The following is a 143,431-nucleotide window of genomic DNA, read 5'->3' on the forward strand; positions in this document are numbered from 1 at the left end:
CATTGCACTTTTTTGTGATATATATCGTTATCGGGATGTGAGATTTTGGTCATATCGCGCAGCCCTATTACACTCCATGAAATGCAGACAGCTGATGAAAATGAAAGTGCTGTCTGACTACAAGACACACTGATGAGCACAAAGTGTCACCGAAGCAGAATCGTAAGAATCGGAGGATGAAGCAGATTATTACTCCTGCAGGGATTCAGTTTTCCATCTTAAAGGTTTTATATCCATAACACACATTTGCCCAAGAGCATGAGTGAACATTCTCCAGCAGTTTCTTTAACTTTGAGCTAATTGATAAAATATTTTCAGCTTTTTTCAATTTTATGTTTGTGTTTATAAAATATGTTTGTGCATTAGATAATCATTGTATTATTAATGAAATGTGCAAGATCGAAACACTCTGCATACCATATCAGAGGTGGATACTTGCCAGCTTTAACGCTTCTGCAGGCTTGTCAATGCAGAAATTTCTAACACTGCAGTTTGTTGGTCCCCAGATGACCTCCAGCACAACGCGTCGATGGAACAAGGACGTAGACCGCTCGCTGTACGGCTCACGTGAATATGCCTCCAAGAACCCCGCCCTGAGTCCCATCACCGAGAGGCTGTCCTTCATCAGTCAGTCTCCAACAGCACAGGAGACTCCTTCAATCAGCTGTAAGGGTAAAAAAAAGGAAAAGAAAGTTGCCAGTGTGTGATTTAACCTGTGGTTGGAGACGGTATCAATGTCTGGATGTCAAACTTTATTTTAGTTCCTAAAAAATGAGAACCTTTGGATTCAGGGGAAACCAGTGGAAACATTTTTTTCCTGAGATTTTTCTTTTGTCCTCATTTTTCTTCACAGCTCCAGATCAGGAAACCCAGCTGAATCCTGAGGTAACTAATGAAACTCAAGTGATACACGACCTCGCTGTGACAAATGCCTCAGAAACCACTGTAGAAGTTTCTGTCACATCGCCCAGCTTGAGTGAAAAAAGTGCCGGGCAGGACAGCAGGCTGTTGGGGGTGAGGGTCAGAGGAAGACGACTGAAGAAAAGGAAGGTCAGTGTCGCTGACAGTGACCTGACCAGAGGAGAGACAGAGCAGCAGCTCTATGAAGAGCAAACCACTACAAGCCTTGAGCTATCAACAAGAACCCCTTCTGTACATGAAGAGAGACAAGAAGACACTGTTGAACTTTGTGCCCAGACCTCTGCAGATACACCCTGCACAGAGTCAGAATATCCCGTGAGTGCACATGTACCTACTTTAGACTGCCTGAACAGCACAGAGCCAGCACACGGGAAAGCCAAGCATGGCAGGAGGAGCTCTGTAAGCAGCTCAGTGACAGCGGAGCAGGAGAACTATGTAAAGAAGCACCAAACCAGCTGTGAAGAGGAGGAGGAAAGACAGGGAGACCGAGCAGCAAGCTCACAGGAAAACATCCAGTCAAGCTCTGATAGCCAGGAAGAGGGGGAAACGGCTCATGTGGACCTTGCTCCCTGGCAAGCTGACTTTAATTTTGAGGATGTGTTTAAACCAGTTTGCACTAGAGGGCAGCGCTCAGTGCGGCGCAGCCTGAGAAACCAGAGCAACGCTGAGAACAGCAGCAGTGCAGGACTCACCTGGCTGCCTCGTACCTCTCCCGAGTCCAGCAAAGAGACCCGCAGGAGGACCCGGGGCCGTCGGCTCAGTGCTGCTCTGCCCAGCCAACCGTCACTCCCTGAGGAGGCAGGAGATGCCTCCTGAGATCATTTACCTAACTTAATGAACTGAGATTACACTTAGCTAAAACATTGATTTTTTTTTTTTTCTTTTGTTTCTTTCTCTGTGAATTATTAGAGATGACCAGCAATTTGTGAGTGGTTTCCCTCCAGTAACTAAGCTAGTCAATATGCTGAGAGCTCAATCATCTCTGCTGACCACCTAATCAATATCGTGGCACTCGGCTGGTAATCACAGTGCATCTTCAGTCTGCCTCTACAAAGTCACTGGATCAGGAAATGAAGTCAATATCTGCTCCTGAGGCTGGACGAAGATGGCTGTGTCGCATTCACCAAATGTGTCAGCCAAAGGCAGGCGGGCTTTACACAGAGAACTTAAATGAATGTGCTCAAGTAATTCTGCTTAATTGTGATTGGTGGTTGTTGTTGTTGTTGTGGTGGTTGTTGATGCTTGTAAGGTACAGTTTGAACCTTACAAGCATCTGCTTCTAACTAAATATATTGCCTCCATGTAAAGATGGCACATTAGAACAAACTGTGTTCATTTAAAAGGATGCTTTAGATTCATTTAGAGCAAATTAATCCAGATAATAAAGCAGCCGCTTGTCTCCACAAACGTGACGTTCCAGCTGTGTGTGGTCACTCGAGTTCAAGTGCAGCAGCTTTCCCTTTAGCATAAACCGTCCTGTTCTGTATTTTAAACATGGCCAAATGCCTGAAAGTAAATTGACCTCTAACCTCCACCCAAGTTCCAGCGGTTATTGATTTTTAAAATCTGTTGCTCAGTACCGGCTCCATCCATCTGTCACAGAGGGCAGTAACAAATTGAGTTTCAGATTCAGTTCACATAGGAAAATTGGCTCGCAGAATGATGCATGACTGTAATCTATCCATCACTGAGTAATTGACTGCCTCCTTTTACATCAAGTCAGTCACTTGGCTGAAGGACGACAGAGGTTTTTGGCCCCACTAGTGATCTGCCAAGGCCTTTTTCTGCTCTCTATTCCCACCGGAAGACAGATGGACAAAATCATAAACCCACTAATGTGATGTTGTGTGGCTGCAGTGGGGCCACACTGCCATCTGGTGGCACTCTTGCAGAATTGCTGCTTATTGATGTGCCGCTCCTGGGAGGGTGCGTCAGGAAATGATGCTACTGTCAAGAGTGGGAATAATATAAATGTGTGGAAGTTCAACTTTATGGATGGCTGCTACTGCTTGGAGAGAGAAAAAACACACAGACTAGGCTCGTGTGTGTGTGTGCGTTTTTCTGCTCGACTGTGACACTGTGTGTTTGTCTGCTCTTGTCTCTTTTAAAACTTGTATCATCTTTGTAAATGTGCAGTTTATAGAGTTGAAGCCAAACTGCTGCACCTCTATAATATGAGTGGGTGTTGGGTGTGTTGTCTGTGAGAGAGAGCGCGGGAGAGTGTGTGTACGTGAAGGGTGTGAAGCCCCTGTCCCTGGCAGACGGGCATACTGAAGGCGGCTTAACACAAGAACAATGGGGTCCTTTGACCAAAACGACACCCCCAAGACATGTGGCCTCCTGTCACCGTGGCAACCCCCCATGGGACAGAGCAGGATGACAGCTGGAGAGGAGGACTTACAAAAATGGAGTCCATTTCTTTCCACTGAAGCTCTCCCGGCTCTATATCTTTTCCCCTCTTCCCCCGGGCCTCCTCTACACTTTGGCCCTGGTCAATGCAGGATACATCTCATTTTACAGCTCTGTGTGATTGACCTTACAGGCTTCACTTGCCACCTACAAATCCTCCAGAGGGAAAAATAAATAAATTAAGAATCAGCGCCAACAATAAATCAGCTCTTTATTGGCTCTCATTACTGTCCGTAATAAGAGCGCATTGAGCGTCGCAGACAAATACGCGGCTGAGCCACAAGATTTCACACTCGCTCTGCTCTTGATTTTACGCCTCATTTTAAAACGGATGATCACTTTCTGTACGAGCACAAAGAGACATAATCAGTTATTTGTACTTCCAGATTTAGAGACCTTGGTCTTTCAATTAGTTAATTAGTAACTGAATGGTATTAAGTTGTCCCGCTGCCTGTGGCCTTTCTGCGCTCTGTGCTGCGAGCCTTCTATTATTGATGTTCAGAGGCACGATCTGTAAGCCATACACAGCTCTCCTATGGAGCTGAAGACAGCAGGAGGAGGGCGACAAAACAAAAGGCAGGACAACAGCAAGAGACCCTCGAGCTACTCTGTTTGGTTTGCTGTCCCAGTGTGTCTGCATGCTGCGACTGGCTCAAACCTGTTTAAGAAAGCTGCCTCTACACACAGACGAGAGGGCGTAGTATAAATTCTTCATGCCTAATCTAGGAATCCAATACTGGGAACATACTAGGACATCGTAATCGGTCATTTAGTGCTGCTACTTTAAAGCAGCCTTGGATTAAAGTTGGGCTCAGAAATTTTAACAGTGGAGCTTTCAATTTAATTTCCCTTTTAGTCTTAAGACTAGGGTTAATCCATGTGTGGGAAAGTGTCTGCACAATTACAGCTGTGACTAACAATTGGGTAATCTGTCTCATCCCCCCCAAAAGTGTCCATAATCATAAAGAGAGCGTTTACTTTTTTCATAATTCCTGTTTCCATAATGGTTGATCCAACGTTATGGACAGCTATTTTTAATGCAAATATACGTTTGTAGTGTTCATATTTACAGAAAGCAGGGAAAGAAACATTAAAACTATTTTTCCATTAAGATGCCAAATGCATTTCTTTATTTTCATTCCTGAACAGAAACATTAGTTGTTGAATGTTATGCTTGATTCATTTCTGACTTCTAAGAGAAGTCCATAGTGTTTTTTTTCTGGTATAAAAAATGTGATTTAAGTCATTTTTAGTTTTAATGTTTTTGACAGATTTCTCAAATAGTTTTGTTTTCTTGTTTTTATGACAAGTGGTCTAATAAATCAGTTAAGCACATATATACACATGCATATAGTGCTTTTCTACTCTAATCTGGTTAGAAACACAGCTAAGCTGCAAGAGTTGCTAATCCTTAATCTTTCTCAAATTGGAGAAGCTCGCAACTTCCTGCAGTCTACTCTGGCTGCCCAGCCAAGCTGGCCACAGCCTCGGGCAGAGAGGTAACCAATGCGTAATAGCCAATATAAATGGGGTGCAGGTGTGCATTTTAGTACCGGTTAAGTTAATTAAAAAGAATCTTTGCACATGTGAATGCTTGGGGAAAAAAAACGCTCAAATCTACAAACAACATCAGCAATGTTATTTGTGTCGTTCTAACTGTTTGTAGTCGAGTCTGATGTCTTTATTTTCTTCCAGAAGCCTGCTGTGTGTTAGGGGTGTGATGGGGAATACCCAATTAGACAGCAAACGTGGGTGCCCGTGTCATTGTTTCCAAACGTGTTTCTATTCATTCACACTAAAATGCAGTAAATTCTCCTGTAGTGCTTCTCACACACTGGAGTTGTCTGGATGTTAGGCATGAATGTAGGAAAGATCTGAGTTCTAAAAGAAATATGCACGGCCCTGTGGAGGTCTTTCACATAGATGAGAGACGGGGAGAGCACCCCAGCAGTCAGGTCACTGACATGTATGACAGCCCACTAAGTTTGTCTAAAGGCACCTGAACAACTCGGACCATGAGAAAGCTCTATTGGAACAGATGTGAGTGGTAATGCACGTGTAAGCAAAGCTGTGTAACTAGTTAAAGATTCAAAACTACACGCAATGAAACGGCGAGCAAGGGAAGAGTACCAAAGCAGCATTAGAGAGGTTGCCGTTGTGCCAGGAGAAATTAAAGGAGAGGAAGTAAACGATGCGTCCAGCATTATGTGTGTTGACGAAACAGAGCTCTGCCGTCGCATACCTGCGCAAATCCTGACTGTGTCTGAACTCGATTTATTCTCGAGTGCTACAAACGAGAAAAACCCCGGGTGTTCAGATGAAGAACAGAGGCGCTCACTCGAATGTTCTTTAAAAAAAATCTAACAGGCTCCATTTGATTGATGTTTGATGATCTTTGTGTTGTAATCAGAAAGATTTCATCATCTTGTAGGGAAGATGATTAAATTCATTTTTCACCTCAAAATTCTACACACAATACCTCATGATGACAAGGTGAAAAGTTCTTGTAAGTTTATTAAACAAAACTACAATATTTCCATTGATCATCTATCAGATGCTTCTGCTACTTAAGTGAAGTCCACCTGTGGTAAATTCAGTTGACTGGATGTGAGCCCAATAAGCACACAACTGTCTACATAAGGGCCCATCGTTAACGGTGCATGTCAGAGCACAAACCAAGCTGTGCAGTCCAAGGAACTGTCTGTAGACCTATGAGACAGGATTGTATCAAGGCACGGATTTGAGGAAGGGTACAGGAAAAGTTTATGCATAATTGAGGGTCCCAGTGAGCACAGTGGTCTCCATCATCTGCAAATAGAAGAGGTTTGAAGCCACCAGGACTCTTCTTAAAGTCTCTAGACTCTTCTGAGCTAACGGGGTAGAGTGGGCTTAATCGAGATGCTTGGCCTGAATGCCAAGCGTCGGATCTGCGGGAAACGAGGCATCGCTCATCTCCTGGCCTGCTACAATGAAGCATGGTGGGATGCAGGGACTGAGAGACTAGTCAGGGTCAAGGGAAAGATGAATGCAGCAGAGACATCCTTAATGATAACCTGCCCTAGAGCACTATGGACCCCTGACTTGAACAGGAACCTGAACATCTCTGGAAAGTTCCATGGGTTCCACAACTCACGACAACACTTACATCATTAGTTCTTTCTCTTTTTTTTTATACTGTAGTTATGTTTGAAGTGTTTTTAGGTAAGGAAAATTATACCTAATAAATTAAATTATACCTTAAATTATAAAATGTTATAAAGCACTATCCAAAGACATGTGTTTAGCAGACTGTGTTTTTCAACAGGTGTTTTGAAATATAATCATTTAAAAAACAGGAAAACAGTTTTCCAGGGAGAATTTCACACATGCTGTAACACACAGTGGCAGACGCTTGGAAACCTTAAAATAACTAGTGTACAAATTGCCTGCTCAGGTGTGTTACTCCTTAACAGAGCACATTCAAGACCATTTCTTTTTTTGTTTGTTTTTTTGGCTTGCTAACATCCACACTCACACTTTGGCGACCCAGATCAAGATCTGCTGTGGCTGGCTCCTCTGTGAGAAATGGGCATGGCTGACACATGTCAGCCGTGATAAATGAGCAGGTGTTTAGGTCAGTGTTAAGTAAATGGAGTCATTATTGATGACCTCAGAGCCCCCCTGTGTGTTGCCAGTATCAGTGATGACTTCCAGGCGCCACGCTGCAGTACAAGGGGACACTGTGTTGTGATTCTGGGGGTCAGGTGAGGACTCGCTGCCTCGGGGAACACACTGCACTGTCTACCACAGTAGCCTGGACCGATGACCTCAAAGAAGGAAGCTCACCAGAACTGGAGCACTCGGGCGGCCTCTGTGCAGACTGTTTGTGACTTGAACCTGCGATGGTTGTCTCAAAACTTACTTTCTTCTTCTGTTGTCCCGTGGGAGCGGGCAACTGGGTTTGTGTCACCACTCAGTGGAGCTCCAGTGCCACTGTCATAGTGTTACATGAAGTGCATGAAACACATACATGGTATTATCAGCAGGCAGCTGCCCTCAAAGAGACAATCTGGAGATGACTGTATGTCAATAAAACCCAATTTTCATCACCTTACTCAACTTCAAACCCATTAAAAATCTATTAACTATGGTTAAAATCCAGGTCTGTGCAGGAAACCAACCTTTTTTAAGTCAGTAAATATGTATAATGTACAATCATTCCACCCTGGAAAAAGACAAGTTCAGAGAAATCATTTTAAAAAATGACCATGAAACTTAAGCCCATGATGAGTGGATGGACAATTTTGACCACAACTGTATATCAGCACCTTCTATGCTGCCAAATAGCAACAACCATAACCGTCCTTTTTTGAGTCGTGATAAAGGCTTTTTCATGTTTTCATGGATTATTTTTAGTGGGTTGCTGGTGCTGCAGCAATCCACATTCACTTCCATCTTGACCAATAACCGCACATATCTACACTGAAGTAGAAGCTTAAAAAAAGATGCACAAAATGACGTTGTAGGAGGTTTGGTCCCTAGTTCCTGCAGTCAAGGCAAGGCAAGGCAAGGCAAGTTTATTTGTATAGCACAATTCAACAACAAGGTGATTCAAAGTGCTTTACAGAGACATTAGAAACAAGAACAAATAAAAACCATGATTTACAATTGAATAAAACAAGCAAATAAACTAACTAACTAATTAACAAACAAACAAACAACAGTATATAAAATCAAAACAGATAAAATCAGAACAGTAGATAAAATCAGTAGTTAAATGTAAGTTTTGAAATTTAAGCTTAAAGTGTGGATTTGGTGCTTTATTCAAATGCAGCTGAGAACAGGTGAGTCTTCAACCTGGATTTAAATAAACTGAGTGTTTCAGCTGATCTGAGGCTTTCTGGGAGTTTGTTCCAGATATAAGGAGCATAAAAGCTGAATGCAGCTTCTCCGTGTCTGGTTCTGACTCTGGGAACTGATAAAAGACCGGATCCAGATGACCTGAGGGATCTGGATGGTTCATACTGGGTCAGGAGGTCATTGATGTATGTGAAGACGCACAGAAATACAATGTTTTCCTTCAAAAGTTACAAGAAGTTCCATATCCACTAATTAGCACGGACACTTTCATTTAGTGATGCCACATGATGAAAAAGTAGTGACATTAAAAAAATGTTTGATTAATTCTAAGCTGTCCAACCCAAATTTCATGGCCATCTATCCTCAAGTTATTGAAATATTCCACTGTCAGCACAAGTTGAAACATGAGAGGATCGAAGGCAGTCTAATTTGCAATAAATTGTAATAAGACTAAATTAAAAGAAATGTGACAGTGGATTGACTGGTCCAGACTAATAAGATTTAATCGTTGTCATCAACAGGGCCTTGATGCTAGCATAACAGTATCATAGACTCCATGTAGCCATCATGACATAAGCCACTGCTATGAAAAGTCCCATTGTGATGTTTCAGTATTTGCCGATGCAATCATGGACTAAATGTTGGGTCTAGCTACTTACCATTCACACCAATATGCTTCTATGCAATCTGACTTCTTTTTTCTTTTTTTTAAATCAGACGAGTCGCCCCCTGCTGGCCATCAATAAGAATATACACTGGAAGAGTCCAGTTTTGCAGTCTGCGTGCAACAATCTATAACGAAGCCAAGAACCTTCGAACTCCGAAAAGCCACTTGAAACGCATCCCACATTAAGTATCCCGAAAACCTGTTCAACACGAGTTTGCACGCTGCTCTGTCGCTGCCGATACTGCGGGCAGGAAACGTGCATGTGGAAAACCTGGATGGATGAGACACGATATTATCATCACTCTCCACTGCTGTCTCTCTCCATATGAAAAACACAGCAAGCCCTCTGTCACTGTCACCTGCGTGAGATACCGCCATCCAGAAGGACTCAGAGTATTTATCAGCTCCGGCACGATGAGTGTAAGCACGCCACGTTATTATACGTCTCTCAGGATAATCTGTGACTTTCATTTACATCGATATGATTACATAACACGCTCCATCTGTTGCTTGTTGCTAGCACAGGGGGGAGACAAACATGCATAGCTTTACACAGAGAGGAATCTAATTATTCAATTAGGGACTGTATTGAATGACTAACTGATTCACTGCAGTTTACATAATGACAACACAGATCACTACTGCCTCTGTAATGCAATTTAGTACTACTGTGAAGGGCTCATCATTCATGGGAATGTAGTCTTCTTCTTCTTCTTTTTTTTCCTGGCTTCCATTACCGTGCAGTAATCTGAGAGTGGCAATATATACTGCATTGATTAAATCAAGAAATCACACATCGTTAGCGTTCACTCGCCCATTAACCAACGTATGCCTTTTGACATAAATCTCAGCCCTGGCTCTTAATGAAATTGATTGAAAAGGCTCTTCATGTTCCGGTGTGAGAAAAAGCTTGTTGTGCAAGTAAACGATCAAAAAAGAAGGAAAAAGTGGGGGCGGCGTGGAGGTGGGGGGGAAGTAGACAAAGCCTGCTGAGCTCCTGAGGTTAGGACCCCCCCACCCACCAGGCCCACAGGAATGCATGTGCGTGTGAGAGTCCTGGAGGCTGTATTGTTGTCTGTGGTGCATCTTGCTCTGCAAACACTGTGGCTCCGACTTGGGAAGGAGCCTATAATGTGGGAGGTCTGGATACCAAACGGCCAAACATGGCATCATGTGATATCATTTCTTTTTGTTGTGTGCAAGCGGAGAAACCCTCTGTGGTGCAGTTATTTAGTTACAAATGAACTTCTCTCCTAGGAAGAAATGGCTTTGATGCTGTCATAAAAACCTCTCGAACAAACAGACACTAAGGCTGGACCGGCGCTATCACCCGTCTTTTAATTATCTTTGTTCCGATCTTCACCGTTTCCACTTTTATTGCCTTTTGATTGCATTTACACAGATTTCTATTTGCTTTGCTGTCGAGACCTGTGTGCCGTGTTGGGGTTTTTCTGTTTGCCAAAGTCTGAGAATTAGGCTGCCGTACTGCCATCCAGAGCATTAGGGTATAATAAAGCAACACAATGGCTCATGTTACCAGAGATGTAATCAGGATGGAAAATAAAAACTTTTTTTAAAAAAAAACAATAACACTGGGGTTGAATAGAAGTCAAAAAATACAAAATGGAATAAGCTTGAAAACCCTGAAATGGAAAATGAGCAAAGCCATTTAAAAGAGAAGTTTTGACACTTGCAGAAATATTGTTATGTTTCCAAAACATTACATTTATCTCATGTGTTCAGGATGAAGCCGCAGCATGTCGTAGATGGTTACATGCTTAAATATTTCCAGGATTCTCAGAGGCTTTCTTTTACTTTTAGATTCTGTTTTGTTTTTGCAAAAGCAACACATAGTCTTTTAAATAGTGAGCTGTTTTTTGATTGGTTAAGGCACTGGTAGCTGTTTGCCTCTGTTTTCAGTCAGCATCATATAAACGACACACACATCAGTGTTCCCAAGTGAACAGTGTGTTTCCCGAAATGTTGAAATGGCCCATTAACAAACCAGAGTCTTTAGGCCTAGATGATCTCCGATAATAAGTAAGTCTGCTCTTAGTCCATTTATTTTTATTTTTCAAAAGCTGTATGTAAAAGATGGACAGGGCTTTGGGGTCTAAGTGTTTTAAACTGCAGTCTTACTAATGGCCAGCAGGGAGGGTGACTCCTCTTGTTGCAAAAGCAGTCAGAATGTACTGTACATGCAATAAACACTTGAGTTGAACTGTTGGTCTCAGTTGCTTGGTTTCAGGTCTTACTATTAAGCTGTGGTTATTTTGGTATCTGCAATCCCAACTTGGAATAAAACGAACATTAAAGGTTTGCCATTCTTGTGGCCGGGCTCCTTGTTGATTGAAAAGTTGCTCCTGCGTGAGATGTGTTGGTGGTCTGTCACAGCAAACCATACATTCATCTTTTATATACAGTCTATGCTTCTGTTGTTGACCCTGGTTCTACTTCAACCCACGCACATTTTTAGCCTGCATAAGATGCTTTCCAGCATACAAGACCAAACACAAACAATCCTGCCGTTATAACTTTATCTGATATATTTGCTAGATGACAGAAAAAGGAATTTCACGTAACAGCCTCTCGAGATTTATCTACAATATTTAAATAGACTTCCTTTTTGCATTTGGAATATCCTGCAAAGCAATTTTTAGCACATAAAAAAAGTTTATCTTGTCTTCTGATGAACCACAAACTAACCCAGACTACATTTTTATTCCACTGAGTGTGAGATATTTGAAAGTTTGACTCTGTTTTTGAGACTGTGCTGGTTTTAATAATCACATTTTGTCACTTGCTTGTCAGTTGTCTCGCTTGAGATTCTTTATGACACACCTTGATGAAGTCAGCACTGTCTCCCCTGTCTGAAAAACAGCTTCAAGAAAAGTTTTGACTTTGGCTTTTGACTCCTGCCTCTAAAAGTAAGAAACTGCTACCGTGACTGGATCCTCCTCTGCTCTATTTAACAGTGGTAAAGTGAGAGCTATTTGTGCATGTTAATGGCCTTGTCAGAAGCCCGTTCCTCACATCTACATGCACTTAAAACGACAGTTAACCACAGCAGAACAATTGATTTCTCAAACAGCGTAGTCCTCTACATTTTCCTCCCTGTCTCTCTGCTGCGTATGTCTGACATACAAGTGTACTTTTCGGCACTCTCGGGCACTTCTGAGTTTGAGTGAAGGAGATGGGGTTTGTGGGAGATTTCAGACAGCAAGAGTTGGAGTTAGGGGAGTTGGGGGGTGGGTGTCTGGCTTAACTTTGAGCTCAGCGCTCACAAGCTGTACTTCACCTTCCAGCTGCTCTCCGAGCCTTTGGATTCAAGGGAGAAAGCAGGGGAAAAGGGGGAGGGCGGGAGGAAAGAGGAGGGGTTTTGGGCTGGGTGGCGATGTTGGTGGGGGTTAGTTGGACGGGTGGGGGCACGCTCTTGGGCGTACAGGCCCTGGAAATTTCCGTTGTATGTTTCACTTCTTTTCAGGATGGGAGGGGTTTGGAATTAGACTTTGGGTGGGGGGGGGGGGGGGGGGTGAAATGGTTGCATTGGGGTCTGGGGACTTGGCAACCAGCCAGCCACAGCAGGAAGCTTTTGCTAGTTTCACACAGACAAAAAAAAAAAAAGTGGTCCTGGACACTGGCCGGCTATCTGAGCACAGCGCTCCAGTCATCACCCGAAAAACAGGAACTCATAAATGCAGCCTGCTCGGATGGTGGCACAGGCTGACTGCTGTTTAACGCCACAATCCACATTCAAATTTCTTATTATATACAGTAAAAGGCACGAGCACAGGGACGAGAGAAGAGTGAGCAACTAACTCAAGCCATCGTTTGATAATGTCCAGGTTTGTTGGGTTCATTCATTTGCCTTAAACACACCTGACTTTTCCATGACTTTTAAATACTTACACATCAAGAGGCCTTGATTAGTTGGAAAAAATGTAATTCAAGCTGGACTCGATATGTAAACATCCTTATTTACCCAAACTAAACAGGCTTTTAATCAGAGAAACTATTTTAATTGGATTTCTCCATAATGGTTCTGACATGTAACTGCAAGAGTATTTCAAATAAAGAAAAAGAAATACTCACAGGCTGCGTGGACGACACACAGTTCAAAATCTGATAACAAAAACAGCAGCAGCAATAAAACAAGCGCTGTAGCTGTACCACGAGTTTTTTTTCATAACCACGGGGATGCCGTCGGTTTATTTGGCTTGGCAAATGTCCAGCTTTTAAACCAGAGGCAGGAAGAAGTGAAGCAGAGCAAAGAGCCAGCAGGCCCGACAGCAGGCATTCAGAGCAGAAGGTGCTGCTGTGCATCAGGTGGAGGAGATGTGCACGTTTCTGTGTGTGTGTGTGTGTGTGTGTATGTGTGTGAGAGAGAGAGAGGACAGGGAAGGGGAGGGTTGCAGGGGGCAGGTGGACACTGGTTCGGCTTGCTGGGGGCTCAGGCCTCGCTAGCAGGTGGATGCTCGGAGAATAGAATTTTTTTTAAGGGAGGGATTAGGGGGATGAAAGGAAGCTAAGGATTACTGGCCTCCTTTTCTGCACCAAAGATGGAAAACGAGCCAAGGGTGTCATACTACAACATCCATTTGCTGGTCGGAGCAAAAGCTGCTACACAGTGCCAAATGTCCACTATAGAAATGACGGTTGCTGCATCCACAAACACCAGATAAAACTGCACAATACATGAATAGATAACCACGATCATGAAATGCTGCTTTTATGGGGTTTGTGTGAAAAACCCTTTCTAGATGGGAAGCAGTGATTTTGTCCCAGACAATCCCAGATGCTCACTTGTGGAAGTTGTTGGCTCCTAGATTAAATGGGAGATGTTACGTTCTATATTTTTATCTCTTTGCATGATCTGCAGTTTAAAATATTCCTCATTCCAGCTTTCTTCTGAATGGCTACTCTTTGTGAACAAGCGATAGGATGTAGAGGCTTCTGTGATCACGGAGAACGTGACCATATAAGGACATCCACGCTTATCAACGTCACAAAGATTTAAGAGTAGAAAAAAACGTCTGAATTCTGAGCTTTTGGCACACAGTACGGTGGCCGTGAGAGGTCAAACGTACTCCAATTTAAAAAAAAAACACCAGCAAAAAAATAAATGCTATGCTAAATGCTAGATAAAAAGCACACAAAACACAACAGATGTTGAATAAAACAAAACAGAAAGAGGAGGAAAAGACATCAGCAAGCACGAGAGCAGAAGTGATGAGCTAACAGTGAACAGCTAATAGCAGTTAGCAACACGTTAATAAAGTGTCTGCAGTATTACGTGAAATGTGTATTTTAAAAAGAATATTTACTTGCATCTTTTTCTCCCTCACAACACTAAAGAATCCTCAGCTGATTTTAAGCGCGTCTCGATGCAATTTTTTACATGTTTTGGTTTTAGGTCACTTCATCAGCTGTTCCGTCACCTTAATAGAATAGAATAGAATAGAATTCAACTTTATTGTCATTGCACATGCACAGGTACAGGGCAACGAAATGCAGTTTGCATCCATCCAGAAGTGCTTTAGTGATATAGATATATTACAATATATATTAGCAATAGTATAGATATGTAAGTATATTACAGAAATGGGTCTATTATGGTATGTTATAATGTACACGGTATGAAGTATGTTGTGAATGTTCTTTAACTATAAGTATGTACAGGCTGTAGTGAGTACAAGCTATGTACAGGCTATGAGCAGGATATAAATATGAAAAACTATACAGAATATGAAATAAATAACTTTACAGGAATCTGAGATATACAGTTATACAGAAATGGGAACTATGCAAGTTGTAAACAGTTGTAGGATTAAAAATTAATGAATGTACAGAATGATTATTTACACAGAGCTATACAGTAGTGCAGTTAAGATAAGTGAGGGTGTAGATAGTTTCTACAGAGGCTATATAAAGTGCTAGTGGTTGTGAGTGGTGGTTCAGTCCATGTTATTATTGTGTGTTTGAGGGTACAGTTGTCCATTGTGGGTGTGTGTATGTTCAGTCCATGTGTTAACGTGGGTCAGATGTCAGGAGGCAGAGTTCAGGAGTCTGACAGCTGTGGGGAAGAAGCTGTTCCGGTACCTGGTGGTCTTAGTCCGGAGGCTCCTGTAGCGCCTCCCAGAGGGCAGGAGGGTGAAGAGTCCATGTGATGGGTGACTGGGGTCTTTGATGATCTTCCCAGCCCTTTTCAGACACCGCTTCCTGTAGATGTAGGTGTAGGTGCTCCCTTCCTTCCCTCCCCATCTCCAGCTGCCTCCCTCTTCCCGCTCCACCACAACCACCCACACATGCAGGACCTTGGAGTAGGGGTATGTCACCAGGGTGCAGAGGAGGCCACCCCCCCCCCCCCCCCCCCCCCCCGTCCCCTTCTGGCTGCCTCGGCCTCAATTTTATCCCACAACTTAGACATTCACATTACTCACACTCTCATTACACATACATATAGGATCTTGGGGGTGGGCACGATACACGGAATCCAAAGTACCATCAGGGTGTACACCCCACCCCTGGCGTCGTTGCCCACCTCTCAATGTTAAATACACGTAGACATTGAGGGCTAGCAGGAGGGACCATGCGCTTACCTGCTGCTCTCTGGCAGGTAGCTCCATGCCCTCCTGGGTTTTAAATGCACCTTAGAACACACATGCATCAACACTACAATGAGCGGGTGGAGGGAGGTTTGGAGTCTTCTCTCACCCCCGTTCTCTGCGACCTGCTGGAGCGGGGGGGCTAGGAGGAGGAGTTGGCCGTCCGACTGCGGTCTGGAGTGTGGGGCCTCCCTGCTGCTGCGGAGTCGGGGCAGTCTGCCTCCCCCCACCGCAGGGAAAAGGGTAACACCACCTGGGTCTGGGTGCAGTTTCCCCCTCCAGGGGCAAGGGTACCTAGACCCGGTTTGTAGAGTACGCTTGGGGAGTGTGATCGTGTGTACAGCGTCTCTTTATGTCTGTCTCCACGTTGGTTGAGTGTGGAGTAAGTGCATATGAGAGCATGGGGGGGGGGGGAATGGATGTTTGTGTCTGTGTGTGCCTGTATGTCTGTGTCTATATGTCAGGTTGGGTGTCAGGCGCCACCTCTCTGGGGACACCTCAGGCCCTCCAAGGTTTGGAGGCCTATCTCCCCCTACCACCACTTCCCTGCCAGTGGCGGACTCCCTCAGACATCGGTGCGTTGGTGGTTCTTTGTGTCCGGGGATGGGCGTCCAGGTACACACCGGCTCACTCCTTGGCGGCCGCTTATCGGGGCCTGGAGCCTGGGGCTCGCTCGGGCCACTTCGGAGGTGGGGTGCCCCCGGCCTCTCGGCCTGGGGCTCGGTCACTCAGGCACGGCTGGCTGCCGGCGGAGCTCACGGGCGCGTCACTGCAACTCCCCCTGGCTTCTGCTCCGCGGCTGCTGAGTGAGCCCTCATCTGGGACTCTCCTCAGCTCTTTCTGGGACAGTGGCGCGGCTGCCCCTCTGTTGGTCTTCCTTGGTCTCTTGTGTTCTGGGGGCCTCTGGATGTCTGGAGTTTTGATCTCCTCCATACCTGCTTCATGCCCTGGAGGACGGGGCTGTGGCCCCCCCACACCCTCTAGCAGATCATTACATGAAGGAACCTTTTTAAAAAAACAAAAACAAGCGCGTCCATGCTCACAGGTGTACACATGGGTGATCACACCCACAAACTACACCCTTTTTGGCTCCTACCTCAAAGCACACTGTGTTCTGTTGATCTTATGTGCTGCACAATAATGTTTAATATTTAGTATTTACTGTCATATTCCCATATATCATTGTGATGTTGTTTATTCTATTACTCTTGTTCTCTTCTGCTTGTTTTCTTTTTTCTTTCTCAGCAGGTGATCCAGGTGATCGATATATGCATTTTTTTTCTTTTTTTTTTTCTGCTCATTCTGTTGGTTTTTGTCTTTTGCCCTTCTCCCCCGTCCCTCTTCTCAGCTGTTTTTCTTTCCCTCTTTCTTTCTCCCCTTCTTTCCCCCAGTCAAGTCTGTCCCGTATTCAGTAAGTGAAAATAAAATGAACAATAAAGGTGAATCAAATGGACCATTACGGCAAGGCTGGGATGGTCAGTTTGGTAAAGTAAATCCGTTGGGCATCTTTCTTTGCCTTTAGACAACAATTCTGATGGCAAAAGAGCCAAACGGGACAGGCAAAAAAAATAAATAAAGGTGTAGGTGCTCCGGCGATGCGCTGGGCAGTTTTCACGACCCTCTGCAACGCCTTCCGGTCCGAGGCAGAGCAGTTCCTGTACCAGACTGTTATACAGTTGGTCAGGATGCTCTCGATGGTGCAACGATAGAAGTTCACCAGGATGTCTGAGGACAGGTGGTTCTTCCTCAGAGTCCACAAGAAGAATAGGCGCTGGTGAGCCTTCTTGACCAGCTTGGAGCAGTTGGTCGTCCAGGTGAGATCCTCGGAGATGTGGACTCCCAGGAACTTGAAGCTGCTCACACGCTCCACAGCCGTCCCCTTAATGTGGATGGGTGGATGTGGGTCAGCATTCCTCCTGTAGTCCACGATGAGCTCCTTGGTCTTCTCGGTGTTAAGCAGCAGGTTGTTTCTGTCACACCACTCAGCCAGATGATCCACCTTAATGTCTCCCCAAAAACATTTCTGCTCTGTCTCTATGTCTCTTGAGTTTTTTTTCTCCTACTTAAGTTGTGTTTTATTGTTTCTATTTCTTTTTTCTTTTTTTTATTCAGCTTCCGTACTGTTTTGTGTGCTTTTGCAGCATTTTTCAGTTTTTGCTGGAGTTTTCTGAAGTTGCCGTGCATTCGAGCTCTCGGGGCCACCATCAACCTAATTCAATTTTGTTTATATAGCACCGAATCACAACAACAGTTGCCTCAAGGCGCTTTATATTGTCAGGTAAAGACCTTACAATAATACACTGTAGGCATAATAGGTCCACTTTAAACACTGCGTTTAATTAATTATCTAAGTCAATTTGCAATAATTTTCTGCCCTACTTCTTGTCTGTTAGCTGGTCAATCCACTACTAATCTAATAAAGATGAGTATATGCCAACAAAAATGTGTGTAAATACAGTTTTAGATCCTTTAAATATCCCGTCTCGCACTCCTCCACTTCCCCCAGATGACAGTTATAAAATAGGTAAAACTTCAGCTCAGTTTATGTAACTGAATCAATTATGATCTTACCAAAATTACAATAGGGTGGCTCCCTACTCCTCCACTCCGTGCCCCACCCTGATTAGTTTTCTCCTGTTGCTGTGTGTTGGTGAACATGGCCTCTGCTGTGGATCATGGTACACAACATTATTTATTCATGGCTGGGAACGATAGATGCAGTGCAGGCTCCTCCTGAGTATTGTCCATCTGTTAGCTGGCCTACTGTACACAGTAATATAATGTGAGTCCTCAGGAGGCACGTGCTAATAGCAGCTCATGTGTTAACGCATCACACTATTTATCTTTGCAATAACACTACTGTTAATTACAATTAGTTGGTGATTTATTTGTCCCTGAAGGAGTGCGGGGAAAACAGCCAGTAAAATGTGACCTTACTGGGTTTTATTTGATCACCGCTGCACTGCTGGGGGTTCGCTCTCTCGCAGGACACCTCTAACATGGGAAAACATCAGGTCTAATTGCTCCCCTATAAGACACTGTCTCTGAGGACTGCTGTACACATCATTTTACACAAAGCTGCAGATAATTTAATTTCCACCCAGGGAGCTCTCGGCATTAGACTGCTGCCAGATTTCAAACACAAGTAACCTCCCGTGTCATGATGGTTGTGAAATTGAAGCAGCAAAAATCCGATTTCATCTACTGACTGATTTTCTTATGAATAAGGAAAGGGTTCTGCTTAGATTGTTCAAACTTCCCCGTGGCGCATTTAGAAATTATTATTACATGATTAGTAGTCTCTCTCTCCTGTCATTTTCTGCAACATACTATAAGTTTAAACACCCATGACTCGCACACATTCGCTTTAAAATTAAGCACAGTGTGGATTCGAGCACACAGAGAGCGATACCTTTAGACAAAGTTGCTTCCACCTGTCACCAGATGCCATAGTTGATGTGACTCTGAGAGCTGCACAAGCCCTGCTTTGGCCAAACGTGGATATAAAATAAAGGTGTTAGACTCGGTGTGTCATTTAATCAAACGTAACAAAGTGGGATGGCCGCAGAGACTTTACATTAACCGCTTCCTTTGCTGGAGAGATAATTCTGTGTTTCACAGTCTGATGAGCGATGCATCACTAAGACTACACTGCACAGGCAGATAATAACATGCTTTATCATGTACTGTAATACTCCAGATAGCTCCACACGGCAACATCTGATCACCTCTGGGGGGAGAAAAAAAATCTGGCTCAATTTCCATCTTCAGTTTAAAACACACACGGCTTCCACAATAGACTGCAATGTGGAGGAGTGTCTCACTTTGATCTTTAAATACCCTCTAACGTTAAGACACGCTCATTGGCTTTGATTTTTTTTTTTTTTTTTTACAACTGCCAGGCAAAATACAGACGCTCCCTTGAATCTCCTCCTGTGTAGCTGTAGTACAGCAGAGAATGCGTGAACACCTATCCTCTTTTTATTTTTTTCCCTCCTCCAACACAACCACCACCATCTGTCCCTTTCTTCCATTTCATGTGCTCAAGCAATATCCACACCCCTCTCATAGCAACAGCACGCCGCCGCCGCCCCCGCGCCTTGCAGTGAATTTTTCTTTTTTTCTTTTTGCTCCGTCCCCTGGATCTTCGCCTCGCACCATGCAGACGGTCCCTGGGCCCTGCCTGACTGTTCAGTCTTCCCCCCTCCCCCACCAGCCGTGCTCCTGTTTCACTCAAAGATGGCGTCGGCTCTAGAGCCCCTGGTCTCTGGCTGCATTTTTTGGGCTTGTTGTTGTCTTCGTTTCGCACGGTTTTGGCACCTTCTCCTCGGCGGCTCGATACCAAATTCCGGTGAGTAGCAGCGGAAGCCGGATGGGAGGATACGAGATTTTCTCCGCGGTCCGCTTTGCCCGAGCTTCCCTCCGAAACCAGAACCGGACCATCTCTGGCTTTCTGGGGAACCGCGAGAGGTAGAAGGGGAGAGGGGTACGGAGGGGATGGTGATCGCGGATGTGGGTGGGGGGTATAGAGGGGAGGGAGGGGGGCGAACAGAGGCCTAGCTTTACTCCGTTTTAGCGGCCTTGTCTTCACGGCACCGCAGGCTGTAGCGTTACGTGGGAGGGCGGTTAGCGGAGGGAGGAAGTCAGCGAGGTGCGGACCACTGGTAGGGATGCGTCTACGCGGGCAGAGCCTGCTCGCCCATGCCGAAGATTGAGAGCTAGGCCGCGGAACCAGCACTGCTGCAGAACCACCCGCTAAGACCATCTTAAATATTGCACTTGCCCGCTAGCCGAGATGGCCGTCTGCAAGTTGCATTGTGCCTCATACAAGGCCGCGATCTCACGTTAGTATCTGAGTGACATTCATGGGGAGAATATTCGCAGTGTTTGCTGTGGTGTGATGCTTTGTATTGTCAGAAATCCCAGGTCCATGCGGAAATGTTTGGTTTTTCTCTCGCTCTTCTGTGGTGGAGCGCTGGCTACCCCCCCAGTTTCACGCTGTTTACGTTTCAGGTTAGCGAGTAACATTAGTAACAGAGATCGTAACGCTAGCTTGTTGGCTAGCTTCTCACGTTAGCTTGCTACACAACAGCAGTAAGCGGGAAGGCTTGTTGTCAGATACTTTGCAGCCTGACATAATATGTGAGTAAACAGAACGACAGGAAACGGTTTGGCCATGCGACTGTTAATCTGGCTTTGATTATTAGCTAGCCTCGCGGCTAATGTTTGCTAACAGCTTTGACTGTAACATGTTTACGTTAGCAACCCAGCTAGCCAAGCTGTCAACTCTGTAGTGCACTTTTGAGGATGGGGTTGTTTACAATGTTTGTAACACACAGTTTTTAAACAGTTGCGTGAGGTATGAGTACGGTTCTTAATGTTTTTTCATTTTTAGAAGTTCTGGTCTTGTCACTGGCTGTGCGTTTCTTAGTGATAGTTGTTTAGTGGTACAATCGCATGGTGGTTTATTTAAAAACAGAAATCTGGGAAGTTGGCTAGGGATAATAAATATTATTACTTTTTCCCCCTTTTTTTTTACCAATTTCGTGTCTAGTATACGGAGTAATATAGTGATTCAAAAGGAAGGTATGGCTTTGTTTATATGAATGCCACCAGATGATGTGCCTGGGTTGTTTTGAAAAGATGAACCTTCTTGTTCTCTAAAATTGTAAAATTAGGTGCCCCATCTTTGCAGCCATGTGCTATAACCTCTTTCTTTGTGTCTGTTTTTTTTATTTTTCCCCCTCCTACAGTTTTCATCAGCTACTGAAGTGCAATAGGCATGAAGGTGATCGGTCCTGGCTGCTCCCTGTGGTGAGATATCTGTTCCGTCCCAGAGCTGAGAAGCTCAGACTGCTGGAAGAGAAAAAGGGAGCAAATGAGAACAAGCGAAAATAAGGAGATGTGGATGGAGAGGAAAACTCACAATCTTCTGGAGTGATATAATTATCAGAAACCTTTGTGCAATTGTCCTCGCGTTTATCACTGAAACACAATTTTCATGTCCCCGAGAGTCTGAGCAGAGGAGACTGCTGTTATTGGCAGTCCTTGTTTTTGTTTTTTCTTTTTTTTTTTCCGGGGGCCGTCTAAACAGGAAACGCCTACATTTTGTGAAAAGCCAAACCAAAATCTGCCCTGCCCAACCTTGGGTACTGTGGGAGTATAAGTTGGTAATAGATCTGAAGCTTCTTCTGCTCCCCCTGCCTCTTGCCAGGGATCTTCACCTGGCTGGAAGTGGGTGGTGGGTGGACCAGATTTTCACCAGGTGCAGGGTTGGCTCAGTTGGGTTGTGCTATGATCAGCTGCTCCTTTTCGTGCTGCTTATACTCAGCTTCTGAGGGACTCTCTGTGCGACCCCAGGACAAGGGATAGTAAGCTGGTAGAGGGCAAAAGGGAGGAGGAGGCGGCGGCGCTACGGCGCAAGCCAAGTGTTTACTTGGCTTACAGTCTCTACTTTTTTGTGTGTGTGGTCCTCGCGGTAAGGCCCCAGTGCTGCTGCACCCACCCAGACAGCAGCCATGGTGAAACTGGCAAACCCATTGTACACCCAATGGATTCTAGAGGCCATCAAGAAGGTAAAGAAGCAGAAGCAGCGACCATCAGAGGAGCGCATTTGCAATGCGGTCTCTATGTCCCATGGCCTGGACCGCAAAACAGTTCTGGAGCAGTTAGAGCTTAGTGTCAAGGATGGTACCATACTCAAGGTTACCAACAAAGGTCTCAACTCCTACAAGGACCCAGATAACCCTGGGCGCTTGGCCCTGCCCAAGCCCAAAGGTGTTGGCAGCTCCAGTGGCAGCGGAGGCGGCAGCTCCGGTGGAGGAGGTGGAGGAGCAGGTGGTGGCAGCAGCAGTGGAGGGAGCAGCTCTCACTCGCATTCGGGGAAGAAACCGGGTCTCGACTGGAACAAATTAATTAAGCGGGCACTGGAGGGGCTCCACGAGCCGGGTGGCTCCACCTTAAAGAACATCGAACGCTTCCTCAAGTGTCAGGCTGATGTGGCGGCGTACCTGTCGGGTAGCGGCTCCATGGGCCCGGGCCTCTTCCACCAGCAGCTGAGGGTAGCCCTCAAGAGAGCCGTGGCCCACGGGCGCGTGGCCAAACAGGGTCCACTGTTCCAGCTCCTCAGCCGTAGCAGCAACCAGGATGATGGGACTGGCACGGTGTCTCTGGAATCGCTGCCCCCGGTCCGGTTGCTGCCACACGAGAAAGACAAGGTAAAGTCTCTGCACACATGTAAAACCGCATGCATGCATTCTCAGACATGGACATACAAAATAAAATACACTTAAAGTAAAAATACAGCCACGTTTATTATGCTTTGTATGTCTGCGTTGGTTTGTCACATGGATTTGTTGCGCAGTGTTTGGATGATTTCGATTTTTTTTGTTATATGGCCTGTAAATGAGTGTCAATGATTACAGACCTGTTTGAGATCAAGATAGAACTGATCTCTAGTGAAAAAGTGATTGTGAAGCGCTGTTGCCTGTTGGCATCTGAAGGTCCTGATTAAAATCGCAGATATGCTTAAGACCGTATTTGAGATTGTTGTGGGAAGAAATCTAAAAGTCTGATGTGTTTATCAGTGAACTTTTTGGACCAACAGAGGGCAAGTGAGCATGATTTGTGAAAGTGAAAGCAACACATTCTTGTTGCTGATCTTTTACCTAAGACTCTGGTGCTGCATTTTCCCTGCTGCTCCAAATTTGTCATCCCCTGCAACCCTGTACTTTGCGACAGAGTAGTAAGCTTTCACTTTGTGTCACTTTTTAAGTTTTCAAATGGCATCTAAAGGAGTGGCTTAATGTTATAGTATCAGAGTTATTTGAAAAGTATCAGAGTGGCAGTGCAACAGGTTTGAGAGCAAGCACGATCCAACGTTCTGCCTCAAACTGAAGTATGACTTTGTGTTATCATCAGAGGAGAAAAAGAATAGATGCATCTTAGAAAGCTGGAGCAAGTCAGCTAGTCTGCCAGAGTGATGCTAGGTGAGTGGCTGGTGGGCTAGCAACACAGGATGAGAAGTTAAGGGGGAGTCACATGGCATCCAGCCTCCTGCAGGGACTGTGGACCAGCTGTGGGGCTGTTGCCTGTCAGGTGCTGTCGGGAGATGGGACAAAGAAAGAAAGGAAGCAAGGCAAGGGAAGGAACATAGACAAGTGAGAGAATAAGAGAGCAGGAGAGAGGTGGTCTGTAGCGTTGCCAGACGGAGAGGCTTGGATGACGCAAACTTTCAGGCTCCTGTAACCAGAAAGGGAGAGACGTAGCGGGAGGAGAAACTGAGGGAGACAGAATGAGTTGGAGAGAGGGCGAGGGAGAGGCAGACATGCAGGCGACAGAGGAGAGAGGGAACACACCCACTTTTGTAACCTGATCAGGGAGAGCAGCCGGCTGCTAACCTCTAGTTCTAAGGGCCAGAGATTTGTACACATACACACAGACTTGAACCCATTCTATTGCATGTTAAGACAAAAAAAAAGCAAGCAGACTGAGAGTGATGCCATCCTGGAAAAGAAACCACTCCCAGCAGGATGGAAAGGGTTCATCACAGGATGGAGGCGATCACTCAGATCAACTTTGGTTTGAATTGCAGTGACACGTCCTTCCAAATAAACCAAAACAATATCCGAAAGTCACCCTCCATGGCATAACGGGACTCACTGTAGGGGTCAGGCATTCAGGTTTTTCTTTTAACTCGACAGCCATCAGATTTGGAGAAGACTAGACTGATCATAAGCACTGTTTTGGCTGTCTTCTGGCTTTGTCTGGCCTCTGTGTGTACATGTCTGCAGCCACAGGGGCTCCTGCTTAAGGATGCCCATAGTCGTGCATGTGCACACACACAGAATAGGATTAGCCTAGAGAGCTGGCTGCAATCACATGGGCTCTGCCTAACACAGTGACCTGCTTGGCTGCAGATGATCCACCTCTTAAGACAAACAGAAATCAACCACCTCCTCTCTGACTCAGTGAGTGATCAGCCTGCTTTGCTGCCTCAGAGGCAAAATACAAACAGAATAAAGCATGCCTCAGTTTGAATGCATTGGTTTTTGCTTTCTTACCGTATGATCTGCCATGGTTCTTTTATTAGATTTGTTAGTTCACAGTAAATATTGGCAGAAGAGTCAATTGTAACACAAATGATTTCACTGAAAATGCCACCCTGTTGCATCAGTGAAATTTCATAATCAGCCTAAGAATATGAATTCAGTGGGCATGGATAGGGAGATTACTGCAGTTTCTTTTTGAAGCTTTGAGCTAAATGGTGCATGGAGAAGCTGCGGCAGCAGTGAGGAAATTGACATTTGTGTCTGGTAGTCACACAATATTCTGTTTTTCCTTTTTTGCCTGTTTTTTTTTTCCCCCCTCCCTCTTCTCAGCGCTTCTTCTTGTGCTGTGCCTTGATGAATCTCTCCAGGAGAAGGAACCACTCTGCCGCTCAATCATGTGTGTTTTGTGCGCCCCACGTTGCCGTGTTCTTGATGTATTTGTTAGTTTGTGTCTGTGTGAGTGGCACATGCGTCAAAGAGATAAAACTGTGCGCACGGAAGACCGAGAGACGGCGATGGTGCACGATCGCTCTGCTCCACTCGCTACTTTTCTACCCGCGCATCATTGCCATATTGCCCCGCATCATTGCTAACAGTTATGATTTCCCAAGGAAAGGAGGAGGGAGAGTGTGAGTAAAGGCAGCGGAGGGGGGAGGAAAATCAAAACAAATGGCTAAGCACTAGCATTGACCCCATTTGCAGGGAGATTTGTGTACTTAACTCGCTGATGTTTGCATCGGGGTGCTCCATTCAAACGGATCCCAGACCCTATTTCTGTCTCTCTGTCTCCCCCCTCTCTCACCCTAATAGGGTGCCATTGCCAGGTCATGCAGGGGGAGGTAAATGGGGGAGAAAAGTCAACCAGGGGTCATGGATATATAGATGGCAAACCTCATTGCCTCCCTGAGCACCCGTTAGCAGTATGAGGCTATGGCCATTAGGTGGGATGGGCTTGATGCTGGGCCTTTGTGTGTGTGTGTGTGTGTGTGTGTGTATGTATATATATATGTGTGTGTGTGTGTGTGTATATATATATATATATATATATATATATATATAATCTCTATATCTGTGTGGGTATACTTGTGTGTGTCAGTGTGTGATGTTCTTCCAGTTATAATAGGAAAGAGCAATCTTCTTGCCCTGCATTTGCCCTCCGCTCAACAGCTGGAGCGGGGTTAACCAGAGTTCTCAATGTCGTCGTGCAGTGTCACGGCGAGGACGTGTGAAAAAAGCGACTTGTGAACAGCAACACAGTTGCAGAGCTATGTTTTTACACTTGTACCCCTTATTGCAGTGATTTCCCTCCAAAATGTCCCACTGACCTTTAACAGATTTGGCTGATGTTAGCGTCAAGCAAGTGAACTGTTTTGCATGGTCCAATATACTCCTAACGTTGGGCACTGCATGTTATTATTAAAGATGCCCTAATGTGTCGCTATCAGCTGATATTTTACTGATAACAAATTAGCAAATAAAATGACATTTATGTATCATTGTCACTGCGCAGCACCAGCAATACATAAATATATACATAGGCATCAGCTATGAACCACATGGATATTTAAACAATAATATTGGCCCAGAACCTTAAAATTGGTGCACAGTTTCATAAAACTTGCCTGATATGGTTAACCTTCACATGCTTCGTTGTGCTGCTTCATGTCTTGCTGTTACAGGAGAGAACTTTTGTGCTTTTTCCCTGGATGCATGGAAGCATTTTCCAGAGTTAGCGCTGCACCACAAAAATGCTGGGAAAATGACTAAGTTGGGTGCAATGAAGTGGTTTCCACCCCAAACCCCCAGTCTGGTGTTAGCTCGTCTTGAATTACAGATTTTTGACTGATCCAAAAAAAAATTTCAACAAGTGAAATAATTTGCCCCGCTTTCCCTTTGACAAGCACCAATTGTTTCCATTTTGACAGAAACCCGGCCTCGGCTGACCCCCCCATTAGTGTCCAAAGTTTTAAAAAAAAGAAAAAAAAAGTCTCATTCTGTACAGCTTTAAGCTCACGCTTCGCTGTAACCACAAGCACAATTCTTGTTTGACACTTGGTGGTACCCGCCAGCAGAGAGATGGGAAAACTGTTTTTAGCGTTCACTTATTTAAAGGGCCACTTTACTCAAAACACAATGGAGGCTCTTGATGGATTGAAAATTAATTGCACGCTATTTTGGTAATGGGATAATATGAGGATTTGCTGCTCTTCTCTGTTCTATTTATTGTGTTTTGTCAAATTAAAGCAGCCACCGGAGGATAACTGGTTGGTATTTGACACCATTTTCTACTTATTTGGTTCAAACAATTAATTAGTTAATTGGGGGAAAATGAGCCAGCATTGACTATGATCAGTTACAGCCCTAAAGCACAACACTACACTGTCTTGGTTTGGCAACAGTTCCTAACTAATATGGCTTGGGTGGACTTGAACCCGGGACACTGAAGTAAGGACTCTAGCCTTTGGGTCATGGGTCACCTGCTCAAGCAGCTGAGCTATAGTGGTATACAGAGCTAGGGCTGTTCGATATAACGATATATATCGGATGACGATATAAAAACGTCTATCGTTTCATTTCACGCTGTCGTTTGTTTCGTGGTGTCGCAAAATAAACTGTTTACGGCAATATTTTTTTTCATCGTTTTGATGGTCACTGTAGTGGCTATATTAATTTCTTAAAGTTCTCTCTTTCTCTTATATTTTATATAACCACACTACAGACAGACAAGCGCCTGTTTTTATGCATTGTCGTTAGCAACAATGACGGTAACACCATCAAGTGTCCGCTTGTTTATGTTGCACATAAACCTTTCACAATAAAGCTCAGGATCCTGTTGAGACTTTTCAAAATAAACTGAATCACGTGAAAGAGCAGATTATTTACAGATGAGAAGTCAAAAAGAGCCGCCAGGTGCTAAAAAATAAACCTTATACTCAAGCGTTAGAACAGGCTTTTCCCCGCAGCACGCCGTGTAATAAATACTCACAAAGAAAACGGCGGCCTTTACAACTTATGTCTAAAAATGTATAGTTTCATGCATCGGTTAAAACACTCGACTCCAGCTACATGACGCGCAGCCGGAAACACTTCCCGCAAGTCGAGCTGCCTGAGATTCACAGAATTTACAGAAAATGTTATATTTTTGTGATTTATATCGTTATCGGACGATAGAATTCTTATATCAGGATATGAGATTTTGGTCATATCACACAGCCCTATACAGAGGTAACAAAAGTTGTTTTCCTATGTGGTTTCATGCTATAGCCTTCCCTGAAGCACACAGACTGTACATGCTTGAACTTTTGCACGTTTGAAATAAGCGTGCATATGGGGCGCAGCTGCATTGATCCATCCCAAAGACACGTCAGATGATGGCTACCTCTGTCAGTGTGAATTGGAATTGTCACTTAGTGTAACCGTGTCATGCAGAGACATGAGCTTTCCCTTCTCTGCTCTCTGTTTTACCTGTCTGTAGACGTAGAGTGGAGTGGCAAGTGGTGAAGATGAGTTTACTCAAACTGACACCTTGTTGTATTATTGTATGTCCTGTAAGAGCTTGACTAAGATGGACAGATATTTAAATGTCTGAAAGTCATGCTAAAATATCTGAATCTGGCTGGTCATTATGTTGAAATTTAGTTTTCATTTTTCAAGTTTTGATCACTTGCAGTTGGTGTTCATACACCTAAAATGTTTTTAGCAGTGTTCAGCTTTGGCACCAGCCAGGTTTCACTTGCCGTCTTGCAGTGAGACTCTGCGAGCCACATATTAACTGCTACGAACAGATGCAACTGGCCAAGAGTCTATAGAAGCTACATTAGCAGTAGTGGCAGTGCCCAAAGGGGAGCAGTAACCTCGAGCTCACCAGTGAGTGATGTGAATGGCATTTGGCACGGGAACCTTAGCTGTGTGAGGCCTCGCGTACGGCTAACCTCACCATCCCCACAAATGGAGCCAATGTGTTGAGCAGCTGTGGAAGTGACGGCTGGAGCACGGCCAGTCCCGCTTCGTTTGATGCCGTGATTTAGCTCCGTGCACCCTGGCTAACCTCGATGATTTTTTTTCTTCCTTTTTTAAATGGAGGGCGATGGCTCGGCTGAAGGGAGGGGACGCACTGCACATCGCAGGGTCTTCCGCAAGCTGTCGCTGGATAACGCAGCCCGGTTATTTTCACGTCACTACCCGGCCAATGGAGCTACAGGGATTTGAGATTTCAGATGCTTTATTTACTTTTACATGCCAGCTATTGTCACAAGAGCATCCGTGCGTGTAAGCCAACCGACAGCACGTCAAGGTGTGTCTCATGACTACCAGTGTTCAGACCATCTAATGATTCTCGGAGTGAGTGTTTGTGTGTTGTCTGGCTGCGCAGCGTGCCCTGTAACAGTGATCAATGAGTTTGTGTTGGAGGTTGGGGGGGGGGGAACATAAGGGAAGTGTGGTGGTAGTGTTGGGGGGCCAGCTGAGATCAGGCTCCCATGTTAATGAGATCCTTGACTTGAGACAAGGACAACAGCAACGCTTTTCTCTCTTTTTCTCCCATTGCCTTTTATTCCAACACCCCCCACCACCACCTCCTTCATTTCTCCTTTCGTCCTTCCCTCCATTGTGCTCCCCTTCCTGTCTCCCTCCCCTGTCCTCTGTCTTTGAGAGAGCTGTGCATATGGAGGGGAAACCAGGTCACCACCATTTTTTTTAAAAATGTATTTTTGTTAATAACCTATTATCCCTCTGAACACGGCATTCATGTTAACACACAGGAGGAGAGTTGACTGTTCTGTGGTTAATGGATCCATAAAACATCAGTGGGTGTGTCAGCTGGATCAGACTAGGCTGTCTTCAACTGTTGTACAACTGTTGTTCTAGGTGACTTTTTTTTTTTTTTAAGGGGAAACCTTTTACTTGTATGACAGGTTTTTATGGGGTTTTCTTTTTAATGCCGTCTTGTAAAAGCAGGTAGCTAATAACAGTTACAGTAAGGTGTGTCTTTTTTTGTGGCTTCCAAATAATCCTCGGAGCCAAAATGTGTAAACGCCAGCTCAACGTAGATCTGCACAAACACGCACGCCTCAAGTTAAATGTCGAAGAAGTCTGAGAGGTTTCTGGAATATCGCCGTGGCGCAACAAGGGCTCTGGCAACTAGCGCTTTAAAAGGAAAGGTTGAAACTGGGAAGACGGCTGTTCCTGGGAAGAATTTGAGATTCACACTTCCAAGAGGATTGGCTTTTCCTTTTCATTTGTAGTGGCAGTCAGTAACTGAAGCCTCACTGTAGCGCGCGTCTCTAAACAAGGTGTCTGCGTGAAAGGCAGCACGCCCTCTCCCTCTCACTCTTTCTCAGCTCTTGTTTACTCGAGCGCTCAGAGGCCGAGTGGCAGCAGTTGACCTCCTCCGGCATGGAAGGGGTTAAAGCGCCAGGAATGATTGAGGTGTTGGTAGCACGCAGGCTGCTCCGAGGACTGGTGCACATTCTTTCTTTCTCCCTCGCTCATTGCTTTCCCTTCCCTCTCCTGCCCTCTGGATTGTTATTTTTGTCCTCGCTGTCTTTTTTTTTTTTTTCCACACAGCGCTCCTCCTTTTTTTTTTTTTTTTTTTCTCCTTGTTGTTGCTGACTTCCATTTCTTTTTAGTGAAATTGTCGACTTGTTTTGTAGCTCAGTTATTTTCATAATACTGATGGAGATTGGTAATGACTTGTTTTTCATTTTCGCAGTATAAACTAGTGCACGATCACCATTTATAGAAGTTTTGCCTGTAAAGTTGTAAAACCTTTTCACAGATAGAGCCGGCGCGTATATGTTTCTCCACAGCTAAGCCTCTGTCCTCCTCCTGTGCTCTCTGCATGTCTCTGCTTATCTGCCTCTTCTTTGCCTGCTCCATTCCTCTCTCCATTTACCTCTCACTTCCCTTAACTTTCTTATTGTATCCCCTTTTCTCTCTCAGTCCCTGCACTGTTTAGGGTGGGGGGTGCTGAAGCAGCCTGAGTTAGAAGGAAATGAACCCAATAAATCAAGCTCTTGTCCTCGTCTCCTCCCTGCCAGAGCAAGCGGCCTACCTAGCTCGGCGCAGCTACGTGCATTTACCCTGCTGTGCTGTAAAAACCTTAACACCAGCTTCACTCACTGCCATGTTGGTGTTTCCTTTGTACTTCTTGTGTCGTTAATAAAGGAGAGCACCTTTATTGTTAGGGTTGTGTTGATTAAAAAGTGTCCTTGAGACAGATGATGTTTAGAGTTTCCAATAAAGGTCAAATTTGTCCTGTTTTTCTGTGTCTGTCTCGGTTTGGTTTTAAATTACAAACTAACATAACTGTGCCTTCTGGGAGACATTAAGGGTTTTTTTTATCTTCTTTTTGTACCCCTCTGCTTTCTGTTAAGCCGTGCATGTGTCGGTGAAACTGCACAAGCACATGGCAGGTGACAACAAGCATTTATCCATCTAAGAGATCGACAGAGAGCCAGCTCAGGTTGTCACTTTGTGGATTCACAGTATGTTTAGTGTGGTAAGAGGCCCCATCTGATTAAAGATGAAGGTTTCAAAGTCATGATGACAGAGTGCCAGTTTCAGGGTGATCGAGGGCGGCACAGGAAGAAAGATGCACACATCACGTACTCTTGGTTTCTGTAGGCAGTGTAAAAGATACCGCGATGAAAGTAGACCTGCTGATGTGACTGAAAGCACATGCCAATAAGCACCCACTGGATAGTTTTGCTTTCTGACACTTAAAACGACCTAACATTTATAAAATGGTCTGAATGTGGCATTCACTATGACTCAAAATAAGTGACTGAGCCCTGAAACCCAACAGAGAAGTGATTACACAGGTCTTTAAGTGCAGTTTTCCCAGAAACTACTGTTTATCGCCCCCGGTTGCCATTAAATGTGGGTTTAAGGCACTTCAGTGTTGCTTTACTTTGCAGACCAGGAAGTAAAATCCTTTTATTTTTTTATATATACCGTATTTCCCGGACTACAAAGCGCACCTGAATATTAGCCGCACAAGCTAAAATCAGGGGAAAATCCTGTTTTGTACATACATTAGCCGCACCTGACTAAAAGCCGCAGGTGTTTCCATGTTGACTTATCATATGTAAGAGAATATGCACAAAGCGAATTGTCAGGAAAGAGATGGCTGTTTGGAGACACATCCCTTTTATTAATATTTTGAAAAACAAGTTATGGGTACATATTTGCATAACTTTTTAGGTATATGTACAAGTAGCGGTAATTACAAGTAGGAAACATGTACTGTGCTTCATAAATGAGTAACAAATGTAGTACATAACAATAACCTAGGGCACACCAGAAAAATTGATTGGACTACCTTTTAGGCTCAGGTGCAGTGACACGGCTTTAACAAGAAGAAAAGTCAGTCATTCACCACAATCTTTCTCTTCTTCCTGCGCACTAAAACCACCAAAGTCCTCTTCTCCAGTGTCGGATACGAACAGGCTCAGGATGGCTACGTCATCCACTGTCAGCTTCTTTCCTTTGTTGTCAGTGTCAGAGTCGAACACCCTCTGAAGGGCCGTGGCGGTGTCCTCCTCTCCATCATGCAGCAGTCCAGCCCTTCGAAATCCGTTGGTGATCATGGATGTTTTTACACTTTTCCACGCTGTCAGATTCCACCGGTGGAGTTGGGCATAACTTGCTTTTCGCACGTTTATCGCCGCACATCATCCACGACTCCCGCTGAACGCATAGCACTACTTTGAAGTTTGTTTTTCGCGCTACTTTTACGGCACTATGTTGCCTGGCGGATGGACATGTGACCAACATACCACTCTTGAACCCGATACTGTGTGTCTGATCACATGCCCTTCCGCCAGGCAATGTAGTGCCGTACAACACCGGAACAAACAAAACAAATCGTCTTACGATATGACAAAAATCATGGACAATCCATAGAAAAGCCGCACCTGACTAAAAGCCGCAGGGTTCAAAGCTGGTGCAAAAAGTAGCGGCTTATAGCCCGACAATTACGGTATATTATATATATATATATATATATATATATATATATATTTATATTTATATTTATATTTATATATTTATATTTAAAAAAAAAAACACCCAGCACGCCCCTGCGGGCGGTTTATCCTTCAAGCTCGGGTCCTCTACCAGAGGCCTGGGAGCTTGAGGGTCCTGCGCAGTATCTTAGCTGTTCCCAGGACTGCGCTCTTCTGGACAGAGATTTCCGATGTTGTTCCCGGGATCTGCTGGAGCCACTCGCCTAGCTTGGGAGTCACCGCACCTAGTGCTCCGATTACCACGGGGACCACCGTTACCTTCACCCTCCACATCCTCTCGAGCTCTTCTCTGAGCCCTTGGTATTTCTCCAGCTTCTCGTGTTCCTTCTTCCTGATATTGCTGTCATTCGGAACCGCTACATCGATCACTACGGCCGTCTTCTTCTGTTTGTCTACCACCACTATGTCCGGTTGGTTAGCCACCACCATTTTGTCCGTCTGTATCTGGAAGTCCCACAGGATCTTAGCTCGGTCATTCTCCACCACCCTTGGGGGCATCTCCCATTTTGACCTCGGGACTTCCAGGTTATACTCGGCACAGATGTTCCTGTACACTATGCCGGCCACTTGGTTATGGCGTTCCATGTATGCCTTGCCTGCTAGCATCTTGCACCCTGCTGTTATGTGCTGGATTGTCTCTGGGGCATCTTTACACAGCCTGCACCTGGGGTCTTGCCTGGTGTGATAGACCCCAGCCTCTATGGATCTTGTGCTCAGAGCTTGTTCTTGTGCTGCCATGATTAGTGCCTCTGTGCTGTCTTTCAGTCCAGCTTTGTCCAGCCACTGGTAGGATTTCTGGATATCAGCCACCTCCTCTATCTGCCGGTGGTACATACCGTGCAGGGGCCTGTCCTTCCATGATGGTTCCTCGTCTCCCTCCTCTTTCTTGGGTTTCTGCTGCCTGAGGTATTCACTGAGCACTCGGTCAGTTGGGGCCATCTTCCCAATGTATTCTTGGATGTTCCTTATATATATATATATATATATATATATATATATATATATTTATATTTATTTATTAGGGGTGCAACGATACACAAAATTCACGGTTCGATATTTTTTCGATACAAAAAAAATGTTCATGCCTTTTTAATTTGTCATTTATTAAAATTATAAATATATATTTTAACTCAAAAGTACAGTTTTTAAATTTAACCCTAACCCTTGTGCGTGTTTTTTATTTTGACAGCGAATGCGCACCTGCGGACCACTTATGTGCAGCCCTGGTTATTTAGCTCATCATATTGCAGCCACAGAAATTCTTTTGTCCATGAAACCATAAAGCTGCACTTTCTTTTTGCCTTATAGTCTGATTTGTCATAACTTCTCCGTTTTGTGGTAAGCTTTTCTTTGGCTGTCACTTCTTCACCCTGACCTGTCTTATTTGGCTCAGCAGAACTAAAATATATATCCTGCTGCTTTTACACACGCACTCACATAAGCTCAGCGATTCTCTGCGCGATCAACCTCTCACATGTTTAAGCTTGCTGCGGGAGATTTCACTTGTCATGTTTGCATAGTAAGCTAACGATTAATAAGACGATGTCAGAGGAATTGGTGCGCAAATTATCATCACTCACAGATCAGTGCTGTCGCTCTCTATACACAGTTCGCACGATTGCAAAGTGAAAGCAAAAAAACAAGCGCAAATTCAAACGCGACTTCAATATGTCACATATTGACAGTGGCTCACCGATGCCAATGACATAATTACCCAGCTACATTTCTGAAAGAATGCAAAAGCATTGACATATATTTTTCCTTCCTACAATAGCCCGACGGGCAGGGAAGAGATAGATTTTGGTAGCCCGACTGAAAAAATCGCTAGCCCCAGGACGTCAGGCTAGCGATATTGCGAGCCCTGTATCTGATTGAGGAATCACTCATCTTTGGAAAAGAGAGTTTATTACAGAGAAATGGCTCTTTCCAAAATAAAAGCTATACTATCCGCTTCTTCTGGGCTATATTCTCAGCAGCATAAGGAGAATCATGTGCTAACAGCTGTCTAAATGACTCGGCTAAAGTTAGTAGCATGCTTGTTGTTTTTGTCTTTGCACTAGGATGATGTCGGCGTAAATGTGCAGTCATATTCGTTGTGTTCCCACTAGTGCTTTCAGGTTAATCTCGTTGAAATGACCTTAACGCCACAACACGGCAAATCTCCGTTAACGAGCTACCGCCGATCGCCCCGTGCATGGGGCTAGACGGCCAACACGTTAACGAGCTAACTGCGCTAACACACTAGTTCCCACCCATGTAATTGAGCATTGCATGGCACATCCAACATACTGTTTTACTTTAGTCCATGACTCGCTTACCTTCAGGGTCATACGTCACATGAAAACCAAAATAATTCCAAATGCCAGATCTGAATGAGGGTGGGGGAGGTGCCCTGCGCTCTTCCTTCTGACTATGCTGTCTGTGTTGAGCGCTCAGTGAATCTGCGTTCGACTACTCCGCCTAGGCTGCACTGTCGAGCGCAGATCCACTGAGCGCTCAACACAGACAGCATAGTCAGAAGGAAAATTGATAAAATAAATTACAAATGTTGTATTGTTCGATACATATGCGTACCGAACCGAAAGCACTGTATCGAACGGTTCAATATCGATACGAATATCGTTGCACCCCTGATATATATATATATATATTTTTTTTTTTTTTTTTTTTATTTATTTATTACTGTCTCCATGCTAGAAGCAGTTGATGCTTGCTACTGTTGTGCCTTTTCCATTTTTTCTTTGTTCCCCTTCCTGAGCAATGACACCTTTCGTTTGAAGAAGACTTCAGTGAGCTGCAGTATGAATGCTAATGTGTTTGTGTTGATATCACATTTGCGTACCCGTGACATTAGTCGTTATAATGCATCTGTGTGATATCTGATATAAACGATAACTGGTCTGGGTAGCACCAAAGTGTAGTGGGTTGCACATTTGCTTAATGTCTAAAAGGTCCCCAGTTTGAGACCAGCAGAGGACACTCTGTGTCAGGAAGGGCATCTAGAGTAAAAATCTTCCAAATCAAATATGTGGTGCTGTCTGCTGTTGCGACCCACTGTGAGTAGAACAGAGGGTACAGCTGAGAGAGGATTGTTCAAGACGGTTTGGTCTTTGAGAGCCCAGCAATCAAAGCATGTGCTCTTGAAAAGTTATCACAGGTCCAAGACTTGGGTCCTGTTTTCAGTAGCGGAGACGCAGAGAAGCGTCTCTGCTGCATCGGATGTTTGGGCTGATATTCAGTGCAGGATTCAGACTGAATGTAAGAGCTCAGGGTGGTTTACAAATGCTCCACATTGTCTCAGCTTGCAGAAGAGTCTTTTTCCTCTGTGACTGCTGGCACGCACTGGACCAGATATCATGCAGAATCGTTTTCACCAGTGGGTTTTCCTTTACTCTTCTGCCACAGAGCTGAGAACATGGAAGCAGTCAGGCAACAGATGTCGTTAGGACAGTGTTTCCCATCTCAGCCACAGAGCTCTGTAGCTCCTCCAGAGTGTTCATCACAAGTGTTTTTCTCACAGTCAGTGGCTGTGCCACAGTTGCATCTTATTTTCTTCTAATAAACACGCTGTAGTTGAGCTTTGATTTTCGTGCCTTGGAGAAGCCTCTAGTTCTCTTCTTGTTTGGTGCGTTTTCAGGCCTTTTTTTGTGTTTATGTTTCTTGTCCTAATGAAGTTCTAAACAGGCATTGCCTGAACCTCAGAACATGTGGAAGTTATTTTTAACTCAGAATTGCTTGGCACACCTTTACAGCTAGCAATCATGTGGGCTAAGCTGTTCATTATTCAGCATTTTCTTCTTCTTCTTCTTCTTTTTTTTAAAGCAGGCTAGCATCCAAGTTGATTTTAGCAGGACGACAGGTCACCATGCAAGACTAACAATTTTAAAGTCATAGCACAAGTTCTCCTGGCATTTATTTGTATCTGTTTGCATACAGTAACATTTATGCAGGCTGTAAGTAAGAAAACCAAAGTATAAATTATTATGGCTGCATTTTAACGTTAGGCTTAGTCATTCTCTTTGAAGCTGCTTAACAGATAAAAGAAAATTACTGGTTGCGTACGAGTAAACTGTCACTTCCCCTCGGGGCTTCCAGGATCCAGAAACTTTGAAGGAGAGTCACCTCATGTCCTTCCTCCTCCCCACCCCCTGTTGTGCTTGTTTCTGTGAAGTGCACCTGCAGTGCTTAAGGGATGTGATTTTTCAGCTTTATTGGACACACAAGTCTTATTTGATGTCTAACAAAACGTTATCCAGCCTTTTGTTTTCATGGACACAAACCTGGCTTAGGTTTGTGCGTGCGCGCATATGAGATATCGGGCTTGTTTTGTGCCTGAGCACACACCTGCTGCTGCCACGGATTGTGCTTTCAGGGGACCCGCTAAAAGATTCATGCAGTCGCAGAACTGAATATCTAATGGTATGTTTCAGGGAGAAAAACGTGTCAAAATGGGACACGCTGCAGTGGAACTACGCGCCTGAGCCAGTACGAGCTAAGGAGCCCAGTCCCAGCTTTTGATCAAACAGCAGAGGAGTCAGCAGAGACGGTGACACATGATGGCAGTCTCTAACGTGACACGCCACATAAATTATACAAAGCCGCTAATCATAGTGGCTCTCGTGTTCTTCATCATCTTAAAACTCTTTGTTCAGAAATCCACATGTGCTCCAGAGGTGTTGTTGTAGCGTTCATTCAGTTCACTGTTAGCGTCTTAATACACACAGCAGCAGTCATCCGCTGTGGCGGGACACACAAGGCCACTTTGTTTGTTTTCATTTGTACAATGAAGCTGTTAAGTTGACTGACAGTCTCGACTCTTTTTTTTTTTTTTTTTTTTTTTTCCCCCCCTTCCCCTTTCTTCTCTCCCGCGTCCCCCCCTCTTCCCGTCTGCTCTGTCCCTCTGCCAGCCGGTGGCGGAGCCCATCCCCATCTGCAGCTTCTGTTTGGGGACCAAGGAGCAGAATCGCGACAAGAAGCCAGAGGAGCTCATCTCCTGCGCCGACTGTGGCAACAGCGGTGAGTGCCGCCTACAAGACTCTGCACTATTCAGGTTTTGTAGAGAGAACAGATACAGCACAAGAGGAGCCAATCAGCTGTCTGCAAAAAAACATCCATGTAACTGGTGGTGACACATTAAAGAAGTTATTTTAAAAAAGCATGCATTCAGACTCAGACTGTGGCTTTAAAATATGATGGGATCTTAGGAAGATGTAAACTTCACAGTGTGTGCATGCACACACGCGCAGCTGTCTCTGGTGCTTCATCTTTTATGTTGCTACTTAATTGATACTTCAACTGCATTTATGTACAAACGCAGCTGCTGTCAGACATTTAAAGGCAGCTTACACTTCACTGCTTTCACCCTTTGATGGCAGTTCAATAAGTCCATAATAATCATAAGGATTTTGGTCAGCATAGTAATCTTGATCATTTAACACTGTTATTCATTAAGTCGACAGATATCGTACAGTTTGGACCTAAACACACGTCTTCTTTTCAAATAAGGGATTTCCTTGAACATGAATTCAAATGGAAAAAAAAAACCAGATTATCACACAAGGTGGCAAACAGGCTCGTGATATATGGACCCAGACTAGCAGGTGTTGACCATCTTGCAGTGGCAGGACCCTGCACACTTCAGCTGACTCCCACATCCAACAAACAAACACGTGATAGACCCTAAGCAGTGTGGAGACAGAGGCCCTCTTTTGATTATCTTGGCTGATATGTAGTAAACTAAGAATGAGTTGGAGCTGTTGGGGACAAAAACATACCTACGAGTACACATTGGTATTAACAAAAGGCCTGCAGGTGATTTATTTATAGTGAAAATTAATGCAAAAGTTATTTATGTATTCAGATTATTTTGTTTTCACAGTTGTTTGGAGCCAATTTCGTAACTGAAATTGATACTTAATTAACCGCCCAGACCTCCAGTTGATTCGGTCTAAGTGGCTACTGACACTCAGCAGCTCATCAGTCTATTAAACTGTCCAGTCATGTTCTTCACTCTTCTCAGTAATACTTTACACTTCAACTTCATTTAGTATCTGAACATAACATTGTTTAATTATGAACGGGTGTGGTTCTTAAACTTGAACCCAGTTGATATTCCTGGTTCAATTTTTGGTTTTATTGGCATGCAAGTTGTAGTACTCCTGCTAAGGCCCGACATCTCTTATCGGAAGCAGACAAGCGTGTTCCTCTTCTTCCCTCAGAGGGGTTTCGTCCCAGACAAGGCCGTCTTGTTTGCCGCTCTTCAAACATTGCAAAAGCACGGCTCTGACAGATTGTCATTTATGTTTTAACACACTCTTTGCAGCCAGGTTTGATTCAGTGAGGGCTTCCAGTTCCAAAAGGACTTTCTTTCTTTTCTTTTTTCCTTCAATGATGCAAGTGGGTCACAACTGTCAGTCAGCAGCAAACATAAAAAAAAATAGAGTGAGAGTGTGAGAGAAAAGTGTGTGTGATGTTGACGTGCTTGTTTGTGTATGTGTGTCTGTCTACCTGCAGGCCACCCGTCCTGTCTCAAATTCTCCCCGGAGCTCACAGTGCGAGTCAAGGCTCTGTGGTGGCAGTGCATCGAATGCAAGACTTGCAGCAGCTGTCAGGATCAAGGAAAGAATGCGGTGAGTGGATGAAGGAATATGGCGTCCTGGCAGCCTGACAGTCGCTGTGAACGCTCGATCTTCAGCTTAAGTGCCAGATAGAGACGCTGATAGACATCAGCGTCTCTATCCAGGGATTGATCCTGGGAATGAGCTATTTTAGTCAGCATCGGCATGATTTCACTCTTTTCTCTTACTTGTCAGGCGAGGTATGATTGTTATTCAAATGTTTGCGGAGAGGTTAAGAGGAAAATTCACAACATGCTGCCAGTTGCACAATGATGAAACAGGCTATGAGGACGGAGGGAAGGCAAAGTATGCAAAACTCTCATCACAATATGGAATTAAAATGAGCTCAGCAGCTTTGATCAGCGGTGTCACCTGTATTTACTTAGTGGATTATATGTTGTTCTACTACTCGTGTGACCTGAAGACGATTGTCATTATTTTGTGTCTCTCTGCAGGACAACATGTTGTTCTGCGACTCCTGTGACCGGGGCTTCCACATGGAGTGCTGCGATCCTCCTCTCACGCGGATGCCAAAAGGTAATTAAACAAGACTCGTATCCCGTCTCCATTATCTGCTCCGAGCCAAACTCGTACCTGTTATTCCTCCGATTGACCACACAGCGCTCCTACATTGCTCTTCTGCATCGCCGTTATGATGGCAGTTAATGATTAAACCATCTCCTGAGCTGATGGCTCTCACTCTAATGCATCACTGTTAAGCACTAATGCATTACAAGCTTCCCAGAGCCTGTTTGTATGTGCACCGAAGCCGGTACTGTCTCAGTGTGTGAACACTTCCATTTTTCCTCTTCGTCTCCTAGGCATGTGGATTTGTCAAATCTGCCAACCAAGGAAAAAGGGAAAGAAGCTTTTACACGAAAAGGCTGCGCAAATCAAACGGCGCTACAACGCACCGCTGGGACGGCCCAAGAACAGGTACACAAACGTCTTCAACTAATTCTGTCTGAGGCGGTGTCACTGCGATGGAGAGCACCTGTGTCTGCTTCATCACAGACCCAAGGTGTTTGAGAGTATGGAGGACTTAGAAACCACTTAGTAATCAGATGTTTTCTAAGGGGTATATAATGGTGTCTGTCATAATTAACATAAAAAACATGTATAGAATGAGATCAAATAATCAGATAAATGGTTAAATTAATGGTGAAATGACTAAAAGCAAATGAATACTAGAATCAACACAAAGACAGATTTACAGCAGTAGTAAACCTACTAGTGCTGTATTTTATTTAAAATTAAATAAAATGCATTAAGGTGCCATTCACGACACTTTTATTATTATTATCATTATTTTCTTATGTTTAATATTGACTGTTTTGGTCCTCCATACTAACGAATGCCATGCAGAAATTTGAGACACTGATAGTAATGAGATCTTACCCTTAAAGAGTAATGCCAAAGGTTTTTGTTTTTTGTTTTTTTGGTATATATAATAATGCAGTAAGGTGGTTCCAAGTATGTTGGAGATTGTACTGCACACCAACCACTGTGTGCACACTGTGGCATACACAGATAAATGCATGTTTAGGTGGTTTTTGCACTGCAGAGTGATTACAATGTGTGACCGATTGTGACTTTGACCCTAACACTTTTGTCTTCTGCAGGCCGGGGCGGCCCTTTAAGAAGCTGGGAGGGCGCGGTCGGCGGAAGCGCTCGGCCTCAGCAAACTCTTCCTCCAGCTCCTCCTGCGAAGGTTACCCCGGAGACGACAGGCTGCTTTTTTCCATGCGGGAGGACGGCGACCTGTCACACAGCAGCCTGCGCTTCAACAACAAGACCAAGGGCCTCATCGATGCCCTCACAAAGTTCTTCACGCCATCTCCCGAGGGCCGCAAGGCACGGCAGGAAGTGGTGGACTACTCACAGCAGTGCCGCATCCGAAAGAAAGCCAGTCGCAAAGGCGAAGGAGATGACAGAGGTGGGAAAGATCAGCTTGTTTTTTTGTTTTTTGCTCATACCATCAGACAGTTTAGATTCACATTTGCCATGAAAACAAAACTTTGAGATAAAGTAACGCACATAAAGACATGTTAATGATCTGTTATGTTTAATGAGAGAGCAACAGCACAGAAATGAAACACAAACGGTAAAAAAAAAAGTTAATATCTGAATCAATTACATAAATTGACCTTTTTAAAAAAACGTGCTCTATTTTCATGAGTCCTTTGCAGGTGCTTTGCTTACAGACTCTGTAGGTATCAGCTGTTACTGTGAAGCATTCACATTGCTTTTGTGTTCTTTGTCCCTCTTTTATAGACGATTCAGCCATGATGTTACTTATTTTGAAATTGTAGGTCAAGGCTAAAAATCGTGTGGAATTGCTTTATTTTTTTTCCTCAGTCGGAGAAAATGATTGCTTATGCATTTAAAGAAATTGCTTTTGTAATTTGAAGTGTCCACCTGCAGGTCTGTTTCCATTGAAATCTCTTAGAGTAAAAGCAGAGAGTTATAAGTAAAGAATAAATGTGACAGAGCAGCAGCGCTTCCTTCAGGTTTCTGCGGCACCCATGTGTGTTTTAGAAAGAATGAAGAACACCCTCATCATCCATTATCACAAGTCTCTTCCACTCTTGCCTGTGTTGCTAATGTGTGTTTACTGCCTGCAGCAAGCAAAACAAATAAGACTGTCTTAGCTATCAGCTAACTTAATAAATATGTGGAAAGTAACCTGGCAGCTTTAATTTAGCTGATAATATTTCACGTCACGGGGTTTAGCGTGAGTAAAGTGCTGCTTTTGTGGAAAACTGCAAACTTGTTGAACAGCTGGTGTGATGTTTTTGATCGCTCTTAAAGTCAGAAGTGAGGTTGTTGTCAAGTGTAGAAAAACGGTGTCTTTCGCTTTAACCAGGCTTTGCTGTGTGTCACGCTGAGATTACAGACCGTAGCTCGAGCACAAATGACGCCAAACTGCGGCAAAGAACAAGCAGTGGTTTTGTTCCCGTTCATTCAACCGATGTATTGTGAAAAAACGCCTTAAAAACAGATCATATGCCAAATTGGACGTATAATTTGCGCTTCGCTGCGTCATTAAATCAGAAACGGCGCGGCCCGTACGTTCGTTCTCCACACAAGCTGAGGGAGCATGATTTGTTGTGAAGCAATTAGAGCAGCGATCACTGGGCGCAGCGTGCATGTCGGCGATGTGACTTATTTTGGAGACGGAGGAAAGCGTGGCCAGATGAAGAATGGCAGCGACGGGAGCAACGTCCTAAAAGTGGTGGAGATACGAACGTCCGCTTCCTGTCAGAACTTTCAGAATAAAATGGGACTGATTATGGATGAAGAGATTTGTGAGTTGTGGCTTCAGCCTTGAGTTGAAGTAACAGGCTTTGTATCCACGCCAACATACGCACAACTAATCATGTGATTCACATGAATTCAGCTACTTCTCTTGGGGTAATTTTGATTGCATTTAGGGATGCTGCTCACCTAAATGTTACTCTTTCTAACATCCTGTGATTGCAGGCTTTAATATAAGAAAGTGACCTGTTATAAGAGCCTCACAGCTGTTTGTTGTGAAGCGCCCTGAAAGTCTGCAGACATCTTGGGATTCGAAATAACTTCTGATTGTCTTTCAATCCCCAGACAATCAGGAAGGCAGCGACTGGCGTGACGAAGATGACAAACTGCCCGGCCACGAGAACCTGACGGAAAAAGACATCGAGCTGTTCAGACACATCCAGGAGCTGGCGCTACAGGTACGTGTGATTATTACGAGACAACAGTGGGGAAGGGAGACGCTGAACACTGGCCAAATTGGACAATGAGATTGCATCAGCATGGGAATCTGAGAGCTGTGAGTCTGGGACTGCGGCTGCCAGACTGGAGGGTATACACGTAAATCTCAATCGTGGTGAGAATGTGGTCAGAAAGAGCCAAGTCAACAGCTGGCTGGTTGTAAGAGATGAAGCTGCTGGCTCACAGAGGGCTGCAGGCCCTGTGTGTGTGTCAAAGAAGTGCAGGAAAGAAATTAGGAACAGCTGCCAGATTCAATATGGATATTAAAATGATCCATTACCATAGATGCAGCACACACAGGCCGTGACCTCAAGATGCAAATAAAATGGATTGAATTTAGGACAGCAGCTTTACAACAAGCTGATTAGTCTTTACTGTTGTTGTTGGACATTTGCTTGAATTTCACATTCTGCTTGTGATTGATGCCAAACTGTGCTCCATAAACAGCCCGGCTAGAGTAAAACTACCCATGAATGTTTAAGACTGGGTCGCGATAAAGCACGTAAAACGAGTCTTGTGTTTGATGGTGCGATGACTGAGCGGGGCATCTTTAACGACAGTGTTCTGATACGTTAGTCAGAGAGGAAGTGTAAATTAGCCACATTAATGGCTTGTTTTAAGGGAATAGTGCAGCAGTAAACTGACCAGAGAGTGGGTGTGGGGTTAACACCATGGGAGTCGTATTAAAACGCTGTTGTGGATGTGGAATAGCCACAGTGGTGTGTAAGTGTGTGAGTTAATGAGCAGAACTGTTCCAGGCTGGGTGACAGTGAATATCGTGTACGGTGAGTACATGATGTAAATGGCTGGGAAGGGCAAACCAGGAAGATCCACGTAAGAGTAATGTAAACCTGGTGCCCTCTCCTGCTGTAACAGTCTGAGATACTCTGCTGATGATTTCTGGTGTCTCTGCTTGGCTCATGGCCTGCTAATCCCCCGCCAGTTGTAAACCTGTAGCTAACCATAAACATCTCTGCCTTTTCCCTTCTCCCAACAGAAAGTTGGCGTGACGGGTCCGCCAGACCCTCAAATGCGTTGCCCGTCAGTCATTGAATTTGGCAAGTATGAAATCCAGACGTGGTATTCGTCTCCATACCCGCAGGAGTACAGCAGGTAAGCTAACGCACCATAATGTAACGCAACAGCATGAGGTACTTAGCTCACAATCCTGCTCGTAGGTGTAGAAATTACCACCCGAATAATGGAGCTCGTCATAAGCCGTTTACACTGCCACCCTCTGTGACAAGGATCCGTAGTCGGAGGTGTTTTTAAATGTGCATTTCTGCAGTTTGTTGCTGTTCACTAAAATTCATCCCACTGTGTATGTTTCTGTCTCAGCAATTTAAAATACCTGATGGATGCAAACTGGAAAAGTGCGCAGAGAAAAAAGGCGTGAGAGCAAAGATATCAGTGTTTATTCTAAAAAATTAATCAGAAGTTCTTAAAGCCTTCACATTTAATTGTTCAGCAAATGTCATTTGGAGGAAAAATAAACCCAGTTTGACATTTGCCTTTGTTGCATCACCAGAAAACTAGCCGATTGTTATAAAAGACCAGTAAATATTCCAGCTGAAGAAGAAAAATGTTGGGATTTGTTTGTTTGTGTAGCAAAACCGTTAAAACCATTCCTTTTGTCCTTTTGTCTTTGTGCTCCCGTTTCCAGACTACCTAAACTCTACCTGTGTGAGTTCTGCCTGCGCTACATGAAAAGTCGCAGCATCCTCTACCAGCACATGAAGAAGTGCAACTGGTTCCACCCTCCTGCCAATGAGATCTACAGGAAGGACGACATCTCTGTATTCGAGGTGAGGAAGTTGCAGATGTGGCTTTGTGTTGTTTTGTTTTTAAATTTTGTTGTTGTTTTTTTAAACTGGAGATAACTCGCTGGGAATGAAGTCTTTCAAAAACCACTAAAGAGCTTCTAAAAACACCCGCAACTTCCAGATGGCACAATAAAAAAGGAAAAGTCACACAAAGTATTTTCTGCATCCAGGCGCTTAAGAATTATTTTAATTCACGCTGTGCTTCTTACAGGAGGATCCTCTCTAACATGTCTTTGAAACACACTAAAGCAGGCACAGTTAACAGACCTGCAAATGCATTCATGTATCCAGTGAAACAGTACAGTAGCCATTATTGTGATATTGTAAAAAGGCTTCTACGTAATACGCAGTACGTCGTATAGCTTCGTCTTATATTTTACAACCTCAGTCAGCTGAGGACAGTGGGGGGAAACTAAGACCACAGCTCAGTGAATTCCTTTTTCCTTTTTGGTCCTTTTCCTCTTCGGTTAAGCAGATGTAGTGATGGGTGAGTGTCACCTGAAAACACTTTTGGCTGCTTCCTCGTCACAAGCGGTCACCACAGCGGGCAGCTCAACGAGTTTAACCTGGCAGTGTTTACACTGGATGTATTTCCCGAGCAGCCCCAAAGGAGATTTGTGTTTCCGTCTGGAATTGAACTGAGTGACTGTTTTAACAATTTCACCATTTGAGGCACATTCATCAAATATTGCTGCACTGTGATGCTATTGTTAGGTTTAGTTGTGTATAATGAGAGTACTGTGTGTTACTCCCAAGGCTGTTGTGCAGAATTGGTCAAATGATGGTTGAATACAGAAACTCTGAGTTATGAATAGGTGTAGTTACAAATCAGGATCTGGAGAAGCTCATTTGAGTGTTTTTCTGCTGTTTTTGGTTTATCTCAGACATCAGGGAGGTGATGGATTGACTGAAAGACTGCCTGGGTGTCAGTGATCTTTGATAAATTCAAAGTGCAGAAGGTGTAACAGCTAAGTAACGGTGGCCAGCGCTGTAACAAAGAGAGACGACTTCTGTTCATTTTCTGTCGCTGATGACGGAAAATCTGACGTCATTTTGACAGTTTGGGAAATGAGAGCGATTTACTGCAACATAAATAGTTGCTCTAAAGGGCTTTTGTTTTCTACACATGACATAAAGCATTACGCTGGCCAATCCTCCCTCGAGGTATTGGATTGTGTCTGTGTGACCGCACTCCAAGACCTCGTGGCCCTACAGAGGAATGCAGCTGCTCCCTGCTGTAGAAGTGCATTCCAGTGCATTCTGACTTCCCTGAGAGAAGTGAGAAGTGATTCGCTAACTGAAAAAAATAAATAAATGAATAAAGGTACTTTTGGTTGCTCCCTTCATCACCGCAGCGGATGGATCCACGTTTGACTCGGCACAGTCTTTATGCTCGGTGCCCTAACTGATGCAACCCTCGCTTAGGACCAGCACTGTGACGACCTCAGGCCGGGTTTGTGTAGACTCCCAGTTTGAGGTTTCTTACATATAAGGTGAATGTGTTAAGTGTTAGTACTGGATATAGATAGATATCGGTGCAAAATAAAATAACGATCACTTGCCGTGATCTCCTAACGGTGTTTTGAGTTTAGTTTATATTTTCCTGTTTGGCTGCATTGTTTTAGTGTCTTGGCTGTGCCAGCAGAAGAAAAGCAAATAAAATCATCAGCTTAGTGTGTTTTTAACTTGATGATCATCTTGCCTGTTCACGTCCTCATAAAATAAACACTTTGCTCTGTGTGCTGGGCTTGAAAAATTGCCTGCTGTTAGATGTATCTCATTGTAAATTAAAAAAGAAAATTAAAAAGGCAATTAATGATGGCTTACTTGCCACTAGATGAACTTTTATCTAGTCTTCTTGCCACCTCAGACCTGCACACAGTTGCACAGTACAAACCCACAAGTCCTTTCAAATGTTTCCCACGCTGCCTGTCCAATTTTACCCTTTATTGGAGAAAGTTTCTGCATAGCATAATGCTTTCCCACCAACTATATAAATATATCTTAGTCAAAAACCCTTAAAGTGATTGTGACATCCTCACCCGCCTTAGTGGAATATCCTGTTCTTTGTATCAAAGTTATAATGAGACGAATTTGCAGTTAAGCACAGCGGCCACTGAATTGAGTGGATTGTTGTCTGCAGGACACAGCCGTCGAAGCTTCTGTTTTCCTCCACTCTGCAGTCCTTTCCTCTCTCCGAGGAGAGCACAGATAACAGGCCGTCTGCCAACCTGAGCCTCCCTCCGTCTCTTTACCACTCGTCGTTTCTCTCCAGCCTCTGTGTATTTCGGAGTCTACAGGGACACAGGGGAGATCATAGCCTAACACTAACTTCTAATCCATTCACCTTCACTCTGCTCCACAGCTCCCTAACAGCAGCCTGGAGATTTAACTCAGCACTTTAGTGTTTCAGGGATGAGAAAGTAGCTATTTAGGAAGTCCTGTGCTTTGCACTGATTTGTGTTTTCTTACCAACGTCTTTCAACAGGTTGATGGGAATGTTAGCACAATCTACTGTCAGAACCTGTGTCTACTCGCTAAACTGTTCCTGGACCACAAGACCCTCTACTACGATGTGGAGCCCTTCCTTTTCTACGTCCTCACCCAGAATGACAGTAAAGGCTGTCACCTTGTTGGCTACTTCTCTAAGGTAGTATGGCTTTCAGTTCATCTTCCCCCACTCAACTTCTCTGCAAAGATCTATTTTGTCTGGATTTTGTGTTTTCTTGACTCTCCCACAATTTTTAAGCAAAATACAGCTCTGTTGTGGGATTATATAAACACTTACTCCTATATATATCTATATATATAGATATATATATCTATATATCTATCGATATAGATATAGATATAGATAGATATATCTATATATATCTATATCTATAGATATATCTATATATATATATCTATAGATATATCTATATATATATATATCTATATCTATAGATATATCTATAGATATATAAATTTATTTTTTAATTTTTTTATTTATTTAGATTAAATGAAGCTGAAATAACTTCCTAAAACATACAAATGCTCATATGGTGTCCCAGATAAATAGTGGCTGCTGTGAGCACCATTGTCCCTCTGTGGAGTTTGCCTCTGCAGGTGCTCCCATTAACATGCAACCTCACTGCCAAAGCACAGCAGTTAGGGAGCAGACACCGCACCATTAACACCCAGCTCACACACACACAGACTTGCTTTATAATGTGGTTCCATTATTATTTTTCTTTTTTCCTCTAATGGTTAAATGTGTCTGTCTTTTTTCTTTTCAGGAGAAGCACTGTCAACAGAAATACAACGTATCATGCATCATGATTCTTCCACAGTACCAGCGCAAGGGCTATGGGCGTTTTCTCATCGACTTCAGTAAGTGCTGCTTATTTTCTAAAAACGAATAGAATGATCACAGTTTGAAATGAGAATATTGGGATCACTTTAACTAAACACTGATGGTTCCTCTTTTCATAGACATAATGACTAAATTCAAACATTTGGCTCATGATGCCCTTGTCTCCGGTTCCTCCTTCCCTGCAGGCTACTTGCTGTCAAAGCGAGAGGGACAGCCAGGATCTCCGGAGAAGCCTCTGTCGGACTTAGGTCGGCTGTCTTACATGGCCTACTGGCGTAGCGTGGTGCTGGAGTGTCTCCACGAGCTCCGCGACCGGCAGATCACCATACGACAGCTCAGCAAACTGACGGGGATCTGCCCCCAGGACATCACCACCACCCTGCATAGCCTCAACATGCTGGAGCAGCGGGGAGACCGGTCAGAAATATACTCCATGTTTTCTTTTATATGGCCCAAATATAAACAAAGTCGTTCTGCTTGTGCTACTATTGCCTTTTTTTTTTTTTTATTGAAATGCTGAATTTGCTGGTTTTCGGTCTAAGCAGCCAAAACGTTTTACTAAGGTGACCCAGTGTAATTTGAGAAAGACCAAGCGAAAATATGCAGTAAATGCGGTTACAGTAGATTCAGATTTTTGATGTGGAACAAGTATTTCAGTGGCAGCACCAAGAAAGCAAAACAGAAAAGCCTTCTTATGGAGGTACACAGACATGTCAGTGTGAAGTTTTAAAAGATTAGAATTGAGATTTCAAAAACAGCCATACAAATTTCGTGACACTGAAACTTAACATTCAAACGATGTTTGAACAAACAGTACATAAACCTATATTTTCACATGCATTGCATAAGCTGGTTAAGCTGCATTACTTTGGCTGCTCCCCAGACACGCAGCTATGATGCTAGTGGTAATGGGATCTCACATGCTGTCCGGAGTCACACGGACAGCCACTTGTGATTTTAATCAGTTAATCGTCCAGAGCCAGGTTGCACTGCACTCTCCTGGTGTTTGTAGTGGTACCACCAGAGTCAGGCTGTGCAGCTGTTAGGATGTTAGCTAGTGGATCAGTGGCATCGTTCACCTTCACTGTTCCCAAAATAAATTTTCAGCAAAACAAAGATTTGTTTTTTCTTATGTTATTAGGCCTCATAGACCTACAAAACAACAACATAAAAGTTGACTTGCATCTAACTGCAAAGTACACTATGTGCAGAAATGTCACAGTTTGTAAACTGAGGTGTCCTGGCAGCTTACCAAGCACATGTGTATTGTGCCAGATGTTAAAAAAGCAGCTTCTTGGTACTCTAAACTTTTAACTGTGTTGTCAAAAAAGATCTATTTTATTTATTCTGAATATTTGGATGACTGTATCACAGATGTGTCTCAAATAATGCAGCGAAGACTCTGTGTCTTTACTGTATGTGGGCTTACTGCACTTACTGTCAGTTATTTTTAGGTGCACCACAAAAAACACATGCGTGCAGGGTTTTTCCTGACTGAGAATAGATCTTTGGGGGCTGCGCATGTAAGCATCAGTGCTCTGCACGGTGTAAAGATTATAGTGCAGTAGATAAGTGAAATGATCTTTCAGAAGTGCATATATGCACTAAGTCTGTCTGTCCCTCTGCAGCCAGTTAAAAGTTTTGCCATTTGTCCATTGTTTATTTTAGAAGGTTTTACTCTTGATTTGGGCTTGTGAGTATAAAAGTAAGTCAAATTTGTAACTTAAAAACTTCTTGGTCTCATGAAAAGCAAAGTAAGCTCAATGAGATGTTGCTCCAATGGCAATGCTGTGCAGGTCAAGGTTTTTTACCTCTTTGAAAGCACCATGATGCATGCAGCTAAGTAATGTATTCCATGCGTGAAGACTTTTCTTTTCTAAAATTTGGCTGACACAACTTGTCTTCACTTTGTTTTGTGTAAACAAAAGAAACAATCAGTCAAATGTGTACGTTTTGACATTTAGATCATTCGAAAATGCAAGACTTTGTCCTTCTACTTTATCCTTACTCGTTATTTTAAACATAAGAGTTTATGTACCAATTTTGGTCCTTGTATCCACCTGTGAATGATTTATCTGCTGCACTGGAGGTGCTCTGTTACAGCTTTGTCGGTTTTATAGACAAACATGTCTGTTGTGGCTGAGTAAATAGAAGCCCAGTTGACGTAATTGGTTAAAAAATAGTTTAACTGCAGTGCTCGTTATTTTCCTTTGGCCCGTGCTAATACCTCTATGGGGAAAGCAAAATGTTTCTATCCAAGGAAAAAACAAAAAATCCCTGAACAGTTGGCATAGCTGCACGTATCTGCACATTTACCTGCACAGCCATATTTGTCTGTAATGTATCGATGCTTCAATGTAGAAAAATGTGCGTCCGGAGGGCTCATGCTCCCGTCTGGTTTTGCTTTGACTTTGTTAGACTCATCCTGATGCGAAGGGAGAAGCTGGTGGCCAACCACATGGCTCGTCTAAAGGCCCGGCCACGACAGCTGGAGGTCGACCCCGAGTGTCTCCGCTGGACTCCTGTCATAGTAACCAACACCGTGGTCTCTGATGCTGATGGAGATGACGACGACGATGATGATGAGGAGGAGGAGGATGAGGAACCAAAGGAAGGGACTCGCAAGGAGGTAAAGATTGCCATTGCATTTGTGAAGATAATAAATTTAGTCAGACTTGCTTTCTGGTGTAATTAATTTAATTGTAAATTTTCTAAACAGATTAAGCCGAGTCACAAGGTCCCACAGATGCCCTGGCATGTACGGCAAGGGAAGAAGGATGAAGAAGAGGAGGAGGAAAGGAAGACCTTTCTAGGATTTCCGATTGGCCAAAGCTCTCCAATTCCCCCTCCAGTCCGATGCCCACCGCCTGTACCAGAACCACCACGACCCCCTCCGCCAACAAACGGCGAACGCAGGCCACGAGGGCGCCCGCCCAAAAACTGGCCTTGGGGTAAGGTGAAGGACAGCGCGCGGGTGGGACGGCCACCCAAAATCCGTCCAGTAGAGGATGAAGATGATGAGGACGAGGACAGGTCAGAGGGGGTAAAAACCACAGGCACTGTCAACAGCCCGCCCTCCCTTTTCTCCTTGGACAGACAAGCGGACACGACAGCCTTTCACACACTCGACATGAGCAGGCACCCTTCCATAACCCCCACGAGACGAGGCCGGCCACCGAGGAAAAAGAGAGGCCCGAAGCCCAGACTGATAGAAGGTCCCGGAGAGGGTCACCCACAGCTTCCTGTGATTCCCAGGCTGAGCGAGTCTTCTCCAGTCAGGAAGAGCCGCTTCAGTGACAGCAGCGAAGAAGAGGAGGATGATGATGATGAAGATGACGACGAGAGGGGATGCTCCCCTCCTATGCTCACCAAATCAGGGCTCAAATGCAAGGTTAGACATTTTCAGCTATCATAATGATGATAATGATAATCGCAAAAGTAGCTTCCTGCTTGTGAAGTTGTCAGTTTGCTCTAAAGCTCCTTAGCACATCTTAATCCCTTGTCCCGTTTCTACCCAGAAGCCCATGAGGAAGCGCCGCTTTCGCCCGCGCAGCCACCCTCACAGCAGCGTGGTGACTGAGACCATTTCGGAGACCACGGAGGTGTTGGATGAGCCTTTTGTAGACTCTGACTCAGAGAGGCCTATGCCCAGGCTGGAGGAGGAGACTCCACTGGGTCACCCGCTGCGCCGCTACCCCCAACCGCAGTCTGCTCTGAGGTTGTCTGACCCTGCGCCAAAGAGGGGCCGACTCTCCAACCTCACAGATTCGGAGGAAGATGGTGAGCAGTGATGAAATGTGCAGGACTACCCATGTATGGACTAATCGTACATACATGGGTAGGACTTTGGCATGGCAATTCCAAAACCTTTGTGTTAGCCTGCTTTTTTTTCCATTCCACAACCAGTTTTAATGTGTGTTTCTGGTTATTGCTTTGATGCTGGCATAGTTGTGTCCAAGTTTAAGGTTGTCCTGGAGATTACTGAGGTAGTCTGCCTCCTCCGTTATTCCAGCCGCTCTGTTAAGCGTGCCAGTGCTCTGAAATAAACTGCAAATTTTAGTTGAGTTTTAACAGAGGCTTCTGTCTTGGATTGCAGCCTCTCAGTCAATGTCAATGTAAAACTCACCTAATGTTGGACAATGATAAAAATATTCCAGTAACTTCCCATTTATGAGAGATGACAATCCTAACAATGTCTGCATGGGGAGGGTGAAAGCTTGGGTCTTCTTCCTGGCCTTATGATAGTGGTGACATCTCCAAGTAACTTCTACTCTGATGTACAGTTGTTTGAACTGATGATTTTGGGTGAGTTACGGGCACCTACTGACATTCACTGGTTAAGATGGAGTTTAGTTATTTAGTCTGTTCAGAGGAATAGTTGGAAAGCCATCACATTTATTTTCACAGTCTGGCCAGAACTTTGTGCAGTAGCTGTATCTAACCACTTCATCTTCTTTGCTTTGCAGAGCTAACAACTATGCCGAAGTCTGTAGCTGCTTTGACAGCAACCCCATCAGAGACCCTTGGAGCCAACCCTGAAGTCCCAGTCAAAAAGAAGAAAGGCTGGCCCAAAGGAAAGAGCCGCAAACCACAGCACTGGAAGAAAAGAGGCAAGCCACCTGGCACAGGACCCAACCAGAGAGCAGCTGCAGACGGCCAGGCCCAAAGTGGGAATCCTCAGCAACCCAAAATCAAGATGAAGCCTGGTCGCAAGCCACGGAGCTGGTACTTGCAGCGGGCCCAGGAGGAGGCGGACAGGCAGGAGCAGGAAAGACAAAGGTTGCTAGAGCAGCAGCAGATGGACAAAGTTCCTCAGCTGCTGCAGACGGATGACCGGAACAGCAAACAAGTCTGCAGAACTAACACGGACAGAGACGTCAAACAAAAAGACTCTGACGAAGAAGATGACTATCTCCCTAAGCCCGTTGAACAAAAGATGCCCAGAAAGCGGGGGAGACCGCCCAAGAACCGCCAGCCACCACAGCCTACCCCCAAACCACCTCCCACCTCTGACCCGGAAGAAGAGGATGAAGATGATGAGGAGGACATCGAGCGAGCCTGGGAAGAAGACAAACCTAGCCGGCCACCATCCCGTCCACTGCTTTCCCCTTCTTCCTCTTCTTCCACCTCAGGGCCCCGGGCCCCGCAGTCCCGGCCTCAGGACACAGATATGGGTGACAGAGAGGAAGACGATGATGATGAGGAAAGGGAGGAAGAGGAGTGTGGCAGCATGGGCAGTGGTGGTGGTAGCGTGAACAGGCGAGCGGCGGTCACGCCGGGTTCAGGAAGCCGGCGAAGTGACGACCACGATGCAGACGATGAGGGTGACGGACACTTAGAAGACAAGAGCAGCAGCAGTAAAAAGAGAAAAAGTCCGGACCCTGAAGACGAAGACGACGATGAAGACGAGGAGGAGGAGTCTGCCTCACACGCAAACTCGCCTCCAGTCAAAGAAGAACCCCCAGGTGTAGAGCCTTTTTTAGGCATGGAGAACAGCGTGGCCCAGGAGTACGTCAGCAAACAGGAGGAGGAAGAGGAGGAGGAGGAGGCTGAGGAAAGGGTGCAGGAGACCAAGTGCCGGCCCCCCTCTGCAGACCCTCAGCAGGAGGAGAGGAGGCGCAGAGAGCAGGAGGAGTCTGCTGCAGCAGCGGCGGCGGTGGAAACGGTCACGGCCATGTCTGTTCCTTCTGAGCCAATGGAGCTGCAGCCCCTGCACCCGGATGATAAAGACGTCACACTCTTGATGGAACCCCAGCATCCGCACTCCCACCCTCACCAGCACCCTGACTTCAAGGAGGAGCTTGGCCACCATCACTCGCACCACTCACATCACCACTCCAATGAGCTGGACCTGGAGACTATGCAGGCTGTTCAGTCCCTGACGCAGGGGGAAGCCCAGGACGAGGAAACTGAGCCCCAGCCACACCACGGCGCTTACCAGGACTGTGAAGAGACCCTAGCCGCCTGCCGGACCCTGCAGAGCTACAGTCACACGGGCGAGCCTGAAGAGGAGACCCTAGCCTTAGTAGAGGAATGTGGAGCCTCCCAGCACAGCAGCCCCCTCCCTAATCCACCAGTGCCCCCGCTGCCCAGTCAGTCTGTGCGCTCTGTGAACAGCCCGGGGCTGCAATCGGGCATCGTGGATACGACACCAGCAGGGCAAAGGGGTGGAACTCCTGGCCCCACCGGAGCAGGGAGCAGTGGCGGTGGCGCTGGAGGTGGCTACACACAGATCACTCCAGAGCATCCCAGTTCGCTTTCTGCCCCCTCTCAGCAGAACATGGAGACATCGCCGATGATGGATGTGCCGTCTGTGTCGGACCACTCGCAGCAGGTGGTGGACAGTGGCTTCAGTGACCTGGGCAGCATTGAAAGCACTACAGAGAATTATGACAACCCCAGCAGCTACGACTCCACCATGGGTGGAGGGGGCAATGGAACAGGAAACGGGGGCAATGGAGGAGGAATGTCTGCTGCCGTGGTCGCCGGGGCTTCAACGGCTTCAGCGTCCTCGGCGTCCTCTTCTTCCAGCTCTGCCACCCCTTCTTCCTCCTCTCAGTCCAACAGCTGCTCCTTCGTGCCAGCCCCCAGCCTCACATCTTCCACAGGAAATGCCGCATCCCAGCTAGCGATGGGCAGCTGTAGCCTCATTCAGCAAACAGGACCAGGGCCCAACAGTGGACCAGGTGCCAGCAACGTGGGCAGTGCTGTGCCCCAGCCCCCGCCTCCCCCACCGCCATCCAACACCCCCAGCTGTGGCATTAAGTCTCCTCAGAGCTGTGGTGTGATTGAGAGGCCTCCCAGCACCAACCAGCAGCAGCAATCAACAAAAAAGGTTCCTCAACAGCAGCAACAAGCGCCCAACCCTCAGCCTCCACCCTCGGCCCCGCCACCGCCACCACAGCAGGCCTTGTCCCAGTGCAGCATGGGCAATGGCTTTGCCTCCACGCCCATGATCATGGAGATTCCAGAGAGTGGAGGTGGAGGAGGGGGCCGCACCCTGTATGAGCGCATGGGTCAGGACTTTGGTACAGGGGGCTACCCCCAGCCCTCGGCAACATTCAGCCTGGCCAAACTCCAGCAGCTCACCAACACCATCATGGAGCCCCACGGCATGCCCTACTCTCACTCCGCCGCTGTTACCTCCTATGCCACTAGTGTTTCTCTCTCCAATCCTGGGCTGGCCCCTTCACCCCACACTGCCCTTCCACAGGGGCAGCCCACTATGACCCCACCTCCTAACCTTAGCTCTGGCTCCATGAACCTGGGCTCTCTGCAGCTGCAATGCAACATGCCCACGACCAACATTGGCCTAGGACCTCCACCGCACACACAGCGGCTGCAGGGCCAGATGACTACCGTCAAAGGCCACATTTCCATTCGGTCCAAAGCCACTCAGCAGCTGGCCCCGGCCCCGCACCAGCAGCAGCTCTATAGCCGCAGCTCGGGGACTGTGGCCATGCAGGGTACACCGCGCACCTTGGCCGTGCAGCGCGGCATGATGCCAAACCTCATGCCCACGGCACCGTATAATTCTATGAACATGACGACTCTGAACCCCATGTCAGCCAGCTACCGAATGGCTCAGCCTATGATGAACAGTGGCTATCACAGCAACCCCGCATACATGAATCAGCCAGCTCAGTACCCCATGCAGATGCAGGTGGGCATGATGGGAGGGCAGGGCTACCCACAGCAGCCTATGCAGCCCAATCACCATGGGAACATGATGTACACTGGCCCCTCCCATCACAGCTATCCAAAACAGCCACATTACATGAGCAGATGAGCAGCCAAGAAGTGAAAAAAGGAGACAGAAAGGGGCCAGAGCGTATGCTCGCTGTACTCTAAATGTCCATTAGTCCTGTTCACCCTCTCCAGTGCCTCAGAGGCACCAGTGGAGTGAAGGTGATGGGGACAGAGAGGGTCTTTGGGTTTCCTGTTTTTTGTTTTTGTTTTTTCTGTGTTGTCATTTTGTCCCTTTTTTTATTTGGGCTCGTCTCCCCCTCCCCTCCCAGCTGGCTGTGTATGGGAGTATTTGGGCAGGATTTGGTGTGTACGTGGACCTCGGCCGTGCCGTGGAGCTTCAGGCCAGGCCAGCACACAGGCCCAGGAGTCCACTCCTCCTCTCGACACTGAGGAGGACAGTAAGGAACGACGAAGTATGACGAGGAAAAGTCCACAGAAAAGTCCACAGGGTACAGGAGTACCTGGCCTGGTCAGACTGTGAACGGTGGTTACTGAGTATATTCAACCATGCACACAATCTTTTAATATAGGAAGCCTTACCTTGAAAAAAGAGACGATGAAACATTGCAGGCGGACTGTTGTTTTATGTTAAACATACCGTTGACCTTATTTTTGTTGTTGTTTTTGTTTGTTTGTTTGTTTGTTTGTTTGTTTTTTTAAATACGTGTGTGCAGTCCGACCTCCTTACATGCTTTGATCTTTATACGCGTGGCATTCTGAAATGGTGATTACACCCTCTTGCTCTCTCAGAAATGCCCAAACATCTCCGGTGCCGCTCGGCCCCATGGCTTTTCGTGAGTTCCAGAAGAGCACAGTGGAGCAGGGCCTCGGGTGTTTGAGGTGTTTGACTGTTTTCCAGAGTCTCTGTCTTCCTGGATGGACAGTGTTGTACCAAAAACACAGCAAAGACACAGAAGAGACTAGCGTGTTACTGTCATATTATATATCCATAAATGAAACAAGTAGCATTATTTTCCAGTTTGCCGCGACTCTGAAACATTTCGATGTAAATATTCTGGTACTTCCCAATATTCAGCACACGCACACATACAAACACACGCACACACACACACACACACACACACACACACACACACACACATATATATATATATACATATATATATAAATACAAACACACACTGACTAGCTGTCTCCAGTTGATGGCTAGCTCAGGAAACATTCAACTGTTTTTGTCCACACTCCACTGACAGATGGTATACAATGTCAGCCTTTTTTCTTTTTTTTCTTTTTTTTTAGCGGCTTAGGGAATGCAGAACAAACGGTGGGATTTCCATGTAACTACTTTAAGGAAAGTCGGTTAACTATAGGTGACCTCGCATCCTTAAGTGTTAGTGACCCAAAGAGGTCGAGGAGTCTGCTTCTGAATGGTGTGTTTTTTGTAAAATTTGTTTTTTCTTTTGGTTTTTTTTTTTTAATCTTGTTTTTGTTATTGTTGTTTCTGTGCTCCCATTGGCTAAAAATGTGGCAGCGGACGGTTAGCCTTTGTGAAGGTGTGCCTGAATGCTCGATCTAGCGCGAGGTTTGGCCCTGGGATTGTAGCTCGATTATAGAAGCAGGGTCGGAGGCAAGGATCGGAGGTCCCGTAGGGTCGTGGTTGACTTTGTTGGGCCGCGTATCGGTATTCTTAGTCAAAAGAGGAGTTTTCATTTGTCACACAGACCTGGCATACAAACTTTCTTTGTGTGTATTCTGTTCTGTATTTACTTTTTTTTGTTTCATTTCTTTTCTGAATTTTGTCAGACTGGGCAGCTTTCTTTTATGACACAAGCTGACTCTTTTTGACTTTAGAAACCTATTGTAGAGAAAATGTTTTTTCTATAATATAAAAGGAAATTCTGACATTGATATTGGTACTGTCATTTTTTTCACTTCTGTTTCAGGAAACGACAAAAAAAAACATATTTTTTAGCTCGCCTCTTGGGTAATAATTACTAAGAAACTCAAAATTTAAAAAAATTACCACTCACTTTTAGTGACTTTAAGATGCCTTTAACCTCTCCATTCCATCTCATCTCTAGAGTTTTTCTATCTTTGTGTAGTATATTAATGCTATTTTAAACAAAAGGACTACAAATATCTAAAGGTTACTCGGCATTCTTTTTGTTTTCTTTTTGTTTTAATTTTTTTTACTTCTGTGTGTGCATAGGATGACTTCCTTACATTTAAGAGGCATGTAAAAATGAGCTCAGTATATTTCTGTCTGTTTATATTGCTTCCCTTTTTGTATCCTTTGTAATTGTACATGTTGCGTTGTATGCTAAGAGAGAGCGCAAAATAAAAAGAGGGTGGGGGGACGGGACAGCTGGGCACACAGTGAAGGTTGATTTGAGCTCAGCTGCCTCAACTCTCGACTCTGTCCCTGTATGTATTTCCATTTTTTTCCATTTTGTTTTTCTTTCTTAGCAAGTACTTTCAAAGAACTCTGTACATTTTAACATAAAATGAAAATAAATTATGTTGAGCCATTCATGTATCCTTTGAGTTTAGCCTGATTCAGTGCTACGTCACCTCAACCCCCTCACGTTTTCCCAAAAAGTGCAGGGAAAAGTTACACATTCAGCTTTTCTTTTTTTTTAAATTAAGTATGACGGCCTTGTGCAGGTTGTGTACAGAGCAACTTTTGACAATCAACTTTGAGCAAAACAAGTCTGAATTTAAAAAATAATATATAAAAAATCACACACAACATGAGCTGAACTATCAACTAGATGTTAGTCACTGCTACTTTCCACATTTTTATAACTTCTAGGTTTACTAAATTTGTCCAAAGGAAAAAAATGTTCTCAATAACTTCTATTTTTTTTTTTTTTTTTTCTTGAAAGACCCTTTGTCAAAATCTAGATTAGATTATAAACTAAAGGTCACATTTCATTTAAAAATGGTTAAATTATCCATGTTATGTCAAACCTAATCTTAAACCTAAAACTCATTTTAATGAAGAAAAGTAATTGCCTGAAAGCATCTTTAGTTAGTTTGGAAGTCAAAATCTGATCGTGAAGGTGAGTGGGTGTTGTTAGTGACCAGTTTTTGGCTCAAGTGGAAATTGGACGACCTGGCAGTTCTCGTCTGATTGAAATACTACTCTGATGATAATTAAATGCTCTCTGAATAATTAATTTTACCCCATAATTGGGAAGCATTGATCTAATGCTTCAGCTACAAATTACAAATGGAAGTGCTTTGAACATGTATGGCCACTAGATGTCAATGTAGAATTAATGTTTTCTCATTGCCCAAACTGCCCAATGGGGGCAAAGCTTACTGTCTGACATGAATACAGTTGGTGAACCTCTCGTCAGCAGATGTAGCTGATAACATTTACCAAGCACTGTACTTTTCATATACTTAAAGTTTGAGATACAACTTTTAATACAGAACTTTTACTAGTGATGTTCTGTCTACGGATTCTCTGTTCAGGTGTCACAATACTCAATGCTATATCTCTTGTAAATGGCTTCAAATTCTTCATGCTAGTTTTCCTGTTCTGATGGCACTATAAGCACATGAGTAGTTTATGCTTGAAATGACACTTGCAATATGTTATGACCCCATCTTGTGGCTTTTTCTTTAAAGGGACAAAGAAATACTCTCTTCTGGAGAACTTTAAAATTAGTCTGATCAATAATTTAAGCATTCAGCTGGAATTTAATAGACTCAACTCATCGTTTTTGTATTCTGAAAAGTCTGGACACGTCATCAGTGATGCTCCTGCGGTCATTCATTTTGGATCTTTCAACGTCACAAATCCTCCCGTCAGATGGGTACCAACTATCTGCACCATAACATCCTCCTGCTGGCAGTCAGCAGCAGTGGCCAGCCACTACTCACTTGGTCTGCCTGCCAGCTCAACCTTTCCTTCCTACTTCATATCCAATAGGAGGCTCTTTCTGCTCTCTCCCCCAGTCTTCCCAATTTCCTCCTTATTTTCTCTCCGTTAGTCAACAGCTTCCACACTCATTGGACAGGGTGACCTCTGTACTTGTCTGCCCATCTTTATCCCTACAGTCCTGCACCAGCTCTTTGTAGTGCTTCCTCTCAAATGCCTCCTTCCAGCCACCTTCTTAGGTACTTTTAAATTTTCCCTCCACCACTGTAAGTGGGACTTTATACACTTTCGTCCGCTACGTCGCTACGAGCAGGCCCTGTTGGTACAGCCATGTCTTACACTTCCCCAGGTATCCAGATTTTTCAGTACTCTTCAGCTTTGCTTCCCCCTCAGTGCTGTGGACATGGTTGTCCCTTAGCACCTTGTCATACCACTTTCCCAGATAATTTACGAGATTGTCCTTGATACTTGGATGATTTTGCCGTGCATAAGCAGATGGCACTTGTCAGTAATGTTGAGTTTCATAATGATCATCCTCCCTTATTTCTTTGGGATGTATGTAATCTTAGGCAATGTTACCACCTTATCAAGTCTGGCTAGAACCAGTCTTGTCTGCACAATGTCTGGGAAGATGTTGTGATTGTGACGTCATCCATGAAGCCCCTTTTGACCTATTGTTGCACCCCTGTATCCATTGCTGGACCTCTGGGTACCTTTTCAGTTGCTGTAATGATAAAGTTCATGTTCAAGATGGGGGAGACTTTTAGGGTATAGTGCTGGGTCTTGGGGCTAAAACAGCTCAAGCATTTTTGTCACTTCATGTACTTCTTTCCATGTTGGTTTGTTGGTGTTGAGAATGGAAGGGGGGGGTTCTGCCATGCCCGTTTCTGGGTGGTTGCCAAGGGGTAGGTTTTATCAGGCTCAGTATGTGTCCTTGAATTGAAGGGAAGTTGTAGGGATCTTTAATGAAATGGGCTTTACTCGTCTTCTTTTCCTTGTTCAATTTCTTTCTTCTTAGTCGGTTGAGGCATTCCTGAAGGCTGCTTCTGAGTTTATTTATGCCTTCCCTTTCCCCGGGGCTGCTTATTTTGTACCTCCTTTTAACACTCTTGATCCCTTTGCTTAAGTTGTTAATCTCCTTTCTTCTGTTTGGTTGTTTTAATGCCTTCGTGTAGAGCTGTACAAAAGCAGCTCAAAAACTTTACTGAAATTTGGAATATTGACTCAATATTGACTCATCTGAAACATGATAAAGAGTTAGGACAGTTATGTGTTACAGTTATACTGTTATATGTCTTTGCTGTGGCAAAGATGAGTGTTAGTTTTTTAAATCTGTGTATTCACTGCACTGTGTACACAACTTGTAATTGACATGTTATTAAGAATGAGCACGAGCCCAAAGTTGCTCTTGTGCATGGGTTCTTTGTTTGTCTAAATCACATTTGATAATCTTTACGGTGAACGTTAGTATAAGGCATCGCTAAGTCTCACTTTATTATGGATAAAGTATGCCTAACCCCCCCTAATGGATATCAGATTGTGGGCTATTATGTGCATTTTGTCTTTGCCTTTGCAATTTCACGGTGGGTTTTTTTTAATACACGTAAAAATGAATAATAAGAGGCAGACTATGTAAATATTCCTATATTTGTTTGAATCGAAAAAGAGCTCCACAAGATGAAATCTGATCCCGCAAACAAAATGTCAGACCAGGTACATCTTAAAACCAATCAGCGGGTGATTTTTACTGGTGTTTACCGTCGTTCTCCCGCTATAAACCAATCACAGCCAAGTCACGAGCCACCAGTTTCCGCACTGTTGGCCTATGCCTCTATTAAGAAGGTGGGATTTTACGCTTGGTCTTTCTTCTGATTGGTTCGCTCTGCTCTGCCATCCTTCCTCACTCAGGATCTGCTGCTCCACCTAACGGGAAGCAACGTCGGCTTAATCTTTCATTGAGAGGAAAAAAAGGTGAAAGGCGAGACGAAAACGTCCGAAAATTGTCTTCGGTGAGTCACTTGCAATTTTAGAAATGGTTCCAGCGGCAACTTACAATTTTATTCGTCAAACAAAAGCATCGTTATTTTAACGTATTTTAACCCCCTGGACCCAGTGACGGAGCTTTCTGTCATAAGACTGAAGCAGGAGGAGGGACGGAGGTAGCATCTCGTACAGAGAGATGGAGGCCTTCATCTACAATCTAATAGAAACAGCTAGCTAGCTAGCTAGTTACACGCCTGTTTTTCTTAAACTTGATAGTTTAGCAGTTGCAATTATTTTAGTTGTAAAGTTATATCCGGTTAAAACTTGATAGCTTTGCCGCATGTATAATTTATATTCTGGAGTCACATTTCTCAGCCATCGTAAGTTAGTTTCTTAATTTCTGAAACCCTGAACTTCAGTCTCAGCTCAGTAGACCTACTCTGTTACTTGAGCCGTTCTCATATATAAACTAAGCACAGTGTATAGACAGTATTATCCGGAGAGCAGAGCATGGTACTCCCAGTGTCATGTGAGAATAGGGTCTGTCTTCGGGTAAAATTCTCCATTGCGCCTGCTACCTCACTGTCACACTTGATGGTTTAATGCGACACTTAAACAACCTTCTTATTCTGTTCTTTATGTTAACAGAAGGCATGGTGTTTTGGTCTTAGCATTTTCTCATTTAAAAACCTCTGGTGGTCCCTTGTTTTTCCCTCCCAACAGCCTTTAGCCACAATGATCCACAGCTTGTTCCTAATTAACGCTTCAGGGGATATTTTCCTGGAGAAGCACTGGAAAAGTGTGGTCAGCCGCTCCGTGTGCGACTACTTCTTTGAGGCCCAGGAGCGAGCTACTGAGCCAGAGAATGTCCCACCAGTTATCCCCACGCCTCATCACTACCTTATCAGTGTGCTCAGGCATCACATCTACTTTGTGGCGGTCATCCAGAGTGAGGTCCCGCCGCTCTTTGTCATCGAGTTCCTGCACAGAGTCGTAGACACCTTTCAGGTTGTTCCTCCCCTCTCATGTCTGTTTCTGTCTACTTTTATCATTATTTGTAGTTAACTAAAAGTGCATATCCTGCTTGTGTGCTTTGTTCTCAGGACTATTTTGGAGTGTGTACAGAGGCGGCCATCAAGGACAATGTGGTAGTGGTCTATGAACTACTGGAGGAGATGCTGGATAACGGGTTTCCTCTGGCCACAGAGTCCAACATTCTTAAAGAGCTCATTAAGCCTCCTACCATCCTCCGCACCATGGTCAACACCATCACAGGTCTTTCAGTCTTTTATTTGTGCTGCTTTTACTTCCTGATTTCAGGCAACATTAATGCTTTGTTCATACACAGCTGAAACTTCTTTCAGTAACAATTACAGTTCATCTAAATAGCATTGAATGAATTCAATTGACAGTGTGAGCCATGGATATTACAGCAGCTGTTTGACTCTGTGTGCATGATCCTATACTGTTGTTAATTTCTGCTTCCAGGCAGCACCAATGTGGGTGAACAGCTCCCTACAGGCCAGCTGTCTGTAGTCCCCTGGCGGCGCACTGGGGTCAAGTACACAAACAATGAAGCTTATTTCGACGTGGTGGAGGAGATCGATGCGATCATCGATAAATCTGGTATTTCTTTTCAACTGTTTGTTGTGAAACATGTCACTGTTTGCTTGCATTATAATGCATGGGAGACATAGTAATTATTAATCCGCATTTAATCGGAAAGGCAGTAGCTCCATAGTGTAGTAGTTTGCACATTTGCTTAACAAGTGAAAGATCTCTGGTTCATTCCTTTTGGGGCTGCATCAGGATGGGTGTAAAATCTCTGCCAAATCACACACGCAGAGCTACCTGCTGTGGTGACCCCTTGTGAATCAGGAAGAACCTGAAAGGAGTTTCTAGTCAATCAGTCAAAAAATAAAGAAAATGGCCAATACAATACATAAAATGTCAGCTTTACAACACAATTATTTGTACTTGCCTTCTCTTCTAACATGTTTTTTTGCTTTCTATTGTTGTTTCTAATCAACTCCACCCCCATAGGCTCCACCATCACAGCAGAAATACAGGGAGTCATCGATGCCTGCGTTAAATTGACGGGCATGCCTGATCTCACCCTCTCATTCATGGTGAGTTTCTTTTTTTTCACAAACTCTATATTGTTATATTTTAAGCCTGTGAACTCTCCAGACAAATAACAGATGATTACAAATGGTCATAACTGTGTAGCAAGCAGGGGGTTCTCCAAGGTGCAGCTTGGAAACATTTAAATCAGTGTGCTGTACATTACAATTAATATTCACAGTAAAAGTCAAACATACAGTAACATTTACTTCGAAATATGTCACACCCACACTGTGCACATTTTGGACCAGAGTACTGAGAGGAGCTCAGCTGCCAGAGAATGTATTTATTTTCTCTTATACCGCAGCATGCAGGGAGCTGATTTTCCAGAGTATCTGCACTTTGCGTCACAGTTTTGATGATAAAACTTCCTGATAAAAGCTTCCTGTAATATGCAAGTAGGGCAGCACAAGTAATCACATTTTAATCTTGATTACAATTTTGGCTTCCCACAATTGGGAGTAAAAACACAGCTGTCCAACACTGAAAATGTGTGCTCTGCCAAAAGAACACAAAGCCAAAGCAAATCAAGCTCTCCAAAAATCACTGCCTGACGATTTGCCTACATGAGCCCGTCATAGCTATTTCCTGCACCACGCCATGTGACGTTTCCTCGACTAGTCTGGACAAGTAAATGTATGTTACAGTGATGTTAACAAGAGCAAATTGCTTGTGCTAAAAGCTGACATCGTTACCATGCACTTATTTTTTTTCTCATTCTCTGATGGCATATTTATTTCTTTAGTTATACTCTATTTTGGGCAAAACCTTTTTTAGTACAAAGTCAAAAATTTAATCGTGCAGTTCTCCAATGCAAGACAGAAACACACTTCAGTAATCAAACTTCAGCTCAAGTGATCAGCTTCTCTCTCTCTCTCTCTCCCCCTGCATTGCCTCTTTCTTCCTGTCTCTTTGTTCTTTCTGACTCTTGCCTGGAGGTCCTTGTTGAAGTCTCTAGCAAGAGTTTGTGATCATGATGTGGTTTTTGTTATCCTTTAGAACAGGAAAAAAATGAAACTAAGGAGGTCAAGAAAAAACATGCCCCATAAGGGCAACTGAAACGCTCTCTGAGACTTTGACGTCTGCTTCTCAGAGAGGCAACCATCCAGATGTGGTAGTTCACTGTGCAGCAGATAAGACTGATTTCATAGGTAGATTATATGGTAGAAATATGTTGAAAGAAATAGGCTTTGCTATGTGGAGGATCATTCCATTATGGATTTAATAAAAACAACGACGTGCACATTTGATTATTTCATTGCAACAATCTGATCGATATTATGACTGGACCTCTATTGGACTTTAAAACAACAGTCAACCTGTCTGTTTATAGCGTAGCTCTGCTATAACAGCCAGTTTTGACTAGAGGAAAGATCAGTGTAAGTCAGACTAACTGAGTTTTTGTTTCAGATTACTCTCCTGCCTACTTTATTTACAAGGTTTAATTGTTGCATCCAACAGTTATGGTGTCCAACAGTTTGAAATATTCAGTGCAAATTCCTTTGAAGTGTGTCTAATCTGAACGTCCACAAAAATTTACAGTGAAACTTGCTGACGAAAATCCCACGTTTCATGCAGTAACATCACAACTGTGTAAAGTGTTGCTGGAATAAGTGCTGTGTGTTCTTACAGGGTACACTGGGTAAATACCAAAAAGAAATGGAAAGATATTAAAAGTATTTTAATGTTTTTGAAACTTCACCACTAATCTTCCTGACCCACTGCATTTCTTTCGCAGAATCCACGGCTGCTGGATGATGTCAGTTTCCACCCATGTGTTCGGTTCAAGCGCTGGGAAGCCGAGCGGATCCTCTCCTTCATCCCACCCGATGGAAACTTCCGGTTGCTCTCCTACCACGTCAGCTCTCAGAAGTTAGTACTTTGCTGTGACACAGGCAACATACAACCGTTCATTTTCTAGTTCAGAATCCTGCTTTAGTTTGTGGAATCTGTCTTACTTTCCTGTTCACCAGAGAGGAGTGTTGCAGCCCCAGCCAGTGATAGATGGACAAAACTATTAACTATAGTCAGTGTCCTAAAATATGAATAATTAGTTTAACTGGCTAGTAGCAACATTTAATCACATAGTTGACTCATTACATGTATCTAATCAGGATATAAACAGAAATGCTAATCCATAAAGTAGGATTCCACTGTCTAATAGCTGATGTTGTTTTATCACCTTCAGTTTGGTAGCCATCCCAGTGTACGTGAAACACAACATCACCTTCCGGGAGGGAAGTTCCCAGGGGCGTTTTGATTTGACCCTGGGCCCCAAACAGACAATGGGCAAGGCCGTGGAGTCGGTCCTAGTCAGCAGCCAGCTTCCTCGGGGCGTCCTCAATGCCAACCTGAACCCCTCCCAGGGAACATACACCTTTGACCCAGTCACAAAGGTAACTGTGCAGCAATCTTTATATCACAAAAACACAGATGAAGGGAAGTGTAAATAATAGAATGAATAAATATATAAACCCGAATTATCTGAATATGTTTAAGAGACAAAATATTTAATTCTGTCATCTTGGTGCATTTTTTTTCTTTTTAAACCAGTTGTTGACATGGGATGTTGGCAAGATCAACCCACAGAAGCTTCCCAGTCTGAAGGGCACCATGAGCCTGCAGGCTGGAGCATCCAAACCTGATGAGAACCCCACCATCAATATTCAGTTCAAGATCCAACAGATGGCCATCTCAGGTACACACACACCATCTGAACCTCATGTTCATGTACATGTGACTGTTGCCTTTCAAGAATTCCTTCATTTCTTATTTGTGATCCTCTCTCTTCTTGCACTTAGTGACCAAGCTGAACATTGAATGAGATTGACAATTTCACTGTAATAGTGAAAATGAGCTCCACTTTGCCTTTTAAACCACAGAAAAGTTAATTCAACCCCCACACAGTTAGGCTCAGTCTGGTCAGCTGACAACCACCTGACAGTCCCATTGTAGGGGAACAGTGAGATGGTGACCACTAGATGGCGCTACACCCATAAATAAACCTTGCATGACACCAGGAAATAGATTTTATTTTCAGTGAAGTATAAAACAACCATCTTAGTTTTTCAAGTTTCACCAAGGGTTGACACATTTATGAAAATATGTTTTACAGTGTGACACAGAATGTAACGGTAATACTAAACTCAGAGCAAACAAAGCCTTTGGAGCTTTAGGAATCTCTTGTTGAAATCTCTGTAGAGGTTTTAGTTGAAACATCTCTAGAAGAGCCCTCCACCATCAAGCCAGATACCCTGGTATTTGTTCTGTTCCAGTAACACATAAGTCTAATAAATTCTTGATGTTTTTCTCTCCTTCATCAGGACTGAAAGTGAATCGGCTGGACATGTATGGTGAGAAGTATAAACCTTTCAAAGGCATCAAGTACATGACCAAGGCTGGTAAGTTCCAGGTCCGGACTTAAAGACTGCTTCTCTGTGACAACCGGACTGAGCCACCATGAGACTAAGGGGTGATGTGATGGGAAAGAGGAGTTGGTACATTCCTTGTGCTTATGCATTTACCCATGAAGGCTTACCAATACAAACTGGAGGCTCCTTGTAGCAGTTCTGAGTGGACTATTACACATAGACATGAAACCTCTGTTGTAGAACTTTGCCTAAATCAGGCAAGTTTGAAGCAAGTGTCCGAAAAAATTTCCAACACTGTCCTTGCTGAACTCAGACAAACCACACTAACCCAATAAAGATTTGTCCATATAATACACCGTTTACAGGATTTTCACTGACGGTGTTAACAAACCAAATCCATGTATTTAGATAAGGCTGGATTACTGGATAAATGGACCCTAGAGTATATTAAAAGAGAGCTTCTACACAAAGAAATTAGAATTAATTATGAAGTAGTGACCTGTACATTATGCCAGGAATCTACGATTCTAGGTTCAGATGACACTGCAAGGTAAAAAGTATTGTTTGACAGTGCTGTAGCACATTTAAGCAGTTAAATTCAAATGAAATGGCACGGACCTACAATAACTGTTTGAGCTCCAAAGAGTTGTTACTGCCAGTGAAAATCCACACTATACTTCTTATCCTGCTGTCCAGGTTTTCTTTTTTTTCCCAGCACCCTGGGCCTTCTTTTTTCTGTTTATTCTGTTCTTTGTTTCTTCTTTGCTGCAGTTTGATGATATTGTCTGCAACACTGGAGTCAGCATGCTGATGTATTAGACGTGTCTCTGAAACGGTCCTCAATCTTTGAAGTTTTTTGTTTGTTTGTTTGTTTGTTTGTTTGTTTGCAAATAAGAATGATACAGTGACTTTTTTTTTATTTTTTATTTTTAGCTATTTATTACCAGAAAGCCATGCATCTTCACCTCTTTTTATTCAGCTGTAATTGTGATTAATTACAGAATGTTGTCATTAAATTTCTTGGAAAATAAGGTTGACCCTGACAGTTTGGTGCTTAACCCTATGGTCCAAATGCTCCATAAAGGTTATCTCAGCCTTTATAGTATGATGTGCATTTTTGTTTTAAGTTTGTCTTTGCATACATTGTATAAACATAAGATTATGATTGTCGCCATGGAAACTGGTGAACTGGATGAATCAATAAGAGTGTAATAAAGTGATGCATCTGTGCCTCAGGGTCTCGGCTGGAATCAGCCCACCATCACATTGTGGTCTCATAAAGCTGGCTTGGAGAGTCATGGTTGCTACAGATACAGTTTGGTGTTATCAGCTAAGAGTAGAACGAAAACAAAAGTGTGTTAAGATATAACAGCGCGGTACCTCAGAAGAAATGCTTTGTGATTACAGCAAAATGTTTGTGTTTCTTACACAGCCTCCAATGGAGTGTAAAAACAGTGAAAAAAAAATAAAGAATTTGATGTGTTATAACCGAGCAATAACACTGATTACTCAATGTGTATAATGTGGTGTTTTCCACATATGATATTGTGTTACAAGAGTCAAACTGTCCTTTGAAGTTATGATTACATCCATCAATGAAGCAATTGGTTTAAGGTTGTCTCTTTGCTTGCACGTGTGCGATTACTGGAGCTATTATGAGCAACCCTATATGAAATTGTTCACAGAGGAGGGGCTTAGCCCAGGATGATTGGCAGCCAAAAACAGATGCCAGTTTCTGTATTCAGTGGCTTCACTTGTATAGAACAAGAAAATAACATTTGGCATCATATCTTCAAAGTAAATTAAGAGAAATTAGAAGACACTGGCTTAATGTCACAAGCTAATACAGATTCACACATCCTTCTGGATCCCTACAAACAATGGATTTTATTTAATCCATTGTTTGTAGAGAATATCAAGTTTTTTGGTGAAGGATTGCAGTCTTGGAGTGCAGTTTTTTTATGACAAAGTGAAATTAAAAAAATAAATGAAAGATTCTCTTGACTGCATATACAGAAAATGCGTCCAGTTTTGAAGTTAACCAACATTAAATGTTGCACAATACACCCAGCGTAACTATCAGACGTGCTCAGCTGTAGGTGAGTTGTGGATGTAGGTTTCTAAAATATGTAAATATTTAAAAACACATTTCCATTTAAGCAAAGATAGGAGTGCCAATTTGCTAGATAAGATGGCAATGTTTTGTTGATCAGAAATTACTGATAAGTAATAATAAGTCCTGTTTTTTTTCTAAATGGGATTAAAGTGTTGTTGGGTTTTTTCATGATGTCAAAACATCTGGTTTGAAACACACTAACTGCTTCTCAAGATCTTATATAAAACATCATTTTTAAAGGTAAGACTCATTGGATTATCTTATGGTAACTTCCACTTCCAGATGTGTGACATCAGCCCTGTGTCTTTGCTCCATCTGGCTGGACTCCAGTCCATAATTTACTTTAACCCCTCCAAAAGACAATCTACTACCTTTTCCTCCCTCCCTCCCTCCTCCCCCCCCCCCCCCCCCCCCCCCCCCCCCCATCGACCAGACTGAGCCGTTTAAAGTCAGTTATGTCATTTGGGTCCAACTTTGTCCTCACTCTTCTCCTTCGTGCATCGCTTTTTTTAGCACATTTCTAAACTTCTTTCTAAACCTTTTTTTCCTTTTCTTTTTTTATCATTTCGAATATTCACATTTTTATTTTTTTCGTTCGCTTAACTTTATGTCCATTTTCAAACACTTTAAAGGCTGTAGCGACAGAGGAATATCGCGGCATTTAGTGGTAAGTTATCGCTCGCCATTATAATAATGTGGATGTTTTTTTCCCTCACAGCAGCGATTTTGTTTGTTTGTTTTAACAACCGAGAAACGAAAAATTCTGAGCAGCACACGTTATATGTTATATACCAATATAACGCTTTCCAAAAAAAAAAAAAAAAATTAAAAATAAATGTGCAGCTTCGCATTAATTCCCCACAGCAGGTAAGTTTTAAACATGAATATAAATCAAAAATGTGTATTGAAGCTCGGCTAACGTGCCGTTTTTGGCACCCGGGGCAATTAACCGCGTGCCCTCGCTTACAGCCCAATCTGCTCTTTGTGTATTGAAGGCCAGATAATGGGCATTATCGTAATGTAAATCTAAGGATGGCTGTTAAGTGTTTATCTGATTGCTTTGATCGGTGTTGGGCGGCCGGGCGCCCTGCAGTGGTCCCTGTCGGTAAGCACGTGGACAGTAACAGTAATAACAGCAGTCTGGGTGGGGAGGGGTGCTCATGCAGACTTGACACTGGCCGCAGCACATTAAAGAGACGACACAACTGCTGATTAACCACGTGCTTCTTGAGTAGTTGCCGGAGCGCGTGCTGCGGCTGTGCAGCGCAGTGTTTGTAGTTTAATATCCTAGCTATGAGTCAGAGTTTATTTACACTGTTGCATGTTTACACAGATAATGGCACTTCAATAAAACTCTTCTGCAACATTGTCACCGCTTATCAACTTCCAGCTGTTGCTTATCAGCTAACTGACAGCTACGTGAGCGACTGCTATTGTGTCCTTAAAAAGTAGTGCCACTGTAATGACATTAGCTGTCATTCCAGCTTACTTTAATGTTAACTCTACGCTGCCTTGCTGCAGAGGACATCTATAGGTTTGTCTTTACACCAAATGTTATATAAGTAATTGCTAAAATTTTTACTGGAATAAATCTGTTTGGTAGCTTAAGGGTGCTATCTAGTTAAGGTTAGCTAGGAAACAAAGCTGCCAACTAGCAAAACTTCAAATATAAGGGTACTATAAATGCCTCATAGACCTAGATTTACAGGTTGTAAGTAGTTTGTTTGTCTTCCATAAACTCCACATTTTGCAAATTGATGTTAGTTTTTGGCCATACTTGGATGAGGGGCAGTATTTAGTCATCAGCTAATGCTAGCTAGTTCGGTTAGCAAGCTCTGCTCATTAACTGTACTGGTGCAATGGACAGACTCACATGTTTACTTATAGGTGCTTAGTAACAGACTAATAAAATAACAGAATTTCACTTACCACAAGGGAAACACCACCTTTGTGAACCGTTTGTAGGACTGCTACACAGCCAGTAATATTATTTCTCAAATAAGTGGATTAAAATGTTCCAAAAGGCACAAACAGCACAGGATCCTGGAATGCCACAGTTCAGTGAACCTCCAATTAGAGGAGGTCATGCCCCTAATCCAAGTATCCAGATGGACGATTGTCCAGTTATAAAATAACAGCATTACTATAGATTATTTATTAAAGGGGGAACTGTCCATAAGAGGCAAACAAATGTTTGTTGTATCAGGTTGTATAAAAGCTCCTTTTTAAAGCTCCGAAGGTTGCTTTTTAGCATGGAGTCTATGGGGAATGACTTGCTTTTGAGGCAGTTCATCTAATGGTCTCAAGTGGCCATTAGATGAACTGCAGTTTTTTAGCATCTCCACTTTACTTCTCAGTCTCAGAGGTTGTCACTTTATATCTCCCCAGAAAATCATTGTGACCTCTTTTTAAATTTCCCCACCCTTGAAGGCACTTGTATATATTAGAGATCATCTAAAAGTTACAATAAACAGCATGTTCATTGGAGGTAAAGTGGTTTAGGTTGCCTTTGATATGTGCTAAAAGCACCTTGTGAGCAGGCTGTGAAACCAGGCAGTAGCAAAGAAACCGTGGGTTTTCTCAGCACAATTCACTTTACTGATGGTTGACTGGAGCATGCGACTACAAGACAAAGAAGACTGTCCCTGGCTTCAACTTATCACCCCCCTCCTTTCATTCAGGGAGACATAAGCCCCCCTGTCCATGTGGGGCCTGCCATTATAACACAGTATCTTCTCAAACTGCTCACGTAGGCTTGTATGGCTATGAGCCAACTGGATGCACAGCACCGACAGCTGTGTTCAGAAACCAGACGATATCCAGACAGCAGTCAGGCTGAACTCTAATGTTGGGCATTTAATGTGAAGCCGCCAGTTGTATATAAATAAATGTGTAAGAGTAGGCAATAACACATTGAGACTTTTGGGCCCCACGCTTTAAACCTCGCAATGACAAATAACTTCTTTTTGTGTTTTGATGTTGATTTTAAATGTTTTGTCCTCTCCCTCTTTGCCTTTGTTGTCTCTGCACACTTAGACAGAGCCTGGCTTCCGTACACAAAGCCATGAGCGGGCTGCCGGCCATACCACAGGGAAGCTGGGATAGATGGACTCCAGACTGGAAGTTACCACACAGATTCTCCAGGGCCATTCCTGTGACCAGCAGCACAAGCATTACATTGATAATGCCATCTTACCTGTAGACAAAATGAGCATCAATCTAACTTGTGTAGCAGCAGCTGGTTTAACATCCAAGTTAAGTTATCTTCAAAGACTAATCCAAGACAAGTTATCCATCTCCCAATCTGTTTTTAAGAGCAGCCAGATGATTATGCCATATTGAGATTTTAGCAGATGTTGCTTTTAAACTCTACTTTTTAAACTTAACTGCATGTATGTCGACTGTTTTCAGTCTTTTTAAATAATAGAACTGAACAAATAAAGCAGGACATTCATTATGCCCAGGCCGAAGGGAGGAACGAGTCTGGCACCTGAGAATGTTTATGAGTTCCCCGCGGACATGGGGGAGGCTCAGTCTCTTCAGTTGCAAAGGAAATGCATAGAAACAACATCCCCATTGAGCAAATATATCGAAGCTGAGCACCAGGAAGCAGGGCTCTTCTCTCTGTCTCCATTGGACGCCTCGCTGGAAGCCACGCTTGACCTCCAGAAGAAAAGAAGAAAGAAATGTGGAGCCTGCACTCCTTGTCTCCGCAAAGAGAATTGCGGTACCTGCGCAAACTGTTTGAACCGTAAGACGGGCAAACAGATTTGCAAGCTGCGCAAATGTGAACAGCTGAAGAAGAGGCGGGACGAGTGGGAAGTGGTTGAGGTACTGAAACGCTTGCAATCTCATACAAACCGTTAGCACTTCCAACCCATCAAATTCTGATGCTTGGTCAGGACCTATAGGATTAGCTTAGTGTGCAAGGACTGTCTGAAAAGGTAGCTGAAAGCCAGTGTCATTACTGTTGTAGGTAACTAAAGAAATGGAAGGATGGTAAATGTGTTGATGGGAAGGAATGTTTAAACCCAAACCAAGAGTTTTTTTCTTAACCTAACTTAACCTAACTGACAGAAAGAGCCAAGTCAGGGCAGAATTTGACTTCCTGCCTTCTGGTTGGAAGTCATTTGATGATGCAATTAGATGAATGACCGTTGTTATTCACCATCATCTTTCAAAACTGCATTCTGAAGCCTTACCCAGCATGTAAATAAAAGATTTTACAGGAGTAAATAGTAAGGAAAAAGGATTCCTAATCAAGCATCAGTATATGACAAGTTGGGAGTGAAAACATCTTGTCTCTTAACTTGAGTTATCGTAATACTGCTTATACTGTAGATTTAGAATACCAGAAGTATCAACGTGCTTTGTGTAAAATGTTTTTTTTTTTCTTCCTAAAGGCAGGCTGAAAAAACCTGACCACAACAGTAAAATTATGGGCAAATTATCATACAAATATTATCATATCGATTAACATCCATCCATTTCAGTGCATTTCATGGGAACGTTCGTTCATAGGACATCAAGTAAAGCACAAAAACTGTTTTTCTTTTGTTTGCCTGAGAGTGTTTGCTGATTGTCTGCCTAAAATACACCAACATCATTAGATTGCAAACTTGTTCTGCTTTTTAGCCAGAGAAGCACGAAAGAGCGAGCATTTATTACAGATCATTACATGATCACAAATGTCTTCTTAGTGATGTTCGTTCAGATGGATAGAAGGAACTTTTGCTGGACTATAAAGGGACGGACAGTTGCATGCGTCATATATGGAGAGTTCATGTTAAATTAGTTACTTTAGAGGAAAAATTCCTCACAATGTGAGTCACAATGTGCAAATCAACCTCAAATGGCCCAGATATCTCGATGTACTACATTTTATAAAGTGATGCAATGCTCTGTATTGTAACAAACAAAACAAACTGCTTGGTAGAAAAAATTCCAAAGCATTTATTTGCAAAAATTTGGACAAATTATATATATATTGTTAATTTTAGAAGTAAAAAGAACAACTCCTGGACAACAGCCCCACTGGAAACTATTCTATTGGGACTAAATTGTTCACTCTGTTTTGAGTAGTCAGAAAAGTAGATAGATCTTTATCTACTTTAAATGTAGTTCCACAGTGGGAGTGTATATATGTTGTGTGTGATACTGATGGGTAATGTTGAAACCATCAAGGTTTTGCAAGTGTTGCAGTTTACATGAATATTCTCAGTAAGATAAGGCAGTGAAAAAGTCAACAAGACAGTTGAGCAGACCGAGTGGACTAACTGTGACGGTTACCCAAGATTCCGGCAGTTGCCTGTGCTTTGTCCTTTGACCTCTTGAGGTTTTCAAATGAGGGTGGGGGTTAACCTTGGGCCGTTTTTTCTATTTGTGTGTGCGTGGGGGTGCATGTGTGTGTAAAGAAAGAGAGAGACAGAGTGCAGGGTTTTAAAAGTGCTCACTTGTGTGTGTTAATGGAAGTGCGCGCGTGGGACTATGTGTGTTTTTACATGCACCAGCATCTTAACCCAGGGGGATGGGCCGTAAAGTCAAGTAAGAGGAGGACGGGAAGATGCAGTAAATGGTCAGCAGTATTGGAGGGGGAGAAGCAGGCTGCAAAAGCATGACCAAGGAAGGAAAACACACTGCGTCAAAACAAGCACCTTGAATTTTTGGAATTTTTCCCAACAAATATGCCTAGAAAGACAATTGGATTTGTTTTCATATGCTTTAAGATCATTATGAGAGAGAAGAATTTGCACACTAAAATAATAGAATTAAAAATTATCATATATTGCACAAGCAACAGTTTTGGAATGATAGCACCCCACTGATAATAACCAGGTTCCTATAGACTGTAATCTGCTTGACATGCTTCCATTTGCGCATACAAAACTCTCTGTGATGGGATTTTTGCTGTTGTTTTGGCTCATACTATTCTATCAGTCTCTTATATGTGTCAATATAAAAGTAATGTAAATAACACACCGCAGACAGTTTGTCTAGGAGTTTAAACTGACAATCAAAATCTAGAGGAAAAGGTATGATGTTTGCTTAGCCACAAACACAAAATAATGGTTACTATCAGCACTCTTCTGGCCTGTCCTGTCTTGTCTGTTAAATGGCTTCTGAAGTAGCAGCAACAACCCATGAACAAAAACCATGCAACACAGCAGCTGAGCATGAAAACAGACAAATGACTCAGTGTTTTATGATGCCACTGTTTGGAGAAAAAAGTGCATGCCTTTGAGACAAAGATATGACGGGAAACTTTTTAAACTTTATATCTGAGCATAGCATCATGGTCAGATACGATCTTACTATAGGCAGACAACAAAGTCATGATCATCCCACAATTCCAGCAGAACAGCTGAGCTAAAGCTTAGCTGAGATCCTTATGCATTCTACTAGAAAATATTACATAGGGTGCACAATTTAATTTAGCTGACCTCCTGTTACTGTGCACTGTGGAAAAGTCATACTACAAAAGTGTCTCATACCATCCACATCCTTGCTAACAATGAACTTTACCATGTATGTTAAACTGACAGAGAAATAACTTTGGTTGAGAAGTTTATCTATTTGTCTTTTAGGGCAATAGAAGTCTATATGTGCCATTTCTCTAAATTCTCTCACACTTATTGTTCACTAATTTACTCTGCCTGTATTTTCTGAGCCACACTAGTGACTGAAAACATGCATATATTAATCTGTGCTTTGGTCAGTCCATTTTGGTCCAGACTGATGGATTTCAGCAGCCAGTGGATGGATTGTTAAGTTTTTAGTGCGCACTTATTAGGTCATATAAGTACTGTTTCAATGTTGAATTAAACATCACTATTTGAAACCTGTTAATACAAGTTCAAGTAGTGAGATCAGTCTGTGTAAACGTAATCCCTGGCAGCTAAAAGCTCAGACTTCAGACAGTTTTTCTGCTTACTGGAGCACCACCTCCATGCTGCTCCACTACAGTTGCACATACAGTTGTGGTCATGATTTTGCATACATACACTTTGCATGCACTCATCATGGTAACTAATGTCTTGGTATTTTTTTTTAATGATTTCTTTCAACTGTTCTTTCTCTAGGGTGGAATCATTATACAGCACACATCTTTACTGACCTTAAATAATAAAAATTGGGCACACAAGTTTGGATTTATTTGGGATTTTTTCTAATCCACACAGGACATACAAGCTTACCCATATGGAAAAGAAATAGTAAAAACATATATGATTTACTCATGAAAGTGGCCACTTTCTCATTACTTTCATATATTTTTTTAGTAAGTATAGAAAACATACAAGTTTCATTATAAAATTTTTCAAGGGATCTTATATCTGTTTTCACTCTTGTATGCTTTTCATACAAGTTTCATACAAGACAGATAAAAACTTTATAAGATTTATATATATCTTTTCCATATGGGTAAATATATAAATGTAATGTTTCTGGCATAATTCTGGCTGTATATTTGACCTCTTTTCCTTGAAGAACTGCTAGGGTTCCTTTAAATTGTTTGGTTTCCTTGCACAGACTTAACTTTTTAGAACAAAACACAAATTTTTCAGTTGTGTTGAGGTTGGGGCTTTAGGAAGGGGTTCCACAAGCTTAATTTTAGCATGTTTTAATGTGTGTTTGGGATGATTGTCCCATGACGTTCAAGTATGTTCAACTTTCAACCATCCAGCTGTGCATTTGAGGCAAAGTATTTGGAGATAGTCCTCCTTCTTTATTATTCCAACCACTTTGTGCAGTACCACTGGCAGCAAAATAGCGGCTGAGCATGATGCTACCACCACCATACCTGACGTTGGTACGGTGTTCTTAGTTTTGAAAGCTTTACTTTTACTCCTCTAAACATTAGTGTTGTCATTATGATCTTTGCCTCATCTGACCCTAAAACCTTTCTCCAGAAGGCGTTTGGCGTTTGGCAAATTTGCAGGTGTCCACATGGGCAATGTGGACACCTGCAAATTTTAGTTAAGCCTTGAAGATGTAGATTTTGGAGCATTGCCTTCTTTCTTGGTCAGCTTCCTCTCAGTCCATGATGAATGTAAAACTCGCTTCACTATGAACAGTCTTGAGTTAATGGCAGGCTTGTGCCTTGATTAATGTTTCCTGGGTTGTTGATAAACATCCTTACTAGTTTCCTGTCAGAGTGACAGTTTGGGTCTTCTTTCAGACCTTGGCAAAGTGACAGGTTCACTGATCCATGTCTTTAGCCAGTAGTGTAGTTCAAAAAATACTTTTGTGCACCCACAAAATTCAAGATAGAGTAAATAAATAAAATCAATAAATTCTTGTCTTTCTTTAAATCATTAAAAATGTATGCTGGACATTTTCCACCCTGGAAAATGAACAGTTTAGAAATCATTAAAAGCCACAAAAATCTTGATGTTGTGGTGTAATCATTTGCATATTTCTTTCCTAGTCACTGCATTGTAAAACTGTGACTTTCCCTCTAAAGATCAGCGTGTCGGCATTAGCATTGCAACTCAAAGCTCAGCCTAACAGAGCTGCTAGAAGGACTAGACTCGTTAAAAAATGCATGTGTGTAAAACTGGAACCAGATCTTATTGATCGTGGGGGTATGCATTATTGAAAGTGTCAAATGTCAGCGAGTAAACAAAGTGTATATGTAGCATGAATTAGGAGGTACTACCAGTTTATGTTTACATTTTTCAGTACTTTTAGCTACTCCTTTATTTCTGCATGTTGGCACAGATTTTCTACCAGATGCCATTCCTGGCATAATCCTCCCATAATCCAGGATTGGGACCAGTACAAGGGTTACACTAGGTGGTGACCAGAGATCAGGCTGGAGAAGACCAGAGATGGGCAGTAACGCGTTACTGTAATCTGATTACTTTTTTCAAGTAACGAGTAAAGTAAGGGATTACTATTGCAAAAACGGTAATTAGATTACCGTTACTTTCCCGTAGTAACGCTGCGTTACTGCGTTACTAAAACCGTGATTTTTTTGCGAGAATGTCTCACGACTAGGGATGGGTACCGGTGTCCGGTGCCATGATGGCACCGGTTCTGACATAAACGGTAGTAACCAGACCGAAAAGCAGCGCACATTTCGGTGCTTTATTTCGGTGCTTTTTTTTCCTGAGCTGTGATACACTTCTAACCAATCATTTTACGTTTCCGAGGATAGTAGGCGGGCCCAGGTACGTACGTTCTTTTAGAGCAGAGCTACAGATTAAAAATGCCCAAGGCAAAGCGGTCAAAAGTCTGGCTGTACTTCACAGCAAAAGATGCAAACTCAGCAGCCTGCAACAAGTGCTTTAAGCTGATACTGTGATACTGTCAAAGGAGGTAACTCCTCAAATCCGATGAAACACCTGGCGACGCATAGCGTTTTTTTAAAAGCCGAGAAATGCGCCGTATTTGATAGCTTGCTGCGAGACCTCACACCGAGCGCATCTATTGCGGGTGTGGTGCCAGTTATCGGACCTGGAGCAACATCCCCCAAAAACCCGAAGAATAGAGTCCTGGCCCCTAGCCCTGCCAGTGTAGCAGAAATGATGAGGATGATGATGCAGCAGCAGCCGTTCTTCTCTGCGTGAGTAGCTTAATGTTGTTCGTGTGTAATTTACGTTGAGAAGGCTAACCACGTTATTACATTAATGCATATAAGGTGAACTAGCAAACATCATCATAGCTACATGCGGCTGTCTTCTTGTTTGATGGCAGATACTCCCTTCACCCTGGCCAAAAAGGCTAAAATGACCAAAGAAAAAGAGGGAAACAGCTGAACATGAGAGGTTTTTGGACCAATTTTGTGTTCTCCATTCTTTAAGCACCGGTTTGAGCACCGGCACCGTTTCAAAAGTACAGATTTGGCACCGGTATCGGATAAAACCTAAACGATACCCATCCCTACTCACGACAGTGACGTAAGCGAGTGCGCCGTTAGTGACAACAGCTGTGTGCAGATCAACAATGGATCACATATCGATTGTGGGAGAGAGTATGAGCGTGCAGCGTTTAAAGCGTGGAAGTACTGACCTTACTTTGAGTTTGATTCCATAAAAAGTGACAAAAACATTAGCGTCCATCGTGCGTGGGAAGAAAACTTCTTTTTACAGCGAAAAAAACCCCTAAACTTCCAAGCAAGCACCGAGTGCGCAACGACGTAATGGGAAATTCACAGAGAAACTCGCGGATTCTTCAACTGACCGCGGCACACCTGCACCAGGGTAAACCTCCGCCTACTGCAGTCCTGCTTTACAGGTGAAAATAGAGCAACAGGACCGCTAGTCTTTGATGTGATTTATTTTCTGCTGTGTTTTACTTGCATCTATTTGAAAGAGTGAGTGTAAACACAAAAAATATTTTATTTTATTTTATGTGCTGGAATGTGTAGAAAATAGGTTTAAATGTTAAACTAATTTATTCAAGTCAGAGAATGGTGCATATAATTACATTTTTGCTTGATGCATAAAGTTAAAAGATTCAAACTGATAAAACAAGTTAAAAAAAAGAGACTTTTCCATTTGATTACATTTTGTATGATGGATTATGTAGAAAAAGTAGAATTGGGCTGAAAGATCTATCGCTTTATCACCTCTTCAGGTTGTAAATCGTGTTTTTAAAAAGTAACTAAGTAACTAAGTAATTAATTACTTTTGAAAATAAGTAATCAGTAAAGTAATGGGATTACTTTTTGGGGGAAGTAATCAGTAATTAGTTACTGATTACTTTTTTCAAGTAACTTGACCAACACTGGTGGTGACCCCTTGACACTAAAGATACACTAGCTTGTGACCCTGTGTGTAAGGATAATGTGTTGACTGCTACATAGAAGAGCCACAGTTATATGGTTTATATTTCTTCATTTTTCGCCAAGACAGCAACACGGCAAGGGCCAAGATTCCATGTAGCCTTCAAAGCTATAAGGATATGCAGTGTTTTCCACAGATTCATTCAAAAATGATCTCTTCTGGAGGCTCAGAAGATGTGCAAAAGATGTGGCCATCCATTCATCATTCATTCGTCAGTATCCCTCCCCCGCAGTCCCTCTATCTCTGCCCTCTATCCTCTGTATGGATGCAGCAGCTGAGTTCCTGACTGGCTGCAAACCGCATCCTTCATTCTCTCCCGCGAAACTGCAGCTCACTGTTGCATGTGGATAATGTGCTTTAAAGGCTTTCTTTCCCTTTTAAACCCCTCGAGACAGGTGACTGTTATTGTTCATGTGAATGAAGTAGAGGATTAGGGTTCATAGAAGGATGTGGAGCATACAGAGCTGGGGTGGCTAGCCCAATCAATGCTATTAATTAGACTTTGTCTAATTGCAGGCCAGCTCTGCCCTCCACCTGCAACCTCGTGAAATTTAGACAACACACAACCAGAGGAGCTTTAATGAGCCTCTCTGTGGTCTGTCTGTGAAATAAGTGTGTTTGTGTGAGTTGGTCCAAGTCTGGGAAGACTCTAATTGCAGGTGGCAGCGAGAGGCAGGACCTGTGTGAATGAAGCAAAGTTAAATGAAGGCATGTATAGTTTGGGATTATGGCACTGTCTGGGGCTGTGATTATGCTCTGTCAGCGACTACCAGGTGTCTGCTGGAGGATGGTAAAAAAGACTAAAGGGGGGAGGAAGGTTTGGTGTTTGGAGAGATGTGGTGGATTATCTTCTTCCTCTTCATTGTTTAAGGAAACATCCATCCAATTCAGTCAAAGCTTGGCACCATATAGCAGAGGATGAACTTCTTTACAGCTCTGCTAATATTTCTACTTTTACTATAATCAATGCTTTTGCTTTGTTCTCTATAGGCGTTTTCTTTATTCCAACCCACAGAAACAGATTCCATCATCTACTATCTGTCTCACCACGCTTACTCGTATTCCTGCCTTTACTAATACACCTTGTGCTACCTACTGCTGGCTAAAGTGCGTCTCCTATGCTGGCCTACCTGTAACGAAGCAAATTAAAGCCAAGCAGCCACTCGCGCTGTCCAGCTTGCGACCAACACCACTCTGCTCTGACATAAACACACACATTCATCCACACACGTGGCCCCCCATCTGACGTAAGCAGAGGGGATTTCCCGTGCCATACGAGTGCGCAAACACTACAAAATGCTGTGTCACCGTGTGGCTGCCTCGCCTCGCCTCGCCTCGCCGCGCCGCGCCGCCCTTCAGCTCCCTCTCTGCCTTTTTCTCTCGACTCTCCCTCCATCTCTGCCCACCTCTCGCTGTCTGTCCATTTTCACCAGGCTGCCTGAACATTCGCTCGCTTTGTCGCGTCTTTGCAGAGTTTTCTAATCCATCAGCTGCCTTTTTTCTTTCCCCCTCACTTTCTCATATCATTGCCTATTTGCAGAAATACATCGCTGCCCTCTTCTTCTTTTTAATCGTTGCTTAACTTCCCGTTTCATATAAAGTTGATTGGTGAAAGTGCATTCTGGTTGCGGTATCCGATCGCTGATTTAGACCGAACAGTTCCCACACACGCACTCTCCGATCCTGTTGGTTTTCGGAGATGATGTTCAGGACTCGTGCTGATGTCGAGTTTAAAAAGATCCAATCCAGAGATGATCTTTCATACTCAGAATATAAACATTATGAGCGCAGGCCTTCGAAATATGCTCGGCGTGTCTTTTACACAGAGACCGTAAAAAGGAAACGCAAATTCCTGGCAGCCCTTTAAGCTCATGTTTGCATGCGAACACAGTTGCAGGTGATGATTTGCGATGCTGTTACAGGAGCGCACAACAGCATCGCTTTTAACAACAGCACTTCTCTTGCTTTGAGTCAGCACACTGGGCTTTGCTGTGTAATTTTGCCCATCAGAGCGGGGGTGTCTGCTGTCTCCGAGAGTGTTTGTGTGTGTGAGAGTGTGTGTGGGTGCATGCATGCGTGCACTGTGCAGTCCAGTCCACTTATTGCAGGCAGCCCTGACACAGATGGTGCTCGGCAATACCACATACCAGAGGCATTGTTTAGGGAAGGCCAGTTTCAGGAGATAATTGACAGGCATAGAGAGGACCCATCCCCCCCACATCACACACACACACACACACACACACACACACACACACCTCCCGCCCACCTTCACTTTGTTTCTTTATGTCGGCCATTCTTATATGGTGCTGCACACACACAAACACACACATGAAAATGGAGACCCTTTCTTTTTTTTTTGACCTGCTCTTATTTTTTCTCTCTCACTCCGATCTCTCCCCTCTCTCCCTCTCTCACCACCCTCACATGCTCTCCTTCGGTTTCACCCTAGCAGCAGCCCAGCCGGGCCTCTGATTGGTGGACGTGCTGCCTTTGTGTGCTATCTCTAGTGTGACGTCTCTCCGGCGAGCTGTGTATATGTGTGTGTGTGCATTTATCACGAGTGTATATGTTTGTATAGAAATAGAGAGGGGGGAGGGGGTGGTCGAGGGGACATTCACAGAAAGAGAAGAGAGAGAGAGAAATATCAGCAGGAAGGAAAGAGCGATAGCGATCGTTTAGAAAAAAAATCCCTCTTGTATGTGTGTGTATGTGTGTATGCATATGAACGCGTGTGTGTGCGGTAGACCTATTGGCATACGAGCAGGAGCGAGAGAGAGAGGGAGGGAGGGAGGACGGGGGTAGAGCAAGAGAATAAGTGAGAGAGGGCTCATGTAAAGCCAGAATAAAAACACAAGATGGCTTCCTGAATGGGCTGCTGCAACACAGACGGGAGAGAGAGAGACCGAGAGACCGAGAAAGAGGAGTGGAGCGATAGAGAACGAGAGAAAGAGAGAGAGAAGAAAGAGAGCGAGAGAGAGAGATAGGGCTGAAGGAGAGAGAGAGAGAGAGGGAGCCGGAGTCTTCTGATGGGGATTCGGCCAGCGGACGGAGGAGTACAAACCGAGGCAGCTCAGAGGCTTGGAGGGTAAATATTCATCACTCCAGACTATTTTAGGATTGATAGGTGGGTGGGTGGGGGCGTGGAGTGGTGTGGTGGGGGTGGTGGGGATTTGGGGTGGGGGTGGGGGTGGGGTGGGGGGGTATCGGAGGTTGGCGGGACTCAACTCGAGACACAACACACAATTTAACATTGGGGTCGCGTAGACAAGAAGGTTTTTTCTTTGAGGGGGGGGGGGGTTGCTATTGTTTTCCAATAATAATAAAGATCAGCCCTGCTTTGATCTACCATTTCCATCTATTCCATGCCTCTCTCACTTAACCCATCCACTTTGGATTCTTTCCCCCTAAGATTAAAGGGGGGGGGGGTATGCTGACATCAGATGATCAGACATATATATATTAGAAAGGTTGCACCAAGTCGGGATACAGACATTACATAATTCTATAACTGAAATCGAATCTATTTTGCGTCTCTCATTCGCTGTCCCGGCAGCAGAGGGAAGTGCCGGCTCACTGTTTGAGCAGAAATCAAAGAAAACAGATTTGCGCTTTTTGATGGTCGCTGAGGTTGACAGGAATGGGATGAAGAGACTGCGGATGGCAGAGCCCGTGTGCCGTTGTGCAAAGCTGTAAAGGTGGCACATTAATGCTCAATGATGAGTCTTTTTGAACAGGCCCTTGTCGCATTATTCTATTGATTCTTATTCTTCCCCTCCCTCCCTCCCTCCCTCTCTCTCTCTCTCTCTCTCTCTCTCTGCCCCCCCAATCCCTGTTCTGTTGAATGACTGTAAAGGTGGAATATTTGGACGACAACGGTCAAGGCTGCTTGGGAAGCCCAGAACTGGCAGCTGAGGTAAGAGATGACACTTGATGGGTGGGTTTGAAATAGTGTTTGTGCCCATGTCTGTCGTCTGCGTCTATGCATAATCTCTGCCCGTTTGCTGCTGTTGGATGAGGTGTTAATGTCATGGTTAGTCAGCCCAGTGATCACTTCCTCTTCTCAGTCGGTCTGTATCTGTTTGCCTGTTCTTTAAAAAACAACAACAACAAAAAACTTGATTACGCATGTGTGTAAGAATTGCTTTAACCAGTGTAACTGTTACACAGCTGTGACTGTCCTCGCTCTGTCGCTGGTATGTCATACGCTTCTCTCCCCGGTGGATGCCGCGTTATCCCTCGTATCATCTCTAAGTGGAATATAGTTGTGCCAGATCCCTGGTCTCGTCTTCACACCCGGTCTTTGCCGCCTGGGAACTGACTCTGTTTAATACAGTTGCTCCGAGTTTATGTCTGAGGCGCGCCAAGTTAAAGCGCCCTTACTGATGAAGTGGCGGCATCCTCAGTTTAAAGCGTCCCACGCTGCCCGCTGATTGGTGCCAGAGCAAGGCATGTGTAGATACAAGAGGCCCTGGAAAGGAGGAGGGGAGGAGGAGGAGGAGGAGGAGGAACTCTGCACGTTGGCTCATGAGCTGGGGAGGCCGTCCTGCTTCTCCTAGGTTCTGGAGTCAAATGAGGTAAAGGGAGTAAAAGTTAGTGGGTCACGCATGCGTATACGTAGTTGATTGTCGGGCGTAGTAACCTGTGGCGTGTCGCTGCTGAGTGCTGCTGTTGCCTCAGCTCGCCGGTCCGGGGCACACTCGTCTGTTTATGTGGAAAGGCATGTGGACGGGCGGCGTGCGAAGTTTCATAAAGGAATTTACTGAACATCAAACAATTGTCTGAGTTCTAAGAATCTTGTGAAGTCCTCTCCCAAAAGGGGAAAAAGACAGCTTTGATCTGACTTCTGTCACGTGCGCCGAGAGCGACCTGAAATCCTAGATGAGCGAAATAGATTCACCTCCACATCTGCAGTGATATATGTCAGTGAGTTTCAAATGTCATAAATAGGGTTAGCATGGTTCTATGGTCTACTTTATCTTACCTCTAAGCTGCTTTAATCCCAATCCATATGTGGGCAAGCTCTTTATCTGCAAGGTATATACGACCATCTGGTTTAAAGGGGGAATATAATCTTTTTTGTGTTTAACAAGTTTCTCTGCCTTTATAGTTGTCCTGAGCTCCTGTTTGCAGAGGGTCATGGTTGCCGTGCGGATCCTGGGTGGAGTGTTTATCTCGACCAAGATCTGTTTCCTTGTCAAACATTTCCCTGGTCGCACACAGGCAAACACAGTCTACACCCAACAGACCGAGGGCACCATTTTAGAAAACTAAAATAAGCAGTTACAGAGTATCATTAGGCATGTACAGCCCCAAGAACATTAAACAAAATGGTTTAAAGTGAGTTTGAAAGCAAGTTTGTTTTTCTGCTGTTCAGGAAGCAAAGCTGAATTGAGAGGTGTACCACAGTGGGTTACAGACAGACAGACTGCGCTCGTGTGATTTCTTTCTTTTCTTTTTCTTTTTTTTTTTCCACGCCTATGCACAGGATTTCCTCTTTATGCACGAGGTGAACTTCACACAGGTGGGAAACGAGTCAGAGACAGAGTAGAAACCCTGACGTTGCTGTGTACGTGATGGCACATGGAATGTTTATTAATCACTCGTCGAGCTTTGGAATCCCCGGCCTCATCGGCAAAGGGTTAATACTGACCTAGTTTCCGTGGCAACACTGAATGTCTGATGACATCATTGCTTTAATTTTAGCTGGCGTTCGGCGTCCAAGGTTGGTCACGTGACCAGCTAGCCGGCACCACATGTGCGTATTGTGTGTGTGTTTGTGTAGTAAGTGGTTTGGTGTATAGTACAAACTCAGGAAGTGGAGGGTTTGACATCACCTCTTCCATTCAGTGTTAGCTTTCGATGTATTTACTGTTCTGTGAGGTTTCCACTCAGTCAGTAAAGAAGTGCAGCTAATGGTTTATTCAAATTTGTGTAAACTGTGACTGTGAAGAATTCCCGTAGTTGGTAGACTGGCCTACTTTGAACAGATCTTTCTTGTTGATGCTTTATTTTGGGCATTTGTTATGTTATGTAACAATATTAGTTTTTTTTTCCAAGAAATGAAAGATGCATCTTTACTTCCTGAAAATACAAACTGTATTATGGGAAGTAAAGACTATTTAAACAAAACTACCAAATGGGTTAATAATAACATAGCTTCTGCAATCAAATGCACGTTATTGTAAAACAAGCCACTCCTTCTTTCTTTGTGTTTTGCCAGACTTTGTAGTATTTTTTTTTTTAAAGCGGTCTTTAAAAATGCAATAGTTCTCCAGAATTTCAGAAAGGGTTTGTTTGGACAGAGGCTGCTTTTTCACTTATTTTTTCAGCATAGAAAAGGTTGAACCAGTATTATATCTAGTTAGAAAGAGCAAATTTTAAATTGTTTGTAGGCGGTTTGTTACAAGCAGCCTGTCACAATATGACCCAATTTGTTCACATTTTGTGAGTTGAATCTATAAAAAATGTCGAGGATAGCACAGTTTGACAGGGAAAAAATAGTATTTTTGTACCAATAGCAGATTCCCAAGAGCCATCAGCCAAAGGCAAGGAAAAAAATCCAGCAAAGACCTGATACAAGACCTGAGAGATGCATCTAGTCCTGAAATATCTTGTAAAATAATAAATCCAACTTTTTCACACCGTCAATATGGATACAGGAGGTCAGGAGAAAGGTACAGCAGTGAGCGTCTACTATATCTGTAAAACACGTTAGAGGCTCTGTCATGGTTTGAGGCTGCATTTCAGTCAGCAGTGTTAGGGATCTTGTCAAAATTGATCATAATATGAACACAGAAAAGTACGTTTTATTTTTAATCCACCATGCAATACTCTCTGCAGACAATTATAATGATCCCAAACACACTGCCAATGCAGTAAAAGCATACCTGGATAGAAAGACACATAATGGAAGTAGAACACAAAAAGTAGAAACATCCATAAAAGTGATGTGAATGTCATTCAAGAAACCTGGAGAACTATTCCTGAAGACTACTTAAAGAAATGATAAGAAAGCTAGAAGCAAGAAAGAATAAAGATGGCCATACCAAATATTGACTGTTAAGCTTTTAACAACCTCAGTTTTAGGGAACTTTTGAGATGGATACCTCATGAGTAAAACCTCTTTCTGAATGTTCTGAATTAGACAGCGAGCTTGAAGCAAGTTTTCATCAAAACAAGCTGGACACATAGCACTGTGCAGCACATAGACTGTCTACAAAAAGACATAAATAATTACCCAGTGTACCCGCATAATCACTTGACACACCTCTGGTCTTACACTGAGGACAGCCTGCTTCAGAAGTCACTTTAGATTAGGGCTGGACCATATCATACCGTTCACGGTAATACGGTATAATGTTGGGCAACGATAAGAAAATGAAATATCGTGATAGAATATGGGTAAAACGTGCATGTGCAGTGCCTTTGTTTTCATACGTACATGGTGGAAAAAGCATGACGGCGACGGAGAACGAGAAGGGAGAAAGCGGACCGTTGAATGAAACAGATGAACCAGAATTGGTTTGTAAAAATGCTGCAACTTCAGTGGTGTGCAACTGGTTTAGCTTTCGTCCGTCAGATACACAACAAAACACTATTTTCGGTAGCGCATGCTAGCGGGCCGTCGTTATTACCGTGTTGTTTGGAAAATACGGCACACTTAAAATCAATCCTTTGATTTTTCTGAAAATCGACAGAGCCCCTTATAATCCCGTGTGCCTTATGTATGAATTCTGGTTGTGTTTACTGACCTCGAAACTATTTTATGTACACGGCGCTCGAAAATCTGTCAAATGTTTTAGTACGACTTTGCTAAGCTACGAAGCCGCACCGCTTGATGGATTGTCGGATCATTACGGCTATCGTAGGCAGGAGCCTCGCGGAGTGATACGTACTGTGCTTCAACATAATATTACCGTATTGTGTGTGTATAACCTCTTTTTAAGTTTTATGGATATTATACATGGTTATGCTGAATATATGTCGGCCAGTTTCCACTGGAAATGCCTTTTGGTTAAACTGTCAGCAAGAAATTTGCACTGTTACATTTTATATAATTCTAATGCACATAAAAAACAGCTGCTTGTTTAAGTGAAAATCATTGATGGGTTTTTTTTTGTTTTGTTTTTTTTTGCACTAATAAAGTTGTGGAGTTTTAAAGTGTTTTGTCTAGTGTCAATTATATCGTCATTTATATCGTTATCGCAAATTTTCAAATGTATATCGTGATAAATATTTTTGGTTATATCGCCCTGCTCTACTTTAGATGCACTGGTTGAAAAGTAAATGTTCGCCGAGATTGTAAAAGAAAAAGCACTCCCAGGATTTCAAAACATCACATCTCATAGGTCCTTGTGGAATTTGATGTGACATTTTAATTTATACAGTCACCAATAATTGCCTCACTTGTATGCAGTCACTAAGGACTTGCAAAACCCTGAACTATTGTCATGTTTCATTTCTAATTAATGACAATTAGCAGACATTTCTTTCGGCAGTGCCTCGCTGGACTGCTTTGGGTTTCTGTTACTAGTGACCAAACCTGGCGGGGGCCTGGTTTGGTATCCTGCGAGCGCGATGTGTTTACTGCGGTCGGTGGCATCGTTGGTGGTGTCTGATGTTAGAGCGAGGTCGTCAGCCGCACCGTGCCGCAGTTAATAAAAAATGAATGGAGGGAGAAGGGGAGGAGTCATCAGCTGTTGCTTGAGCTCGAACTCTCGCCTCTCTGGCGGCTGCTCTGCTGCTCCCACTGGGCATCCAGTTTAAACAATCCTGAATCCCACTGCTGCCAGACGCTGCCAGGTTTTATGTAATACAGCCCAACAGCTGTGGGAGTTTTCATGCCATAGTATCAAAACACACACACGAAAAAGGACGATATTAAAGAACAAAGTCTATAACTGGAAGCATACAAGAAAAGCACCGCATCTTATCAGTTTCCAGTAGTTATCTGTTATGAGCCCAGCTTTCACTGGAATGATTAAAAATGCACGCTGAACCTTCACATGTGTGTTGATGTAGACCATCAGCAAACACAGTGAAGGCTTTCTTGTTTTGCCACGGTCGAGCACTGGCCCTTTAAGTCTGGCTACGCCTGACTTGAACATATGGGAAGCTAATCTTAGCCCGAGTCCTGAGAGAGAGACAAGGCTGGCAACCAGCCACCGTGCAGGGGCTGAGGCAGGTTTCTGTTGCTTTATGTCTTTCTCGCTCTCGAGTCTTAAAAATTAATATTGCAACCCAAAAGTCATTACCAAGCCTCTCAGTCAGTGTTTCACCTGTCAGAACACACTCTGCCCATCTTTACTGCTGCGTTCTGTTAATGATTACATCACTGTCCAAACAAGTCTGACCACTCAGCTCTTTTTCAGCACTTGGCATACAAAAGGCGAGCAGGTAGCGGCACGCAGTGTTCTTTCACAGGTTCAAACCGTTCTGAACTCACTTGTTTTTCATTCATTTCCCTTCACCCTGTTTGTCTCAGGTCCAAAAACTTTCTGATAACACATTCTGTTCTGCTCATTGATCCTGCTGTTGTTCAAATCCTGAAGCACAAAGAGCTGTCTCTTAAAAACAGCCCCCCCTTCCCCTTCCTCTTCTTTTTGTGGCTCCACCCTGCTTAACAGCCTCTTACCCGGCACCACCTTTCCCATTTTTTTCCTCCTCTCCTCCTTCGCAAGCCACTCCTCCATTTCTCTTTGTGAGGAATAGCGAGGGGTGGGGTTTGACGGGGGATAGGCGGGTAGGCCTTCCCCCAGCTGGGCAATCCGTGCTGACTTGCACGTGCCAAATGTCAGGAGGTATGACTCAGACTTGATATACACTACGCTGTGGTGCAATCTACACCTAAACATACCCTGAACTTAACACCGTCCTGGCTGAGTGGGGGTTTGGCACGAGTGTGTTTGGACACCAAGCTGAAACAAAGAGAGAAAAACGGCCAAACAGACAGGTGCACAGATGAAATTAGGTGATGCCTGAAAATGAACAATAGGTAAAGAGTCTTGTTGCTCAAGTTACAGTTACAGATGCAGTTACACTTACTCAAACAGGCAGTTTTCTCATTACTGTTTTTATGTGTTTTTCAGAAAACCAGTTATGACTAAAAAAAAACCTAAACCCACACGCTCACGCACACACATGCACACACACACACACACACACACACACGCATTTTGTAGATTGTATTGTAAAAAATGACTAAACTATACGGAAAATAGTGTAGTGTTCTGAATCATAAGAGAAGCATTAGAATATACATACAGGACTTATTATGCAAATAAAAGTTCACATAAATTCTCCATATGTTGCTGTATCTGTTCTCTGTCTCTAGATAGAAAGGATACAGAACACATTTAAAAGTCTCCCCTCCAAAATATGTTATGATTACGACCTTGGTGCTAAATATAATGTGCCCTATGGTCTCTGGCCCCTCCCCACCAATAAACCCAGTGACCCTCAGTGGACTGTGTGCATACTAGTGTGTACTCTGTGTGTGTGTGTGTGTGTGTGTGTGTGTGTGTGTGTGTGGAGAGAGTGGAGAGAGCTCATTAAAGCATGCCTCTGCATTTGTTGACAGTTGGTGTGCATGCACTGGAGCGTCTGCGTGCATGTGAGCAGTTTGGAGGGGGGGCAGGAAGTGAAAGATAAAGAGATGTGGAGCAAAAAAAAAAGAGAAAGGGAAGGAGGGGGGTGCACACAGTGTGTCAGATCCGATGACCTTGATGCCATTAGAATGCGGGACAATGTGTGCTGGGGATGGGGGCGCACAGAGGTGGATAGAGGAAATGGAATCAGCTGACAGGAAGTGATGTTAGGAGAGGCAAAGGACCCTTGTGTCATGCTCCTGTGAGTTTGGTCACTGCTGGAAACAAATGTTTTTTTAAAGCACGTCTAACAGTGAAATCGCAAGAATTCAACTCCCAGACTGCCTGAAAAGCAAACATTTTGTTCTCTGTCGGTATGCTTCATTCACGTACACCTCCCACTAGCGAGGTGCTGGCAAAAAAAAAAGCAAATTGAAAAGCTTGTTTCACTGTTTGAGGGTTCTGTGTCAGGACTTCGTTGAAAAGAAGAGGATGACTCAAGCTTTACTCATAAGCGAGCACACACACTGCTGCGGATGGACTTTTGTTGTCAGTCATCCCTCCTACAACCTAGACCTTTCCTCCGTGCTGCTGAGAAAAAGAGCGAGAGCCTGAGAATTGAGAGGGGGAGAGAGATGAGGGCGTGCAGTAACTCATCTTGGATGATAAATGTGACTACACCGTGAAATGAAGTGATCGATGAGGAGTCTTTGTTACCTCTCCTGTGTGTCTCTCAATGCCGAATTACAGGTTTACCGTAAGTGCGATTTCATTTTCACTTAAATGTCAAGCTGCGTGGATTGTTGTTGTCATTTCAAATATCAGGTAACCTCGATGACTCAAAAGTTTGCTAAAGGCACGACTGCCCTGCACTTCTAACGTTCTCTTTCACCGCGCTACAGTTGTGCTCACGAGGTGACTTCACACCAGCTCTGTTGAACAAACCTGAATGGCAGCATTGGAATCCACGAAACGCACGCCAGCATCTTAAAGCGACAACGCGCTTTTCTGCCATTGCTGCTTCGCTTCAGTAGATTTCTATTCCTTTTGTCAGAGATGGCCAGTCCGATGGTGGTGAAGAAATTTTGAGCAATGTCTTATGTGAAATGACACCGATGTAAGCTGATATGAGTCATCAAAGAAGACATGTGCTTGAATCAAGAGCACTCTTACTGTAAATTACTCGTGCCTTCTGACATGGAGCAAACTGTGTCAGCTTACATGCTGTATTTACAGTGTGGGCACATCATGTGTCGGAAACAGCTGAATCCCTTCCCTCATGTTGGTGTTTTGGTCAAACAGCATTTCTTTGTTTTACTCAGCTGTGGACAGTGACAGAGTCAGGCAGAGTTCATGTTTATTAAGTTCTCTTTCATCCTCTTTGCCTCGCTCTCCAAATTTTGGATATAAACTATGGAAGTGCTAACTTCACATAAGATGGGACTGTTTAAGGAGCCTGTTGTGTTCAGGAGATGTCTAAAATGAGGAAGTGTGCGTACAGAACAGATTCAGGGGTTAAGCCAAATGCTGAGCGAGAAACGCTGTGTCACTACAGTCGGGGGAGTGAGCGAGTGAACACCAGCCAGCCGGGTGAATAAAAAGAGCGTGCTTTCTGAGCTTCAGTTTTTTTGGTGTGGTTTTGGTGATGGTGGGCATGTGCTCGGGATGACACGCGCCCACCCAGTGGTGGAGGCAAGCGTCCTGGTGGGAGACACTGATGACGATGACGGTGACGGTACAGCTACGTCACCGCCACATGTGTTTCCTACCTCTCTCGCTCACTATACTCTCCCTTCCCACTCATTGGCCCTCCCTGGTCACGTGACCTTAATGCTCTACTTCTCCTTCCCCTTCCTTTTTAGACGGCTCGGGCTGTGTTTCTCTTTGGGATTGACGCTCATCTGTGTGTGTACATATGAAATTGTGCGGCAACAACGAGACAGACAGTGTGTGCAATTTTATAGCGCCAGAGAGCGAGCGCGTGAGAAAAGTGTTGGAACGGTAATGCAATAAGCTATGCTGGATGGAGGCAAAAAGCTCGGGAAACAAAACAGTAGAGACGAATTGAGAAAGAGAGAGAGAGAGAGAGACAGGCAAAGGCAGATTGAAGATGCCAGAGAAAATGAGAGACCAGGAGAGACAGGGAAAGCCAAAGGAAGTGAAGCAGGGAAGGGCTACAGAAGTTAATCCAGCCACAGTGCAGTGTAGCTCACACATGCTCAGTAATATAAGAGAAAAACACTACGCAGGAGCTGACAGCGATCTGCATGAGGGAGACGGCCATAATACCCAACCTCCTCCTCCTCTTCCTGGTTAAATCTTCTCCAAAACTCCAGCAATGTAGGAGCGAAGAGAGGACCGCAGAGCCGGTCACCCAGAGGCGATGACGGCGTTCATAATGATAATGCCAGTGACATCAAGGAAAGGCGACAATGGTGAGGAATGGGAGAACGTTGTCACACGCTGGCGGACGGGTAGGACAGAAGCCATCGATGAACTGTGATTAGTCGGCTCCTCGCGGTCTTCATTCGGCAGCAACCTCCTGACCCTTTTTCTGTTTGTGCCACTCTCGTACCTCTGGTTACAGAATCAGTATCACACGAACAGCTGATCAACTCTGCACGTTTCAACAGTGTACTCCACAGATTTCCCTCTTCCTATCTCCACTCTGTTCCTCTTGCTCACCGATGTTGAAGAGTCGTGCCCCTCTCACTCTCCATTGCCCAATTCAGCCGCCTTGCTGCTTTACTCCTGAGCATATAGGTCTTCTTTCGTTTGCTTCCCGACATCTGCAGGAGTGAGTTGACATCATAGAGTGTTGGTGATTTCTTTTAAACCAAGTGACCCTGAGCTTCCTGCAGTCGGAAGCCTTCTACTTTGCGTTTGCGTCCTTTGGATCTTGGATTAAAGGGCCGGCAACAGCGCCAGCAATCCTCTCCCTCTCTTGCGAGAGCATCCTAGAGGATCTGTTATCAGTCACAGGTGTAGGTCTGAAGCTTTTCCTGTCACACGAGGAACAGGGAAGCGATGTGAATGCGGACAGGAATGAAAATGGAGATGGAACAACCATCATCGGTGGTTTCTCCTTCGGCCCGCGGTGGAGCCCAATCTAGATGGAGCAAAAATGTCCGCGAGGAAAAAAAACGGATGTCGTTTACAAAAGGCATAAACAAGGAGTGTAATGATGCTTTTCTCTGCTCCCTTTTCTCTCTTTCTTTTTTTCCCTGTGTTGATGCCATTGCGCGATGAGATTGCGTTTTCGTTTGCAAGCCGCTGGTTTGCCTCTGCGGTCGAAAGCAGAGAAGCTCTGTCACACTCAGAATTGCCAGTATGGGGCTTATGGCGATAAACAAAACACACACACAGACAGAGATAGAGCCTTATATATAACATAATCTAATGCAGCAGAGCACATAATGTGGAATGGGTGTGGATAGAGACCGAGAGGGGTTTTCTCACTGGTAAGGAGCTCTGCTGCACTGTGCTGTTTCCAAGGCTGCTGCTGCTGCTGCTAGCAACTATCCCCCCACCGCTCTCTGTGTTTCTGCTCACTGCGCACTCCTCCATTCCATTCGTACGTGCCCGCTGTGGCTTAGATAATGGCCTCTCGCTCTAAACACACACTGAAAAGCGCGAGAGAGAGAGAGGGGAGAGGAGATGGAGGGAGAGGCTGCGCGAGAGGGAGGGCAATGGAGGGAGGGAAAGAGAGAGGGGAGGAGGGGAGGTGAAGGTGGGGGCTGCGAGGAGAAGCCGACTGCATCTGTAGTGAAGAGAAAGAAAGAGGATATTGAAAAAGGGAAGGGAGGAGCAGACAGAGATAATGAGAAAGGAAAAAGCAGAGAACAGAAAGCGCTGGTCATAAGAATAGGCAAGAGAATGAGAAACGTGTGCGGTGTGCTGGGGGGAGGTGTGCGCTGTGCGTGCGGCTGGCCGTGTGTGAGTGCATTTATGTGTGTGTCACCGCTCGCTCTGTCTGCGCGCCGCCCGGGCTGGGAGAAATAGAAAAAAAAAAAAAAACGAGGAATACAACCCCCCAACAAGGCCAGATCGCTCGTGGACTGCTGCTGCACCGGCGAGCAATTCTCATGCTACTCTCTGTTTCCTCTTCTGCTCCCCACTCTTCGACCGGCAGCCCCGTCTGGACGTCTAGGACGACGTAAGTACGCGTTTGCTGTGTCCTAGAGGCTCTCAGCCAGCTTCATATTGTCAGGGTCTCTGCTTAATGTTCGGCACGACAGCAAAAAGGGGAAGGGGAGGGGGTGGGAGAAGAGGGAGGAGGATAAGAGGGAGGATGAGTTGGTGTTGGATTTAGGTTCAGCTGTCTACTCACAGGCTCTCGCCACCGCCGCCGCCACCTCTACTATCCTCACATATTCTGTCTCCTCCCTCCAGTGTCAGGGTTAAAGAGCACTCTCACAAACAAAACTGCACAGGCTTGTCTCGTTTAAAGGGCTCCCAGACTCAAGTGTCTGGTCTACCAGGTTCTACAAGGTCTAAGCCAGTTGGGCTGGTTGGTGTTTTTGGATACACTTTGTGCCGTTTTTGTGTGTCAAGTCTGCACAAGTGTGTTTGTGTGCGACACAGAGAGAATACAACAGGCTATGTCGTAGTGTAAATATTTGCAAAAGCACGTGGTTTGTGCAGTTTGGGCAGCCGGGTAGGTGTGAAGCGGTGCAGGTGTCAGCGCAACATTTCACAATTTGGACTGGTTTTAGATCGACTAAGTTTTGTCAAAAGAGCCTTTAATGTGTGTGTGTGTGTGTGTGTGTGTGCGGTGGAGGAGGGTTTGGGTTTGTTTGGCGTCAAAGCTCAGCGAAGTCCATTTGTTCCGGGTGTTCAGCTTCGAACCCCTCTGACCTTTCTTTTGCTGCGTTTTGTGTGCACAACTGTGAAAAAAGGAGGAAAAGAGAGTGTCAGTGTGTGACTGTGCGTGATTGTGGGTTCGTAGGTTATGCAGTCTTGCAGTCGCTCTGTTTCAACACACTGCAGTTTTCATAACTGCACGCAGCTACCTCCACCCCCCCTTCCTCTTTCCCATCTGATGCTACTGATAGTAAAAACATGGGGCCTCTCACGTATTGCATGCCGGCTGTTCGCTGCACCCTCCTCTAAAACTCTCCGGTTTCCAAACCAGCTTCACCTCTCACCCATAACACCAGCAACCCCCCCTGGGAGCCGCCTGCTAGACACCCAGTACAGAAAGTGAATTCAGAAGGCTTACAGAATGTCCAGTAATTAGCCACTTCAAAAGCTCATTTCAATAATATTCAAATGATGGGGAAGCTGGACATCAGGCTCACTTCTGCTACCGCACACTAATGGAGCTACAAACTGAAGCCCTTTTCTTTCTTTCTTTTCTTCTGGTGGGGATGATCTAATACTGAGTGATTCAGATCTACATACATTATATATTTAAAAGTGTATGCATAAAACAAATAACGTCTTCCTCTGCAACATGATCTTCAAGCATCTTCTAGTTTTTTGGGCTCTTTAAACTGAACACAACTGCACAAAGCATGCAGCAGGTGCGAATTGAAGCATCTCAACTATTTACTGTAATACAGCCTGCAGACTTCCCTCTGTGTTGCTAGCACATCTAATGTAGTCATATAGTGCCACTGTTTCACTCTCCTGTGAACCTCTGAGCAAGTTCAAATGCAACAACATGAACTCTGTCAATGATTTCTGAAGCTGCCCTTGGATTATCTTTGTTTGCTTTTCTTCTCTGCTGGATTCATTATAATATAATCTACAAGGAACCAACCTGAAGACTGAATGGCTTGTACACTCACTGGTTTTATTTGCAAACCACATCTGGACTTAATGTATTAAGATCACTGAGATTTAGACAAATTTAACAACATAACTTTTGAAAGATCGACACCACTTTACATTTTGTTCCATTGTTCAAGCAGACTAAAATAAAAAGTTTGAAAATGTATTTCAAGATGACCAGGTTGGCATTTTGACTTGGAGGAAAAGAGATAATAGTATAGAGCTGCAATCTCCGAAAAAAGGAAGTCAAACTATGAAAAGCCTCACAGCCTACAGTCATTTTAGATATGGAGAAACCAGAAATCAGAAATGAAAACTAGTGAATCAAATTCCTGAACTGCTACACTAATGTTTGAAAAGCACATGGTTTATAGCACAAGCCACTGTCACTACATATATATACATGCTCAGTGATCACGTTTCAACAATGTGGAAACACTGAAAGCTTAAAATGAGTAATCATCACACAAAATGTCCCTAAAAATGGCTTGCTTTGACTTGAGATGGATGTCATAGTAACTAATGACGCAGAAACAATAAAGCACAGATTTAAAACTGCAGCAGTGTTTTAATTGTCCTGTATGAGTCGACCCTCTGTACTGTATCAAGCTGAGAGGGGCAGTCACTTGGGATTCTGGACAGTTTTGTGTCAGAGAAAGCAAAGACTCATGGGACTGTTAATGTTATTGAATTAAAAAAGTGCTATCATCGGTCAATTTCTGTGCAGTGTTATGTGCAATATGTGTCCATTAGTAATGCGCTTTTACTGTATAAATGATAACTTAAGCTATCCTCCTATAGCTGTGGGGTGCTTGATGCTTGGGAGTGTCTGTAAATTATTGAATTAAACTAGTGAATTTGCTTTTTCAACCACTTCCCATGCAAGCCCAGCATCAAATCAACTGTGAAACCTGACTTGGGAAGTATTGTGCCTGCTGAATCTACTGCGTGATCAAGCCAAAAGACCACATGATAACAATCTATAATCTGAATCGTAGAACTAATCAATAATCACATGATTAATGTTGCATGTGGTCACTCAGATGGAAAACCTCTTACTTTAAGTGAAGGCTTAAAGTTTGACTCACCAATGTATGAGTTGTTTTTTTGCAGCCTGTTTTCATGAGACCTCTTTGCATCACATTTAAACACAACAGGCAGACTTCACTTTTTGATGTGCAGGGTTTCTGTTGTGAAGTGTGTCTTTTAACACAAATCACATTCTTTTCCTAAATGTTAACAAGGACTTTTGTTACACTTATCCAATAAGTGGAAGCAAAGATGAAAAGAGAGCGCAACGAAACGAATTAAAGGGACAACAAAGCAGCACACAGTATGAAAGATTCAAATAAGATGCAAAACATGGTCTCCTGATATTCCTGTTCCTGTACATCTCTAGGTGTAGGACATAGGACTGCCACCAAAAGATATAACCAGCCACTGGTGTCCCACATAACAGTGTTGCTTAAATCACAAAAACAGAAAGGTTTTTGGTCTTATTTTATACTGAAAATTCTGGTTCAGAAGTGGTGACATGGAAGCAGATTGTTTTCCGTTTGCTTCTGCTTTCACTATTTGACCTTCCCCAACTTCCTAAAAATAGAATGGGTCTTTAAATAAGCATTAATCATATGATACATAATCTGCTGGGGGGTTATATCCAGTATGTATTCAAACTAAACACCAGTGCATACATACAGGGGTTAAAACCCTCTGTGTTGGTGTCATGACAAAATAACTGTATTGTTCAATCATGAGGCTGTGTTAAAATGTCCCTTCACTCTTGAACAAAGGACACCAGTATTTTGTAAATCCACACTTGGTCAGCAGTTCTCTCAGATAAATCTCATGACTGTACTTTCAACATCCATAGCAGTTTGATCTTTGCTCAGCTTGATTTATATCTACTGATGAGTAGCTGTTAGACAGGAGATTATCTTTAGATATTCAGGCCAATTTGGGTTTACCATTTAAGGTCTTGTTTCAGAGGAAATGAATTTTGGTCTTGTAAAAAATGAGTCTACAAACCCAGTAAACAGAGCTGTGCTGCTCACATCCAGACACTTAGTATATAAAAGAACTGAAGACATTTCTTGATTCTATACACTTTGGTAAAATGGCATAGGCCATAATGAATCCACTTCTTCACTATCCGATTTGATTTATTATTTTATAATTTACATTTAGAAATTATAAACATTTACACGTTCTAATCAAGTAATTGTGTTTCTGAAAAGCTACATTAAGCATTTGACTTGTTTCCCTTATTGGTTTCTTGAGATAAGAGTAAAATGCTGTGTTTTGTTTTTTTTTAATATTTCCAGTAATAAATTATGAAAACAGAGTCCAAGGATGTGGATTTGTACTGCATTTTCTTTTCTCTGTGCTTCCCACATCTGGCTCACAATGTCTCCTAACACCACTGCCTGCTTTGTATAGCCCAGCGGATCTCAAGTAGAACGTCCATTTATAAACAACTGTGGAATTTTGTCACGTGACCTGTGACTTACCAGTTGTAAAATAAGCCCACTGAATATGAGAAGAGTTTACACCAGCCTTACTGGTGTGACCCGGAGAAAATTTATGCTATGCATGTGTGAGAGGTGGGTGGCAAACTCTGGATAAGAGCTGGAAAGAAGGGAATGGAGTCCTGGATTACTGGGTTGATACTCATCCAAGGAATGCTGTAATAGTAACTACTGAATGCCATGAGTACATTTAGTATAGCATAATCTAGTTTAGCACAATTACTATTTTAAAGCCATACCTAATGTGTACGATGTGCATCTGAATCCATTGTTTTTCACATCCTCATTACCTGTGCTCTGTGTTTGTCTTTTAGACTGTTCACAAAGTTACTTCAGTGGATGGCCCCAGAAGTGGAGGCCAGATGGAAATTGGGTCACATGACCGCCTCCAGGAAGGCGCGCTGAGCCTGGAACTGGCCAATGGGGTGAATCAGTACCCTAATGATGGTGAGCCATCTATAGAAACAGAGCAGCAGTGTGCAGAAAGCGTGCTGCCAAGGCAGTGCTGGGTGCCTGGACATGGCAAGGTCAGCGACACCCAACAACAGCAAACGTGTGGTGCAACCCCTGCTGAACCTGTACACCATGCAGACATGGAGGATGCTCACAATCTGGTGGCTTTTTCTGCTATTGCTGGCTCACTGCCTCATTCTTCCTCCTCTTCCTGCCACCTCTTGCAGGCTACTACAGCCTATTTGTATGAGAAGTTTACCCAGGAAACAGGCGCTGGGAAGGCTCAAGCTAGAATCTCTGCAGGGGCTCCTGAGGGTAGCTGCCCACCTTCAGAAGACCTGGAGACCTTACAGAAAGCACTGAGCCAAGCAAAACATGGACACAAGCCTCCCAATTGCGACTGTGATGGGCCTGACTGTCCAGACTACCTTGAATGGCTGGAAAAGAAGATAAAATTAGCAACCAATGAGGATCAAGGCTCCCACAAACTGGTTGATACTCCCTCACATTTACAACCTCACATAGAGCAACCCCATTTGCTGCATCACTCTCAGACCTACCAACAAGTAAATGGTGGCCACCATCTGTCTATTTCATGCTCCCAGCAGCAACAGGAAAGCCAAGGCACTCACCCAGATCAAGTGCCCTGCTCCAAACCACCGATTCCTTGCTCGCCACAGGTGCTCTCCATAGCCAAGGAGAAGAACATCAGTCTTCAGACAGCCATCGCCATAGATGCTCTGACACAGTTATCTGGTACTAGCCCACAAACTGCCTCTTCCCCAGGTCAAACCCCCTACACAAATAACCTCCATCACCATCAACACAACCAAAACACCGCATCTCAGCCTCTTAATGGCATTGGCATGATCCCATCCTCTTCTGGCACCTACTCATCTTCTTCACGCTCTCAGTCTGTCCCTCCAGGACTACAAACTAGCCAGCAGGCCCTAGAGTCATGTGAGCACCACAGACCCCAATCCCAGGGCCATCCGCCCCATGTTACCCCTGTCCAGTCCTCTACCTCTCCCTTCCCGTGTCAGGGAAAACCACCAGGCTTCAACCCGAATCCCCTGCAGTGGCAGCAAGCCTCAGGCACAGGATCTGAACACAGAAATCCATGGATGTGTGTGAAGTCTGAGCCTCAGTCTCACCTTGCCACTGCACCTCATAGTAGCTCAGACCCCATGTCAGAGCTCAAACAGCTGCTTGGTGACACCAGTAGCAAGTTTAGCAAAATTCCTTTTAAGCTTCCAGCTTCGCAACAACTTAGCTTGAACCAGAATGGGACTGTCCAGGCCCAGGATAACCCGGCATTGGTCAGGATAAAACAAGAGTCAGACTCTGCTGACCACTATCATCACCCTGCCTCCATGGGACATTATGGTATGGCTAATGGTCAGCACCAGGGTCAGCACTACCCTGGCACTCCCCTCTCTCCTGGCCAAGCAGCCATTAGCCACTCCACTCAGGCAGCTCTACAACAGCACCTTCACTACAAGAGGAATCTTTTCTCAAACCACCCCTCTGGCTTTGGAGGCGTTGGCCCACGTGGGCCTCTGGCTTGCCAAAATTTGAAAAAATGGTGGCCACAGATGGATGCAGAGGCCCTGTCACATCTGGCCATCAAACAGGAACCCAAGAGGAAAAAAATCAGCCAAGGATCTCCTGGTCTTAAAGCTATGACTGAGACGTTTTTGGGTCCTCCCCTTCCCAAACCCAAACAGATAATCATCAAGAAGCCCAAACAGAAAGCCTCCATGCCAACCTTTCTGCCTCAGACTCAGATCACCACACAGAAACCACCAGTCCACATGATGGACAGATCCGCACCCCTGGCCAAACTGCAACTAGGTCCACTCGACCAACTGCCCCTCCACAGTAACTTCACTCAGGCTGCTGCTGCTGCAGGCCTCCCTGCCCCAGCCCAATCTCAGGTATCCATTTTCAATTCCTCAATGACACCCACTTCCACTGTTTCTGTTCCATCAGAAAACACTCCAGCCCAGCTGGGCCCTCTACTCCCACCTGTGGGCCTTGCAGCTCACAATAAGTCAGAAGAGATGGGCAGCCTGGCCTCCAGTAATACCAGCACCATGACACCTATGACCTCCACATCCTCACCCAGCACCTCAAATGTACCAAGCGTCTTTAACTTGGACCCGAAGTATGAAGAGTTGATCCGCCAGTTTGAGGCTGAATTTGGGGACTCAGTTCCAGACGTATCTGCCAGTCAGCCCGTGGAGGAGACTGCTACAGCCCCAAAGTCAGGGAATGAATCCCTGAGTAGTCCTCAGGACCTCAGTCCTGCATCATCATCCACCTCCCAGCCACTTCCCTTAATTTCCACAAGTCAACCCACCCCCACACCTCATCGAGATCATCAGATGGGAATGAGCAAAGATGAGTCCAGGACCCAAAGTGAGGCATCCTTGAGCCAGGCATCTACAGAACGGCCTATGGAGATGCAGCACAGGGAGTCTGTTCAAGTTCCTCTGAAACAGGAAGATATAGTGGAGAGGCAGCAGCAGTCCAGAGTGGTGCAGGATACTTTTAGCATGCCAGCTTCTCCGCTGTCAAAACGAATGAAAATTGAATCCTCGGGTGATATAACAGTATTGTCCACCACCTGCTTTTCTGAGGAGGACACACCAACTAAGGAAGGTGTGCCCTCTTCACCATCTCTCAAAGGCTTCTTGGACTCTCCTTTACGCTATCTTGACACACCCACTAAGAGCTTGCTAAGTACTCCTTCCAAGGATCTTCAGGCAGAGTTTCCCACCTGCACCTGCGTGGGTAAGTTTTTGCATCTCAGCCTCTGCTTATGGTCACACAGCTTACTTTCCATCCACAAAGTGCATTTCAGACACAAATTAGAAATAGTCTAACAATAATCAGTCTTCTGAAAACATTACTTATTAATCTCTGACTAGAGATCAATTTGAGTCTTTGTCAATTTGAGCACATTTCGTTATCTTTGGAAATGTTTTATTCCTCCACTAAAATAATCAGCCTATTATGTGGCCATTGTAAGCATTTCACTTTGCTTATTGATGTAAACAGATTGACTTTTAGATTTTTTCACCCCATTCCCACCCCAGTTCTTTCTGGTTTTCTGGTTGGTTGCAGCTAAGAAAGAATGTGCAAGTTGCCAGGGTGCGTGGTAGTGACCATCTAGACTGTGACAGTGAGGGCCAATAAAGGCAACATGCAGGAACAATAGCAGTGGTGGCAGAAGGACTCTTTTGTGTGGGTTTGGGTCTTGCAAGCAAGCAGAACAGAGCCTTTGTTAGACAGAATGGAGTTCAGTCCCATAGTTTGGGTAGCACCCTGTTTAGGGAAGCCTATTTATTTACAACCAAGTAGGTGGTCCTACAGTTGAAATGTTTCATTTAAAGACATTATATGCTGGAGATTTAATTTGTTAGACTACACTCACGTTATTCTAATGCATAGTGTCTCAGTAAGTCATTAATTAATAACTCAGTAAATCTGAATATTGCTGCGTTAGCTAATGTGGATAATAGTTTATTAACTCGACACACAAACCAAATAACGAGAGACTGTGTTCTCAGGCAGGCTACTAAGAAATGACAACCTGTTTCTTGGAGTTACTGTGTACCAGTTGCCCACATTGATTTTATCTCCCAGTCAACACTTGTCACTGTATGATGACAAAACTATACCATAAACAGATAGATGTTGTCACTGTGTCCACCTACAACAGCATTTCCAGTCAGTCTCTCTGACAAGGCAAAAAATCCTTTTTGTGATATAAGTATAATACAGAAAGCTTTTTTTACTGCAACATTTGATTGACAACTTTGATTAAAAATCGATTGTGATCTAACAGCCACACAACAGCCACTCGATGTACACGGACTAGTTTTAGGACTCCCATTTTTCAAACAAATATAAATATGTTTATGTTATTTACGCATATGCATGTGTAATTTATGGAATCTTTTGTATTGCATGTACATTGTATTCCATGCATTGCACAGCCTTTTAAGCCTGTTGTGTGACTGACTCAGAAAGCCCAAGAAGTGTATCCAGGGGTTAGGTTGGCTGGTCGGACGAGTTGTTTTACAACCAAGACTAGACGTGGAGAAAACGGGTAAACTGACAGTTTGCTGGGTGTGGATTTGGGATGGATTAAGGCCTGGTCCATAAAATTGTGTTGCATCTGAGCACTAAAAGGAGTGCACAGCAGTGGGAAGAGCAGTGTCAATGACACACACTTGCTAACCATGTGGTGTTACTAGGGGTAAAGACCAACAAACAACAAGCCTTCATAATTATGTTACACATTTCCTTTTCTAAGCAGTATAGCATAACACTGCATAGGAATTTGTTGTTTTTAACACAGACAGGATACAGTATATACATATACACACATATTTTTTTTCTTTGCACATAAATGGACTATGACTACTCCATTTCCTGCCATGAACCACGCCCTGGAGCCTCCTTTCACCAGCAGCAGAATGTGACCTCATGTTGCCTCTGGACACAACCACACACACATACAAACACAACACACACACAGAGTGGAAGACCGCATTTTAATCATCTGATAGTGTGGAGCGCATTAAGGGCATTTTTGGTAATGTTGGCATCCACAGTTGTACTTTAGAAATGATACAAGAGCAAGAACAACACAATGTTAGTTTAACAACACACAGTTAGCTGATACAGCTGGGCAATGCGAAATTCCTCGAGGCCATCATACCATTAATCTGCACAGTATCTCATAGAAAATGTAACACTGAAGTCATAGGGTGTGGTTTAAAACCATAGGTTTTGTGCAGGGGAATGGTCAAATGCTCACACATACTCATGCACAACATCACCTCAGATGTACACAAAACACACACACTAACACTCCCTCTAAACATCCCTACATACTGAGTCACACACTACCTCAAAAAGCTTCTGCTTCACCATGTTTTGCTCCCCACACCACTCCCTGTGTGTGTGCGTTCATGTGTGTGAACGTGTGTTTGAACTGGATGTCGCAATGAGCTCTACTTTCACATGCTTCTCATAGAAGATCTGGCTTTACCTACAAAGAAAATATCTTTGAGTTTGGCCAGAAATACATCAAAGCACATCCGCTGTACCTTTGTCCTTTTACAAAACACTACAACATGTGAGAACATGCAAAGCCAAGCTGTACTTTTCAAGTCTTCTTTGTGTGCAATTTAAGTGACACTCAGATCCAAGAGTTGGTTTGTTAGGAATTGGGGCTTAGATGTAAAATTTTTGGTCAATGTGAAAGGCAAAAATGTTTTTAAAACCAAAGATTCAAATTCAAAAGAGAAACTGTTTTAAATAGGCTGGTGTTAGGGGACATTACCACCAAAGCTATAGATTTGAACAGCAGTGACTATATTACCCAATCTTGTTCTGATTCTGTGTTGAATTCATGCTGTAGTGGAATCACTGATACACTGTAAAAATCCAGTGTTTATTGTCAATTGCTGCTACAGTTTGTATTCGTTTTTCAGATAAAATGTTGTGTTCTTACTCTGTACTGTCCCCCCCCTCAGAGCACATAATTGAAAAAGATGAAGGGCCCTACTACAATCACTTGGGATCTGGACCTACTGTGGCCTCCATACGAACCCTGATGGAGACAAGGTATATTCTCTTCTCTTCTCTTCTCTTCTCTTCTCTTCTCTTCTCTTCTCTTCTCTTCTCTTCTCTTCTCTTCTCTTCTCTTCTCTTCTCTTCTCTTCTCTTCTCTTCTCTTCTCATGAGTCCTCCTCCTCACATTTTGTCCTTAGGGAATCTGTGACCTAGAATCTAGTAGGAGGAACAGGAAATATCAGCATCATCAGCATATCACAGGCAGAGCAAAAAGCACAGGATTAGCAGCAGATGACAGCTGATAATGGGAAGAACACAGAAGGAAGAACAACTGATGACAAAATACAATAAAATATGGAGGAAAAAATGAACATTGAAGCAGTGAGGGGAGACAGAGAGATGGGTAACCTTATTTATGAATAATGTAGATGTAAAAATGAGTTTGGTTTGTGTGAAACTTAAAATTTCACAAGAAATGTCACAAATTAAAGATAAAAAAAAAGTGTTGTCACATGTGCATCTATATAAATAGATTGTATATGTGTAGATGTGCATATAAATTAGGTAAATAACATTATTAAAGATCTTTTTTTCTAAATGCTTTTATTTTTAAAGGGCATTTTAGAGAGCAAAGTAACGTAATTTTAAATACTCTTATTCCCTTTATAAATGCAGGGAGGATGGGAAGGTAGAACACCTTTATGGGCCCATTATGCTCCACGTATTGGCAGTATTGCACACAAACAGCAAAGTATCCAGACATACCATTTGTACCAGTACTGAGGGTGCGAGTACTCGCTACAGTGTTCTCCTGAGCGATAGCGACACCCATACTAAACCTCTACGTCAGGTGTATGGGTAGAAGAAGTGAAAACTGGAAGCAAATGTAAAGTTTTTCCAGAAAGCGTCAGACTGTATAATCTCTGTAACTCTCCTGTACTGATAGATCAGTGAATTGGAGGTCAAAACGAACATGATCGTGCACTCGTGTCTTCAACTTGGGGAATATTGCAAAAGCTGACGAGTGCTTGACCAGCTGAAACCAAAATGACACTAAAGTGCAGCTTGTGCCAGAGGACTTGATGGCGCTTTTTGTCTTTGGTACCATTCGCAAGAGGCTGGGTGGACGCGCATAATGAGCCCATTAGAGGGAGGGGGAATCATGTGCAGCCAGACCGGCTACCTAACCACTGAAAAGAGAAGCTCAAATTGCAACACACGGAGGAAGTGTGACTTCCTTTTCTGATAGAAACACCATAACTCCACTTGATCTTTACACCACAAATAATTGCTTGCTCCTGTAATCTCATGTATAGAACCCTTAATAAACAAACTGCAGCTGCAGCCTCAGTAATGAAATTGCTGTTGGGTTATCTTGCAGAAGCATGCCACGAAACAACTCTTTTCAAGGTTGAATTAACGAATATCTTTCTCTGCAGAATGTAAACACACTTTAACCTTTTTTTTTTTTTTTTTACCACATCTTTCACTTGTGTTAAGCTTCATTTTCACAATGCTGAATGCTGTAGTAGTTGCTATTCATTGAGAGGCTGGATTTCTGTAGGGCCAATGAGTCATTAGCTCCCAGAGAGCGCAGCTTGAGTAAGTGAGGGGAGGGAGTGTTCAACCAGAGTCCACTTTTTGCTATTTGAGAGATGACGCAAGATGTTAAGCCCCTATAGTCCCTGGCTGACCTTTGACCTACCCCTCACCCTAGCCAGCCACCCCTGTGGTGACAGAGTCTAATCCCCTCCCACTTTCTCAGCCACCTCAGGGTGATTCCTATTCAGGAGGTGCACGGCGTATTCACTGCCATGCCAAATCTGCTCAAGGCTGAGGTTTTCACAATGGCAGGTATCTGGCTGACAGGAGACCTGATATGATCTGTGAACAAACATCTGACAAGGCCCAGTGACATACCCGCGCCCCGGTGCAACCTCTGACCCCCCTCTCCTCCTGTGCAACTACAAACAGACCTGCAGAAATACACACCACGCACCATTAGGACACAAAAACAAACAGAAATGTTTGTGTACAATTGCTAATGCATTCAAGCTACTATCAGCACAGAAATATGTCCAAGAGAAGTCCTTTTGGCCCGAGTTGTTTTGGAAGCTAAGGGATCAGATTTACTCTGCCATGCTTGTGTGAATCTCAGCAGAGGACTGTGAACATGCACTCCTAATCAAGTTGACTTGTTTTTGTCAGGATTGACATATAATGCTACTCCCTCAGACTACTTAGAGGTGGAGAAAAATGAGAAAGGCAAAACGAACATTTGGAATAAAGACTAAGAACCACTGCTGATGAGGTCACTTGTGGCAATAAGAAACCTTTGATTAATATCCCTCAGTGGAAATCTGAAATCTCCTGTTACTGATCAGGTGCTGCTGGAACTGCTACTGAGTAGCCGTTCATTGTCCATAGTTATTGTGTTTTGGTACCAATAGCATTTGGCCAGCATATTTTTCTGCTCTCTTAATCAGTAATGTCACACTTTTCCATGGTTTTTGAACACATGGACAAACTGGAAAGTTTTCCCAGTTTTACAACATTTTTTGAAACACAGTACCTTTAGAAACTGTACCTGCACCTAACTACATGTGTGTAGTCTTTTGGAGGGTTTGAGTATAGCTCTTAAAGGTGACCTTCCTTGGTTGCTGTTACAGTCAGTTCTGTAAAATTCAAAGAATAAGGTCAGAATATGCAGTTTCTTTTTGAAGGTTCAGGCTTTCACGCTTCTGTGAATGCTCCTTTTCACACCATTTTTCTACTTTTGGATCTGTGTGATGTCAGTGAGAGTGGATATCCTGAATATGACCATCTCACAGGTACAGAGAACTGGCTGCATGAACGCCACACCTACCTGAGATTTAGGCCTTCTGTTTGTGAGACGGTAGCTATTCAGAATAAAGCTGGCTTAAAGGAAGCTGAACACTTTGTTCTACACAGTGAATGAATTTAGGGGTCTTCATCAAGTCTGACTTGAGATAAACAAGGAATATTTTGAAATGTGCAAAACTTCATGTAACTTTTCTAGTTACATGGAGCTGGAAATGAGCATAACAAGTCCCCTGCAGCAAAACATGAAGGTTCAGTATTTAAATGCCCCAGTTCCTTGTGGTTGGTTTGGTTTCTCTACGGAGACAAAACATAGAAATGACTGCAATGTGTTTTTATATGTAGGACATTGAGAGTGTCAGGTTTTTGTGTCACAACACTAAAGTCAGACATGCAGTAAAACAGTGAATTGCGTCTCTCTGTATGCAGGTTTGGAGAGAAGGGGGAAGCCATCCGGATTGAGAAGGTGGTTTACACAGGCAAAGAGGGAAAGAGTTCCCACGGATGTCCTATTGCTAAGTGGGTAAGTAGCATCACAGCACATCCAAAATGCGGTTTTGAAAGATGCTGGATAACTTCCAACACACATGCCTACAACAGACAGTGAGCAATAGTGTTGAGAAACATGTCCCTACACTGTATATAAAGGAGGGGCATGTCATAGCTTTTGGGTCTGAAAAGTGAAACCAGTGCTAAGTGCCTTTCTAACAGCCAGGGGAGTAATATCTTGAGCTGAAGTCTATAAGAAGTTTACTGCTCGTTTGATTCATGCATCAGTAAAAATTATGTTCATTTTATAAATGAATGTTCCACTAAAGAGCCTGTTATACCCTCCGACTGGTAAAGAGTTGACGCCCTAGCTGCTGTTGTGCACCTCTTGTTACATGGTGCTACAGCTGCAATCAGGTTGAAGACACGCATGTACAATCGTGTCATTTTTACCTTGGTTTTAATGATGAATACAGAAGCTCAGCGGTACATAGATTATACCGTGGGATATGCTGCAGCAGTTTGAAAAGATGAGGCTTTGCTTCCAGTTTTGCCTTCGTCTTCTCCTGTATCAGCGCTGATGTGGAGCGACGCCTGTTGTTCAGGAGAATACTGCAGCAGGTACCTGTGACGCTTTCCGATGGTATCTCCAGGAGTGCACAAAGCGACCAATGGGCTTTGACCAACCAAGGCCCTAAGAGTAAAGAGAGGCTGACCGGGTGCTAACATTTGTGTCAGTTCAAGTGAAAGATAAAAAAGTGAGAGTGAGAGTTTTTTTCAGTGTTTATCCCACCTGCCAACACTGACAGCCTGTCAACAAGCAATTTATGTGACATGTGAGTGTGTGTGCATGTTTGTATAGTGAGGGGTCCTGGGGAGACACACAGGCGAGTTGCCATCCACAGTGAGCAAATCAGTAGGAGGTCTCACTCTGTGACAACTGCCTGGCCTCCTCTCCTGTGTCACCCCTGACACATCCTGCTAATGACTTTATGGATTCAAAACAACCACCCTGCTGAGGGAGGGTGACTGTTTGGGTGTGTTTTAAGACAGAAAGATTAGGAAGCTAGGGGAACTGACTTAAAGAAGTGGTATTCAGTCACAGAAGTGGGTCAGACTTTAGTTCAAGGAGTAAATATCCTTCTTAAATAAAATGTAACCCTCAACTATGTCTGGTTTGTCACTATATCAAAATGTATGGGTGTGCTGGACATCTGCTGGCCAAATGCAGGAACTACAAGGAGCTCTTGGAACATCCTATCAACTGACTGAAATTGTATTTGGCTTTATTAGCATTGGATTTTTGTGTGTGAGTAAAAGCTCACAAGCTTTGTTTCCTGTCAGGTGATCCGTAGAGGCAACGAGAAAGAGAAGCTGCTGTGTCTGGTGAGGCAACGTGCAGGCCATCGCTGTGACAATGCTGTCATCATCGTCGTCATTATAGCCTGGGAAGGTGTACCGAGGGCCCTGGCTGACCAACTGTACAGAGAGGTCACAGACACGCTCACCAAACATGGCAACCCCACCAGCCGACGCTGTGGCCTCAATGAGGAGTGAGTAGGGGATGGCTAGTTTTTCATTCTGGATGTCTGTCAGGAAATGGATGGACTTTTGAATATATTGATTTTTGAAGCAGATGGTGTTTAAACTCTGGGTATCTTTTTCACACATGTCACACATGGTTGTCCTGAACATTTATAAACATCCTTAGACAGAAGTGCGTGTGACAACAGTAATGTCTGACTCAGTCCGGTTAGACATTAGCCTGTCTTAAACCTGCCGACTCTCTAGTACAAAGGCAGAGTGGTGTTTCACCCATGTGTGAAAGCACAGGTTATTGTTCATCACATTCACTGCTAGTCAGTCATGTGTCCAGCCTCTTTGCATGTTCACAATGCTTCCTCACTTTAACAACACTATTGTTGTATTTATATTTCCAGTAGTGGGAATAAGTCAGAAGCAGTGGAGAAGTGTGGAAAATATCCTGACCGGATCAAATTTGTCCAAAGTTCATATTCATGACATAAAAGTGAATTTTAAGACAAGAATTACGACAAAAATGAAATGTGTACATTTTGTTCTCTGTTACACTGTTCACCTAGTACCCAGCCCTTCAGCTAACCATGAGTAAATGTTAACACACCCCCGTGTCTGGTGGCTTAGATATGTGAACCACTCACCATCTGGGATGGAGAAATAAGTCTTGCTTCTATCTTCTGTGTAGGCACTGAAGCTGCCTTTGTGTTTCCCTCCAATATGTGTGTAACATATAGTAACTTTGACATATAAAGCAATTTTAATAAAACCGGACATTATTAAAATGTGTGGCTTAAGTCTAAGATGATCACCATTCAACATTGATTGCTTCAAATGAAACCAACTGTCTCGCTAACACTCTCAATTACAGTGGTGCACACGAGGTAGTAAAACATGCCAGACTGCACGTCTTCTATGAATGAAGCTCAGTGTGCTCTCTGTCTCCCCCTACAGCCGTACTTGTGCCTGTCAAGGCAAGGATCCTGAAACTTGTGGTGCTTCCTTCTCTTTTGGTTGCTCATGGAGTATGTACTTTAACGGCTGCAAGTACGCACGAAGCAAAATGCCGCGAAAGTTCAGGTTACAGGGAGAACACCCTGAAGAGGTACTCATCACGCGAAAGCTGCCTTTTTACAAGCATTGTATGAGTACATATGTATGCAAATGAGAAGATTAATATTATTTTTTTTATTTTAAAATTCTTTTCTCTTCTTGTTCTTTTCAGAATAGCATCTGTAAATTTTAAGATACCACTTTATAGTTTTGTCTGACCTGTGATTCATGTTTTCATCATCAGGAGGAAAAACTCAGGGATAACTTCCAGCTTCTGGCAACTGAGGTGGCTCCTGTGTACAAGCAACTAGCACCACAAGCCTACAGTAACCAGGTGTGTTGTACAGGCACATGTCTATTAGCAAACCAACATAGGAAAGAAGATCTCAGCAGGAGATGTTTCTAAAGACGCAAAACCAACTCGCACGCATTATTACCTTATGATTTAGTACACCTGTGAGGACTTGGCTTTGAGAAAGGAAGCAATCTTAAGTGTTGGGTTTCTGTGTATTTTAAGAATGCAGAAATGAGTCCCTTCCTATAGCTGGTTTAATGCTATCTCTGTCCTTTACTTCAGTGCCAGACAGAGTCCAAAGCTCCTGAATGCAGGCTGGGCTTGAAGGAAGGCCGTCCATTCTCTGGAATAACTGCTTGCATGGACTTTTGTGCTCACGCTCATAAGGACCAGCACAACCTGTACAATGGATGCACAGTGGTAAGATCATTAAACCTTTCTCTTTTTTGCACTGAATAATGGCTACATTGTTAATGAGCTGAAAATGCTACATAAAAAGTGCGGCTGTTTTATCACACACTCTGTGCCACGCTCTACCAGGTGTGTACTTTGACAAAGGAGGACAACCGAACAGTGGGAGAAGTCCCAGAGGACGAGCAGCTCCACGTGTTGCCTCTTTACACGTTATCCCCGACAGATGAGTTTGGCAGCGAGGAGGCCCAGAACCGCAAGATGGAGACAGGAGCTATCCAGGTGCTTAACGCTTTCCGCCGTGAGGTGCGCAAGTTGCCCGAACCTGCCAAGTCATGCCGACAGCGCCGACTAGAGGCAAAGAAGGCTGCCTCAGAGAAGAAGAAAAATAAACTCATCCAGCAAGCAGGAGAGACGCCGGAGAAGACGGGGATCAAAGCCGAGGTCTGCATTAGCAGTTTCCCTCAACCCCAAGGCAATAAAGGTTAGTTTCTGTTTTAGATCTAAGTAACTTAAAATGTCCTTTGTGTTTACCTGTTATCACCGGATTGTAAAAGCTGAAATACTTTAAGATTTTGACTTGTTTGTAACCCATTTTCCTTACTTTTCTTTTGTGTCAAACAAACAGCAATTATAAAACAAGAGGTGAAGCCCAACATCAAAAAGGAACCCTTAAACGGATCGATAGATGGATATTCTGTGCAAGCAGTAGACCCAGTAAATCCCATGTATACAAACCCCGTCTTCTATGCAAGGGGAGGCCTCCCCACAACTGGCCAGCCCTCTGCACCTGATACAGTAAATGGTTTCCACACCAGTTTGCCCCCAATGGATTATGCCTACTACAGGTGCTCACCCAATACACTTTTCCCCCCTGTACTGAGGACCTATGAGGGTCGAAATGGCTCTTCGCCCAGAGCTGGCTGTAAAGCTGTCCAGGTAGATCAGAAGCCTGACATTCAAAACTTTCAGTCCAGGGTGGCTCTTTCCTGCTCCAGCCAAGCAGAGCAAACCAACCAACCAAATCACACGACTTACACCCAGGCACCAGTTTATAGCCAATCCCGTCCTTCCTCTGCCTCCTCTGAGTGCTCCAACAGAGGCACGCCGGTCATCAAACAGGAGCCTATGGATGTGCCAGTCTATGAAGGCACGCTTCCGAACCAGGTCGGAGCCAACACATCAAGAAGCCCCTCGCAACCTGTGACCTGGCCTGGGCACAAGCTTAATGGAAGTTTTATTCCCACCACTTGGGATGCCCATCAGAAGCATAAACAAAGTTCCGAGGCCTCATCGGAGAAACAGCAGCAGTTTCACCAGCATCTCCAGCAGCGGCAGGCCTCTCCTTACCCGCAGCAGTGGTCATCCTTCCTTGGCTTAAACACTATGAGGGCTTCCCCTGCCCCATCACCGTCACTCCAGGTACCTCCCTCTCCATCTCCATCCCCTCAGCTAGGCACAGTGGTCCAAGGTAACATACATCAATCTTCCCCACGCCCTGGCACTCCACGCCCAAGCACCCCTCACCCAGTAACCCCACAGCCCGGTGTCTCTCACGCAGGCCCACTTACACCACGGCCAAGTACCCCACATCCAGGCACCCCCAGGCACTGGGCGAGCCCCGTTGCTAGCCCACAGCCGCAAACATGGGGCATGGGGCCTTATAGTCCTGGTATGAAGCACAGCAATCCTGCAGGGGCCTATCCCGACAAGATCTGGTCCAAGACTGGAGAAAGTCGATGTTCCACTCCGGTTGGGCCCCAGGAAAAGGCCTGGAAGTCTTTTGGAGGTTCTGTGGCAAGTAACACCCCTTCCCCTGCTCCAGAGGGTCGCCTCTTCCCCGATGCCCTGCAGCAATCAGATCAGGCCTGCTACACGCCCAGCCGAGCAGAGAGCGACGTCGAGAGCACCAAGAATTGCGAAGAGGACGTGGATGAGGTCTGGTCTGATAGTGAGCACAACTTCCTGGACCCTTACATAGGCGGGGTAGCAGTGGCACCAGCCCACGGCTCCATCCTAATCGAATGTGCTCGTCGGGAACTACATGCTACCACTCCACTCAAAAAGCCTGACCGCTCCCACCCCTCCCGCATCTCCCTGGTCTTCTACCAGCACAAGAACCTCAACCAGCCCATGCATGGCCTGGCTCTTTGGGAGGCCAAAATGAAGCTGCTGGCAGAGCGAGCACTGCAGAGGCAGCAGGAAGCAGCTCTCCTTGGCCTCTCCCAGGAGGATATCAAGACACTCGGGAAGAAACGCAAGTGGGGCGCTACGGCGGCAGGCGCTAGTCCAGGACCTGGACAATCTAAAGACAAGAAGGAGGGGCCGGTGACGCGGTTATCCCCCTCGTTCTACACCACCTCTACGGTTACTGTGTCTCCCTATGCCTCCACCGTCGTCACGGGGCCCTACAGCCACTTTGTGTGAGGACACATAGACACAGAGTGACTGATAGCTACAGAGTGGTGCAGTGGAGGGCTGGAGAGAGAGCACTGAGCAGAATCAATGTCTCTCAGCCGTCCCGCAGTCTGGCATCCCTCCATCCTGCCTCCCTCTACAGTCCACTTGGAGGAGGGGGACATTTTTATTGTTTTTTACCTCATGTCAGGCAGTGGTTTGGGCTTCAGACACACTGCCTGTGGTGCTCTTCCTCTCTTTTCCCCGGAGAGGAACTCCATTGCTTTTTCTTGTTTATAGAATTTTAATGATTCTAATTATTGCTATTATTATCAATATTATTATGATTGTTACTGTCAATGTTGTTATTACAGGTATTATTATGATGAAGACTTGTTTTTTTTTATTATTGCTCTTTTCATTAATGTTATTATTAATAAGGTGACCTGTTTTGTTTTGTTTTTATATTTTTGTTAAATCAATCAGTCTGAGTTTGACAGACTTGGACACTTGCTTTTTCCATGTTTGGAAAACATGCACCCTTCCCCCCCACTTGACTTTGTTCTTATCAATCTTAAAGCTGTACTTAGATAAGGAGGAGCCATTATCTCCCTGATACGGCAGAAAAATCAACAATATAGTCACCACAATCATTTCTTTTAGTTTATAAAGCCATTTCTGGGCCTTTTTAAAGAATAATCACAATAATCACCATTATGAAGATCCTGATCAAAAGCATTGATTTTTAATGAATCAGTACCAGCATCACCACTGTCAAATACGCCACTGACAGTATGTTTTTTCATTATAGCAAACAACCATCTACACAAATATTACAAAAGATAAGAGTAAGGAGGGAAATCACCAAAGCCCTTTTGCTCCAGGCACCTAGAAAAAGCGCAGCGATTGGTTTCAAGTGTCATGCTGAAGGAAGAAAATGGTCCCCGGGCTCAGAATAACTCTTAACCATTACTGCGAGAAACCTTTGCAGCTTGCCTTGTCGTGATGATGAGATGATGCGCTCCTCCTACTCTCCCTTCTAGCTTCTGACTGGTGCTCAGCTTCCTGCTCTGATCGATTTCCATTCCGCTACTCTTCATGGCACTCGATGCTGTATTTAGGTGCTCTAACTCAAATTTGGCTCAAGTAGTATTTGCAACTAAAAAGTTTGTGTTTCGGCCCAGGTGGGATACCAGAACACTGGGATTTACTGCTTTTAACACAAAGGTGCAGAACTTGTGTCGTGCTAGGGAAAGGTCCTAACGAGTTATCTCACAGAAGCTTTCCTGTGCTCTGTGCGGAGAACTGAAGTTCTCACACCCGGTGCTCCACAGAGGCCAAAACAAGCGATACTACTTGTGTAAGCCATTTAACCCAGATCTGCTATTCCCACAGGTGGCACTCTTTTATCTTCCTATAACATTCAAGTAGGAGTGAGCACTTCCCAGTGTAAACTCTAGAGGGCAGCGTCGACTGCTGTTTCAAAGTGGTGTGTACAAACAAACCTATAAGCACTTGGGATTCATTTAGATGGCAGCCTTGTCTCATTGTTGCTTTAACCATCCATGGCCACTAGAGGGGGCTATCCACCCTGCTCGCTGACCATAGATTGGACTTGATAAAACAGCTGAAGGCAAAGCTGACATTAAAAATGTGCCACAGATGTGAACCGGAAACCCATCGTGGGTTGGAGCAGCAGGAAACAGTGTTGGGACAGCAGTGCTTTTGGTGCTCACACACACACTCTGGTGCTCTCCTATTACACTTGATTTACTGTGAAGGGCCCACTCCTTTCTCTGCATGGTGCTGTCATCTTTGAGCAGAGTGAGGCGTGTCCTTCTGCAGGCACCTTGTCACCGCAGAGCCAGCCAATCAAAATGGCCACCGTGTGGTTCAGCTCCACATTGGGCTCAAAAACTGGTTTCCTTTAGAGGAGTTATTATTTTATTTTATTTTTTGCAGTTTGTTGTGGCATGTAGTGATTTTTGTCTCAAACAAAAAGAAAAGTACACTGTACAGGGCAGAGAAAGCACAGTCATTCACTGCATTTCTTGGTAACCCATTTAGCAGTGCTTTTCACAGAGAAAATAGTACTGAGAGATAAAAGGGAAACCGTAGAAAATTTCTGTAGCTTCCAGGGTTTGGCGCCGAACGTGAGCGCAACAGATCGATGAATCTCTCACTTTGCGTGCGTGTGTCTGAAAAGAGCCAAAGAGAGAGACTATTTGATAGCCTGGTGAGAGTCCTGTAAATCGCTCGTTTTTATTTTCCTTTGTGGTCACATGGTTCACCTGCAACATGTGTCAGAAATGAAAATGAGAGACTGCTGATGCAAGCCGACTCCCAGCTGCTGGGCGGTCGTTTGGGCCAAGGCCCTGGTCATCTGTGAAAGACCCTGTTACCTCTCCCGATTTTCTCCAGCGCTCTACCTCACGCTGTAGAGACACTGGTCACAATCACGACTTGCTACTGAGGGCAGAGAATCATGCATGTCCCTTTGTGTGCTCTAGATCTCCACACTCATTTTAACCTCCTTTTTTTTTTTTTACTCTTATTTATTACTACATGGTGATAATGATAATGATTGTCTTTGATGTTATTGTTTTTTTTCATCATTTTTTATATAGCTAATACAAATTGTACATAAAGAAGAAAAGATTTATAAAAGCACTTTTAATCTTGATTTTAATGACACAGAAAGAGCCGATTATTGACAACTTGAAGCTTCTTTTTTTTTAAATTTCCTCAAGAGAGAGATAAAAAATGTAAATATCAAACTATTTAGGTAAGATTATTTAACTTGTGAGGAAAGTAACAAAACCACGAATGACATGGGGGTATTTTTGAAGTCTCTGACAGCCCTGAACATCAGTAAACAACACTTGGCCCCAATGTGTTGTGTGCAAATCTGTGCTTAGTCACTCTGCTGTTTTTGCTTTCCTAATACTGTACCCCCTGTCGGCATGTGACTGACAGAGCCCCAGAAATTTCTGAAAACGATTTAGTCAGCCCAATTCTGTAACATGAAACCACACTCAGCTGACTCACTGGCAACAGTAAAGCGAAAATAAGAGATCCCCCGTGTTGCAGTTGTGCTAATGTATGAATTTAGAGTTTTAGCTTGACAGCTTTCAGTTGTTGTTATTTTCAATTTTGTTGACATTCTCAAACTCTGTGACAGATTCATGACAGCATCGTATTTTAAAAAAAACCCCCCAAACAAATGCCAAAATCTGAATAATGTGATTCCCACATTCCCACGAGCGTGATAAGAGTTACCTCTTGGCTAGTTTACTAGCTTGACTTAAGCAGCTGATTAGCTTAGCTTAGCATATTGGCTGAAAACATGGGGAAACAGCTAGCCTAACTAAAATCAAACTGCCAGCACTTTAAACCTCTTTAACACACGTTAAGTAAGGTTTGTCAACACCATTGTCACATTGGTTTTACAGGGGGTTACATCCCAGGCTAACAAGACCACCAGCAGATATTTCATAAAAAATAAAAAAGAATCACTGCTTCCAGCCTGGAAACAGTCTGGTACAAAGTCCTCTGAAAAGAAAAAAAAATAACAAAAAGGAAACAGAGAAAACAGAGTGAGCTTTAAAGCTGCTGGCGGGCAGATTTTGTTACCTATGTTGCTTCCTGTGTGCCCGGTCTTTATGCTGATCTCAGCTGTCTGATAGCTGCGGCTTCATATTTATCATACAGACGTTAGAACAGTACAGAGTTTTTCTTCTGAGTGTCAACAGGAGAGAGAATGGGAAGTTTTTCAATGACGAACTATTATTTACTATCAAACACCCCCCCTATAACTATACTGACTGCCACGGAGCCAGTCTGAGGTGAAACATTGGGCGACGCTTTAATGAGTTACTGCCCAGCAGTCTTTGTCAGTTGTGTTACCACCGCCCTGCTTGCTTAGATGTGTCATCATTATTATTCGCTTCAGCTTTTGTAATAGCCAAGTATGCACGTGGCAGAAAAATCACAGCTCCCCCGCGGAAGACTGCAGATCTTTCATTTGCCATGATAATTAGGTGACCCACGCCATGTCTAACAGTAGTTTGATAGTGCAGTAACAAGACCCATTTTACGTATTGAGCTTAAGACTTGCCCATATATTAGTCACACACACACACACACACACACACACACACACACACACACACACACACACACACACACACACACACACACAACACAAACAATTACCGAAACAACAAAAGGGTGCTGAGGATATGGTGCATATGATATCTTGGTGACTTTGTACATTTCTAAATGCTTCATAACTTTGGTGGATGGTTCTCATGAGAGGCACCACCTCCCAAGCGGACAAGTACTGAAATCCTGGGGGGTGAGTCGGTTCAGTCGGTGCTATGATGCTATACCTTAAAAATTCACTGTGTTAAAAAAAATACAAAAAAGGAAAAAAAAGCGAGGGATAAATAATTACCACAAATATTTTTCTGAGCTCTTCGAATGTCAAGAGAACTATACTTTTGATTAAAGCAGTTTCACAGGAAGGGAAGCTGCCCTGGTGCTGACTTTATGAAAAGTCTTTTGTTACAACGCTACAAATTTACATCTCTTTTTGAGGGCAGGTGGTGCACTCAAACTGTTGATTACATTCTCTATTAATCTTCATTCCATACTGTACTTGAATTCATTTAAAATAGGACGAGATATAGAATCATATTATATGAAGACTGTTAGCTGGGTTTTACATTTGGTACTGTGCAAGTACCAGAGGCTATTCAAATGATCTTTTGAGTATGTTGTACATGTTCATGTTAACTGAATGCTAAGATATTTGAACGACACAAAAAAAAAAAAAATTGCGTACTGCCTCCCTGTTCCTCTCCCAAGTGATGCACTTCCTTTACTCACTCCCTCTCTTTCTTCTAAATTTTGTATAGTTTTTGACACACATAGATAAACACACATAGATTTGCATCTAACTGTGTATGGCCCACAGTCCTAATTTAACGAACACTTGAAATTTGGGATAGAGACTTGGACCCTGACCCATAAAATTAAATAAAAGGAAAAGAAAGAAAAAGAAAGTGAACCAACACAACTGGCAGCTACATTCCGTTAAGTTTGAGGATTGTTCTTGGTTCTTTATTTTTCATGTCAAGGATGCAGTATGTAAAAAAAAAAAAAAGGAAAAAAAGTGTTTTTGTTCAGTCTCTCTCTCTCTTTGTAGCTGTATGGTGTATTATGTGAATACATAGTGTATGTGGTTAAAAAAGAAAAAAAGAATAAAAAACCAACCCACAATATTGTTTTATGTTGCGCGATAAATAATAAAATTGAAGTGAAACACGTGTTCTTCTTAGTGACTTCATTTCTTGGTCAAGTTGTATTTGATTCTGTTTCCAAGTGCAGTGAGGATCACTGAGTCCTGGCCTCTGTTTTGATCAGCCTGCTCAGTGAAGGCTCATCTCATCCACTCCAATCCAATTCAACTTTATTTATATAGCACTTTAAAACAACAAAGTTGACCAGAGTGCTCATGGATCTAAGCACTCCATGGATCATGGATCTAAAAAGGGAAAATTGTAAATATTCAGTGTGTTCTAGTCTTTCAGCCATTGAAAGTGCAGCTGGGGAAAAAATGTGAGGGCATCATAGAGTGGACAAGGGTTAAGAGAGAAAATGGTAACCATTTTCTTTCTATTCAATAAAAACATATTGGCTAGGTTCTCAAAAAATGCCTTTGTGGGGGTGAGAATAGTCCTGCTTTTGAGGGGTCCAAGGCAGCTTTTTTCAGCTTATATTGGTATGTCTGGTCTCCTTTTGTGCATTAACGCCTCTATAACTTCAGACCAATGAATTGAAAGGTTTACATGTTTTTTTTCAAGGCTGTAATTTTTTTCTAATGGTGCCCTATGAGAGTCGTACAGCCGGGCAGGGGGGAGAACACGTCTGCAAAACCCTGCAGCAACAGCCGCTCTCTGGGCCTGTGTGAGATGGTTATCACAATGGAAGGAGGCGGGAATTGTGGAATTTGGCCCTTGCAACTTGGTGAGTCACTTTTGGCTGGAAGCACTTTGTATCCTAGTGAAAATTGCTTGAGTCTAGCCCCTCTGTTGTGCAGGCACTGTTGATGTTCCTGTGCCTGGAGCAAATTTTCTCATGAAAAGGTACTTTTGGGATGGCTGGCTGGTAAACCAGCTGACAATCCAGGCAGTACGCGCACCGTCGGCGCACATCCGCTCAGATGCAAGACCAATAAAATCAGGCCATTATTCGCTCCAGAGTTTTATCAGTACCCTCATGCAATGCCATTGGATTATAATGGCAGGGCAGAGTTCATCAGGCTAATTCCCTCCACCTGGACCTCAGCCTCTCTGACACTGCCCCTCAAGCCCGATGCACCACCCCTCCTCTGCAGTGGAGCCAATGACCACACCTCCCTGCCACAAATTAATTTATCATTGAGCCACAAGTGGGGTCTTTAGCTCAAACAACACATTTGTTTTGCATTCAAACACAGAAGCTTGAAATGTTGTTTATTTTAAGGATGGTTTGCTTCCAGTCCTGGCATTACTGTCCGAATCCAAATGCAATGGCCTGAAGAAAGTCTTTAGCATTGTTGCAACTTTCCTTTGTCACAACCCAGTGGATCTGGGTTCGGAATACAATGACCTTGAACCTGCAGGTGACCACACCACCTCCTGGCATCCTGCAAGAAAACAATCATATTCTTTAGAATACCAACTTATTTGCTTTCTTAAAACATTTTTTCTTGCATTTGCTATAGAACAGATCTCAAGATAGACAAGCTAGCTGCAATATTACACTAATACCAAAAAACACTGCAAATTTCATATAAACAATTATGCTGTCCATCCATCCACCCATCCATTCAGTGTCTTCAGGGGAAAATGGGAGTGATAAGATTTAAAGTACACGGAGTGGAGGCTGACTGGTAGGGATGGGTATTGAAAAGATTTTCACGATTCCGATTTCATTTTCGATTCTGTTTAACGATATAATACTTTATTGATTCTCTTATCGATTCTTATTTTTTAAAAAGGAGAACACTAAGGTCGATTAGCTTAGAACTTTGTTTTATATCTTCTCTTTAAACAAGATAGAAATTTAGGAGTAACATTGCCTTACAAACCCAACAGTGAGATCTTAAGAAATCAATGGGTCACAGGGTCCCCACGAAAAAAAATGTAAATGTAAAATAATAAAATAAATATTCTTCTGCAGCAATAACAAAGTATAACATAAATTATTCTGTAGCAATTCCACAAGAATATCCAGTAATGTCCCTGCCTACAATTAAACACATTCACTTATCGTAAATCGGGGGCATCTGCTGTGGCAAATAGGTGCAAGCCTTTTACCATAAACTCAGTCACTGCTCTGTGACATTCGTCTATCCTGGCCTGAAAGGAGACACTACCGGTAGACTGCAGCGAGAACTGCCAGCATCTGAGCCAGACTCTGTCTGTCTCTCTCATCATGGTCACCTCAATGCACAGTAATGGCAGGTTTTGTAATAAGGCAGATCGCGCTAACATAATATGCACTGTTAGTTGATTATTTACCTGCCACATTAACGGGAGAGGACGTGCAAACGTTACCGCTGCTGCTGGGTTGAGATTCACTTGTCCGGAGCGGAATCAAAAACATGACATTCATTTAAGGTCGTCGCGTGTTTTGTGAGCAAATGCTTTTTCATATTCGTAGTTTTTCCTCCCTTAAATGAAATATCTACTTTGCAAGTATTGCAAGTTGCCCTGTATGGAACTCCAAAGTGTTCAAAATTAAATAAATAAATAGGTCATGATGAAATAAATAACAATTGAATAAATAAGACACAGATATGTAATGTGAGAATGAAATTGTGAAATAATGGAAGACATTTTGAAAAAAATGCTCATTATTGTGAAATATATAGCATTCTGCTATATAAATTTACTTATTAATTTGAAATATTATTTCATGGTCATTATTTTTCCCAATAACAGAGATTATTGCTGAGGCATTTTATTTATTTCCAGCCGTTTTTATTCCAAAATGCCCTTTTTTCAAAGTCAGTCTTTACTTCAAAATTCCCGTTTTGTCTATTTATTTCATAATGCGACTTTTCAGCAGAATGACTTTGTCTGTCAATCAAGAGAGACAGGGCGGAGCCAGTTGTGTGATTGGTTGGTCCTTTACTCAGACATTAGGTTTAATGGTGCAAGAACCGGGTTTCGATACCCATCCCTGCTGTAAAATATCGTATTTAATATTGTGTTTAATTAAAAATATTAAGTAGGCTGAACTCAATTTTTAATCAATTTGTTATTAGAACTCAATTTAAGTAAGTTACCAGTACTTTTGATGTATAAACGCTGATCAACTAAATTTATTTGAGTCGGTGGTCAACGCAATCTCCGCCGACGGAAGCGGGTGGGCCAGCAGGGCGGCGTCAGCCAGCGCAGACTTTGCTGCGGAAAACGCACGGACGCGTTCCGGCAGCCAGTCAACCGGATCATTGGCTGTTTTACCTTTTAAGGCAGCATAGAGTAGCTGTAGCAAGTGGGCAGCTCTGGGGAGAAAGCGGTTGTAAAAATTTATCATCCCCAAGAACTCCTGCAACGCTTTAACCGACGTGGGACGCGGGAAAGCCGAAACGGCCTGGACTCTGTCGGGCAACGGAACCACACCTTCAGCGGAAATGCGGTGCCCGAGGAAATCCAGAACAGGCAACCCAAACTGGCACTTGGAAGGGTTGATGATCAGGCTGTGCACTGCCAAACGCTGGAAAACCTGGCGCAGATGGGACTCGTGCTGGCTCGCTGAGCAGCTGGCCACCAATATATCGTCCAGATAAACAAAAACGAACGGCAGCCCATGCAAAACGGAGTCCATCAGCCGCTGAAAGGTCTGAGCGGTACCTTTCAGGCCAAATGGCATGCACAAAAACTCGAACAAGCCGAAGGGGGTAATGACAGCGGTTTTAGGAACGTCTTCGGCGCGCACGGGAACCTGGTGATACCCCCGCACCAAGTCAATTTCAGAAAAAATCAACGTTCCGGCGAGATTGGCAGAAAAATCCTGAATGTGGGGGATGGGGTAATGGTCATTCTCCGTGGCATTATTTAAACGGCGGAAATCTCCGCATGACTGCCACCGACCGTCCGATTTGGGCACCATGTGAAGCGGAGAGGCCCATGCACTGTCCGAACGCTGTACAATGCCAAGGCGCTCCATGGCTGCAAACTCTTCCCGAGCAACAGACAGTTTCGCGGGGTCGAGGCGGCGCGCACACGCGCACACCGGGGGCCCGACCGTGGGAATATAATGCTCAACCCCATGCTTCGTTACCGTGCTAGAGAAATTAGGGACAGACAGCGATGGAAACTCTGGCGGGTCCGTTTCCCTGGGCTGTGAAAGTGCAAGGCGGCAGGCAGCGACGCGCACTGTCGCCAAAACGCTGATGGTAGAAACAGATGCTCTTTCCACGGTGCCGGCGTGTAGCAATCCCTGCCATCAGCAAGGGGGCGGATGCTCCGGGGGAGGCAGGTGGAGGCGTGGAAGGTGCCGCCGGCGTGTCCGTAGCCAGGGCGTGAACGTCGAAAGTGCGGCTAGCCAGGAGAATGCAATCCGCTTCTTCAACCGGGGAGCGATAATCCTTCGCAGGCAGAAGCGGAGAGTTCGCGAGGACAGCTCTCACGGCGGCCGGTAGTTGGCGGAGGAAATGGTGGGCGAAGAGGAAACCACCGTCATCCTGCCCGAGCAACTATAGCATGTTCTCCATGAGCTCGAGCGCGGTACCGCCACCCAAGCCTGACAGGTTGAGGAGCTTTTCGGCTCGTTCAGCGTCGGAGAGGGCATAGCGCCGAAGAAGCAGCTCTTTGAGGGAGGCGTATTTCCCTTGGGCGGGTGGGTCCCAGAGGAGCGCCATCGCGCGACGGGTGGCCAGCGGGTCGAGCGAGGCCACCACATGGTGATACTTCGTGTCGTCAGCTGAGATGCCGCGAAGGGCGAACTGAGCCTCCACGTGTACAAACCATGACGGATATATATATATGTGTGTATGTTTATCCTGAGTAGCAAAACACAGCAGGGGGTTGAAAACGATATGCCAGGAGTTAGCTGTGCTCGTTGGCTCTATCGAGCCTTGACCTCCCGATCAGCTATCGCACTGGTGGATAACAGAGCTCTCTAAAAACATCGAAGCACTTTTGCAAATATGTGATATTTTGATAAATTAAGTAGATATTTGAGCATTGCACAGCTACATTCTCGCCTGAAATATCTTAAAAGTTTATTTTGTGAATCAGAACGGGTTGGAGCCTGTGTATGCTACTTGTGGACTTGTGATATGGAGACCAAGTACTGTTCCAATTGAAAGTACACATGAAGCAGAGAACGAGAAAAATTCCGGGATGTGTTTTTGCTCCTCCGGTTTTATGGAGCATGTATCGGTGGTGACTTGTGTGGACTTGGTACAGCTAAATATCCCAGAATGCATTTAATCCAAAACTCAAATGTGGCAATGGCTACTTTTTCTGCGTCACAAAATAAACTCTAAAGATATTTTCAGGTTATTTTCAGATTACATATTTGCAATTTTTTAATGCTTTGTGGCAGCTTTTGAACATCTGTGGCATCTATTAATGTCAAATCTAGCCTTTCTTTAACAACATAAGCAAACTGCTTTTATATTTAACGACTTTTCTGTTTAATTACATTTTAAATAATAATAACAATAACAATAGTATTTATTTTGTTAAAAAAATGTGTTTAAAAACAAGTTGTGTGGTGAAAGCTATAATCCAGATTAGTGGCCTGTTAAATGGTTAAAGTCTAGGTTGGCTTTGTACTTGAGAATAAAGTAATATAGGTTGTCCTTCTAAATAATCAAGTTAAATTCCACAGTTGAATCATAAGAAACATTATACTTACATATAAACCCTGCCATATGTTAGATCTGGTCATTTTGCTTATTAGAAACTTTATATATTGGAAGTTAACTTTTAACAAGCATGTAATGATTATATTTAAATTAGGTGGTCTTTTCTTAAACACATATCTCTTCAGGCATAAACTGACAGTGCCAATACTACACATTCAGACACAGTAGTAGATGGTGTTTTTAATACTATATGTGTTAGTCTAATTTGGTTGTATGGGGTCTACATGGACCTTCTGTGTTGTAAGTTATAGTGATTACACAGCCATTAAGGATCAAATCAGCTTCTAAAACATTTTCTGTTTTTTCTCCCTCTGCTTGCTTCTTACTGTCTTTGAGGCTCGGGACCAGCACTCCTGTTGTTGGACAGAAAGACATCAGTAAGTATTTTGGTTTTCCAATATATTAGCAACTGTCAGTAACATTTATATTAATCAGGCTGAACTTTAATCATACTTTAGATCAGCCTGTTTTACTTATTTTTTTATTTGTGCTTTGGTTTGGGGAAGTTGTTTCTTCACTGATCTTTTCCTGTCTTCTGTTATTAGACTTGAGATAAGACTGCACTATGCTGTTGCTGGTGACTCCAGTTATTTCTACAAGACATGCTGTGTAAGTAAACAAACAACAACAGTTTGGTCTGAAATCTTTGAAAGATCACATCCCCCAAACTTAGTTTAGAGGGTCTACACTGTATATAGTCTGCAAATTTTCTAACAGCAAAATTTGTTTTGTGCCCAAATCATTTTACACATCATTAGAATAAAAGTTATTGGCCATGTTTGCATAGCCCTTTTTAAAATGATGCTTTCATGACATTATTGTGTGTTGGGTGGTGGTCAGGGCTATCCAGACTGACAATTGGGACATTCAATGTCACCTCTCCGTTGGGGAGGGGGCCTGAGATTGTCTAAACTGGAGTCTGTTTTATACCAAATGCAGAAAAAATGTTTTAAGAAAGCAATTAAGTTCATGTTCCAAAAAATATGATTGTTTGCTTGCAGGACACCAGGAGAGATGAGTCCTCCGTCACAGATGGTGTGGTCAGTGAAGATGGTCGCCTGCAGGTTCAAGCTCATTGCATCTCCAACCCACATCCACTGCCACTGTACTTAAGGGAAGTTAAAGACTTTCTTTTGCACTTACATTTGGATCACCTCGATCCATGATAGTCATTCAGGCAGTAATGCCTGGACTGGAAACAAGCATCCTTAAAATATTACAACATTCCAGCTCCTGTGTTGGAATGAAAAACAAATGTGTTGTTTAAATGAGATACTGCAACTTATTTTCAGAATAATTAATAATAATTAATCATTAATAATAATTAATAATATTCTAATTAAGAATAATTAAATCTGAGACTTTGTTTCATTGTAAGATTATAACAGTGATGGCAATATAATTGTTTGTTGTTCAGCAGAACAGTGTCCAGTATGTTGGCTGTTACACTTTGTTGTGTTTGAAAATAAAAGCTGTGTGAGTGGTGGTTCAGTCCATGTTATTATTGTGTGTATGAGGGTACAGTTGTCCATTGTGGGTGTGTGTATGTCCAGTCCATGTGTTAACGTGGGTCAGATGTCAGGAGGCAGAGTTCAGGAGTCTGACAGCTGTGGGGAAGAAGCTGTTCCGGTACCTGGTGGTCTTAGTCCGGAGGCTCCTGTAGCGCCTCCCAGAGGGCAGGAGGGTGAAGAGTCCCTGTGATGGGTGACTGGGGTCTTTGATGATTTTCCCAGCCCTTTTCAGACACCGCTTCCTGTAGATGTCTTTTATGGCAGGAAGTGGTGCTCCGGCAGTTTTCACAACCCTCTGCAACGCCTTCCAGTCTGAGGCAGAGCAGTTCCTGTACCAAACTGTTATACAGTTGGTCAGGATGGTGCAGCGATAGAAGTCTGAGGACAGGTGGTTCTTCCTCAGAGTCCACAAGAAGAAGAGGCGCTGGTGAGCCTTCTTGACCAGCTTGGAGCAGTTGGTTGTCCAGATGAGATCCTCGGAGATGTGGACTCCCAGGAACTTGAAGCTGCTCACACGCTCCACAGCTGTCCCCTTAATGTGGATGGGTGGATGTGGGTCAGCATTCCTCCTGTAGTCCACGATGAGCTCCTTGGTCTTCTCGGTGTTAAGCAGCAGGTTGTTCCTGTCCCACCACTCAGCCAGACGATCCACCTCCTCCCTGTAGGCGGCCTCATCGTTGTCACTGATGAGGCCAATCACCGTGGTGTCATCTGCAAACTTAATGATGGTGTTGGAACCATCAGCAGGTCTGCAGTCGTGGGTGAAGAGGGAGTAGAGGAAAGGGCTCATCACACAGCCTTGTGGTACACCGGTGTTCATTGTGATTGTAGATGAGCATCGGTTATCCAGCCGGACATGTTGGGGGCGGTTGGTCAGGAAGTCCATTAACCATTTGCAGATGAGGGAACTGATGCCCAGGTCTGTCAGTTTCCTGATGAGTTGTGAGGGGTGGATTGTATTGAATGCTGAACTGAAGTCTATAAACAGCATTCTGGCGTAGGTGTTGTTGTTGTCCAGGTGTGAGAGGACAGAGTGCAGTGCGATGGAGACTGCATCCTCTGTGCTCCTGTTCTGGCGGTATGCGAATTGGTGGGGGTCCAGGGTGGGGGGGAGACAGGATTTGAAGTGATTGGTGATTGGTCAACCAATTAAAAAAAAAAAATCAACATGTGGTATTTGGTTGTTTAGGAAGAGGGGAAAGTTTTGGGAGTGACAGTAATGGCAGCGAGACAGAGCGAGCGAGTGAGAGAGAGAGTTTTTAGATGTGGGAGATTTGTGACGTTTAGTGTGGCGTGTATACTTGTCACACAGTGGAAAATTGTGTTTTTATATTTTGTTTTGGATCAGACTGTGTTGGTACATAGTGTCGATTTTATTTGCATGATTTTATTGTAATAGTGATATTGCATGTTTGTTTATTGATATTCCTATTGCATGATTTTATCCCCATATTTATAGTGTGTGTTTAGTGTTGATTGAACAATATGCTTTTTTTTTATTCCACTGTGGATTAAGCGGACAATTGTAGGCACCTGTGAGGTGGGGGCGTTCCCCGAGGTGGCCTATCAGCCGCCAAACTGACTTAAGGGAGATAGTGAGCGCAAAGACTGAAAGAGAGACACACGAAAAGTGAAGAGCTGGAAACAAAACGTGTGCAAGCCAGCATATGAAAAGAAGGACCTCCGGCCTGACTGTGGGGCGCCACGAGACATTCGGCGATCGGCCAGCATAACCCGGCGATCCAGTCCCGACGGACAGAATAGCCACCGTGGGAGGCGACGCGTGAAATCCACAGTAGGGCAGGGGTACGCCTCTGCCTGCATCTGTGAGTATCGCTTTCCCACTGTTGGGCGCTAGGCGTAGCTTTGCCGGGGAAGGGTAACAGCGGCTGCGCCGACAACGTTGCTGGCCCGTGTCTGTTGTTTCAGGGCGGAGCTACGAGGGAGGCCGTGCGCGGGTGTGGAGAGTGGCTGGACTGCACGATCGCGCACAGTCAGGTGGAGATAGGAGCCTCCTCCCTGGTCTTCTGCTGGCGAGATTCCCCATCCCGGAAGAGGAGTTCCTCTCCTGTCTCTTTCAGCTCAGGAGAATTTGGGGGGGGGGGGAGTTTTTAGCATAGGGAAAAACATTCATTTAGCTTTGTGTTTTTAGTGTTTAATCATTCCTGCCGGCCGGGTTTTTAGCGGGTTGTAAACACTATTTTTATTGTATACGGGGATTTTAGCTTGTATTTGGGGTTCTGACCGTGTTTTATCCTGAAAATAAATGGTGTGTTTGAAGCCAGCTAAATTTCTGTGCTCTGAGCGCTGACCCACTCACTCCCCTTTCTGCTTGTATGTATACAGACAGATTTAGGTCCACCAGTTTAGCGGCTACATAATTAGTGTGTTGTGTTGTCTTGTGTAGTCGTTCTGTTGTGTAGTCGTTTTGTGTGTCAGTGAGGGCACTAATGAATGTCACAAAGGCACATTTGCAATGTAAACACTCTCACTAAGTAGAAAACCAGTGGAGTGATACATCTCCTGTTGTCAAGCCTGCTGGTTTATCTTTGTGGTGTTCTCCTCTGTCTTTTGGTGGGAAAACATTTTTTTTACTGGCACACATAATTTGTGACACCTGATTGTTCTCTCATTTTAGTTTTAGTAATATTTTTAAGTTGTTGTACAAAATAAAATTAAAAAAAACCCGGCAGATGTATTGGTTGCATTTTTAGATAAATTATATTATTACAAAATGTACAATTTATATTTGCATTTCAAGTTATAAAAAATTACTCAACATGTCTGTGTGTTTTTGTACAATAAAAAAAAAAATACTACCAGGATTTTAAGTTCTTTGTGTGATTTCAGATCAGTAATACTAATGCAGTATGTCAGTGAAAAAACAACTAAATTAAGTTGCTTGCTGAAAAGAATGATACTAAAGAAGGCAAGGGGGAAAAAATAAAATGAAACAATTTGAGGGTGAAATACAAACGTAAACTCTAAAGGAGTAAAAAAAAGACCGGTTGTATTTCAGACCTCAGTGGGTTAATCCAACAAATCATGAAAAAAATAGATTAAATTTATGTTCACGACAGTGCAGATTTCTGACATTTTGTGTAAATTAAGCATGTAACAATGTGATTGTTTTCTAACAAAAAACAGTGTGAAACTTAAGTTAGACTTGTGTTTGTAATTGAACCGCCCCGTGTTGTGTATGTAACCCACATTTGAGTATGGCTTAGATAAAATATGCCAGAATGAGAAAAGAATCATTAATCTAAGCAGCACACTTCATTTATAATGAATAAACCATAGGTGCAGCAGTTAAGGAGTTAACTGTTCTGGTTTAGACACGTGTTACTCTAGGCCAATGAGCTGCTGAAACGTGGTACAGGCTCCGCCTGCCGCCCCTGCCTAGGAGGACACAGATTTTTCTCTTCTCTCTTTTTCGCTAGCAAACCTTCCATGAGCAAGCTAGTGAGGAAACGAGACACGGCGAATTATTGAGACAAGGTATGAAAAAGAGTAATATAAGCGGAGAGTTAGCATTCACCGTTTACTAAAACTATTTTATTGTTTGTATATTGCTAAGACGAGTAATTAGCTGGTTCTTTTTACATTGCTTAGTCGAGAAAGGTCGGGAGTTAGAGACGACGCCATTTCATCGGTCGTGCGCCATCTCGCGCTGCTCCGTCTTTCTAATTCTGAGATCGGTGAGCAAAGTATTTTACTTGTTCATTATTTATCGGTGTTTCATGAATGCCTTGCAAGTAAAATTTTCCAGTGTTTAATGATAATTGTTTAGGAATGTTCTGTAGGAAACTTTGTTCAATTTACTGAAACCCAGTAGTTGAAGCGAATGTGTGAATTGTGATTTTATGAGGAACTTAATATGTCCCATGACACTGTCGTTGACAGGTCAAGTTTTTTTGTTGTTGTTTGGTTTTGTTTTTTTGTTTCTTTGGTTTGTATCTTCCTGGTGCATTCCAACGGATCCTGAAATTGATGGCGTTGAAGGACCAATTGACTTTGTTCTGTCCTGCACATCAGAGTGTGGTAGGCCAGATGCAACAAAACAGAAACACATAACGCCATTTTGTACTAGTAGTCCCCCTTCTTCACATACATCCCTCTGGACTCGCGGGTGGGTTGTTATAAGGACTTGGGTTCACGGACTCTGTACATTCCATAAATGTGAACAAAAGTGAGTGTGAGCGGTTGGAAATAACCCTCCAGCTGATTAACTGTTGCTAATTGTAATGAAATCTGTGAAAATGCAAGTAAGTGTTAACATTTATATGCAATTAAAATCCCTAACGCAGTAATCATAAAAGGGCTTACTAACAGCGACCTCGATGAAGAAGTAGCTATTTACCTGGGGAAAAACGGTTCAGTTAGCCGCCACATCCGTATAGATGATCCGCATTCTGAATTTCACAGGCAGATGATAGCTGAGTTCAATCATGCCAGTGCAATGGATACTTTGAATCCCCTTTTGCCACAGACTATCCAAAGTTCTGCTCAGCCTGAAGTCACGTTTGAGATTAGGAGTTTAACTGAGGTGTATGCAGCAAATGCAAGGAATGTCACCAGAGCATACATGAGACAACTGTCTGAAATGGCCAATCTTAGTGGCCACTCGCTAGAAAACATGCCCAAAGAGGGGCTAGCTAACTTAAACGCGCCCCCTCTATCCTCTCAGCCTACAGTTTCTCCCCCTGTTAACAGAGGCGAGACAAGGTTGCATGCACAGGGTGACCATTCCCCCAGCCAACCTGCTGCCGATTTCTCACAGTCTACGGATTCGATTCCAATCTTAAATCAAAACCTGATCGATCTTGACTCACCGACCCAGTTCCATCCCACACTTGAGCTTAACCCGCCCAATGTCCGGCGGGTGGTAGTTGAACATGTGGTGCGCAGTAGTGAAGTTTCTTCACACTCGCCCATGCCGAGTAGGATTAGAGCTTTCTCTGGGCGCATTCCCCGCCCTAACAGTGAAGCTGATTACGACGCCTGGCGCACAAGTGTTGAAGTCCTCATGAGTGATCCAGCCGTTTCTGACTTGAACTGCACACAGAGGATACTTGACAGTCTTCTGTCGCCTGCCACAGACGCCACTAAGCATTTAGGTCCAAATGCTAGACCCTCTGAGTACCTGAGAGTACTCGATTCTGCGTTTGGAGCCGTCGAAGATGGCGACGAGCTCTATGCGCGATTCATGAACACACTACAGAATGAAGGAGAAAGACCATCAGCCTATTTGCAAAGGTTACATGTCTGTTTGACCAAAGCAATGCGACGAGGAGGTGTCGATGTGTCGGATTTTGACAAGCAATTGTTAAAGCAATTTCTTCGTGGCTGTTGGGAGGACAGTCTCATCAGTGACCTCCAGCTAGGACAAAGAAAAGAGAGCCCACCTTTGTTCTCTGAGCTACTCTTGCTTCTACGCACGGAAGAGGACAAGCAAGCCTCAAAAGTCCGTCGTATGAGACAACATCTTGGTCAGAGCAAACCTGGCCCTAGTAATCCAAAGCACTGGGCCATGTCAAATGTACAAACAGCAAGTAGCTGTGAGTCTGACCTCGATGTGTTAAAGAAACAAATTGCTGATTTGAGTGCACAACTTAACAGTTGGAAAATAGAAAGCCAAAAGCAAAATCAGCCCAAGCACTCAAAGTCAAAGTGCCACACAGTTAATGCCAAAGTCGAAGTCTACCCCACGAAAAGGAAGGCTTCGACCACACAGAACTTTGCAAAAGCCAACGCAAAGCCGCGTCCTTGGTACTGCTTTCACTGTGGTGAGGACGGTCATATTGCCTCATCATGTGAAAACGAACCAAATCCATCCTTAGTGGCCACGAAGAGAAAACAGCTGAAAGAAAGGCAATCTAGTTGGGAAGCATCAACTAGGGCCAGTGAGGAGCCGCCTTTAAACTAATCCCAGCCTCCAGTGTGGGACAAGTGGGGGCTGCCGGAGACAATTCTCGTCCCAAGCCACAACGTGCCTTTTCAAAGGAAGTTCAGTCAAAAGCGCCGTCTATACACCTCCCAAAGGGTTTGGTCGGAACCAAAACTTCTGCTACTGTCAACATCGCTGGCAGAGAAACGAACTGTCTTCTTGATACAGGGTCACAAGTGACAACCGTGCCTCAGAGTTTTTATGAGAAGCATCTCTCAGACTTGCCTATAAACCCGTTGGGCGATCTCCTAGACGTAGAGTGTGCAAACGGCCAATCTGTCCCTTATCTAGGTTATGTGGAACTCTCAATCACCTTTCCCAAGAACTTTGTGGGTTCGGATATTAGTGTTAATACCCTAGCATTAGTTATCCCCCCTCTGCGAGCCGAGGTGCGAGAGCAGATCTTTTTTTTTTTTTTTTTTTTTTTTTAAATTAACAACAACTTTATTTGTATTTCTGAACCATTTCTGAGAACATTTCAAATTTGAAATTGAATCTGATGCTGTGTTGTTAATAACGAAACCACTTTCACAACATTTACAATTACACCTGAATGTTCAGGTCACTAAACTCTCGTTTCCTAGCATGTTAAAGATCCTGATGACAAACTCAGGGCGTATTCTTGTTTACCCAGCAGAGGGTGTCTGCGATGGCGGGGTCATTCACACTGATCCACGGCTCTGCTGGGAAGGTAGCGTGCACCAGAATCCCACTCCGGCAGGGGTCGAGGGGAGAAACCACAGCGTCTTGGGCGTCAGGATCGGGGTTCAGAGCCTGTGGATTCAACAACTCCAACAGGCGTGCACAGGCCCAGTCCTTCTCACTGCGCTGGGTCTCCTCTGCTGGAGCCGAGGCGACAGATGTGCTGGAGCTGCTTGCCTCTTCATCCACCAAAGATTCAGCCTGACAGCTCTGAAGATTCTCAGCTCCTGGTTTCTCACTCATCAGAGGCAACACCTCAGCTTCCTGGGGAGCTGCCAGCTCGGAACTGCTGCCCGGCTTCATAAACTGTAGAAACCTGAACAGCTGATGGTTTTTTGTGAGGGCTGCAGCCAGAGACGAGTCTGCGTCGTCTGACGAGCTGCTCTCAGCTGCGTCTGAGCCGCTCCCTGACTGGCTGTTTGGAGACAGCTGTTGTTTTGTGACCACTGACCGATGTTCACCTCCAGCCTTCACCAGCTTGTGTTGTACAATCTGAGGAAGCAGGGAAGGAGCTGTAAGCCAATCAGCTGCCCCCCCAGCTTCAACCAGACTCTGCTGATCGGGAGGCGGTTGGGTTTGTGCTGTCGGCTTGGGGGAGACGCTCTGGGTTAAGATGCTGTAGGACAGCATCACAGGAAGTCGGTCTCCCTCCTCCAGGCCATCGCCTGATTTTGTGCTGTAGTAGGCAAACCTCTTCGCCACCAAGTCGTCATTCACACAGATCTTGATGTCACCAACAGTCACGTAAAGCTTGATAGGGGTAGAGTCTGACTCAGGTTCAAGCAGCACGGCCTCCTTTAGGGTCGATGCTTGCAGCAGCTTGTGCAGGAAGAGCGTGGCAGAGCTGTCCCACCGAGCTGACGGTTTGAGCTCTGCCTTCTCCTCAAGCAGAGACACTCGCAGGGTTGTTGGTTTGATTCCCGCCAGGTGGAACTTTTGCACCCAGAAAGGCAGCTGAAGGAAGTTTTCCATTGCCAACCGGATCTGCTCTGAGGGGACGACGACTTTCTCTCCGTGGTCGACCAGAAAGCAACAAGCTTGACAGGAAACCGAGTCCACGAAGATCGACTCCACCACGGCCCGAAACCACGACTTCTTTACCGCCCAGTACACCACATACACCCGTCCTTCCTCCAACGACGTAGGCTTTAGCGTGCACACGTCCTGCGTGGTGTCGCGGTAGAAGAGGTTCATCTGAAAATGTAGCTTTTTGTAATGTTCTGAAGTCTCCACATCGCCGCTGAGACCCCAAATGGCACCCCAGAGACACGATGGGTTCTCCACCTTCAGAACAGATATTTTCACCATTTCTTTATTTCGTCAGTCCGAAAGCAGCGACACTGGAAGAAAACAGTCGGATTTAACAGATTTACCGTTTCTCGAACGCCAACTGTTTAAACTCACTCCGTTTTACTGAAATGGACTACTTGCACTAACACTTCCGCGTTCTATGTAGAGCAGATCTTGATAGGTACAAATACCTTAGATGCCCTTTATGCTGACTTCCATGAGTCCAGTGCGAACTTTCAGCCCGTCCCCCATGGTTTCAGAACGCTCCTCAAAATCCTTGGAGTACGTCGAAAAGCCGCTAGCAATTGCAGCCTTGGGTGTGCAAAGTTAACGGGTAAAAAGCAAGCCGTGGTGGCGGCAGGGCAGACAGCAGTTTTAGAAGCTTCGGTGTACATTCCCAACTCCATTAATGAGAAATGTGCAGTTGTCGAATCATCATCAGATTTTCCCTTACCCAGTGGTTTGCTTGTGTTAACTGGTCTTGTCAACCTGCCAGCCAAGCGGCCTTGTAAACTGCCGGTTGTAGTGAAAAATGAAACCGATCACGACATTGTTGTCCTGTCAGGCCGTGTGCTAGCCGACATTAATGCCGTGACCAGAGTCATATGTAAAGAACAGACAGAGAAGATGTCAACTCTTCAGACCACTCAGGAAATTCTTCTCAACCTGAAGAAATCAGTTTCAACTTTGGAAATGACTTACCTGATGAATGGAGAAATCGTGTCACAAAGTTGCTAAATTCAATGCCTGAAGTGTTTTCGCAGCATGCATTGGATTTTGGACACACAGAGAAGGTGCAACATCACATCAAGCTTAGTGATGAAACCCCATTCAAGTCCAGACCCCGACCAATACATCCACACGATGTGGAGGCCGTGAGGAAGCACCTGCAGGAACTGCTCGACGCGGGAATGATACGGGAATCTGAATCACCATTCGCTTCCCCAATCGTAGTAGTCAAAAAGAAAGATGGTTCAGTTCGCTTGTGCATTGACTACCGGAGGTTAAACCTTGTGAAGATTATGAGTAAAACATATGTTATTTTATGATCCTAGTCAATGTAGTTGAATTATGTTAACAGCTGTAGGACATATATTATCCTTTAGTTTAGATGGTGTGCTGTGTATGTAGTCTAGTTCTCATTATACTCTTGAGTTAACAGAACATATTCACATATTAGTTTATTAGATAAATGTGCATCACTCTGTATCCTTGATCGGCTGTGAATGTCTCACACTGTGTTCTTGACATGTTTTATTGCTGAATCATGAAGAGAAAGGAGACTCTGAGTCTAGGGCACAAGAGATAAACTACATTCTATACCCCCACCTTTGCAGGAAGACAGGGAGCCAAAGTCAGGAGCCAGTCTCGCTAAGAAGTAGAAAAACATGTGAAGATGTAGCTTTTATGACTAGGTGGGGGCTGTCAGAAGCTATAAAAGTCTGTGAAAATCGCCACCATGTTGAGAAAAATGTGCCTGACCCTCTGGCAGCATTTCTCCCGTCCGGACGTCTTAATGCTCTTTGTGTTGAATTGTATGGAAATAAATGATTGTTGATTGAGCATTTATACACCGAGTATTGTCCTTCCTTCAGCCCAAAGATCAAAAGAATTGGGAGATTTCAACAACCTCCAAACCATCAAAGACGCATATGCACTCCCGAATCTGGAAGAAGCTTTTTCCGCTCTAGCAGGGTCGAAATGGTTCTCGGTCCTGGATCTCAAGTCGGGATATTATCAGATTGAAATGTCAGAGTCAGACAAGCAGAAAACAGCCTTCGTATGTCCCTTAGGATTTTGGGAATTCAATAGGATGCCCCAAGGGATCACCAACGCACCCTCCACTTTTCAAAGGCTCATGGAGCAGTGTATGGGTCCGATGAATCTTAAGGAGGTCCTTGTCTTTATTGATGATCTCATCATCTTTTCATCATCTCTTGAAGAACACGAGCAACGCCTGAAGAAGGTCCTGTTGCGGTTGAAAGAGTTTGGGTTAAAATTAGCACCCGAGAAGTGTAAATTTTTCCAAACCTCTGTTAAGTATCTCGGCCACGTGGTGTCAGAGCGTGGAGTCGAGACTGATGCAGAGAAGATCAAAGCCCTCACGAGTTGGCCCGTCCCCACCAACCTTAAAGAGTTAAGGTCATTTTTGGGCTTTGCTGGGTACTACCGGCGATTCATCCAGGGTTTTTCTAATATTGTAAGGCCGTTGAATGAGTTAACCGCTGGTTACCCACCATTGAGAAAAGGAAAGAAAAGACCCACGAAGCAACAAAGCTCCATGTACCATAGCCCGAAAGAGCTATTTGGAGACAGGTGGACTCAAAAGTGTCAAGAGGCTTTTGAACAAGTCATTGGTAGGCTAACCTCAGCCCCAGTGTTGGGTTTTGCCGACCCCAGACTCCCATATATCCTCCACACGGATGCTAGTACCATTGGCCTTGGTGCCGCTCTGTACCAACTCCAGGATGGACAGTTGAGGGCCATAGCCTTTGCTAGCAGAGGACTTTCAAGAAGTGAGATGAGATATCCAGCCCACAAGCTGGAGTTCTTGGGTCTTAAGTGGGCTGTCACCGAAAAGTTCTCCGACTACCTGTATGGTACGGAATTCACAGTAGTGACAGACAGTAATCCGTTAACGTACATCCTAACATCAGCGAAGCTGGATGCAACGAGTTACCGTTGGCTCTCAGCCTTGTCTATTTTTTCATTCCAACTCCAGTACAGGGCTGGTAAACAAAACGTAGACGCGGATGCACTGTGTCGTCGTCCCCATGGTAGCCCAGGTGATGATCCTGTCTCACAGAAGGAAAGTGAAAGGATCCGGCAATTCGCCCTCACTCACCTCAGTGGCGATGACAAAGAAATGGTTTCTAGGGAGGTTGTACAGGCCATCTGTGAAAGGCATTCAGTTAATTCTGCAGGCCTGGATTCACTTGCCCAGGTTTGGCTTTAGTTGAGTCCTTAGCCTTACATGCTACAGCTGTCCCTGATAGCTTTGCAGAAGAGCTGTTGAATGGTTCTCCTCTTCCCCCGCCTATGGCAGAGGATGAGCTCAGACAGAAACAGAGGCTAGACCCAGCTCTCGATGCTATAGTCACTCTGTTAGAAACTGGTCAGACCCCACCTCCCAGTCTTAGAGCAGAACTACCTGAGCTTCCCTTGTTACTGCGTGAGCTCAGTCGTCTTGAACTGCAGAATGGAGTTCTTTACCAAAAGAGGCAAACCAGTCCAGACATCTCCTTTCAACTCGTGTTACCCGAGGAGTTGAGGCCAGTAGTCTTCCAACACCTCCACAGTAACATGGGCCACCTAGGAACTGACCGCACTATTGACCTGGTCAGAACTCGGTTTTACTGGCCAAAAATGCAGACGTCAGTTGAAAAAATGATCAACACGTGTAAACGGTGTGTTCGCCGGAAGTGTAGGCCGGAGAGGGCAGCTCCCCTCATGAACATCAAGACAAGCAGGCCCCTTGAACTGGTCTGTATAGATTATCTATCTATTGAGCCAGATCAGTCTAACAGTAAGGATGTATTAGTTATAACTGATCACTTTACTAAGTTCGCAGTAGCTGTCCCTACACCCAACCAACGAGCGCGCACTGTTGCAAAGGCCCTCTGGGAGAACTTCATTGTTCATTATGGTGTCCCAGAGAGACTTTTAAGTGATCAAGGCCCCGATTTCGAATCGAAAACAATAAATGAACTCTGCGAAATTATCGGCATGAAAAAGATACACACAACGCCGTACCACCCCAGAGCCAATCCAGTTGAGAGGTTCAACAGAACACTTCTCCAAATGCTTGGTATCTTGAAGGACAATGAGAAGTTGCATTGGAAAGACTATGTGAAACCTCTAGTACATGCATATAATTGTACCAAGAATGATGTGACGGGCTATTCGCCTTATGTGCTGATGTTTGGGAGACAACCAAGGCTTCCCATTGATCTAGTATTTGGGTTGCCTGTGAATGCTATTAGATTATTCTGTTATTATATGTTACCTTATATATGTAATCAAAGTAGTTGAATTAGAATACTGCTGTAGATCACATTATACCCTTTAATATAGAGTGTGTGAGCTGTATGTAGTTTAGTTCTCATTATACTTTTGAGTTAACAGAACATATTCACATATTAGTTCATTAGATAAATGTGCATCACTCTGTATCCTTGATCTGCTGGGAATGTGTTACACTGTTTTCTTGACATGCTTAAGTGTTGAATCATGAAGAGAAGGTTGTAAGCAGGAGACTCTGTGTCTAAAGACAGGGGAGATAGATAGACCACATTCCACACCCCCACCTTACAGAAAGCAGAGAAACAACTGCCGAGGTCATAACTTAGGCGCTGTAACAGAGAAAAAATGTGATGTTTTGGCTTTTACGACTAGCTGGGGGCCACTAGAGACTATAAAAAGCTGAGCAACCCGTCACCATTTTGAGACATGTGCCTGACCCTCTGGTAGCATCTCTCCCGTCCGGACGTTGTAATGCTCTTATTGTTGAATTGTATGGAAATAAATGATTGTTGATTGAGCATTTATACACCGAGTATTGTCCCTCCTTCAGCCCAAAGATTCAAAGAATTGGGAGATTTCAACAACTTGGTGCCGTGTGACCCGGATCTTTGGTGTGCTGAGGAGGTGCAGATTTGACCTTTGGTGAGATCGTGAGGCGAGGTGAACAGAGGACCGGTCCAAAAATAAAAAGGTAAGCACAGCCTGTTGTATTATAAATACCAAATGTGCATATTGGGCTTTCCAAATTAATCTGTTCGCTGAGTCACATGTATTTTCACAGTAAATTTGTCGGTGTCTGGTTTTTGGCGCAAGATACTAACAACATAAGTTGAGGCTGAATTCCAGTGTGTTAAATAAACTGCTTCTACCGAGATACTAATAACATACTACGTTGGACTAGTTGCAGTAAACTGCTTCTACCGAGATACTAATAACATACTACGTTGGACTAGTTGCAGCCACTTTACCTTCCACATTTAATTTTGTCTAATACTGGCTTCTGTAGCAATAATACATTAGAATTTCTTCTGAAGACGCGGCCATTAGTCCAGTACATTGAAGTCGAGGTTTGTTTATTTTGTTTATGGTGTCAGTGACGTCCTGGCTTTTGCCGGCTATGAAATAGAAGTTGATTTAAGGAAAAGCAGATGCTGGCTTCACGGTGCAGTTGAACGCTGGCAACGCGAGAGCGAAACACGTCCGTAGGTTTGGTTTATGATACGGCGTGTTCCGGTGGTGCGGCCGTGAAGTGCAGTAGTGGTTGGTGCTAGTTTTAGTACATTTGATAGAGGTTTTGACGGTGGTTTGTGGCGTCAGTCGAGTATAAAGGGCTGCGGTCATAATACAAAGTAAAAATTTAGTACATAGCAACACCTGGTTTATGATGTCAGGTATAACTTCGGGGATGCAAGCATCACTTTTATGATGCGACTTTGCCCCGTGGTGGCGGTCATAAGCGCAGAGAAAGGGGTATTTTGGTCTATGGTGCAGTGTGCTTTAAGAAGATCTAATAGTTGAGCTCAGAGGTTTCTGTGTAAAATTCCCGCTGAGGAAAAGTGTTGTGGGTGAGTGTGAAAGCGCGCTCTGGGTGAGAGAGTGTGTGTGAAGCTGCGAGGCGCGCTCTGGGTGCTGTCTTGTGGGTAAAGCGCGCACTGAGTGAGAGTGTGAGTGAGGCGCGCTCTGAGTGTGTTTTTGTGTGGAGTGTGAAGCGTGAACACAGTGACAGTGACGGTTGATGTGTTTGATTAGGAGGACATTAGAGCAAATACACATTTTAGGATCAAAGGTTGATGCCTAGTGTACCTGTGGAACATTTGCCTATGGAGTAGCGACCCTCCTGTCCGTGGACGCGTGGCCAGGACCGGCGTCGTCCGGGTGCTGAGGTGGTGACTTGGGGAGGTGAGGGCCCCCGCATAGCCACGGAAATAACACTGGAACGGCCGTGTAATCACGGGTTCACATTTATTTCCGGACTAGAACAAGACACATTTTGCGAACAAACGTTGAGTCTAGATTAGTAAAGAAATATAAAAAGGTTGAATTCCTCGTTTCAGTGGTTGAAATTGTTGTGTGCCTGTCCCCTGACGAGTGTGAAATTAAAATAAAGAGGGAATTTGGAGCCACATAGAGATAGACGGGCATAATTGGGTGTATTACTCTGTGGTGTAATAAAAATAAAAAGGAGAGATAGTAAGAGGTGTGCAGTGGAGAATTATGGAGGAGTAGAGAGAGGAATGTGTTGGGAGACTGGCGTACAGTTTACGCTGTCAAGGTAGGCGTGTTGCCTGCTTATCGGTTTAAAAGTGATGAAAATGAAATTAAAATAAATCTCTTAGTGTGTTAATACAGGAAGCTGCGGACCTGGACCAACTGCCCCCACAAGCACAGCGGCCGAAGCAAAATTATAGGTAATGGGAACCACACCCAGCACGAATCAGCAGCTGTGAAAAAGACAGCAGCGAGGAGAGAATTAGAGGAGAAATTAAGAGAAGTTTTAACACATAAAATTGGGGCCAACGGACTTGTGGAGGTTGGGAAGGCGTCCGGAGCATCACAACAAAAAGGTGAAACAAAAACACACACAAGCAGAGAAATCTGAGAGAAAGGCTCCTTTTAAGGTAACGCCTAGTTTGAGAAAAGATAAAATTAACCTGCTTTTATACAAATGCACATACACGCAATGAAGAAACAGCTTACACTCATGAACACGTGAAGATTTTCCAGCAAGGTTAAAGAAAAATTAACATACTTAAATGATGAAGTCTATACATTACTGACAAAGAAACCCTCTGGGTTGCAGGACAACAATTTAACTAAAAAAAAAAAAAGGAACACTGGTCTAACCAACCAGGCAAGACACAACAAATTTAGTGGTTAAAAGATTCAAATTGTGACATGTTTTCTGTTGATTGATTAATAAAAGTGATTACTGAATGAAAGAAAGTTCCTTTTTGGGCTTTTAAACATGATCTTAAGAATTTTAACATATACCGGTGTTGTCCTGTCAACTTGGTGGGTTAGGAGTTGATTATATCGGGAGACAAAAAACAAAAAAAGGGGGAGAGAAGGCTGACACAGGGCCTGGCCCCATTGTCTCCCCTCTGAATAACACAGCCAACACAACAACATTTTCCTGTTCGTTTGTTTTTGTTTTTTGTTTGTTTTTGTTTTGTTTTTGTTTTTTCTATACATATTTAATTACAGGCTGCTTTGCCGGCCCTGAAAGCCGAGGCTGACTGGACTCCTGCTCTCCCCCATACGTGACACTGACCAAATGCTGCAACAGCTGGACCCACAACAACGACCTGAGAATGTCAACAGACCTGCAGGAATGTGATCTCATGCAGCCGAGACGGAGAGCACTAAACCTAAGGCCCGTTTCACTACACGGGGGAAAAATTCCCAGACTGCGTCAGCTGACAGAGCTGTGACGAGACGCCCGCCAAGCCCGAATGAAAAGTAAGGCCGAGCGAAAGAATGCTGACCTTGATAACTTTGCATTCACACTGTGCAGGACAGTGATGGACCAACACGGATGATCGGGTGGCGAAAAAGGGCGTGACCGAGACAGGAGGAGTAACTGAGGTCAGAAGGCACCTCAGAATGGACAAAAACACAGAAGAAGATGCAGGTTTCACCTGCGGTGAACATCGACCCTGGAGAAAGGACTGCCCCAATTGGGGTCAGAACCAGGACGGACTGAATTTTGAGCAGCAGCAGCAGCAATGGTCGCAAACAAACTGAAAAGGAGGGGGGGCAGGACCCCAGGGCATGCTTCAGGCCGTGGTTTACCCAGAACACCAGAACAGGAAAGTGATGAACACAAACACACACACGTCTCCAAACACACAGATTCAGAATGAAGTGAAATACACACATGAACACGTGCACTCGTTGAGTGAGTGAGAAATGACACACACACACACACACACACACACACACACACACACACACACACACACACACACGGGAATGTTGATTCACTGAGAAGTGATGCACACACATACACATGCACACGCTTGTGCAATGAAGAGTGATCCACACGCACACACACATACACGCTGATGCAATGAAGAATGCTTTGCTTATGCTGATATGCAAAATGCTGCACACAAACATCCCAATGCATAATTTTTATGAGGAGCCATTGATTACCATTAAATACTTAGAATGTGTTATATGTCACCCAGAGGGCATTTATGTAGATTTTAGGAATAAGGTCTAAAAAAGTTTGGTTATGAAAACAATGTCTGTGCGTGATGTCTGTTTATGGCTCAAGGCCTTGACTGAATTCTTTGCTGTGCTTCACACAGCCCTGATGAGGAACAGTGGCACAGAGTGAAAATGATGAATTAATAGTGTAAGTTTTAGGTCTGAGTACGGCATTTTCTGTGATTGAGTTTTAATTCAAGGAGGAACAAAAGGTGTTTCGGCACCTGAGCTTCTCATTCCCACACAATATTGTCCCGGCAGGAAGCAAAATGTTCCTGTGAATTTCTGGTTGATTGTTTGGTTTTGTTTAGCGCTAGCTTGATTTTATCAGTGAGCTTTGGCTTGTGTTCTTTCTCGTAAGCGAGAGAGGGATAGTTTTATGCTTGGACATGTCTGCAACGGGCCCTAGTTTGTGTTATTTTAGTAGTATTTTGTTGGTTATGTCTGTTTTCGTTTTTGTTACAGTGCACTGGAGAAAAAACATCTGAGAGGTGTGATCCACCGGTGGTGATATGGTGATATTTTGTGAGTTCATGATTTAACAATCAGCTCTTTAAACAAGGCCTGAAAGATTGAAATTTAAAGCGCTATAAAATATTATTACTGTAAACAGTTGCAAAGTGTGCTTCTCCATGATTGTAATTGGCTTGGGAGAAATTCACTTATAGGGAACACTGATCTAAAAGGATTGCACCGAGTCAATCCGGCCCAAAAAACAACAAGGAATTGTTTTCCTTTAAAATGATGACGTCATCTTGCTGGTGATGGAGGCTCGAATAGGTTGCGCGGGAGACTCCATTATCAGCAA

At 44.0% G+C, this 143,431-nt stretch overlaps 5 protein-coding genes and 1 long non-coding RNA gene across 13 annotated transcripts in view; 4 read left to right on the forward strand and 2 right to left on the reverse strand.

Annotated features, from left to right (window-relative positions):
* Positions 1–4,441, forward strand: part of cdca2 (cell division cycle associated 2) — a 32,190-nt gene extending 27,749 nt beyond the window's left edge. Inside the window, exons 13-14 of the mRNA XM_086313361.1 lie at positions 507–672; positions 854–4,441. Coding sequence (XP_086169487.1) covers positions 507–672; positions 854–1,737 — 1,050 coding nt within the window. The 3' untranslated portion in view covers positions 1,738–4,441. The remainder of the gene's footprint in view (positions 1–506; positions 673–853) is intronic.
* Positions 4,442–19,195: 14,754 nt separating this feature from the next.
* On the forward strand, positions 19,196–58,315 carry kat6a (K(lysine) acetyltransferase 6A). 5 transcript variants are annotated; one of them, XM_086313367.1, is made up of 17 exons: positions 19,196–19,792; positions 21,195–22,658; positions 37,426–37,534; positions 39,032–39,147; positions 39,591–39,672; positions 39,957–40,071; positions 40,758–41,071; positions 42,739–42,851; positions 43,889–44,004; positions 44,555–44,696; positions 47,203–47,364; positions 47,993–48,086; positions 48,255–48,486; positions 50,488–50,698; positions 50,789–51,460; positions 51,591–51,849; positions 52,536–58,315. In XM_086313367.1, exons 2-17 carry the CDS (start codon positions 21,960–21,962, stop codon positions 55,856–55,858), a joined length of 6,759 nt encoding a protein of 2,252 aa, XP_086169493.1. In that variant the 5' UTR covers positions 19,196–19,792; positions 21,195–21,959; the 3' UTR covers positions 55,859–58,315. The 5 variants fall into 5 exon arrangements, with proteins under 5 accessions (XP_086169493.1, XP_086169489.1, XP_086169491.1 ...); XM_086313363.1 differs by having other exon boundaries at positions 19,197–19,792; positions 51,588–51,849; XM_086313365.1 differs by lacking the exon at positions 19,196–19,792 and adding an exon at positions 19,801–19,911 and having other exon boundaries at positions 51,588–51,849.
* A 3,066-nt stretch (positions 58,316–61,381) lies between these two features.
* On the forward strand, positions 61,382–69,033 carry ap3m2 (adaptor related protein complex 3 subunit mu 2). The gene is made up of 9 exons (XM_086313372.1): positions 61,382–61,677; positions 62,375–62,659; positions 62,755–62,926; positions 63,140–63,277; positions 63,695–63,780; positions 65,514–65,647; positions 65,964–66,171; positions 66,329–66,473; positions 67,099–69,033. The coding sequence occupies exons 2-9, from the start codon at positions 62,387–62,389 to the stop codon at positions 67,197–67,199; spliced, it is 1,257 nt and encodes a 418-aa protein (XP_086169498.1). The 5' UTR covers positions 61,382–61,677; positions 62,375–62,386; the 3' UTR covers positions 67,200–69,033.
* Positions 64,979–71,895, reverse strand: LOC147316824 (uncharacterized). The gene is made up of 3 exons (XR_015131747.1): positions 71,192–71,895; positions 65,958–66,187; positions 64,979–65,659 (listed from the first exon to the last, which is right to left on the reverse strand). It is a non-coding gene; the product is annotated as an uncharacterized LOC147316824 (long non-coding RNA).
* tet3 (tet methylcytosine dioxygenase 3) lies at positions 69,731–119,338 on the forward strand. Of its 4 annotated transcripts, XM_086313371.1 has the most exons (12): positions 69,731–69,929; positions 72,299–73,093; positions 83,906–83,965; positions 99,256–102,190; positions 104,947–105,037; positions 108,257–108,350; positions 109,661–109,869; positions 110,807–110,957; positions 111,150–111,239; positions 111,483–111,620; positions 111,741–112,095; positions 112,240–119,338. In XM_086313371.1, the coding sequence occupies exons 2-12, from the start codon at positions 72,719–72,721 to the stop codon at positions 114,036–114,038; spliced, it is 6,297 nt and encodes a 2,098-aa protein (XP_086169497.1). In that variant the 5' UTR covers positions 69,731–69,929; positions 72,299–72,718; the 3' UTR covers positions 114,039–119,338. The 4 variants fall into 4 exon arrangements, with proteins under 4 accessions (XP_086169497.1, XP_086169495.1, XP_086169494.1 ...); XM_086313369.1 differs by lacking the exons at positions 69,731–69,929; positions 72,299–73,093 and adding an exon at positions 82,679–83,137; XM_086313368.1 differs by lacking the exons at positions 69,731–69,929; positions 72,299–73,093; positions 83,906–83,965 and adding an exon at positions 90,914–91,395.
* A 13,502-nt stretch (positions 119,339–132,840) lies between these two features.
* On the reverse strand, positions 132,841–134,487 carry LOC147316826 (uncharacterized). Its single transcript, XM_086312830.1, has one exon. It carries the CDS (start codon positions 134,404–134,406, stop codon positions 133,006–133,008), a length of 1,401 nt encoding a protein of 466 aa, XP_086168956.1. The 5' UTR covers positions 134,407–134,487; the 3' UTR covers positions 132,841–133,005.
* Positions 134,488–143,431: the final 8,944 nt, after the last annotated feature.

This window comes from Aulonocara sp. 'chitande type north' Nkhata Bay, linkage group LG12, assembly GCF_057382095.1.
Source record: "Aulonocara sp. 'chitande type north' Nkhata Bay isolate Kocher_YH1m ecotype deep benthic linkage group LG12, A_spYH_male_GT1.1, whole genome shotgun sequence".
Taxonomy (NCBI): Eukaryota; Metazoa; Chordata; class Actinopteri; order Cichliformes; family Cichlidae; genus Aulonocara; species Aulonocara sp. 'chitande type north' Nkhata Bay.

What these genes read in the sequence shown, in the direction of transcription:
- kat6a (XM_086313363.1), top strand. Translation starts at nt 21,960, where the DNA reads ATGGTGAAACTGGCAAACCCATTGTACACCCAATGGATTCTAGAGGCC. An exon ending in AGGCGAAGGAGATGACAGAG is followed by an intron (nt 41,072 to 42,738) that starts GTGGGAAAGATC and finishes TTCAATCCCCAG; the next exon opens with ACAATCAGGAAGGCAGCGAC. An exon ending in TACCCGCAGGAGTACAGCAG is followed by an intron (nt 44,005 to 44,554) that starts GTAAGCTAACGC and finishes TCCCGTTTCCAG; the next exon opens with ACTACCTAAACTCTACCTGT.
- ap3m2 (XM_086313372.1), top strand. Translation starts at nt 62,387, where the DNA reads ATGATCCACAGCTTGTTCCTAATTAACGCTTCAGGGGATATTTTCCTG. An exon ending in TGCGATCATCGATAAATCTG is followed by an intron (nt 63,278 to 63,694) that starts GTATTTCTTTTC and finishes CCACCCCCATAG; the next exon opens with GCTCCACCATCACAGCAGAA. An exon ending in CCTTTGACCCAGTCACAAAG is followed by an intron (nt 66,172 to 66,328) that starts GTAACTGTGCAG and finishes TTTTTAAACCAG; the next exon opens with TTGTTGACATGGGATGTTGG.
- tet3 (XM_086313371.1), top strand. Translation starts at nt 72,719, where the DNA reads ATGCCCAGGCCGAAGGGAGGAACGAGTCTGGCACCTGAGAATGTTTAT. An exon ending in TCCCACCTGCACCTGCGTGG is followed by an intron (nt 102,191 to 104,946) that starts GTAAGTTTTTGC and finishes CCCCCCCCTCAG; the next exon opens with AGCACATAATTGAAAAAGAT. An exon ending in CGCTGTGGCCTCAATGAGGA is followed by an intron (nt 109,870 to 110,806) that starts GTGAGTAGGGGA and finishes CTCCCCCTACAG; the next exon opens with CCGTACTTGTGCCTGTCAAG.
- LOC147316826 (XM_086312830.1), bottom strand. Translation starts at nt 134,406, where the DNA reads ATGGTGAAAATATCTGTTCTGAAGGTGGAGAACCCATCGTGTCTCTGG.